The sequence below is a fragment of the Phyllobates terribilis genome, unplaced genomic scaffold (genome assembly GCF_046119375.1).
Source record: "Phyllobates terribilis strain yellow unplaced genomic scaffold, ASM4611937v1 Scaffold_1__5_contigs__length_1240528914, whole genome shotgun sequence".
Classification (NCBI taxonomy): domain Eukaryota; kingdom Metazoa; phylum Chordata; class Amphibia; order Anura; family Dendrobatidae; genus Phyllobates; species Phyllobates terribilis.
Genome location: NW_027362761.1, coordinates 260,261,318 through 260,405,496, shown reverse-complemented (window position 1 = coordinate 260,405,496; position 144,179 = coordinate 260,261,318). Strand labels below are relative to the sequence as shown.

Here is a 144,179-nt window from a genome sequence, read left to right as displayed (position 1 = left end):
CTGATAGGGGACCTCAGTTCGTGGCTCGTTTTTGGCGCGCCTTTTGTGACAGGTTGGGAGTTCATTTGTCGTTCTCATCCGGATATCATCCTGAATCTAATGGCCAGACAGAAAGGAAAAACCAGGATGTTGAGCAGTTCTTGCGTTGTTTTGTGGCAGACAATCAAGAGGGGTGGTCTGAGTTTCTGCCACTTGCTGAATTTGCTCTGAACAATCATACATCTTCTTCTGCTGGTTGTTCGCCTTTTTTTTGTTGTTCTGGGAGACATCCGTCGTTTGGGTCGTTCTCCAAGTTGGTATCTGCCATGCCTGAGGAGGAGAATTTTTCCGGCGATTTGGAGAGAGTTTGGACGGATGTGCGTGGTAATCTTCAGGAGGCTAACAGAAAATCTAAAGATTACTTTGATAGGAAACGACAGGAGGTTTTGTTCGCTGTTGGTGACATGGTTTGGTTGTCCTCTAGGAATCTGCGGTTGAGGATTCCTTCTAAGAAATTGGGTCCCAAGTTTGTAGGGCCCTTTAAGGTGCTTCAGGTTGTCAACCAATCTGCTGTTAGGTTGGAGGTTCCTACCTCCTGGAGAATTAATCCGGTGTTTCATGTCTCTCTGTTGAAAAAAGCTGTTATGTCGGATTGTGACGCCTCTGCCTCTGTTCCTCCGGTGGTGGAGGACGGGGAATATGAAATTTCTCGCATCCTTAATTCTAGACGGTATAGAGGTAGTTTGCAGTATCTCGTGGCCTGGAAAGGTTTCGGACCCGAGGATAACTCATGGGTGAGGTCGGATGATGTTTCCGCGTCCAGACTTATCAGAGCGTTTCACAGGAGATTTCCTGATAAGCCTGGTCCTAGGGGATCCGGAGGATCCTCTTAGAAGGGGGGGTACTGTTAGAACCTTGCTCTTAGGTTTTTTCTATTGCTGGTCACATGACCTTGTTGGCCTATTTAGTCCTGCTCCGCCCTTCTGGCTTTGCTGGACTTCATTGTATTACTACTCTTTAGCTAGCCTGTGCTCAGTATCTAACTCTGTTAGTTTGCTTGGTCTTCGGACCTCTGTATTCTATATATTTTGTTTGTTCTTCTGTCTGCTACTATTTCTGTGAGGAGGTGTCCATTTTGCTCCCAGTCCCTAGTACTTGTAGGGATTCCTTCCCCACATCTATAGGTCTCCGTACAGACTAGCTGAGGACTTTAGCAGGTCTGATCGCAGGATCAGGTCCCCTGTTACATCGTAGGGATCAAGCTGAGTTCTATCGTAGGGACAGATCTCCTCTCTTTCCTTAGCTCTGGTAGCAGAACATAACAGTTGCAGTCTGTTTTAGAGAGGGGCCAGGTGCAGCAGTCTGTAAGAGAATGAATTAATAAAGGAAAGCAGTTTACAAGCTACTTTCTATGGGCACCGTATTAATAAAGTGCTCTGTGTGGGGATACATATGTAGTATGATGCTGTGAAGATTAAGGGGGTGTCTGCACAGTTGCATGTTTATAAGGGTTTGTAACATACAGGTGCATCTCACTAAATTAGAATAGCATCAAAAAGTTAATTTATTTCAGTTCTTCAATACAAAAAGTGAAACTCATATTATATAGCGTCATTATAAACAGAGTGATCTATTTCAAGTGTTTATTTCTGTTAATGTTGATGATTATAGCTTACAGCCAATGAAAAAAAGTCATTATCTCAGTAAATTACAATAATTAACAAAAAACACCTGCAAAGGCTTTATAAGCGTTTAAAGAGGTCCCTTAATCTGTTTCAGTAGGCTACACAATCATGGGGAAGACTGCTGACTTGACAGATGTCCAGAAGGCAGTCATTGACACACTCCACAAGGTCCCAGAGTCTGGAGGAAGAGTGGAGAGTGTAGCGTCACCCTTACCGCCGCGCTCCTGGCCCGGCGTCTTCCCGGCTCTCCTGCTGCTGCTGCCGGTGCACGCAGCTTCCCGGGCACTGTGCTTAGGGCGCGCGCGCGCTCCCTCCCTCTTAAAGGGGCCGTGCGCGCTGTCCTAAGGAGTCCCCGGCCAATGGCCGGAGGACTTCTCATATAAAAGGCACCTCCTCCAAAATGGAGGTGCCCGTGCAAGGTTGTAGCTCTGTGTACTTACTCTGCTTCAGCCCTCAGGTCCCGCTGCCAGCCTGACTACCAGCCTAGCCCGCCAGCCTGACTACCAGTCCAGCAAGCCAGCCTGACTACCAGTCCAGCCCGCCTGCCTGACTACCAGTCCAGCCCGCCAGCTTGACTACCTGTGCAGTCCGCCAGCCTGACTACCAGTCCAGTCCGCCAGCCTGATTACCAGTCCAGCCCGACAGTCTGCTCACAGCCCAGCCCACCAGTCTGTCTATGGGCTTGGCCAGTCCGCTTATCTGGAGCCTTTACCTGCCGAGCCTACCAGCCAGCCTACCTGGGAAGCTCCTGCTTGTTACCTGCCGTGCCTACCAGCCTGCCTATCTGGAGGCTCCTGCCAGTTACCCGTGGTGTCTGCCAGTCCATCTACCTGCCTGCCGTGCTCATCTGCTGTACCGGTCAGTCCCTGCCTTCTGACCCGTGGGAGTCACCTGCTCTCATACAAGGACTGGCCCAGAGTAGCACCTGGTCCCTCTGCTCGGTCCTTCCCTGGTTCACGGAGTCGATTGAGCCGCCGTGTGACCTTGGTCAGTCCGAGTTGATACCTAGTTACGCCCCTCTGGTCCCTCCTTGCACCGCAGCACAGAGGTTCCACCACCCGGATCCGTAACAGAGAGGCACACAATTCAAACTGCTTGAGGTTTAGTGTGAAGTTTCCACAATCAGTGATGGTTTGGTGAGCCATGTCATCTGCTGGTGTAAGTCCACTGTGTTTTATCAAGACCAAAGTCAGCGTAGCTGTCTACCAGGAAATTTTAGAGCACTTCATGCTTCCCTCTGCTGACAAGCTTTTTGGAGATAGAAATTTCATTCTGCAGCAGGACTTGGCACCCGTCCACACTGCCAAAAGTACCAATACCTGGTTTAAAAACAACAGTATCACTGTTCTTGATTGGCCAGCATACTCGCCTGACCTTAACCCCATAGAAAATCTATGGGGTATTGTCAAGAGGAAGATGAGAGACCCCAGACCTAACAAAGCAGACAAGCTGAAGGCTGCTATCAAAGCAACCTGGGCTTCCATAACACCTCAGCAGTGCCACAGGCTGATCGCCTCCATGCCACTCCACATTGATGCAGTAATTGATGTAAAAGGAACCCCGAACAAGTATTGAGTGCATTTACTGAACATACATATCGGATTTTAAAAACATTTTTCAAGCTATTGTTATAAAGTATTCTAATTTAGTGAGATAATGACTTTTGTGTTTTCATTGGCTGTAAGTCATAATAATCAACATTAACAGAAATAAACACTTGAAATAGATCACTATGTTTGTAATGACTCTATATAATATATGAGTTTCACTTTTTGTATTCAAAAACTGAAATAAATTAACTTTTTTGATGATATTCTAATTTAGTGAGAATCACCTGTACATATCGCATGGAAAACCAGACCCACCTGCACAAGTTTTGATTTGATTTTGTTTTTTTGACACTCAAACAGTCTTTCCCAAATTACTTTGTAGCTGTTGCAGATAGCAACAATGTAATATTGAAAATAGAAGCCTTTATTTAAATATTTTTCTTATATTTCCTATGTTGTTTATTCATTGTCATTTTCCGCAAGGTTTCTTTGGCTCCTTATGTATATCGTAGGAGTATTTTTGCATCCAGCAGCTTTAGAAAAGCAAAGTACTGCACTATTAGTCCCGCAGGAACGTCTTGACAATTTACAGGACTATGAAGCATGACTGCCCTCCTTGCTACAGTAACGGTGCTGCTCTGCGAGTCAACAGCAGCAATCAAATCAACCAGCGGAAGAACCGAGCACCGTGGCAGCCACCAGCTGTGCATCTTCATTGCTTTATTCAGATCCAGTCTAAAACAGCATAGCAACAGCGGGGATGGAGAGCGGGGGCATTCACAGACGACAGCCGTTTCGCATTAGGTAACACTGGTCCTGTTGCGTCATGGTGTTCATATGACCGGGGTTTAAGGACGATGCCATGGTAACCACATAAACAATGTCGCTGAAAGTGATACAAGCAAAATGTCACATTAATGATTAATGTGCAACAAGGTAAATAAAAACAATTCTATAAAAACATTATAGAAACACAAGATTGTTTTTATCATTAAACCAAATTGGACCTTCTGCCTCTTTGTAAATAATCAAATACCTTTTCTAATAATAGGTTGTGTCTAGCGCCCCCATGTGGTGGTGGAGGGTACACCCTCTATTATTGCAAACCTAAGAACGCTGGGATATTATGCTTGTACATTAGCGATTAGTCTGGTCAATCTACTCCTGTACTTACAGAACAAAAATGCAACTACCTGCCTGTTCGTTTTTAGGCCCATAGGAATAAAATAATCCTGGAAAACTCCTTTAAGGATTTGATGAAGATTTCTGTGTGGCTTCATTGCTGACACACTTATAAATCTGCTAACATTTCACTTGAATGGGGTTTTGGGGTTTTTATAGCCCAAATTACATGCTCCAGAATTTCTGCATTACTCAAGGTTCCTAAGAGCACGGTGGCCTCCATAATCCTTAAATGGAAGAAGATTGAGACCACCAGAAGTCTTACTAGACCTGGGAGTCCAGCCAAACTGAGCAATCGTGGGAGAAGAGCCTTGGTGAGAAAGGTAAAGAAGAACCACAAGATCACTGTGGCTCAGCTCCAGAGATGCAGTAGGGAGATGGGAGAAAGTTCCACAAAGTCAACTATCACTGCAGCCCTCCACCAGTTGGGCCTTTATGGCACAGTGTCCTGATGGAAGCCTCTCCTCAGTGCAAGACATATGAAAGCCCGCATAGAATTTGCACAAAAACACATGAAGGACTCCCAGACTATAAGAAATAAGATTCTCTGGTCTGATGAGACGAAGATAGAACTTTTTGGTGATCATTCTAAGAGGTATGTGTGGAGACAACCAGGCACTGCTCATCACCTGCCCAATACAATCCCAACAGTGAAACATGGTGGTGGCAGCATCACGCTATGGGGGTATTTTTCAGCTGCAGGGACAAGACGACTGGTTGCAATTTAAGGAAAAATGAATGCGGCCAAGTACAGAGATATCCTGGATGAAAACCTCTTCCAGAGTGCTCTGGACCTCAGACTTGGCCGGAGGTTCACTTTCTAACAAGACAATGACCCTAAGCACACAGCTAAAATAAAAAAGGAGTGGCTTCAGAACAACTCTGTGACCATTCTTGACTGGCCCAGCCAGAGCCCTGACCTAAACCCAATTGAGCATCTCTAGAGAGACCTGAAAATGGCTGTCCACCAACGTTCACCATCCAACCTGATGAAACTGAAGAGGATCTGCAAGGAATAATGGCAGAGGATCCCCAAATCCAGGTGTGAAAAACTTGTTACATCATTCCCAAGAAGACTCATGGCTGTACTAGCTCAAAAGGGTGCTTCTACTCAATACTGAGCAAAGGGTCTGAATACTTATGACCATGTGATATTTGAGTTTTTCTTTTTTAATAAATTTGAAAAAAAATCTACATTTCTGTTTTTTTTTTTTTTTCTGTCAAGATGGGGTACAGAGTGTACTTTAATGAGAAAAAAAATGAACTTTTTAGAATTTACCAAATGAATGCAATGAAACAAAGAGTGAAAAATTTAAAGGGGTCTGAATACTTTCTGTACCCACTGTATCTGATATAATGAAAGCTGTGGGACAATGTAGTAGATAGTTGTTCTCCTTATCTTTCCAAGTGGACAGCATCAAAGAAAACCTAACTGAAGTCAGACAGGGCAGAATAATACAAAGATATCTGAAAGAACCACTGGAGGAAAGGTTCAACTACACAGAGGAATTCTAAGTCCCAAAGTGAACAGCCTACCCTTTGAAGCAGCACATGCCAAACAGGATAAGCTAGAATAAAGTCTCTGACAAAGCAATGTAAGAATTGGAAGGGTTAAAGTTGAAAGAAGTAACTGTACATAGTACTCTGAGGCCCAGATAGTAAATGTCACACATTATTTATCGACCTAGTGACTAACAGGAGGAATTATCTCCCTCTACTATCAATGTCTCCTTGAAGTCATCCTCAAGTGGAGGCGAGAGGCTGATGTAGAATTACTAGAGGAAGATAAATTTAATATTTTATAAGCTGCCTCCAGGGTTTCAATGACTGAGGCCCAACCAAAGGATCTTGTATGTACACTATGGCCCGATTCATTAAGACAAGTCTTAATGATAGCTGTGCAGTAATAGGACATGCCTTATTCATTAAAGGGGTTGTCCAGTACTTTAGATTACCCCCACAATGTATCCCCCCGGGGCCCCTAAGGATTTTTGTAATTACCTTACGTTGCAGATAATGCCTGTGAGCGGCGCTATCACTGGCCGCTCACAGGCATCATGTGACTCCCGGCTGCAGCTGGCTCTGACATCCACTGATGTCATGACAAGTGCTGGCAGCAGTCGGGGGTCTTTGTCTTCCGTGTTCCAGGTGGATGCCAGGCTGTGGGCGGGGTTACCCCCCCGCATCACACCCAGCATCCACCGCGCACTCTGCCTCTCCCCATTCATTGGGAAAGCGCGCGGTGGATGCTAGGTGTGACATGGGGGGTAACCCCACCCACAACCCAGCAGCCACCAAGGGGACCCCAGCGCTGAGTCACGCCTCACTTGTCGTGACGTCAGCGCGGTGTCACATGATGCCTGTGAGCGGCCACCGATAGCGCCACTCACAGCATTATCAGCAACGTAAGGTAATTACAAAAAGTCTTAGGTGCCCCGGGGGGATACATTGGGGGGGTAATCTAAAGTACTGGACAACTTCAAGAGGTGCACGCCACTTAGTGAATTAGACCCATCGTATAAGTGGCATGCGCATCCGTGCGCCTTGCCAGAGATGTTACTCTAGACGGGGAATGGAGTAATATTTCTGGTGTCTCCTTTAATGAACTTGTTGGGCAGGTGTTGCAACATCCCATCCCCGCTCCTCTACATCTCTGTCCATTTTGGCAAAGCTGCCTGAAACTGCAATGAAAACTTCAAACGTCGTGAACGTTCTGTGATATCTGAAGGTGTTTTACGCCAGAATTCTGGTGTAAACACCATGATGAGTCTTCTGAATAGAGCATACAAGACCTCTCTTCGGCTACATAAGACAGCATTTAGAACAGATGTGAGTTGTGAAAGGTATGATGACTGTAATACACAGTGGATCTTCTGTAAAAAAACAAACAAAAAAAAAACACTGTATATCTACCCTTTAGCAGCAAAATAGAAAAATCCAGCATCCGCAGGAAATGAGGTACAGTGAGTATATTAAAACATAATTTTATTAACAACATAGTTGAAAAAAGGGAAAAATTAAAAATCAAAACATATAAAGATAATAAAAGTACACATGGAAAGCAAGGGAAAAATGGATAAGGAGAGTCAGCTCACCGGTTAGTTTTTCCTCCTTGGGATGTCATCGCACGGAACCGCTCTGGTACGGGTCAAGCAAAGCACAATGGAAAAATAGTAGATCTGTCCAGCGATGATAGTATTAAAATCAGTGAATCTTTATTGAATAAAATTTAAAACAGCAGTCCTATGGATACGAACAGGAGCATCCTATGGATACGAACAGGAGCAAACTACCATACACCTTTCATTAGGATCGAGATCAATGCGTTTCGACTCGTTAGGTCTTGAGATCATGACTAAGACCTAACTAGTGGAAACGCGTTGATCTTAATCCTAATGAAAAGTGTATGGTAGTTTTCTCCTGTTCGTATCCATAGGACTGCTGTTTTAAATTTTATTCAATAAAGATTCACGGATTTTAATACTATCATCGGACAGATCTACTATTTTTCCATAATAAAAGGACACAGGTCTATGCGTTTCGAGCATAACCGCTCTTAGTCCTGACCATATACCTACCCTATGTGGATGTACCCTTAAACTAAAGATACTGCAGTTTCACATTTTTTACATAAAATTTATGAAACTGAATACAATGTGTGACATGCAGAAGTAGTGCTGTTGCTTTAAAAGCATTCAGCAACTATTAGAAGTAACACAAGCACAGGAGACAGGAAGTGTTGTGCTCCAGAAGCATCCAGCAACTAGAGGGGTTAACACAGTCACAGGAGAAGGGGAGTGTTTTTGCTGAGCCCCAGGCGGATTGTGGTGAAGTTGTTTACTGTCTGGCTAGAGCGGAAGAGAAAGGTGGTGTGTCTGTTCTGTATCTCATAGAAGCCCCATGCAAGTGAAAATGATTCAAGTCAGGAATGAATCTAAGCACAGGTCAGGTACAGTTCCTGAACTAGCAGTGCAGAGTATTGTCAGGCAGAAAGATAAGGACTGGAAGAAATGGTGTCACAGGGATCATCTCCCTCAGCAACCACCCCCCTCTCCTCCATCTCACCCATCTCACTGTGCTGTAAAGAATGCTGTGTTCATTAATGTGCCTTTGCATTAGAATTGTACTGTTCTGTACTACTGAGAAGACTGTGAACTGCTGTGCTGCTAAGGAAACTGTACTGTTTGTCACTGGAGCCTGTTGCTGATAAGACTTAACTTGCACTGGCTGTGCGGCTTCTTATTAAATGCTACTGTTCTACTGTTTATGAGGACTCTTGTCTAGTGTGTCTGGTCAGCAAGTGAAGCAACCTACGTGTGTGTGCCTGAGGGTTAATACCCCTGTGTGCCTGAGAGAAGCTGCAGCACATGGTCTATGGTCGCCCTGAGTAATGGTTCCCCCAGGATTCCAAAGAATTCATGTAACCTGTCTCGTCCCTACCTGAACCTAGCGGCGTGCATGTAACAAATGTAAGGGGTAACTATAAAAAAAAACAACCAAAGAGTCCATACATTCTAGCCACTTAAAGGTGTTGAACACCTTTTGGACAATTTTTATTTCTTACTTAAATGCATGTATTTGGGGTTAAGAATCCGGTTTCATTAAAAATTGTGCACTGTTTGTCTTCTATTGCCTCAGGGTTACACCTTTTATTACTGGCTGTGAAATAAGTTAACTAAGCATCCACCAGTCAGGCTGCTATGACAGTTTGACAGGGAATTTGTAACTCTTTTATCTGTCTTTTTCTGAGCTCCTCTCAGCTGTTTTCTGACCTCAGTCTGCATCAAGCTTGAATGTTCAGGAAGAAAAAGAGCCTGTAAAAGCCAAACAGTGCAAAATTTTTAATGAAACTGATTTTCAAATATGATTTTCACTCCCAAATACATGCATTTAAGTGTAAAAAAAATTGTCCCTGAAGGTGGATAACCCTTTTAAAGGGGACCTGTGACTTGGTCAAAAAAAATTGACGTAAAGACCTTGTAAAAATCCATGAGCTTTCCTGAGTTTGCAGGTCTTTTCTATCTTATGCTGTGTCACCCCATTATAGAGATAATCACATTTATTTATTTTGGAGTGCCGTATATGAAATCTCTGCTTGCAGACTAACCGGGCACTTTTTCTGATTCTTCTCTTAGGATGTACGCTTTTATCCCTCCCTTCTAGAAACTGCCAATTATAGCTCGACAGCATCTCAGACGATGTTCACACATTGAGTATTTGGTCAGTATCTTACACCAATTTTTGTAAGCCAAAATAAGGAGTGGGTGAAAAATGCAGAAGTGATGCACGTATTTCTAATATACTCTTCCTCTGATTGTTCCACTCCTGATTTTGGCTTACAAAATTGGTGTAAAATACTGACTAAATACTGAACCTGTGAACATGGTCTACTACTGATGTGATTGGCAATATCTACAAGGTGTGAAAGTGCACGACCCCAGAGAAAATTCTGAAGAAATGCCCAGTTGGACTACAAGCAGAAATTTCACATGCTGCTGTCACGGTGATACCGCAACAGAGAGTGGTCTCCTCTATTTCAGGGATCAGAAGATTGCAGCGTTTGGCTACACGCACACCTACACTGGTTGGATCTACTTAGCTTTCCAGTTAGCTGTGCAGATTTCCCTTGTTCTTTTCTTACAAGGGTTAAGCAGTTCTGTTTTTCTGCTAAAGCTTTTCATCTTGGGTTATCTTAGCTGTTCTGATTTCTCTACTCCCCTCTGGTATAAGTGCTCACCTCTTAGCTTGGGTAGTTGTCAGTGATAGCTTGCTATATCTTGGTTTCGGTTTGGAGGTGTGAGCTGTGGAAAGAGAAATCATCTAGGAGTCGTCTACGAAGATTGCTGTTTGGAAGTTTGTTTGGTGTCTTCCTTGTCTTTATCTCCCTTTAGGTTGGCCTCATACAGCCTGACGTTACCCAACCGTTCATTGTGGAGGTATATGAATCGGAGGTAGGGGCTGTATACTCACAGGGTTCGTCCCCAAGTAAATGGCGTCCGTGTGCCCTTTTCTCTAAAAAATTGTCTCCCACCAAAAGGAATTATGATATCAGCAATAGGGAACTTTTGATAATAAAGTTGGCTTTCAAGGAATGGTGCCATTTTTTGGAGGGGCAGTACATCCAATCATGGTCATCACTGGTCATAAAAATTTACTACATCTGGACTCTGCTAAACGACTTACTCCTAGTCAGGCAAGGTGGTCTTTGTTTTTCACCAGGTTTAACTTTTTTTGTGACTTATCGTCCGGGGTGTAAAAACGTCAAAGCTGAGCATTGTCCCGCTGTTTTCTGGGGCAAGGTAGTGGTGACGAACCTGTTCCCATTTTGCAATATGTCCTGAATTGGAGGTAAACTGTTTGTTCCTTTGAACCTCTGACTTAGAATACTAAGTGAACATCATGATTCGGTTCTTGCAGGACATCCTGCTAGTAAAACGACCAAGGATCTACTCTCTCGTCATTTTTGGTGGTCAAGGTTGCACCAGGATGTTTGGGATTATGGCTCATCTTGTAATATTTGTGTGCGCTCGAAAAAAAAAACAAAGAAACCCCATACTCATCAGTCCGGGGTTCTGCAACTTTTGGCTATTCCTTGTAGACCATGGACTCACCTGTCAGTGGATTTTATCAATGATCTGCTTCAGTCCGCGGGTAAAACGGTAATATTAAGGGTTGTGGGCAGATTTAGCAAAATGGCTAATTTTATTGCGCTACCCTCACTTCCGAATTCTAAAACTTTAGCAAAAGTTTTCATTAATGAAATTGTGAAACTTCATGGGCTCCCCTCTGATATTGTTTCTGATCGTGGGACCCAATTTATATCAAAGTTTTGGAAGGCATTTTGTGCTCGTTCAGGGATTCATCTCTGATTTTCGTCCACCTTTCATCTACAGTCTAATAGGCAGACTGAGTGGGTGAATTGGAATCTTGAGCCATATCTGAGGTGTTTTGTTTCCAAAAATCAGGATTGGGTTTCTTATTTACCCTTAGCTGAGTTTGCAGTGAATAACTGTCATCATGAATCTTCAGGACATATGGTTTTCATCTTCAATTCATCAGCTTTAATGGAAATCGTTCTTCAGGATTTCCTGGGAAAGAACGGTTTTCTTCGTCTATTACTTCCGGCAATGAGCCCACACCTTATATGATCAGCTATCATGTGCCCCTAACAACTGTGAGTGGAATCAAATATTTAAAAAATTAAAAAATATATAAAAGTTCAAATCACCCCCCTTTCGCCCCATTCAAAATAAAACAATTAAAAAAAATAATAAAAATACACATATTTGGTATCTTCAAGTTCAGAATCGAACGATCTATCAATATACAAAAAAAATTAATCCGATCGGTAAACGGCATAAAGAGAAAAAAAATCAAAACGCCAGAATTAAGTGTTTTTGGTTGCCACAACATTGCATTAAAATGCAATAACGGGCAATTAAAACATTGTATCTACACCAAAATGGTACCAATAAAAACGTCAGCTCGATGTGAAAAAAATAAGCCCTCCCCGGCCCCAGATCCCGAAAAATGAAGACGCTACAAGTCTCGAAAAATGGCGCCATTTTTTTTTTTTTAAACTTAGGATTTTTTTTCACCACTTAAATAAAAAAGAACCTATATATTTTTGGTTTTCCGAACTTGTAATGACCTGGAGAATCATAATGGCAGGTCAGTTTTAGCATTTAGTGAACATGGTAAACAAAAAAGAAAAACTATTGTGGAATTGCACTTTTTTGCAATTTAAACGCACTTGGAATTTCTTTCCTGTTTTCCAGTAAACAATATTTTAAAACCAATGGTGTCTTTCAAAAGTACAACTTGTCCCGCAAAAAATAAGCCCTCACATGCCCGTATTAACGGAAAAATAAACAAGTTATGGCTCCGGGAAGAAGAGGAGCAAAAAACAAAAATGCAAAAAAGGAAAAACCCAAGATGATGAAGGGGTTAATAATTTGAGGATGATGGGTTCCAATCTAAGAGTATGGCTGATTGGGTGCGCTTGGCTGGCCCGGACCTGTGTGTTGATGATTTGGTGTGGTTGTCGACTAACAACATTACATTAAAAGTTCCTTCTTAGACACTGGGACGCAGGTTCATCGGCCCCCATTAGATAGTCGCTGTAATTAACCCAGTTGCACTTACCATCTACTTTCAAAATCCATAATGTGTTTCACCGATCAATTCTCAAAAAATATATTGCTTCCTCAGAACCAGCTTTGCAGCCACCTTCCCCGGTCATTGTTAATGGGAATCTGGAGTTTCAGATAGCCAAGATTATTGATTCCAGCTTTGTACGCCAGTCACTTCATTATTTGGTGGATTGGAAGGGTTTCGGTACTGAGGAGAGAATTTGGCTACCAGCATCTGATGTTCATGCGATCAAGTTTGTTCAGTCTTTTCTTGCCTCACATCCAGATAGACCTGGTCCTGAGTCTCCTCTTAGGAAAGAGGGTACTGTCATGGTCATGGGGTTACCGCGACAGAGAGTGGTCTCCTCTATTTCTGGGGTCAGAAGATTGCAGCGTTTGGCTACATGCACGGTGGATCTACTTAGCTTTCCAGTTAGCTGTGCAGATTTCCCTTGTTCTTTTCTTGCAAGGGTTAAGCAGTTCTGTTTGTCTCCTAAAGCTTTCTGTCCTGCGTTATCTCAGCTGTTCTGATCTCTCCACTCCCTTCTGGTATAATTGCTCACCTCTTAGCTTGGGTAGTTGCCAGTGATAGCTTGCTAAATCTTGAATTCGGTTTGGAGGTGTGAGCCGTGCAAAGAGAAGTGGTCTATACAGTGCTGGCCAAAAGTATTGGCACCCCTGCAATTCAGTCAGGTAATACTCAGTTTCTTCCTGAAAATGATTGCAATCACAAATTCTTTGGTCTTATTCTCTTCATTTAATTTGTCTTCAATGAAAAAAACACAAAAAGAATTGTCCTAAAGCCAAATTGGATATAATTCCACACCAAACCTAAAAAAGGGGGTGGACAAAAGTATTGGCACCCTTTGAAAAATCATGTGATGCTTCTCTAATTCGTGTAATTAACAGCACCTGTAACTTACCTGTGGCACCTAACAGGTGTTGGCAATAACTAAATCACACTTGCAGCCAGTTAACATGGATTAAAGTTGACTCAACCTCTGTCCTGTGTCCTTGTGTGTACCACATTGACCATGGAGAAAAGAAAGAAGACCAAAGAACTGTCTGAGGACTTGAGAAACCAAATTGTGAGGAAGCATGAGCAATCTCAAGGCTACAAGTCCATCTCCAAAGACCTGAATGTTCCTGTGTCTTCCGTGCGCAGCATCATCAAGAAGTTTAAAGCCCATGGCACTGTGGCTAACCTCCCTAGATGTGGACGGAAAAGAAAAATTGACGAGAGATTTCAACGCAAGATTGTGCGGATGGTGGATAAAGAACCTCGACTAACATCCAAACAAGTTCAAGCTGCCCTGCAGTCCGAGGGTACAACAGTGTCAACCCGTACTATCCGTCGGCGTCTGAATGAAAAGGGACTGTATGGTAGGATACCCAGGAAGACCCCACTTCTTACCCCGAGACATAAAAAAGTCAGGCTGGAGTTTGCCAAAACTTACCTGAGAAAGCCTAAAAGGTTTTGGAAGAATGTTCTCTGGTCAGATGAGACAAAAGTAGAGCTTTTTGGGAAAAAGCATCAACATAGAGTGTACAGGGAAAAAAAAGAGGCATTCAAAGAAAAGAACACGGTCCCTACAGTCAAACATGGCGGAGGTTCCCTGATGTTTTGGGGTTGCTTTGCTGCCCCTGGCACTGGACTGCTTGACCGTGTGCATGGCATTATGAAGTCTGAAGACTACCAACAAATTTTGCAGCATAATGTAGGGCCCAGTGTGAGAAAGCTGGGTCTCCCTCAGAGGTCATGGGTCTTCCAGCAGGACAATGACCCAAAACACACTTCCAAAAGCACTATAAAATGGTTTGAGAGAAAGCACTGGAGACTTCTAAGGTGGCCAGCAATGAGTCCAGACCTGAATCCCATAGAACACCTGTGGAGAGATCTCAAAATGGCAGTTTGGAGAAGGCACCCTTCAAATATCAGGGACCTGGAGCAGTTTGCCAAAGAAGAATGGTCTACAATTCCAGCAGAGCATTGTAAGAAACTCATTGATGGTTACCGGAAGCGGTTGTTCGCAGTTATTTTGACTAAAGGTTGTGCAACCAAGTATTAGGCTGAGGGTGCCAATACTTTTGTCCGGCCCTTTTTTGGAGTTTTGTGCGAAATGATCAATGATTTGATTTTTGCTTCATTCTCCTTTGTGTTTTTTCCTTGCAAGCAAATTAAATGAAGATAATATGACCAATGAATTTGTGATTGCAATCATTTTCAGGAAGAAACTGAGTATTATCTGACAGAATTGCAGGGGTGCCAATACTTTTGGCCAGCACTGTAGGAGTCATCTACCGAGATTGCTATTTGGAAATATGTTTGGTGTCTTCCTTGTCTTTATCTCCCTTTTGGTTTGCCTCACCCTTCCTTTTTACCTTTCTGTAGTCTGGGTGCACGTTGAGTGACTGCTGTTTCTTTTACCCTTGTCTGTTTCCCTTTTGTGTCTTTATTTTGGGGCAGGACTAGTGTTCCTGCTGCCCTACGCACTAGCCAGGGCCGTGCTTAAGGAAAGACAGGGATAGGACCATGATCGCAGCACGGGTTGAAGGAATCGGTCCAGGCACGTCAGGGAGCTCAGGGCAAGTTGCCCCTCTTCTCTTTCACTAGTGGCAGTGCTTCCCTTCTCATCTGTTTCGCTGTGCGCCATTTGGGTAATGTGTTGACAGCTGTGCACCAAAAAAAACAAGTGTGTATATCTCTGCAGTGGAACAACTGGCAAGATTGCATCGGCTGCTAGAATCCTCTTGTACCAGTTACTGAGACATTTATCAAAAATGTTGCAATCACACTTGTAGGGGACATCCACACGGAACATGGTCACTTAGGATTTTTCATAAAAAGAAATCTGCAGCTAGGGCGGGTGCAACATGAGCGTATCTCACAGTCTGTATACAGAGTACAATTCCCGGTCTGGTGGCGGTTCTTCTGACCCAACGTATGTGTATGAGGCCGTATGTCCGGGTCAGGAGACCCACCACCAGACCATGCAAGTCTGTATATGGACCGTGAAATGTGTTTGTGTGAACACGCACTGCTTGAGTGTATTTTGCTTCAGAAATGCAGCAGATTTACCACAAATGTTGCCCTTTGCATGACAAAGGGTGAAATATGCTGTGAAAATTGCTAGCAGAAATATACTAATGTCAAATTTACACTGCAGCTTTCTTTAAGTATTGTCCATATTTGGCCACGGCCCCACTATCAGTATTTGGTCAGTATTTTTCTCAGGAGTGGGAGCCAAAACCAGGAGTGGGTGATAAATGCAGAATTGGTGACTTGTTTCTATTATACTTTTCTCTGATTGTTCCTCACCTGGTTTTGGCTCCCACTCCTGAGAAAAAATACTGACCAAATACTGATAGTGGGGCCGTGGACTAAAGTGAGATTTTGTAAAATCCCGTCTTATACCCAGAGGTCTTGCAGTTTATAAAATGGAGGCTTAATCATCTGTCCCCTCCCCCTCCATCTTGCCTGTAGTATAATTCCACTACAGCTTTCACATGAACAGACCATAATGTATGTGCTGCATGAAGCCTCCTCTACACATTGCAGTCACTCCAGCCCTGAACGCACAGGCTGCTGGGAGAAGCGCCAAGCACTCGTTTCATACGCAAGACTTCCGCCTATAGAGGGAGCGTTGTGTGAAAAAGAAAGCAAAAACCTCCCAGAAATCCTTGTTCCGGAAGTGATGTTACGCGGAAACGGAAGTCGCGCTGCGGAAACGTGAGGCGCTGCAGAAGAGCAGGAGCAGCGTGGTGTGTGGACTATACGTGCTGACATGTTCCTGCAGTATTACCTGAACGAGCAGGGAGAGCGGGTGTACACCATGAAGGTGAGGAGGACGGCTGTGTGCTCCGCTGGTGACCATTATCACGTCGTGCGGAGCGCTGCATACAGCCTCCATTCTGCAGTATGAGACCAGCATGCCCTGTGTGGAGGGAGAAATATAAACGCCTGTGCAAAGAGGCAAAAGTGCTTGTCCACAGCAGCCAATCACAAGCTAGCGTTTAATTTTCATATGCTTTTTCTAATTTGTAAGCTGTAACCTGACTGGTTGCCCGTGTGGCCAAGATGTTGTGGAGCTGTAATACCTGGCACGGCCTGTAGTCGGGTGTTGTGCTGTGTTTGGTAGAAATCTCCTGTTTGTTTTTTTTTAGCTGATCACCCCCTTTCCTTGTGCATGTTATAGTTTGGCCGATCAGCAGCTGCCATCCCTGGTAATAGCTGTCATGGTTACCATAAGCGCCTTGTCAGGATGATGAGATGGTGTTGTCCATGGAAAGCAATTCCTGTATTGACACACATTTTGACAGTCTGGAGCGCTGTAATTAGATAACAGTAAACCTGTGGTGATGCTGCATTGAGGTGTGAAGATATCTGTAACATGTGCAGTATAGTGTTATGCTGTGTACAGTCCTGGGGTATGTAATGTAAAACGGTGATGCCGGCACTCCCACCTCGATGTATGCACTGCAATAAAGGCAGGTTATCTGCTATGGTCTTGCCTAATTGAGAAGCAGTTATATTGCGAACTGCGCTGTAGTGCAATCATGAAGGTCTGACACGCCGACCATTCATCTTCAGAGACACTTCAGAGCTCATGCTGAAGAATTAAAGGGAATCTGTCACCCCCCCCCCACACACACACACACACACACACACCTGGGCAATATCAGACCTCTACTATGGCCATACAGGGTATAGAAAAGCAAATCTATACATACCTGTATGGCCCATAGAGGTCTGATTGCAAAGAAAAGCAATTTAATCAATTCTTTTTTTCCAGAGGCTTGGTGCCCAGGGGATGCCAAGCAATCCCCGCCTATGTGCTTATTATTCCCCCAAATCCCCGCCTCTCTGCTTAATTATCATATTCCCCCTCCCCTGCACCTCACAGGGCCCTGTTACGTTCACTGTGCTCCCTGACTTCCGGGCATGCGCAAAGCTCCGCTTACATAGAGTGCGCTTTGCTTCATCCCAGCCCCGTCTGCCTGTGCTCTGCGCCGCAGGGTCCTATTGCGCAGTCGCCGGAAAGTGACTGACCCGCCTGCGCAATAGAAATCTTCGGTGCTTTGCGCATGCCCGGAAGTCGGGGGAACACAGTGCACATCACAGGAAGGGGGGGATATGATAATTAAGCGGGGATTTAGGGGAATAATAACCGGACAGGCGGGGATTGCTTGGCGTCCCCCGGACGCCAAGCCTGTGGAAAAAAGAATTGATTGCAGAGAAAAGCACTTTAATCAGACCTCTGCTATGGGCCATTCAGGTAAGTATAGATTTACTTTTCTATACCCTGTATGGCCATAGTAGACATCTGATATCACCCAGGGGGGTGACAGGTTCCCTTTAAGAGCATTGATGGATGGTCTACACATAGTGGTTATCCTTTGCACCTTGGAGCATAATCTTTTTTTGCAACATTATATCCAGTGGACGTACTATTCTGGACTACCATCTAAATAGGTAAGAATAGTACTTCTTGCAATTCACCACTGTTATGACAGAGACCTGTATGATTGCACTACTGCACAGTTTATAACTAAATATAATGTATATTCTTCCTCTGTTGCAGAATGTATCTCCTAGTGGACAGCCGACCTCTTCGGCTCATCCCGCTCGCTTCTCTCCAGATGACAAGTATTCCCGACACCGTGTCTCCATCAAGAAGAGATTTGGCCTACTGCTAACTCAGCAGCCAAGACCTGTTTTATGAGACCATTGGGAATAGATGTAAGCTTTTGTGGAATACAGACTGTCTGGAGGAATGACCGCTGGACATCGGCATCCAGGAGCTTTGTTTATTATCGCATTCAAATCTCTTGGACATTGGGACTTTCACCCTGGCTTATGAGTTTTGTATAAAATAAAGATCTGTGTGTTCAGATATTAGCTTGTGCGTCTTTGTGCTTTAGTTCTGTGCTGTCACAAACAAAATAGTCTCATACAGGTTTCTGGTGTTTTTGCCGTGATGGAGATGTCCATTCCTACGGGACTGTTGGTAAAAGCGATGAGCATCAAATCATTCATTTGGCTTTACTACAGAAGTTTGTTTATTTTACAGCAGCTGAATTATGTGATTCTAAAGGACCAGGAAGGTTTTTTTTGTTTTAGGCCCTCTTTTTGGCCCGTCATGAGCTGTGTAGTGGGTAGGATTGCACCTTCAAAGCTCGTCACATGTCAAGGCAATTTTGTGAAATCATAGCTTAAACCAATATTACTGCAATGTATGGATAGACCAAATTAAGCGCCTACCACATATACATTAGACTGATGTTGGCCAACCCCAACCAGTATCAACAAGACCAGCTGACACGCTAATGTATATTGGAACCCCGGACAGTGTATGGGGGATAAATATCAAACCAGCATGTCTGGCTACAGCTCTCTCAGAGAATACAGGCTCTCTCGGCCGAATAAGCACTCGAGTTTATGGATACGATGACGGGCGTCAGAATCAAAGTAACTTAAAAGGGTTGTCCAAGCATCAGATAAAATGGCGTCCCTGATATAATTCAAACTGCAGCCTGTCTTAGTCACGCATCAGGAGCTGCTGCAGACTGAAGATAATACAGCTCCTGTGTCTCAATTGATGAGCTGTATCACACATAACTCAGTTGGCGGTTGGGCGCACAGCTGCAACATTTGAAGAAATGTTTTAAACCCATTTTGTTCCTGGCGAGGAGATCTCCAGCTTCATCCATCACCTCGTTCTTAAGTCTAAAGGTGCTGTCACATTGTGTTTAAGTACACATTCAGTGGATCACGTCGAGGATTACATCTGAAACCCCTGCTAAACGGGATTTGGGCCTATGCACCGACGGGGCCATCGACTATAACGGTGCCGATACAGCGAACGTGCGATCTTCCGTGCATCATTTTCGGGCATGTACACCTACTGGAGGTGGAAACTCAGACATAGTAGACTGCGTCTGGGTGTCCATCTCTAGTAGGTGTATACGTATAAAGTGTCTGGGTTTTTTTTTAATAACTTTTTAACTGAGCCTGCTATTTTTTATTTGCTCACACAAATAAAATCCCACAACAATCTGACTTCATATTGCGCTGTGCAATTCTCTGTTGACTTCCAGCTGATATCTGGCCACAGCATTTTACTTAAGCTGTGTGTGTGAAAGCGTTATTAGGGCTTATTCGCACAAACACATAGTGAACGTATTTCCCCGTCCATGTATCGACCACAGCTCCCAAGACCTGTACGTCAATGCTTTTTTTTGTTGTTGGGTGTAGGAGGGGGGTATGCCCCGATCTGCCACACTTGGATTTTGTGCCCTGATCAATCCATATAACTAACAAAAAGTAGGGGTACATGTGAGGACAAGGATGCGCGATACCTGAGAACCCCAGACCTTCACCTAGAGGTACTCTATTTACTTTCAATATATAATCTAGTATAGGAAGTATGATTCCAGTGAGTACATCTTTTCTGTTGGAAACATTGACCTTAGTAATTTAGATCAAGTTTTAGAACATTTTTATTTTCTGCTCTCGCTTATTATTTCCTTTATCTAAGGCTGTTCTAGGGATAACCACTGAAGAGCGACATGTAAAGTATGTGCACAAAGCCTCGTTTTTGGGGCACATCATGCTTCGGGAAAATGCAGTGTTTTTTCTGGAGCGTCTTGGATTTTTTTTTAATAACTGTGGCTTCTAAGTCCGTAAAAGTGGTCTTGTCACTACTTTTCTCTTCACGGCTTTCGAAACCTGAAGTAGTTAACAGAAGTGACAAAACATGGTACATATGTACAGCACATTTTTTCTGACACTATGTATATTTTCTCTTTAGCCTTTTTTTGTGCTGGATTATTTCAAGTTTGGACAGGTGAGGGATACAACGCTCAAAATTGTCCCTTGCTCGCGCTGATTCAGTGCAAGTAGGGGAGAATGATGAGAGAGATGCCTTCAGCACCTGGCGTTTGGAAATAGTGCTAACTGTACCGCTGATTTCCAGGCGCTGGTACATGTGATTCTGATGCGCCACATGGTTGCCATGCACATGGACACAAATATCTCCGGTACTATTTTTTTCCAGTGCCGGAAATATCAGGAAGTGTGAAACAGGCCTAAGATGTCATGAAGATGATTTTGCACAGATCTTTGTGTTCCATGGTAGAAAGTGGTCCGTCAGAAACTTTATATACTTTGTTAAGGTCGTTTCCACACCTTCAGGGACCCTAAAGGGGCCTACCAGCTCTCTCCCCATGATTCCTGCCCAAAACATGACTCTGCCACCTACTTGCTGACAGCCTTGTTGGAACATGGTAGCCATCCACCAAGCATCCACTACTCCATACATCTGGACCACCCAGGGTTGCACGGCACTCATTAGTAGACTGTTTTTAAAATTAGTCTTCATGTACTGTATGTCTGGTTCAAAGGCAGGACAGTGGAGTCGGTAAGTTAAACCTTCCACACCTACTCCGAATTCTCAGTTTCCCTGACACAGACTCTCATCTATGGCTCATGTATAGGTAATAAATTTACTATAATAAAATGGTAACATCAGGTTTTTCATTGCCATTATGATACATTAATCAAGCTGTTTAAATAACATAAAATATATTTATTGGAACACTTTAGAACACATTTTTTAAAATAAATTGTAAATATGCAATACACTATGTAGTAAATAGGGGTACACAGTTTTCAACAGAAACACACTGAATAACATTTCTGCAGTGTATGAATTTGTTCTGTGAAATAGTATCGGCTCCATCAGATCCTTCTTCATAGATGACCTCAAATCTGATCTAATTAAGACTAGGGAACAACCTCTCTACATTGACTTGGGTTGGTGGCAAAGCGGTAGATACACAGGCAACATCTCTAACAATTTCAGGGTATAAAGGAATTGCCTTGTGCACAGTCAGTTTTGATAAACCATTGAACTCTTCTACTTACAGGTGCATCTCACTAAATTAGAATATCATCAAAAAGTTAATTTATTTCAGTTCTTCAATACAAAAAGTGAAACTCCTATATTATATAGTCATTACAAACAGTGATCTATTTCAAGTGTTTATTTCTGTTAATGTTGATGATTATGGTTTACTGCCAATGAAGACACAAAAGTCATTATCTCAGTAAATTAGAATACTTTATAACAACAGCTTGAAAAATTATTTTAAAATCCGAAATGTTGGCCCACTGAAATGTATGTTCAGTAAATGCACTCAATACTTGGTCGGGGATCCTTTTACATCAATTACTGCATCAATGCGGCGTGGCATGGAGGTGATCAGCATGTGGCACTGCTGAGGTGTTATGGAAGCCCAGGTTGCTTTGATAACAGCCTTCAGCTCATCTGCATTGTTGGGTCTGGAGTCTCTCATCTTCCTCTTGACAATACCCCATAGATTCTCTATGGTGTTAAGGTCAGGCGAGTTTGCTGGCCAATCAAGCACAGTGATACTGGTGTTTTTAAACCAGGTATTGGTACTTTTGGCAGTGTGGACAGATGCCAAGTCCTGCTGGAGAATGAAATTTCCACCTCCAAAAAGCTTGTTGGCAGAGGGAAGCATGAAGTGCTCTAAAATTTCCTGGTAGAAGGCTGCGCTGACTTTGGTCTTGATAAAACACACAGTGGACCTACACCAGCAGATGACATGGCTCCCCAAACCATCACTGATTGTGGAAACTTCACACTAGACCTCCAGCAGCTTGGATTGTGGCCTCTCCACTCTTCCTCCAGACTCTGGGACCTTGATTTCCAAATGAAAATTGGAACTCTGGGACCTTGTGGAGTGTGTCAATGACTGCCTTCTGGACATCTGTCAAGTCAGCAGTCTTCCCCATGATTGTGAATCCTACTGAAACAGACTAAGTGACCTTTTTTAAATGCTTAGGAAGTCTTTGTAGGTGTTTTTTGTTAATTATTTTAACTTAGTGAGATAATGGCGTTTGTGTTTTCATTGGCTGTAAGCCATAATCATCAACATTAACAGAAATGAACACTTGAAATAGATCACTCTGTTTGTAATGACTATATAATATGAGTTTCACTTTTTGTATTGAAGAACTGAAATTAACTTTTTGATTATATTCTAATTTTGTGAGATGCACCTGTATTTGAGAGCAAGAGAGAAACTTGGCTGAAATATTGTCAATCTGTTTGCTATGGGAGTGGAATCCTTTTCCATGTGGCAACACTTTGCCTGCTCCATGTAGTCCAAATACTTTTCAAAATGAAACTCCTCATCTGATGAGGCTGAAGAAACAGCAGCAGCAGCACTGGCAGAACGCAAATCCTCTCGCCCTTGGCCATCCTGTAGTCCACTCATCCTAACTGCAACCTCAATCGGAGCTTCTTTTCCTTTAGTAAGCTGTTGATCATCCAGCAATATACGATGGCTCGGGTCCACATAAACAGCTGCCAGAAGAATTTTATTTTCTAATAGCAGCGTCTCTCTGGTTCATTGAAGCAGCAATGCCATCTGCGATTAAACCTCCTCTTTGGGACAGGCAAAACAGCAAGTTCTTCCACTCCTTTATGAAAATGCCAAGAGTTAAATCCTCAGCTTGTAATTTTTTAGTCACTGTAAATGGGTGATGAAAGCTATTCCTTCAATTCAGCGACCTGTGTCCATTGACCTTCACTTAGTGTTACCTATTCCTTCCCAGTGTCTTTTTCCTCTGATCTGTAGAGGAGGTACCTCACTACTGAGCGTGTACATAAAGTGCAGCACAGATTCATCTCAACTAAAAGCCGAGATCCTTAGTTCAGGTATAGAACAGACATTTATAGGACATTTCATAACTTTCCCAAATTCTTATGAAAAAAATATTCAACACATTCTGCATTGTACTACTGAACCCAATTTATTATATATTTTAGGAGTCGGTCCATTTTACACCGAGTCTGACTCCACCTCCGCCAAAATAGACAGCGACTCCGACTCCACAGCACTGGTCACTGCAACAATTTCTGCTTGTGAGCACTGTTTTTAGAGGTGGACAAATAGTAGGTTTATGCACAACTGCAAGCCTCTGGAGGATCCTACACATTAAGGTTTGCCGGACTCTGGAGGCACCAGCAACTTCAAATACCTGTTTGCTGCTTTGTAATGGTATTTTAGCAGCTGTTCTCTTAATCCGATGAATTTGCCTGGCAAAAACCTTTCTCATTATGCCTTTATCTGCATAAACCCGTCTGTGCTGTGTATCAGCCATAAATCTCTTCACAGTATGATGATCACACTTAAAGGGAACCTGTCACATCCTAGTTGCTATGTACACTGCCCCCATTGCTTTGCTAGTGATGCAATGTGCATCACTAACAAGCTTTTTTCATTAAAATCGGTGGTAATGTAATGATTTTATAACATTATATATACTTTGTCCTACCTGCTGTATTCAGTCATAGGGGTGTGATTCTCTCATTCAGTCATGGGCAGCACCGCATTCAGTCACTGCTGGCGCTGCCCATGTATTTGAATACTGCTCCCAGGAAGGTTGCGTCTAGATTGGAGTTGATTTTTGGAGTTGATTGGAGTTGCAAAATGCAGGTATCAGGTTTTGCTGCGTTTGTAGTGAAAAAAGCAAGTACAGCAGTATGTGAAATCCATTTATTCTTGTGATTTTCCCAAGTTTACCATCTTGTCTGGGTCACCTGAGATGGCAGTTTGGATTAGTACAGTTTAATTAAATTGCTGATGCGTACAAAGTAAACATTGACCGACCAAGGTGTGAGATTAAACAATACTTGTGGCTGACCAAGGTGTAAAATTTAACAATGCCTAAGCAACTCAATGGCAGATCAAAGTGTGAAAGTAAATAGTGTCCTACAAACTCAATGCACTGCTAGTATTTTAGGTAAACTATTCTGGACCAATTCACTTCCCCGCTTACATTTGTAATGTCTATTTTTTCACAAACATATGTCTTGCCTTGGTGACCTGTGTTCATGCTTCTGTGGTGGAAGCAAAGCTGAAGTTTGGGATCCTGAAAAATGCACCAAATACGCAGCAAAAACTCACTAAAACCTACGTTTTTGATTCTGCTTCTTTCGTGCCAAGAGAGCAGGTTTTGCTTTAGAAAAAAAAAACCAACGCCCTGCCCTGTGTGAACATACACTTAAGTAGTTTTCGTTTAATTGGGCTCACCCGGCAAACTGATTATGACAGGGGTTTGAGATTGATTTCAGTGATACAAAGAACCCTGAGACACAATACCATCCATGTGTTTTTGAAAAAAACAAAAAATAGTAAGGTGTATATACCTAACCTTACTATTGCTTTTATTATGATGGTCCACATAAGTCCGAGGTTTGCCTTACCAATTCCACAGCCCCGGTTGTTTTGCACTGTGTAAAAGTTTTGGTAAAACAGTCCCAATCTCTTTCATATAGCTGCTATGACTAGCTGATCGCCACAGATCTCTAGGAAATCATTTTTGGGGGCAGTGTGCTCAGTTTTATGTATACCAGAATTTGTTCACTGCATTTTTACAGCAGAGATCAAGACAGAAGTTCTTCTCTTCTGAAGAGAAACATGTCTATTTCTCTACATAGCTGAAAACAATATCCGTTTTGTCAGTCAGTAAGAAAGAAGCTGCATTATAAGTTTATGACCATGGCTGCCATCACATTGGTTTAGCTAAATTGATATCTTCTTGTAAATTATTTTCTTGTGAATAAACTCTGCAGAAGTCCTGATTGAGTTCGGTACACGTAACTCTGACAACAATACAGGGCAATGACCTTGTGAAATCAGTTTGCATGGACTTTGTTTTTTTCCCTCTCTGCTCTTAGATTGAAAATAAATTGCTTGGTATTCACAGCTTAGTCTATGTTCACACACACATACACACATGGTCAAAATTGTTGGTACCCCTCGTTTAATGAAAGAAAAACCCACAATGGTCACAGAAAGAACTTGAATCTGACAAAAGTAATAATAAATTCAAAATCTATGAAAATGAACAAATGAAAGTCAGACATTGCTTTTCAACCCTGCTTCCACAGAATTAAAAGAAAAAAATTAAACTCATGAAATAGGCCTGGACAGAAATGATGGTACCCCTGAAAATAATGTGACAAAAGGGACATGTTAAATCAAGTTGTGTGCACTAATTAGCATCACAGGTGTCTACAATCTTGTAATCAGTCAGTGGGCCTGTATATAGGGCTACAGATACTCACTGTGCTGTTTGGTGACATGGTGTGTACCACACTCAACATGGACCAGAGGAAGCAAAGGAAAGAGTTGTCTCAGGAGATTAGAAAGAAAATTATAGACAAGCATGTTAAAGGTAAAGGTTATAAGACCATCTCCAAACAGTTTGATGTTCCTGTGACTACAGTTGCACATATTATTCAGAAATTTAAGATCCATGGGACTGTAGCCAACAACTTCCCTGGACGTGGCCGCAGGAGGAAAATTGATGACAAATCAAAGAGACGGATAATACGAATGGTAACAAAAGAGCCCAGGATAACTTCTAAAGAGATTAAAGGTGAACTTCAAGCTCAATGAATATCAGTGTCAGGTCGCACCATCCGTCGTTGTTTGATCCAAAGTGGACTTCATGGGAGACGATCAAGGAGAACACCATTGTTGAAAGAAAATCATAAAAAAGCCAGACTGGAATTTGCCAAACTACATGTTGACCAGCCACAAAGCTTCTCGGAGAATGTCTTATGGACAGATGAGACAAAAATGGAAGTTCATTTTTTTCATAGACACATCAGCTCTATGTTCACAGACAGAAAAATGAAGTATATCAAGAAAAGAACACTGTCCCTACTGTGAAACATGGAGGAGGCTCTGTTATGTTCTGGGGCTGGTCTGCTGCATCTGGCACAGGGTGTCTTGAATCTGTTCAGCGTACAATGAAATCTCAAGACTATTCAAGGTATTCTAGAGAGAAATGTGCTGTCCAGTGTCAGAAAGCTTGGTCTCAGTTGCAGGTAATGGGTCTTACAACAGGATAATGACCCAAAACACACAGTTAAAAACACCCAAGAATGGCTAAGAGGAAAACATTGGACTATTCTGAAGTGGCCTTCTATGAGCCCTGACCTAAATCCTATTGAGCAGTGATTGCCTCAAAAGGTTGTTCAACAAAATATTAAGTTAAGGTAAGGGTACCATCATTTCTGTCCAGGCCTATTTCATCAGTTTAATCTTTTTAAAAATTCTGTGGAAGCAGGGTTGAAAAGCAATGTCTGACTTTCATTTATTCATTTTCATAGATTTTTAATTTATTATTACTTTTGTCAGATTCAACTTATTTCTGTGACCATTGTGGGTTTTTCTTTCATTAAACGAGGGGTACCACGTGTGTTCAGTGATCTCCACTGAGCACTACTTTGGGGTTTCAAAAGTCTCAAAAAACTGTATTCCGATGGGTACCTTGAAGAAGCCAGTCACTTGAATGAAGCTTACGGAGTCACTGCGGACATTATAGGCCTCCGTCCTGGCAGTATTCATATTTTTCACACATGCATAAAACACAACAAACTGCGTTTTTGATAAATGCACCTTCCTGCTTCATTACATATCACTGGGGTATTTTACTACATATAAGGGGGTCAGCAATTTGAATACATGAACACTTAGCTCTGCAGAATATGCGCTTCTCAGTAAGTATAGGCCAGGGGAGAACACTAGCCAAGTCCATGAAGTCTCTGCAAACATGCCAATTTTTATCCCACGTTCAATATATTGCTTCTCGTTTCTGCAAGGTTTGTGAGGAAAAACAGGTGCCAATTTTTTGTTGGCAGAGAGATTAGAATAATTACCGGAGATATTTTGACTGTGTTTTGCCTTTATGGAATTTTTGTTGAGAATGTTGGAGGGGTTAAACAGCAGGGATCCTGGACATTACTCCTGGCGCAGAACTTTCAGCTCCTTGGCTGTAAGGTATGTGCTATGGAGTAAAACAATTCCTGCCCAATCTGGCTTCAGGCATACAGAGATATAGCTGTGTGCCGTGCAGAACAGACATAAGAGGCCGAGAGAGAAATGAAAACTAGTTATCGGAGGGGGTGGCCATTTTTATTTTTTTGTTCACAGATGTGTTCGGGACATGATTTTGTGGCCAGCTTAATAGTGCCGTCTTCTTCACAGACTGCACAGCTCTGCTGTTCTCAATGTAGCAGTTAGTTTGGGTCAAGAGACCTATGGGCAGATATTGCTGTCCGTACACAGTTGTCTGAATTCAGCCTGAGGGTACGTCCACACAGAGTTTTTTCTTTAGGAGGATTTTGAAGCTGATGCATTTCAAAATCCACATAAAAACACTTCAAATATGCTTTCAATACTAATCCCATTCATTTCAATGAAAAATCCACAGACTGGCTGTGCGGAAAGTTTTTTGAGGGGTTTTTGTCTGCCAAGATTTTGAAAACCTCATGAGGTAAAAGAGGAGACCTGTTACAGCTTTCAGGTGGATTCATTGTAGCATATGCTCCTGACTTGATGCTGTCAAGTCAAAAGGCTGCTAATCACTGGGTGGGAAAAGGCCCTTCAAAAACCCCTTCAAAAATCACTTCAGGGAAAAAAAAAGAAAAGCAAAAAAAGGAAATTTCCTGTAGTGGATTCCTTTCCGCCTCGAAAAGACTGTGTGAGCGTTTCCTTAGTGTGGATTCATATAATGGATTTTGTTGCATCAATTTCCCTTGACTTAAAATCTGTTCAATTCATCTGTTTTGGCTAAAATCCAAGTTCCATTTAGATGAATGGAACAGTCACAAAAATGTCTGAAAAAAAAAATCTGCAGTGTGTGAATTGACACTTTGACCATTAAAAATTAAATCAAGACAAAAACAAATAAAATAAAATTCTGTGACATAAAAAACAATCTTTAGGAGTTATCACCTATCTATGGGATATACATATAGGAGAGATGATAACTTGCGATTGGTGGGGGCCAATCGCTGGGTCCCCCACTAATCCCGAGAATGGAGAACTCGTCTGAATTGAGAGTTGGCCTGACAATCACATTACCGCTCTATTCATTCTCTATGGGACCTCTTCATTCAGACAGGTCTCTGCAGAGCCCCATTTTCTAGATTGGTGGGGATCCCTGATGTAGACAGCATGAGCCGCTCAGCTCAGTGATTGGCTGCAGTGATGTGAGCTATGGTCATGATGTCATTGCTGGATTAGTAGGGGCAGTTTCAAGAGAGTACACCCTTAGATCATGACTAAGGGAGTACTCACCTAAAAGGAGTTGATGTTTTACCTACATCTATCATGATATTTTAACTCTGCACTGATTTTTGCACTCCTTCACACCTAAATAAAGCAACTTTTGTGATCGTGGAGCTGGACTGCTTTTCCCTCTTTCTGGACTTATCTGCGTAAAGGCATAGACGCTGTCACTGATCCAAGCCACGATAACTCAGCATGCGGGTGAGCTGGACCTTTTTCTCTTCTAAGACTATGTGCCCACGATGCAGAAATGCTCAGGATTTTTTCCTGAGCATTTCTGCATCTCCCTGGCAGAAAAAACACATGCGGATTGTACATGCGTTTTTCCTGCCAGGGACAAGCGGAAGTGAAGCGTTCTTCACATGCATTTCTGCATGCGGGTTATCAAGTGATTTTAGCATCACTTTTGAAAGTGCTTGTCAACTTGGTCACACTATATCAATCCATGCAAACGGCATGGATTTATATAGTGTGACCGAAAAAATGGTAAAAAATAAATCTATACTTACCTTCCGATGGCCCCCGGAGTCTTGCTTCGCTCCGTTCTGGCTTGCCGGCAGTCCACCGCGATCTGCCGGCAAGTGAAGACAAGCACACCGCGGGCCATCAGAAGGTAAATATAACATTTATTTTTTATTTTATTCTTTTACAGGTTCTATGGTACCCGGGTCCGGAGGAGAGTCTCCTCTTCTCCAGACCCGGGTACCATCCGCACATTGAAACGCATGGATTCCGCATGTACAGATGCAGTGATGCGGAATCCAAGTGTTCCAATGCAAGTCAATGGCGGCAATTACGCTGCGTGTCCACAAAATTAATGGACATGCTGCGTATTTTTCCGCAATGATAATCCGCAGCAGAAATTTCCGCAGCATGTGCACAGCACATGCGGATTATCATTGGGGAACATGGCAGGTCTTCTACCATGCGTTTTTTAAGCGTTTCTGCAGCGTTTTTGCCGCTGTTGAAACGCTTAAAAAACGCATCGTGGGCACACAGCCTAACAGTATCGGTGTGTTTATTTTAAACCTGTACAAGCCTTTAGAATAAAAAAAAGTGCATTCCCGGAGAACCCCTTTAGTAGATACTTGTCAGCTAGGAACAATGTTACCTTTCATAAATTTCTATTATGGGCAGCACGGTGGCTCAGTGGTTAGCACTGTAGTGCTGGGGTCCTGGCTTCAAATCCCACCAAGGACAACATCTGCAAGGAGTTTGTATGTTCTCCCCATGTTTGTGTGGGTTTCCTCCGGGTTCTACAGTTTCCTCCCACACTCCAAAGACATACTGATAGGGAATCTAGATTATGAGCCCCAATGGGGACAGTGATGATAATGCTGGGAAATTAATGGCGCTATATAACTGAGTAAAATAAATAAAAATAGATAAATTTCCCATTAATGTTGCCTTCCCGCTTCCCTTGCTTAATTAGCTGCAAGTCCTTGCAAAACCCTCCCAGCGCTGTCACCTGTTCCAAGAAGCACAAAAAAAACACACAAAGAGGGGTCGATATAGGCTTGTAATTACTTCTATTAATTCATGCCACCTGTGCTATTCTGTGGGGAGGATATAATCCCAATTGGTACTGATAATATATGACTTCAAAGAAAGGCAGTTTTCCTTCTTTCTTTAAAGGGGCTGTTCTATGAATTATATTGTTAAAAACTCAATAAAAGATGTAAAAAAAAGGGCATTTGCAGTATATAGCCATTAGAAAAAGTGTGCAATTTGGTATTTGCATTACATTTTCTCATGCTGCATAATGATCTGATAGTGACTATGGCAATGAGAGGAGAAATGGAGCATATGCAGATGATGTAAGAAGTGGGGATACGAGAGAGAAGACACAGATCGATAAAAATAGATGTAGATGATAAATGAATTAGATGGATACAGTACAATCAAAAATTTTCAACCCCCTTTGAAAATTAGGTTTATTAGCAACATTTAAACATTTTTTTACTGTTTGCAACAAGACAATAGAAGAACAATTTAAATAGCTCAACACGAGTAATATAACACATGATTTCTACAAATTCAACACAAAATATCACTTGTAATGACTACTGCAGTCTCAGAATTATTCAGCCCCGTCATGATAGGAAACTTTAATACTTAGTAAAGCACCCTTTGGCTGTTAAGACCTGCTGCAAATATGATGCATACCAGCTTTTGGGAGTGTTCCTGAGAAATCTTAGCCCATTCCTCATGGCTTCCAATTCACTATTATTCTGGGATTTAAGTGCTGCAACCTCCTTCAAATCTCACCACACATTTTCTATGGTGTTCAGGCCATGGAAATGTGAAGGCTACTACAGATCTTCCAGGACTACTTCTACAACCAAAACTTGTCGGACTTTGAGGTATGCCTGGGATCATTTTCCTGTTGGGAGGTCTAATGATGCCTCGTACATTGCTTAGTCACGGCTGCTAAATACTGCTTCTGTATTTCACCTCATACATTGCTTTTACCAGGCCGCCGCCAGTGTAGGTTTGGGACCCCCTGTTATCTCATTGTGATGACCTATCCTATGGATAAGTAATCAGTTATTAAAGAAGCACTCCCAATAAGGTTTTTATTCATTAAATGTGTGTCTATGTGCATGTAATGTAGTGTGAGTGTGTTAATATACTCACCGCTGCTTTCTCCGGTGTCCAGCGCCATTCTGCTTCTCTTCTCAGTGAAGCCACTGCAATTACGACTAGCCGGCTCACTCTATCCTCTATGTGTGAGCCAGAAGTCTCTGGTTATAATGAAAGCCTATGAGGCGTTGTTCTGACGCTCCATACACTTACCGTATATTGTAAAAGCCACTTCAGGGTCACTGAGAAGCGGAGAAGAACGGTGCTGGACACCGGAGAGAGCAGTGGTAGGTTAGTATATTAATACATTCACACTACACTACATACACTTACTTTTAATGAATAAACAACTTAGTGGGAACGCTTCTTTAATTCCCAGGCATTCCCTTTCCCTTTTTGGACCACTCTCGTCACCCAAGAATATTATTGATCTGGTGGCTACTGCACAAGAGTATTGGGGTATGATTCCTTAGGCACAAAGCTAGAAGATAAAGTCTGGATATGCATCATATTTACAGCAGGTTATAACAGCCAGAAGGTGCTCTACTAAGTACTATAGACACTTGTCATGAACGGGGTCAATATTTCTAATACTGCAATGCACTGGCATTTCGTGTTGTATTTGGAGAAACCACTTGTTCTATTTGTTGTGTTGAGTTACCTAAATTATTCTTATTTGGGTTTTTTTTGCAAACAGTAGAAAGTTTATACATTTTATTAATAAAACTAATTTGCAATAGAGGTTAGATTGCAAGTGTAGATATAAAAATATTCTCTCTGCAGATCATGGGAGGAAAACAGGAGATCAGGAATAAGCAGAAGCCGGCTGCAATTCTCTCCTACTGCTTTCTGGCCAAATGTCACGGGTGTGTCAGGTTTGAAAGACAGTCATTCTGGATCCAGCTGTAGAAGGTCATTGCGCTTGGCCTTGCAGACACCTTCTTGATCCTTTCATCATCTCCCTCTCTAGGACCCAGCGGTGATCTCCACCTTCTGCTGCTAATTAACACACCTTTGCTGGATCTTTAAATGCACTCAGTTTCTCCAGAGAGTTGCTGGCAATAGAATTAATGCCTCTGTTCAGGTCTGGAATTCTGGCAGTTGGCTGGATTGTAGTCGTGATCTCTTTGGTGTCTTCTCAAAGCTAAGTGTATCCCCTTGTCTGTTTCCCTGGTTTGTGTTTAGTTACAGTGGGACTGACTAGTGCTCACCCCTCCCACTCCCTGCCTAGGGGCCTAGCTCTGGAGTCAGCCAGGACTAAGGTATCCTGTTCAGCAATAGGTGTGGAACCTATTTAGGGACGATAGGGGAGTTAGGGTGTCATTAGATCTGCTTAGGGGTCTCCACTCCACCTTTCCCTAGTTTCTGGGCTTCCCCCCTTTTCCCGTCGTCGTACGCTGGGTTCTTCCCATACCTAGCATGACACCAAAAGGATGAGCTGTGCCCACCCATAGGAAGTAAAGAGACCGGGACTGCAGGGGGATGAGTTAGTAGGCTAAAGGTTCGCTCACACTGGCGATACGGCGTATATTCTCTCATGCGAGAGAATCGGACCGATTATGCTAATGACACTCGGCTCAAACTCTATCAGAGTTTGAGTCGAATGTCTTCTGAGTGTGATCCGATTCTCTCTAATGAGAGAATCGCAGCACAGGTGTGGAGAAGATGGAGAACATAATTTTTCCATTTTCTCCATTGTCCGAGTCCGCGGATGTCAGATTGCACTTGGATGATATCCAAGTCCAGTCCGATTTTTCACATGCACCCATATAGATGCGTGTGATCAGATGCACTCACAGCATGCTGCGATTGTTTTTTATGTTAATTGGCATGACAAAATAATCGCAGATCTGCACTGCCCCATAGTATAACATTGGGCCGAGTGCAATCTGATAAAACATTGCTGAGCACTCGGTTGTGTTATACGCCAGGGTGAGCGAGGGATAAAAGGGGGGAAAATTGCACTGAAGAGTGGAGGTTTTTTTGCATTAATATTGCTAAAATAACAATAATTATGTTCAGAGATTTATTTATTTTTTAGCTCGTGGGATAACCCCTTTTAAGGAAAAGCAGAAGTCCTGATGAGACAATATTATGTTGCTAAAGTGGCAATTGCTAAAGCTTCCTTGGGGACTGTACCAATTGTGGTTCCTTTTTGTCGGTCAATATGTTTTCTACTAAACATCATGGAACATAGAATAAAATAACATAGGGTACAGTCATGTCAGGAAGGCAAATCCTACACAGAAAATAACATAACATTCGTCAAGTGGAGAACCTTTATAATTTGTCAACATTATAAAAGTGAAGACATATAACAAGAATAATATCTGACCATTATAAAAAGAGTGTACAGAAGACACTTTCGGTATGTATCCAATATCAAGGACACTGCAACTTAGTAAGGCCAGGTTCAGACAGCCATGCTAAAACCCGGGCAAGTCACATCCATCCATTGCAGCCGTGACTGGCTCCGTGTGCAGCTCCAGGAGCTCATCAGTGTTATAGCAGAAGATGAGGTCCCTCACGTTCAAAGACCCCATTCTATGCTGTATAAGTCTGACGGTTACCTTAGGTCAAAAACAACAACCAAATGTTCCTTCCTTGTATCAATAGAAACTAACGTGTCCATGCTAGTCATCAGAATGTGTCTGATTAAATGTTTCAACACAAGCATAGGCATCACGAGAACAGAAACCAGTTTTTGTTTGCACAGCTAAATTGTATGATCGGACCATATATGGTAAATCCGTTTCTGCCTCCAGGGTGTATATAAACCCTATGCTTTGTAATAAAGTTGGAGTCTTTTGACGCATACTACCTGTCTTGTGTCTTATTCTCTCCGGGCCTGTATACTAGAGGATAGAAGAACCAGAAAGCAGCATAGCGGACGGGTGCCGGAGGTGCCTGCCATGTACATGCACTAGCCTGGTCCATAAATCAGATTCGTGCAGGCAGCAATTTTTTTCCCTGCATTTTTTTTTTTTGCTCCTTCATGGGATGATCGGCAGGTAGGCCTATTTCCACCATTTGTTTTCATCTTAATAAGATGGTTGTAACCTATGTGTGGTGTTTTACCAGCCCAGATACAGTTAATAGACAATGATTTAACAACCGGAAGATGCTGCTTGCTCTGTTGATGGGGATTGTTTGCAATAAATATAGAATACGTGGGAGAATGTTAATTTCTAAAGAATGTATCCTGCAAAGAAGGAAAGGAGAGGTTTCTGCAATTTATAAAAGTTTGACTTGATGATCTCTGGAAGAGGGAAAATATTTTAGCCAGACAGATTGCCAAGGACATGAATACTTAAATATATGGTATTGGGAGTCTGTCAGGAACAAAGCTTATCTTCTTGGCATCAAAAATACATAGTGGGAAGAGCTGCTATTTAGCTCACAATATAAGAACAAACATTTGATCGTATTATTTTTAGCCTCCTTTCCAGGCACAAAACCAACCTAGTGGCTGTGGTTCAAAGGGGGAATAAGAGATTATGTGGTGTGCTAACATCTTCGATTATATATAACTTAATGTCAATGGTAATAAAGGAAATTTCAGGATCTTTCCACAATTTTGGTATCAAACAAATGTGTCCTGTTTATGTTTATGTTGGAAGGAAGGTGTCTTGGGAAATCGAATTGGAAATGTGGATCGGGGGAGTGCAATGTCCTCAGGTAGCTACACACATGGTCAAAATTGTTGGTACCCCTCATTTAATGAAAGAAAAACCCACAATGGTCACAGAAATAACTTGGATCTGACAAAAGTAATAATAAATTAAATATCTATGGAAATGAACAAATCAAAGACAGACATTGCTTTTCAACCTTGTTTCCACAAAATTTAAAAAAAAATTTAACTCATGAAATAGGTCTGGACAGAAATGATGGTACTATTAACATAATATTTTATTGAACAACCTTTTGAGGCAATCACTGCAATCAAACGATTCCTGTAAATGTCAATGAGAGTTCTGCACCTCTCGACAGGTATTTTGGCCCACTCCTCATGAGCAAACTGCTCCAGTTGTCTCGTGTTTGAAGGTTGCCTTTTCCAGACGGCATATATCAGGTCTTTCCAAAGATGCTCAATAGGATTTAGGTCAGGGCTCATAGAAGGCCACTTCAGAATAGTCCAATGTTTTCCTCTTAGCCATTCTTGGGTGTTTTTAGCTGTGTGTTTTGGGTCATTATCCTGTTGTAAGACCCATGACCTGCGACTGAGACAAAGCTTTCTGACACTGGGCAGCACATTTCTCTCTAGAATCCCTTGATAGTTTTGAGATTTGATTGTACCCTGAACAGATTCAAGACACCCTGTGCCAGATGCAGCAAAGCAGCCCCAGAACATAACAGAACATAACAGAGCCTCCTCCATGTTTCACAGTAGGGACAGTGTTCTTTTCTTGATATGCTTCATTTTTCCGTCTGTGAACCTTGCCAAAAACTTCCATTTTTGTCTCATCTGTCCATAGGACATTCTCCCAGAAGCTTTGTGGCTTGTCAACATGTAGTTTGACCAATTCCAGTCTGGCTTTTTTATGATTTTTTTTCAACAATGGTGTTCTCCTTGGAAATCTCCCATGAAGTCCACTTTGGATCAAACAACGACGGATGGTGCGATCTGAAACTGATGTTCCTTGAGCTTAAAGTTCACCTTTAATCTCTTTAGAAGTTATCCTGGTCTCTTTTGTTACCATTCGTATTATCTTTCTCTTTGATTTGTCATCAATTTTCCTCCTGCGGCCACGTCTAGGGAGGTTGGCTACAGTCCCATGGATGTTAAATTTCTGAATAATATGTGCAACTGTAGTCACAGGAACATCAAGCTGCTTGGAGATGGTCTTGTAACCTTTACCTTTAACATGCTTGTTTATAATTTTCTTTCTAATCTCCTGAGACAACTCTTTCCTTTGCTTCCTCTGGTACACACCATGTCACCAAACAGCACAGTGAGTATCTGTAGCCCTATATACAGGCCCACTGACTGATTACAAGATTGTAGACACCTGTGATGCTAATTAGTGGACACAACTTGATTTAACATGTCCCTTTTGTCACATTATTTTCAGGGGTACCATCATTTCTGTCCAGGCCTATTTCATGAGGTTAATTTTTTTTAAAAATCTGTGGAAGCAGGGTTGAAAAGCAATGTCTGACTTTGATTTGTTCATTTCCATAGATTTTGAATTTATTATTACTTTTGTCAGATTCAAGTTATTTCTGTGACCATTGTGGGTTTTTCTTTCATTAAACGAGGGCTACCAACAATTTTGACCACGTGTGTATTTCTAGAACCTGACACAGTAGCCATGGAAGTCAGGAGTTGCAGAAATTGATTTATTAGACCCCTGCTGTAGCTGAATCGAGTGAAGCAGAAGTAAAGCCAGTGAAAATTTGAGATAACTGGAAAAGCCTTAGTTACTTACCGGTAACGGGATTTTTCGGAGCCCATGACAGCACCACGAGAGAGAGGATCCGCCCATCAAGGACAGGAAACCTACAGGTTAAAAAGGGCGGTACCTCTCTCCCGCCTCAGTTTAGTTAACAGAGCATGAGAGGACTGCCAAGGTTAATAACAACAAAACGAATTCATTTTTACGGGAGCGCGAAAAAACACCAGTGTAGGGAGGGAATATAAGGGTGCTGTCATGGGCTCTGAAAAATCCCGTTACCGGTAAGTAACTAAGGCTTTATTCGTACTCCCATGACAGCACCACAAGAGAATTATAGAGACGAAAGGAGACTAGGGAGGGACCACAGCTTGAAGCACCCTTCTCCCAAAGGTGAGATCAGAAGAGACACCCAAATTCAATCTATAATGCCTATAGAAGGTGGAGGGAGAAAACCAGGTGGCAGCCTTTCATATGTCTTCGATGGAAACCCCTGTCTTCTACGCCCAGGAGGTTGCTACTGCTCTGGTGGAATGAGCCCTCAACCCCTCCGGTACTTCCTTATCCCCCTAGGAGTAGGCGAGGGAGATGGCCTCTCTAATCCACCTCGCAATCGTAGATTTTGAAGCTTTACAACCTTTCCTAGCCCCCTGATGGCATATGAATAGTGAACTATCTTTCCTAAAACTGTGTGAAACCTCCAGGTATTTAAGTACGCACCTCCTAACATCTAATGTGTGTAGTTTCTCCTCTTTCTGATTTTTAGGGGGAAAACAAAAAGTTGGAAGATTAATCTCCTGAGTCCTATGGAACCAAGTGACTACCTTTGGAAGAAAGGCTGGGTCAGGTTTTAATACAATTCTATCATCCAGAATTTGAGTAAATGGTGGGGATATAGAAAGAGCCTGTATGTCACTTACTCTTCTGGCTGAAGTCAGGGCAACTAACAGGGCTGTTTTAAGAAGAATAATTTTATGGGAGGCTGAATCTAGGGGCTCGAAGGGAGGGTTAGTCAAGGCATTTAGGATTAGATTTAAATCCCAGGGAGAGGATTTCATTTTAATAATAGGTCTACACCTAAAAGAAGCTTTTATAAACCGTGCTACCCAATAATTAGCCGCTATATCGGAAGAAAACAAAGCCCCCAAAGCCGAAACTTGTACTTTTAATGTACTAGTGGTAAGGCCCTGTTCTAAACCCCGCTGCAGAAATTCTAGTATTTTCCCAATAGGGGGCCCATCCTCTGGTTTAAATTTCAAAAAGGACAGAAACTTCCTCCAAGTCCTAGCGTAGATGCGGGTAGTAACGGGTTTTCTGCTACATAAGAGAGTGTTTACTACATTTGTGGAGAAACCTTTGCTGGTTAACAGCGCCCTTTCAAATTCCATGCCGTTAAATGGAGATTTGAGGCTGGAGGATGGGAAACCGGAACCTGAGTGAGAAGGTCCGGAATCTCCGGAAGAACCCAGGGGTCTGATATGGACATTCTCCGGAGGCAAGGGAACCACGGTCTCTTGGGCCAAAAGGGGCATATGAGGATTATTCTGGCTTTGTCTGCCCTGATCTTCCTTATGACTGACGGAAGCAGGATCATGGGAGGAAATGCATACGCCAAAGGGAACTCCCAGGGAACCATGAAGGCGTCCACTGACAGGGGTCTTTCCCTGGGGTTTAGGGAACAAAACGCTGTCACCTTTTGATTGGATTTTGTCGCAAACAAGTCCACTGTTGGAAGACCCCACATTGCCACAATCCTGGAGAATATCTGAGGGTTCAAGGACCATTCTCCTTCTTTTATGGAAGTACGGCTGAGAAAATCTGCTGTGACGTTTTCCTTCCCTCTTAGATGAACAGCAGAAAGGGAGAGACAATGATCCTCTGCATTCTGAAGAATTTTTCCGCTACTCTCATTAAGTCTTTTGATCGGGTTCCCCCTTGATGATTTATATATGCTACTGATACTTGATTGTCCGAGAGTATACGGACATCCTGGCACTGTAAATATACAAGGAACTTATTGAACGCATAATCAAGCGCCAAAAGTTCCTTAACATTTGAGGAAAAACGTACCTCATTTTCTGACCAGGTCCCCTGAATTAAGCTACCTTCAAAATGAGCTCCCCAACCTGTAGCACTTGCATCTGTAGTCAAGACTGCAGTAGGTTTACATTCCCAAGGGACTCCCCTAGAAAGATTAGTGTGTACCAACCATCAACGAAGGGATTGTAAGGAGCGAGGGGCCAAGGTAAACTCCCGGTCTAGATGTCCATCTAGGATTGAATCGTTATACAATATATCCCATTGAAGTGCCCTTGAGTGAAATTGGGACTAACGCACTGCGGTAAAACTCGAAGTCAAGGTCCCTAATAATGACATGGCTTTACGGAGTGACATAGAGGGTCTATCCATACAATATCTTACTAAGCCCTGGATTTTTGCAATCTTTTCTTCTGATAAATAGCATAACTGTCTTTCAGAATCTAAAATGACCCCTAGAAACTGTTGAGCTTTTAGTGGAGTCAATCTAGACTTTTCCAGATTTAGAAACCAACCTAGTCCTTCCAGGACTGAAATAGTTGCCTGAAGGTGGGCCTCGCATTGAACAAAGGAGTTCCCCACTATCAGGAAATCATCAAGGTAAGGGATTATTAAGATGTCTTTTTCTCTTATATGGGCCATAACCTCTGCCACTAGTTTGGTAAAAATTTGCGGGGCTATAGCTAACCCAAAGGGAAGTGCAGTATACTGAAAGTGTTTAACCACCCCACTTATTTCAATGGCCACCCTCAAATACTTTTGATAGTCCTTATGAATGGGAACATGGTAATATGCGTCTTTAAGATCCAGAACTACCATATAACAGTGGGGAAAAAGTAATTTTATTATCGTTTTTAAGGATTCTATTTTAAAGGTGTCTATTTTAAGAAAGCTATTTAAAGATCTTAAATTTATGATTGTCCTGAAACACCCATCTGGTTTGGGGACCAGGAAAAGCGGGGAGTAGAATCCGTGACCCTCTTATGAATCCGGAACCTCAATCAGGACGTTTTTCTTTATTAGGACTTGAATTTCCGATACGAGGGCAGTCTGCCGCTCTGGGGAGGAACTAGAGGGAACAATCATGAATCTTCTGTAAGGAAGAGTTTGAAATTAGATTTGGTCTTAAATTTCAATCAGGCTCAAAATCTAATTACTATGTGAAATACGTTCGCAAGCTGGGAAAATTAACGACAATCTCCTTCCCACCTGGGCCGATTGTGATTTCCCTGGCTTCTGCTCATTTTTGGAAGAAGAACCAAAGAGTAGGCCTCTACCTTTGCGACTTCTTTCTTCGAATTTTTCTTGTTCTCTGAAAAATCTTCTTCGGATAAATTTCTTTTTCCGAAACGATTTCTTAAAAGAGGGTAGAGGTACAGATGGGAATCCCTTCTTAGGATCTCCGGCTTTTTCTAACAGTTCGTCCATGGTCTGGCCGAAAAGATATTCCCCCTCGCAAGGAATTGTACAAAGCCTAGACTTCGTTTGTACATCTCCAGGCCAGCATTTAATCCATAGGGCTCACCGAGCAGCATTTGATAGAGCTGATAATTTTGCTGCCAGTCTAACCGAATCCGCAGACGCATCAGCAAGAAAGGCCGCTGCATCCTGGACCAGGGGAAGGGAAGAAATAATCTCCTTCCTGGAGACACCCTCCTTTAGTTGATTGTCTAACTGTTCCAGCCAAACCATCAGGGCTCTGGGTGTGCAGGTGGCTGCCACTGCTGGTTTCAGGGCTCCTGCAGCTGTCTCCCATGCACCTTTCAGGAAGGTATCGGCTCGTCTGTCTAGGGGGTCTCTCAATGCTCCCATGTCGTCAAATGGGAGAGAAGACTTTTTTGATGCCTTAGCAATGGCAACATCTAACCTTGGTGCTTTTGACCAAGAGGTACAAGCGGTGTCGTCAAATGGATACCTCCTTTTGAAAGAGGGAGGAATGCTGCCCTTCATGTTTGGCTTTTGCCACTCTCTATCAATCAGATCTTTGACTTTTGTATTTATGTGGAAACATCTCTTCTTCTTCTGACCTAATCCCCCAAACATTACATCCTCTACAGATTTTTTCTGGTCTCATGTCTACCATGCTCATGGTAGTCCGGACAGCTTTCACCAAGGCATCAACCTCCTGCAGAGGAAAACACTGTCTATCCGACTTGCTATCAGAGGAAGAGAGAGAGGAGGAAGAAATGTTTGAGATATCAGAGTCCGAGCCTGGCTGAGTGTCCCGGGAACATGCCTGGACTCAGAATTCCCTTGCAAAGCCTTGCCTATTTCTTCTCTAATTAAAGTCTTTAGGCCTAAGGAAAACCCCGGGGTTTCTTCCGTCATTACCTTGTCAATACAAGGTTGGCACAATTTCTTAACATATGCATCAGGGAGCGGATTGCTGCATATGGCACATTCCTTATGTTTAGACTTAAATGAACATTTCTTGCTCTGAAAGAAAGTTATAGATAGAGAAGGAGGAAGAAGAATTAGTAGAACTTTCACGAAGATTCCACTTACCCCATGGAATATTTGGTACCGTAGAAGCAGAAGAATCCATCTTAACCGGCGGAGAATCACGCCGAACCACCGGACCTTTTTTCCTGCTTTTTGCGGTGAACTTTCTAGCCGAACGATTGGACCCAGACCGGGAACGTCATTGCACTGCCAGTTGTGAGGACTCCCCAAAGGGCTGCTCCTGCAGCAGTTGCTCTTGCTGAGGTGATAGCTGCTCCTGTGTATCTCCCATGTTTACCAAGGCAAAAACGATGGGCTGGGAAGCACCTCCGTATGCTGCCAGGAACCTTTTATACTGGCCATACTTGGTACCTGTGTGTTTTTTTTTTCTTTATTAGGGGCTCTGGAAAGAATTCACACCCCCCCCCCCTCTGGTGGGCTAATCGCCGCTGTTTGCAGTACCAGCAGAACGCTCCTGGACTCCTGCTCCGGCGTTATCATGCTCGCATGCGGCTTCCTGGTTGCGCGCGCGAGCTCCGCCCACTTCCGGTGGAGTCCCCGACGCACCGGAAACACGTCACAGGGCCGCGCCTGTCACGTTCCCCGCTGGCGCGGCCCGGATCTCTTGTGCAGTATAGCGGGGGGGAGGACTCCCCAAAGGGCTGCTCCTGCAGCAGTTGCTCTTGCTGAGGTGATAGCTGCTCCTGTGTATCTCCCATGTTTACCAAGGCAAAAACGATGGGCTGGGAAGCACCTCCGTATGCTGCCAGGAACCTTTTATACTGGCCATACTTGGTACCTGTGTGTTTTTTTTTTCTTTATTAGGGGCTCTGGAAAGAATTCACACCCCCCCCCCCTCTGGTGGGCTAATCGCCGCTGTTTGCAGTACCAGCAGAACGCTCCTGGACTCCTGCTCCGGCGTTATCATGCTCGCATGCGGCTTCCTGGTTGCGCGCGCGAGCTCCGCCCACTTCCGGTGGAGTCCCCGACGCACCGGAAACACGTCACAGGGCCGCGCCTGTCACGTTCCCCGCTGGCGCGGCCCGGATCTCTTGTGCAGTATAGCGGGGGGGAGGATGCCCGCATGCAGCTCTACACATGGCGGACATCTACCTACATGAGAGGGGATGTCACGCCTGCCGCAACGCACACGGAGGTGCCCCAATGAGCCCTGCCGTGGCGTCTCCAGAGTTCCAGGACCGACCTAGGGTGGGAGCCTTCACTGCTCCAAACACCCTGTCGATTCCATCTGGGGCAAGAGACCATCTTCATCCTGCAGGTAAGCCTGAGAGGTCTCCCATCAAGGACAGGAAACCTAAACTAAGGTGGGAGAGAGGTGCCGCCCTTTTTAACCTGTAGGTTTCCTGTCCTTGATGGGCGGATCCTCTCTCTCGTGGTGCTGTCATGGGAGTACGAATAACAATGTTACTTAACACCCAAGCACCTAACCTCTGCCTCATCCGGCCTTTAAAGGCCTCGGGTGATGATATCAGAGGAGTTTGCGGGGTTACCGAGATTCCCAGACGTTGACTACTGGAGATATAGGAGAAACTAGCAAGGCGCATTGTGCTGGAGAACATCTCTAGAGTAACATCTCCAAAGGGCTAAAATCTGCACTTTTTACGAGTGCATGTCGTATGTCATCTTCATTTCAGATGTTAGAGCAGGTGCTGGGTATTTAGCGATACTGTCTCTTGTTGTTTTTTTTAATGAGATCCTGTTGTATAGGTCACAAAATTTGCCTTTCAATGAGTACAGTTTTTCATAACCCCTGAATTCCTATAGAATGTCCCAAATTGAGTGTATTCTACCCTTATCCTGAGAGTAAGGAACATCGCATACTGTTAGATCACTAAATATTTAGACAGTGACACAAGTTTTAGCATTTTAACTGTTTACCATATTCAAGATACAGTTATATAATCAATATGGGCTTAAAGTGCAAACTCTTAGCTTTCATTTGAAGGTGTTCACATCCTAATTGGACTAAGGGTTTAGAAACACTAAATTACTTACCGGTTATGTGTTTTTCCTGAACCCATGACAGCACCTACAACGAGAGAGGGGATCTGCCCTTCCAGGACAGGAAACCTACAGAATAAAAGGGCGGCACCTCTCCACCACCTCAGTTGTTTACAGAGCATGAGAGGACACTACTTAATAGTTATATATCCCATGATTTTTCCTTCTACACACCACGTGAATCAAACACCATGAAGGAAATGAAGTGATCAACTTCTACCAGTGATGGGAGGAAATATAATGGTGCTGTCAGGGGTTCAGGAAAAACGCATTACCGGTAAGTAATTTAGTGTTATCCTATCACCCATGACAGCACCTACAACGAGAGATTTACAGAGAAAAAACTTTAAAGTTAGGTTGGGACCACAGCCTGTAGAACAGTTTTCCTAAAGGAAAGGACAGCAGAGGATCCCAGATCAAGCCTATAATGTCTATAGAAGGTGCAAGATGAAGACTGAATCCCAACCTTACATAATGCTTGATGGGGACATCCGCTTTCTTATTGTTCTGCCATGGATTCCCCGGATTAGCGCAGAAAGTAGGGTGCACAATTTCCTGACTTCTATGGAAATTGGAAGCTATCTTTGGAAGATAAAGTAGCTCCGGAACCGACCCATCTTCTAGGATCTGTATAAACAAAGGATTAAACTAAAAAGCTTGAATGTCACTAAGTTACCATGGGCCACCGGGATAATAGTCTTTACTGTGAAGAACCTGAATCCATGGTTTCAAGCGAAGGCTTGTTACAGCCATAAGCACTGGATTCACATCCCAGGGTGCCATCTTTGGACTGAAAATGGGCCTAGATCCAAAGCTCACTTTCATATTCCTAGCTTATTCAATGAAGGTTGGACACTGTTCCAGTAGTCTACGGCTAAAAAGGTCCACTTGCAATTCTCTTCCTCTTTATATGAGGTGCTGTTAAAGATAAAAGGTGAGACTTTGCCATCTGAACTGATTAGACATAAGTGTCATTAGGGATCTTGGCAGAGTGCCTCCATAATGGTTTATGTAAGATAAAGCTACTCTATTGTATGACAAGACCTTTACATGGTGACCATGTATAGATGAATGGAGCTTTCTTATATACTGCCTAAAGCTTCTTTAGGTTAGAGGAACCGGGTCTTTAGAGGCAGCCCACGGGTGTGTACCCGTGGCCATGCTACTACTGGAATGTAGGAGATTAGTTATTAACAGCAATATTGCCTTGTTCAGAGTTGTGGTCAGACTGCTTATTAATTTTGACATATAGAAGGACTCCTTATTCTACCTTGGGAGACCACAACTCTTACTCACTGCCCAGTGAGTTCTGCAGCACTCGATGGATCTGCCCATAATCCCGAAATAGCTGAGGTAAACTATTGTCAATGCCTCTTCCTTCGATATGAGAGTTGTCCTAACTACTATAATCCTCCATAAAGCCTTAAGGCTCATTAACATCTGAATGGAAGGACACAAACTGAAAGCCTAAATCCTCATTTTATGCCAAAAACTATTCTCAGGAAATTTGATGTTTCATGTGAATTGGAACCTCATAGAAACATAGAATCATAGAATGGTAGAGTTGGAGGGGACCTCCTGGGTCATCTGGTGCAACCCCCTGCTCAAAGCAGGAAACCTGATTGTATACCTCCTTAAACGCCTATACTACTATATCGCAATCTGGAACTGCAGATTTACTAGCAGTTCTTCTAGAGTCCATTTCCAATGATCTAACTCTCAGGAATCTCAACAGCCCCTTCGAGTTGTAGCAAACTCAGGTAGGACTGGGTTAAATAATAGCTTTACAGGTCTTGATTAGGGCCCCTGGAGAGCTAAGCACCAGAGCAGGCTAGGCATTCACCTTAGTCAGACTGCTGGAGAGCAGAGCAGATGGTATGTGTCTTGGAGCTAATTAGAGACACAGGCCAGACTCCACAAGTATCAGTGGTTACCCTGGATAAATATTGTTTTGTTTGATCAAGCTGGGTTAGCTGAGCTGTATATGAGTTGTCAGGGTCTGTCCTATTTAGTCAGAGCTTGGACAAGACCAGAAATAATGTTTATGACTTCTGTGCAACCTGTAAAAAGCAAGAAAACTGCGCTCGATTGGACCAAACCCACAATGGCTGTATGAGCACTACATGATGCCTCCTACCTTTAAGAGTGAAAACCTACAAGGTTTATTATTAACCTGCAAAACTAAGGAAGCGCTCGTCACCTGCCTCCAATCGGCATTCCACCGAGCCAGCTGAGCACCAGCCAGGAATACTGCTACCCTCTGTCTCAAAATAAAGGCTAGGATGTTTTTCCCCCTGAATTCGGTAAGCTTGCCATGCACAGTTTACAGTCGCTGAACTTGGTTTTGTCAGACATAAACTTAGTTGTGGAACCAGTACTTTTACAAAGAGGGACTATGAGGCACAGACACCCTATAAAAGCACTACAAGGCACAGGGACCCCTGAAGCACTGAGAGACACTATGAGGCCCCATTAAGTACTAAAAGGCACTGTGAAGCGCTATGAGGTACTAACAGGCGCTATGAATGCACCATAAGGCACTATGATATGCTATGAGTCACTATGATATGTTCTGCTATGAAGAGCCATAAGGCGCTATGAAGTGCTATGAGGCACTATGCCAAGAGGCACTATAAAGCACTATGAGACGCTATACGGCACTATGATGTGCTTTGAGACACTGTAATGTGCTATGAGGCACTGTGAAGCGCTATGAGGTGCTATGAGGCACTATGATGAGATATGAGGCACTATAATGTGCCATGATGCACTGTGATGTGCTATGAGGCATTGTGCTATGAGGCACTGTGATGTGCTATGAGGCACTGTGATGTGCTATGAGGCATTATGCTATGGGCCACGAGGCGCTATGAGGCACTATTAAGTGACATGAAGCGCTGTGCCATGAGGCACCACGCTATGATGTTCCATGAGGCACCACACTATGATGTGCCATGAGGCACCACGCTATTATGTGCCATGAGGCACCACGCTATGATGTACTATGTACTAAGATGTGCTATGAAGCGCTATGCTATGGCGTACTATGATGTGCCATGAGGCGAGGCACTATGATGTGTTATGAAGCGCTATGCTATGACGCACTATGATGTGCCATGAGGCGCTGTGAGACACTATGATGTGCTATAAAGCGCTATGCTATGAGGCACTACGCTATGATGTGCCATGAGGCGCTATGAGGCACTATGATGTGCTATGAAGCGCTATGCTATGACGCACTATGATGTGTCATGAGGCGCTGTGAGGCACTATGATGTGCTATGAAGCGCTATGCTATGAGGCACTATGCTATGATGTGCCATGAGGCACTATGATGTGCTATGAAGCGCTATGCTATGAGGCACTATGCTATGATGTGCCATGAGGCGCTATGAGGCACTATGATGTGCTATGAAGCGCTATGCTATTGTAGCACCCTGAGGACTCGGCTGCTACAGGGGTATTGCACCTCAAACCAGAGGTGTGGTATTCCACTCCCGGGTAAGGATGGAGTGTGGGACTGAGCTCAGTAGGCTGCATGCACTACATACATCCCATTTCCGGGGGACAGAACTACGGTACTCCCACCAAGTAGATGTGCAGGTACGACAGCGTCTGTCCCTGGCTGGAGTGGGAGGGGGGGTGGAACATCCCAGTAGTGTAGGGGCAGATAGGGGAGGGACTCTGGGCATAGAGATAGGAGCCCATTGGGTGCTGGTCACCTGGGCTCACACATAGAGGGAGTATATATGGTGGGCACCATCTAGAGATAGGGTGAGTCTGGCAGGAGAGTTCTGAGGAGGAGTTCAGCCAGGAGGGCTGACAGGGAGCTGTGGCTCCGGCTGGGCCCAGCTCCAGGGCCAGGCCTGAAGCAGAGAGGAAGAAGAAAGGCCCAGAGACGCAGAAAAGAGGGAACCCTAAGATCCCAGAAGCAAACCAAAAAGGGTGAAGGGTTGGCAGAAGAGGGCACCGGATCCCAAGCTGGCGGAGGCAAAAGTAACCCTTAACCAGGAACCGGAGGTCGTGGGCAAGCTTTGCCACGACCCTCACCACATCCACCAGGAAGGTACACCAAGAGTAGGGTCAGGAAAGCCAGAGAAGGTTTTACCATAGAAGGCCCAAGGGAACCGGACAAAGGTGGATCCCTGGTGGGGACGGCCAGGAGAAAGAGAGAGAGAGGGAAGCTCAGGACCACGCTCCGGAACTGCCTGGGGGTTGGCCGAGTCCAGCACCTGGTGGATGCAGCACGGCTCGGGTGGTCACTCAAGGCCAGAGTGACTGAAGGAATACCTGTGAGTAAAAACCCTGAAACTGCATCTCACGTCTCTGACTCTCCTTTCTGCACTATCACTACCCCCATCATCCGCACCAGCTGCCCTGAGGCCATACCCCTCCCGTTGGGGGTTATACCACCATCGCTGCACCCATACTACCGGCCTCAGCGGACTGTTCTGCAGCGGCGGCCTTGTGACCGCAAATCAACGGGTGGCGTAGTCGACACAGAAACAACATCTACCAAGACTGCCACACACTTAGTTTGACACCCTGGGCACGGACCGGGTTACCGCCACGAGACTACTACCCCCATCTGATCCGGCTCCGGGTAAGCCCCCGTGCGCGCGATGCCGCACGACACAGCAGGCCCAGGGGCGCGTCAACTTTGGCGTAGTCGGCAGGATTACGTGCCCGCAACCGACGGGTACTGCGTGCCTGAAGAGAAGTTCACATTTACCGTAAAAAGGAGTCTCCCGCCAATTCCAGAGGGTCCCCGCCATCGGACGCCATCTCGGATCGTTTCCCGCCGTTTGCCCGCCATCTGCAGTCTTTTCCCGCCGTCCACGGAGTTTCCCGCCATTGGGAGACGGTTCCCGCCATCTGAGAAGATTTCCCGCCCTGGCAGAGCGGACGCCATTATGGGCGTGCCGGAGGGTGGTAAGAGACGACCTCCCATCGTGGGCCTGGTCCCAGAAGAGCGCCAAAAGCAAGGACCGCCCCCACCAGCAGAGACTGCAATGATAGAGATGTCCATCAGCGTGGGGGGACTGCCCCTGGAACTGACAACCACCAAGTTGCCCCAGGACCGCCCTCAGTGTGGGCGGATCGAGAACAAGAGAGTGAGGATGGGTGCAGCCTGGAGGAGTCTGGGGAGGTCGCACCCGGAGATGGAGGGAGAGTCAGGCAGCACCGACCCTGTGGTCAGGAGCCTGTTGCAAGCCACCACCCCACAAGACCTGGTGGAGATCTTGGCACAGCTCCCCCGAGACCGGGAGCGTGCACAGACTGCGCTGGAGGGCCTCGCACGGAGGATGGCCCAGGTGCAGCGAGAAACGCTGACTGAGTGGAGTAGGGAGATGGCCCAGCAGGCTGGAACCCGCCAGCGGAGCACGCCACCCGAGACGAGGAGTCTGACCGCCTCTGAGGATGGTGCAGGAGGAATGAAGGCCGCAGACGACGCCGTGGAAGGAGCTGAAGAGACGGAGGCAGGTAAAGGGGACGACACTACCCCAAGCCTAGAAACCGTGAGCCTGCCCCAGCTCCCCATCGCAGAGCCCGAAATTCCCCCTACCGTGCCCGTCGCTGCACCGCCACCGCTCCAGACTAGGCCTCAAGCAGGAGCCGCGGCCACGCCCCCTGTGACGTCACGCGCCTCAACCCCGAGCGCGGCCAAGCAGGAGACGCCACCGGCCTGGTCGCAGGGCCGAGTACCCCCGGGCGCCGCAGTTCCAACAGAGCCCTCTATCTCCACCAAGTCACTGGCCTGGTCGCAAGGTCGAGTGCCCCCGGGCGCCGCCGTCTCCACAGTGCCCTTTACCTTTAGAGCGCCACCGGCCTGGTCGCAAGGCCTGGTGAATCCGGGCGCCGCTACTACCATCGCGCCCTCAACCTCCACCGTGTTACCCTTGGGTGAAGACCTGTTCGCCCAGCACACTTGCCCGGATGGGCAGCCCTTTGAGTGGCCACCGGAGTACCTCCATCCCCGACTCCGGAAGGAAAGGCCTCTGTGTGAGCCCCTGATTCCGGCTCCGGCGCCCGCCAAGATCACCCCACTCCCGTTGGAGGAGGCGCAGTTCGAATGGGACCCCACCGGAGAAAACCTCATTGGGTTCACCCATGAGACCCGGGCGGCCGCAGCCCAGCGAGCAGAGTGCTGCCGGCAACAGCTGGAGGTCTTCGACCGGGAACGGCGAGAGAGGCGGGTCCGCGAGGAGCGGCTGCAAGTACAGAGTGCGGAACAGAAAAGCCGGACCAGACGAAACCCCCGTGCAGCCCATGGTCCCCGCGCCACCGGGACCGTAATCAAGTTTCAACTGCAGCACGGTTGGGGTTTTATCCGGGACCACAGAACCCCCGGCGACGTCTTTGTCACCCGCAGGGACGTCGAGAGCCATCTGCCGGAGGGACACAGAGGACGTGATCTTTACCTGGGTGATGAGGTCACCTTCACCCGGCATCAATGTGCCAAAGGTCCATATGCTCTCCATGTGCACAGATTAACTGAGGAAGAGCTGCGGTTTGAGGAAGGTCAAGAGGACCCGGACGGGTCTGAAGATTACCCTCAAGAAGGAGCAGGAGGATGCCGTTATTAAAGTACGGTACAGTGAAACTGTAAATAGTTACCCGTAAGGGTACAAGAACTGTTACCAGTAAAGTATAGTCCCCGTAGGGACCAGCAAACTGTTACCCGTGTGTCCCTATCCCTTAACAGGCTGAGGACTGTGAGCAGCCATCCCTTATTCCCACTGACCGAGGACTGAGAGCGGTCGTTCTTTCCCTCTACCTGGCCGAGGACTGAGAGCGGCCATACCCTTGTAAATAGTTGCGCTTCCTAAGGCGCCCCCTACCGGTTTTATAGGAGGATTACTGTTTTCCTCCCAGTGACTGTGGCACTTTACCTGGTCACAAGTGCACAGTGGCCAGAAGCTCAAGAACATTTTATATAAAAGAGTTTTATATGAAAAAGTTTATATTGCTAGAATCTGATAATGTTTATAATGTTTTATATGTTGGTGTATGTTTTAAAAAGTTTGTATGTTTTGGTATGTTTTATTCTTTTACAGCCCGAGGACGTGCTGTGATTTACCAGGGGGGAATGTAGCACCCTGAGGACTCAGCTGTTACAGGGGTATTGCACCTCAAACCAGAGGTGTGGTATTCCACTCCCGGGTAAGGATGGAGTGTGGGACTGAGCTCAGTAGGCTGCATGCACTACATACATCCCATTTCCGGGGGACAGAACTACGGTACTCCCACCAAGTAGATGTGCAGGTACGACAGCGTCTGTCCCTGGCTGGAGTGGGAGGGGGGGTGGAACATCCCAGTAGTGTAGGGGCAGATAGGGGAGGGGCTCTGGGCATAGAGATAGGAGCCCATTGGGTGCTGGTCACCTGGGCTCACACATAGAGGGAGTATATATGGTGGGCACCATCTAGAGATAGGGTGAGTCTGGCAGGAGAGTTCTGAGGAGGAGTTCAGCCAGGAGGGCTGACAGGGAGCTGTGGCTCCGGCTGGGCCCAGCTCCAGGGCCAGGCCTGAAGCAGAGAGGAAGAAGAAAGGCCCAGAGACGCAGAAAAGAGGGAACCCTAAGATCCCAGAAGCAAACCAAAAAGGGTGAAGGGTTGGCAGAAGAGGGCACCGGATCCCAAGCTGGCGGAGGCAAAAGTAACCCTTAACCAGGAACCGGAGGTCGTGGGCAAGCTTTGCCACGACCCTCACCACATCCACCAGGAAGGTACACCAAGAGTAGGGTCAGGAAAGCCAGAGAAGGTTTTACCATAGAAGGCCCAAGGGAACCGGACAAAGGTGGATCCCTGGTGGGGACGGCCAGGAGAAAGAGAAAGAGAGAGAGAGGGAAGCTCAGGACCACGCTCCGGAACTGCCTGGGGGTTGGCCGAGTCCAGCACCTGGTGGATGCAGCACGGCTCGGGTGGTCACTCAAGGCCAGAGTGACTGAAGGAATACCTGTGAGTAAAAACCCTGAAACTGCATCTCACGTCTCTGACTCTCCTTTCTGCACTATCACTACCCCCATCATCCGCACCAGCTGCCCTGAGGCCATACCCCTCCCGTTGGGGGTTATACCACCATCGCTGCACCCATACTACCGGCCTCAGCGGACTGTTCTGCAGCGGCGGCCTTGTGACCGCAAATCAACGGATGGCGTAGTCGACACAGAAACAACATCTACCAAGACTGCCACACACTTAGTTTGACACCCTGGGCACGGACCGGGTTACCGCCACGAGACTACTACCCCCATCTGATCCGGCTCCGGGTAAGCCCCCGTGCGCGCGATGCCGCACGACACAGCAGGCCCAGGGGCGCGTCACTATGACGCACTATGATGTGTCATGAGGCGCTGTGAGGCACTATGATGTGCTATGAAGCGCTATGATGTGCCCAGAGGTGCTGTGAGGCACTATGATGCGATATAAAGCGCTATGATGTGCTCTTTGTGAAGCGCAAAGAGGCTTTATAAGGCAATGTGAGGCACTGCGCTCAGATTTTTATTTAAAAGAGCAATCCCTCTGAATGAAAGATAAACCTTTCCTTTGGGTGGTAAATCTCAATTGTCAGACTAGCCCCACCTGAAGGAGCCAACTGATGAGACGCAGCTGGACAGCAGACCTTCACAGAGACCATGTGCTGTATTAACACCATGTGCCATCCTATGGATGGAGTTAACAGACTGGAGGACAACAGTAAAAACTTCAGTGTTAGTTTAGCATTTACTGAGCAGATTGAGGCTCATTTTTGTGGTAAATTCTGAAGGCCAATCATGAGGCTCTGTGCGGCCCAGACACGTGGCTAACTTTAGCCTAGAGGTCTAAGGTCCAGCTTCCGTCCTGAAGCCAAATTTAAAGCACGATGCCCTTGGCCCAGATGGGGTCTTACAGAGCGCATACACACACATTTTTGAGTTTTGCGCTAACATCCTTCAGCCTTTTCTAGTAACCATAACAAGGAAAGGGCCCCATAAACAAGGTAAACATTCACGAAGATCACTCACCACCAGCTGTACAGATTCGGAGGCTGGAACGAGTCACAGGTCTGTTCCTCTCCATCCGTCCATGCCTGAGCAATACTTGGGTGGTCAATCCCAGGCAGGGGCGCCTCCAATAGTGCGCCGATCAAAGCTGGAGCTGCTACCCCCAGGCAGGGGCGCAGCTCAACAGGTGCTCCCATTGATGTGCAGAGCTGGATCTGCCGACCCCAGACAGGGGCGCAGGTCCGCATCTGCTCTCTCACTGACGTGCAGAGCTGGATCTGCCGACCCCAGACAGGGGCGCAGTTCCACAGCAGCTTCTCCACTGGTGCACGGAACTGGAGCTGCCGACCCCAGACAGGGGCGCAGGTCCACAGCTGCTCTCTCACTGACATGCAGAGCTGGATCTGCCGACCCCAGACAGGGGCGCAATTCCACAGCAGCTTCTCCACTGATGCACGGAACTGGAGCTGCCGACCCCAGACAGTGGCGCAGGTCCACAGCTGCTCTCTCACTGACGTGCAGAGCTGGATCTGCCAAACCCAGATAGGGGCGCAGTTCCACAGCAGCTTTTCCGCTCAGTCATATCCGGATCTTCAACAGGTAAGCCTGTCTAAGGTTCTCCCATTGGGAATAATCTTCTCTTCTTTCTTCTGCCGCCGTTTTAACAAGGTTCCCCCTCAAGGACAGGAAACCAACTGAGGTGGTGGAGAGGTGCCGCCCTTTTATTCTGTAGGTTTCCTGTCCTGGAAGGGCGGATCCCCTCTCTCGTTGTAGGTGCTGTCATGGGTGATAGGATAATTATAGTTCTTTCATATATAGATGCCTCTTTTTAAAGGCACCAAAAGTAATTTGACAATTATCTCAAAAACTCTTTAATGGGCTGCATTGGCTATTCCCTTGTTAATCCATAATCAATTAAGAAGGTAAAAGGTCTGGAGCTGATTCTAGGTGTGGCATTTGCATTTATAAGCTGTTGCTGTGAAACCAAAACATGTTGTCAGAAGAGCTCTCAATGGAAGAGAAACAGACCATCATTAGGCTGAAAAAAATAAATCCATCAGAGAGCTAACAGAAATGTTACGAGTGGTCAAATCAACAGTTTGTTACATTCTGCAAAAAAAGAGCGCACTGGTAAGCTTGGGAACTCAAAAAGGCCTGAACATTCACGGAAGACAACAGTAGTGGATGAGCACAGAATCCTTTCCATGGTGAAGAAAAACACCTTCACAACATCCACCCAAGTGAAGAACACTCTTCAGGAAGTAGGTGTTTCAGTATCTAAGTCTACCATAAAGAGAAGACTTCATGAGAGCAAATACAGAGGGTTCACCTCAAGGTGCAAACCATTAATCAGCCTTAAAAATAGAAATGCCAGATTAGATTTTGCCAAAACACACCTAAAGAAGCCAACGCATTTGTGGAAAAGCAATCTTTGGACAGATGAAATTAACATCAACCTGTATCAGAATGATGGGAAGAAGAAAGTATAGAAAAGACTAGGTATGGCTCATGACTAGTGTTGAGCATTCCGATACTGAGATATCGGGTATCGACCGATATTCGCGGTATCGGAGTTCCGATACTGAGTTCCGATACTTTTAGAATATCGAATACCGGAATCGGAAGTTCCAATAATGCCTGCGCTCTGCAGTGTCTCTGAAGGATGACAAGCTGGATGGCAGCGCTCAGCTTACTGTACTTGTCATTTAGTGTTAAAGGATTTATTAAAAAAAAAAGTGTTTTCATGCACCGTCTCTTTAAAAAAGCCAGCCGGCATTTCAGCATCGGTACCCGACAATTTAGAGTAGAAAGAATAGAGCATCACACTTAGATTAGATAGATAGAAACATGTCAGTCACATATATAAGAAGTACAGTGATAGTGTTGATTACTGTACTTGTCATTTAGTGTTAAAATAAAGGATTTATTTTAAAAAAAATTGGCGTGGGGCTCTCCATAATTTTAGTCTCTAGCGGAGGTTAAGCAGACGGCTGGGGCTGATGTTTGAAGCCTGGGAAGGGGGTAATACCCACGGAGCTTCTCAGGCTACTAATATCAGCCCCAGCTGAATACCTAGCCTTTACTAGCTATTAAAATGGGGGACCCCCAAAAAAAATGATGTGGGGTCCCCACTATTTTAATAGCTAGCAAAGGCTAGGCAGACTATATTAATAGCCCAAGAAGGGTGCCATGAATATTGGCCCCCTCCCAGGCTAGAAACACCAGCCATCAGCCGCCCCAGAAATGGCGCATCCATAGGATGCGACAATTCTGGCACTTAGTCTCGCTCTTCCCACTGCCCTGTAGCGGTGGCAGTAGGGTAATAGGGCTAGGGTTGATGTCAGCTTATAATGCCAGCTGACATCAAGCCCAGGTTAGTAATGGAGACACCCCCATTACTAACCCCATAGTCAAAGTTAAAAAAAAACACAAACACCCAGAATAAAGTCCTTTAATTGAAATAAACACACAATTCTTTATTGTTCTAAATTAAACCATACTTACCATCACGCCCATTCCAGCTGAAGCCAACGATCTCCTGCAATTAAAGTAAAATAATAAACCAACCTCATCCTTACCTTTCCATGGTTCCCAGGATAGCTTCAGCTCTGCTACATTCACATGACAGGCTGGATCGCAGCCGAAAGCTGCCATCCTGCTTGCCATGCCGCAGACACTGAGAAGCGCAGGCATGCTTGCGCTCCTCAGTGTCTGGCTGTGACGGCATCCAGATGAGCCGAGATCATGTCCAATGAACTCAGCTCACCTCATGCACGTCATTGACAGCATGGGAAAATTCTCCAGCGCTCAGCGCTTCAGCAGGAGAATTCTCCCACGCTGGGATGGCATTGAGATGACAGGCTGGATCGCAGCTGAGCGCTGCCATCCAGCATGCCATCCTTCATAGACACTGCAGAGCGTGGGCATGCTTGCGCTCTGCAGTGTCTTTGTAGGATGAAAAGCTGGATGGCAGCGCTCAGCTGCGATCCAGCCTGTCATCTCAATGCCATCCCAGCGTGGGAGAATTCTCCTGCTGAAGCGCTGAGCGCAGGAGAATTTTCCCACGCTGTCAATGACGTGCATGAGGTGAGCTGAGTTCATTGGACATGAGCTCACCTCATGCACGTCACTGACAGCGTGGGAGAATTCTCTCACGCTCATCGCATGCGCAGTAGAATTCTCCCACGCTGTCAGTGACGTGCATGAGGTGAGCTGAGTTCATTGGACATGAACTCGGCTCATCTGGATGCCGTCACAGCCAGACACTGAGGAGTGCAAGCATGCCTGCGCTTCTCAGTGTCTGCCACATGGCAAGCTGGATGGCAGCTTTCGGCTGCGATCCAGCCTGTCATGTGAATGTAGCAGAGCTGGAGCCGTCGTGGGAACCATGGAAAGGTAAGGATGAGGTTGCTTTATTATTTTACTTTTATTGTAGAAGACATTGCCTTCAGCTGGAATGGGCGTGATGGTAAGTATGGTTTAATTTAGAACAATAAAGAATTGTGTGTTTATTTCAATTAAAGGACTTTATTCTGGGTGTTTGTGTCTTATAGACGCCTCTCCATTACTAACCTGGGCTTGATGTCAGCTGGCATTATAAGCTGACATCAACCCCAGCCCTATTACCCCACTGCCACCGCTACAGGGCAGTGGGAAGAGCGAGGCTAAGTGCCAGAATTGGCGCATCCTATGGATGCGCCATTTCTGGGGCGGCTGACGGCTGGTGTTTCTAGCCTGGGAGGGGGCCAATATTCATAGCACCCTTCCTGTGCTATTAATATCAGCCCCCAGCTGTCTGCCTAGCCTTTGCTAGCTATTAAAATAGGGGGGACCCCACGTCATTTTTTGGGGGGTCCCCCATTTTAATAGCTAGTAAAGGCTAGGTATTCAGCTGGGGGCTGATATTAGTAGCCTGGGAAGCTCCATGGGTATTACCCCCTTCCCAGGCTTCAAACATCTGCCCCAGCCGTCTGCTTAACCTCCGCTAGAGACTAAAATTATGGGGAACCCCACGCCAATTTTTTTTTTTAATAAATCCTTTATTTTAACACTAAATGACAAGTACAGTAATCAACACCATCACTGTACTTCTTATACATGCGACTGACATGTTTCTATCTATCTAATCTATGTGTGATGCTCTATTCTTTCTGTTATAAATTGTCGGGTACCGATGCTGAATTGCCGGCCGGCTTTTTTAAAGAGACGGTGCATGAAAACACTATTATTTTTTTAAATAGATCCTTTAATACTAAATGACAAGTACAGTAAGCAACACTGTCACTGTACTTCTTATATATGTGACTGACATGTTTCTATCTATCTAATCCATGTGTGATGCTCTATTCTTTCTGTTCTAAATTGTCGGGTACCGGTGTATGCGCTGATGAATTGCCGGCTTTTCATGTAATACATTCTACATTATTCTTAGTTGTTTTCCTTCATGTAGAATTAACCTACAAGGAAAGAAAGGGTTTATTTTCATTCCGATATTTGTGTCTCATTGACTTGCATTGGTTTCCGGTATCGGAATCGGCGATATCCGATATTTTTTGGGTATCGGTCCGATCCAATCCGATCCGATATTTCCCGATATCGGAAGGTATCGCTCAACACTACTCATGACCCAAAGCACACCACATCCTCTGTAAAACAAGGTGGTGGCAGTGTCATGGCATGGGCATGCATGGCTTCCAATGGCACTGGGTCACTAGCGTTTATTGATTATGTGACTGAAGATAGAAGCAGCTGGATGAATTCTGAAGTGTACAGGGATATACTTTCTGCTTAGATTCAATCAAATGCAGCAAGGTTGATTGGATGGTACTTCACAGTACAAATGGACAATGACCCAAAACTTCCTGCAGAAGCAACCCAGGAGTTTTTTAAGGCAAAGAAGTGAAATATTCTGCAATGGCCGAGTCAATCACCAGATCTCAACCCCATCGAGCAGCATTTCACATGCTTAATACAAAACTTAATCAGAAAGACCCACAAACAAGCAACTGAAGTCAACTGCAATAAAAGCCTGGCAAAGCATCATAAAGGAGGAAACCCAGTGTTTGGTGATGTCCATGGCTTTCAGACTTCAGGCAGTCATTGCCTGCAAAGGATTCTCTACATAGTATTAAAAATGAACATTTTATTTATGGTAAAATTAATTTGTCCAATATGAGGAGGCTTTGTAGAAAAATGGTTCAATTCTTAAACGTTTCACATGATATTGTTGTTCAACCTCAACCCCTTTAATTAATTAAACCTGAAAGTCTACACTTCAATTGCATCTCAGCTGTTTCATTATAAATAAAAAAATAGTGGCATGCAGAGCTGAAATCACGAAGATTCAGTCAATGTCCAAATATTTCTGGATCTACCAAAACTATATGTTGTAGCTGTTCTAGGCTTATGTGCCCTAGCTAAGAGTCTACCACTTTTGTCCTCCGACTCAAAATAGAGCCACTTTAGTTTGTCCCTTTAGTTTTCTAAGAGCCATTCTGGTGTCATGTAGTTGGTTGCAGTCCCTAGGATCGATAGACCTTTTTTGTTTTGTTTCTGGCAGGGTTGCTAACCCCCGTTCAGGAATTCCAGGACAGTCCGTAAATATATGGCACTTTTTTGACTTGTCCATAAAAAAAGTTAAGGTGTCCGTGATTTTTTTGAAACTGAAGAAACTTGTACAGATTATTTTGGTTGTAATTATCATTATATTACAGTTTACAATTAATGCAGCTGATGTCTTCTTATCAGAATTATGGGCTGTAGACATGTATCACTCATCATCAATGATTTATTATGGTTTTCCAATGTGAGCGTAAAAAATATTGTCTGTCCGTGATTTTTTTATAAGCTGTCCATAAAAAAAATAAAGAGTCAAGTTTGCAACCCTGACTAGAACTTCATGAAAAATGTACAGATAAATTGCTTGCAGGTAATATAATAATAATTTATTGTGAGAAATTTTGTAATATACATTTTTAAACACCAGATTTACCAAAATGTATTTTAGGTGCAAATCCTACCTCTAAGACATCCACCAAGTGCAGTTTGTAGGAAATTGTGGAACAGGGAAAACATAAAAAATCCTTTATTTCCCTATAATCAAGCAATATGTGCCAGCCCAAAATTTTCTATGCTTGGTCACACTCTTCGCCACTCTCTTATAAATTTTAGTCCCAACAAGAATAAAAACACAAGAATTAAAATAAAAGTGGACTGCAGAAATACAAAATTACACAGTCACGGACCAGTTTATACTACTGGTATACAAAGACCAATATGACCAATAATACCACCATACAGTGACCATATACAGTGGCATGCAAAAGTTTGGGCACCCCTAGTCAAAATTACTGTTATTCACATCGCCAAGATCCTATCCCAATATGTAGTAGGCGTAATAATAATTATATTAGCAAATACCTCCAATTAGAAATTTAGTATAGTTTTTTTCCTGATTCGCTGTCTCTTTCCTCATGGGCAGGCATTGCAGGACCTTAGGTATCCATGGTTAAGACCACTAGCAACTAGCTAACTGTCACTATATCAGTGGTCATAACCATGGATACCTAAGGTCCTGCAATGCCTGCCTTATGTTCTGACTGAAGTCATTCTCTTTCTTTTCTTCTCCATTTTGTCCAGAAGCGATGATGAGATTTCATGTCCTGAGCTCCAGACACAGAGGGGCAATGAAGGACATTATGGGGTACATTATGAGGCAATTGGTGGATTTTGAAAGGGGGCATAATATAGCGAGGGGCAGTGGGGGCAATATGCAGAGAGGCATTGTGGGAGAGATATGGAAAGGGGCAGTTTGGGGTGATATTATGGAGAGGGGCAGTATGGGAGGTTTATTATTATGGAGAGGGGCAGTGTGGGGTTATATTATGGAGAGAGGCTGTGAGGGGGTATATTATGAAGAGGGCTAGTGTGGGGGGTTTATTATGGAGAGGGGCACTGTGGGGGTATATTATGGAGAGGGGCAGTGTGGGGGGGTGATTATGGAGAGGGGCAGTGTGGGGGGTTTATTATGGAGAGGGGCAATGTGGTGGGTTTATTATGGAGAGGGGCAGTGTGGGGGTATATTACAGAGAGAGGCTGTGAGGGGGTATATTATGGAGAGGGGAGTAGTTTGTAGGTTAAAAATGCTCACCTCAAAATGAAAAATGAATTCCTTATGGATTTTAGTTTGCTAATTGGGGTCACTTGTGGGTGTTTTTGCTTTCATGGCACCTCAGGGGCTCTGCAAATGCATCATGATATCCAAATATGCATTCCAAAAATTAAATAACACTCTTTGCTTTCCAAGCTTTGCCATTGCCCAAACATAAGTTGTTGTTTTTTACCACATATGGGGTATCACTGCATTCAGGAGAAATTGCATAACAGATTATTGTGTCCATTTTATCCTATTATCCCTTGTGAAAATTACAAACGTGGAGCTAACACAGTATTTCAGTGCAATGTCTTGTTTTCACATCTAAATGTTATAAAGTTTTATGAATCACCTGTGGGTTAAAAATACTCAATGCACCGCTAGACAAATTCCTTCAGGGCAGGGCCGGCTCCAGGTTTTTCTGTGGCCCCGGGCATTCATGATGCATAGATACCGCAGAGAAATATATATATATATATATATATATATATATATATATATATATATATATATATATATATATTTAGTACAATGCCAAAGATTTCACTTCTTACATTACATGAGCGATATCTATTGTAAATTCCACAATAGCTCAAAAACCGGTGAATTGCTCCACACAGTATACTGGCCCCCATAAAATGCTCCATACAGAATACTGGCCTCCATAAAACGCTCCATATGGAATACTGGCCCCCATATTACGCACCATACAGGATACTGGTCCCCTTATAACGCTCCATATAGGATACTGGCCCCCTTATAATGCCCCATGCAGGATGTCTCTTTCCCCCACCATATAATGCCCCATGCAGGATATCACCCCCCTCTTTATAAAGCTTCATGCGGGATGTCACCCCCCCATATAATGCCCCATGCAGGATGTCACCCCCCCATATAATGCCCCATGCCTCCATACATTAAAAAAAAAAAAAATCAATACTCACCTCACTCATCCTCACCTGCTGCCGCTGTTCAGGTCCGGACTCCAGCATCACCGGCGTTGTTCCACTCTGCGCTGCCTGTGATGGCTCAGGGGAGGGCGCGCCACAGGGAGCGCACAGCAGGAAGACAGCGGATCTGCGGAGGCACGGGGAGAGGTAAGTATCCGGCTGCCGGGGCCCTGAGAAAGCGGGGGAGAAGGGCGGGCGCTGGCACCGCTCTCCTCCGCCCATAGCCAAGCGGGGTGCCCGACTACGAGTGGGCCCCCCACCTGCTCAGGGCCCCGGCACTTGCCCGGGTGCGTCGGGTGCTGACGCCGGCCCTGCTTCAGGGGGTCTAGTTTCCAAAATGGGGTCACTTATGGGGGATTTCTGCTGTTTTTATATTTTGCGCTCCACAAAACAAATAGCGCTCTTTCACTCCGAGCCCTGCAATGTGCCCAAACAGCAATTTTTGATCACATATGGGTCATCATTGCATTCGGGAGAAATTGCGTAAAAAATTACTCAGTCCATTTCATCCTATTATCTCTTGAGAAAATTACAAACTTGGTGCTAAAACAACATTACAGTCACCACTCACAGGACTGAAAGTGGCATTTGTGAGCACAGCTGGCACTGACTGACAGCTCGCTGTGCACTTATGCACTGCATAGCCGGCTGTCAGTCAGTGCCGGGGTATGCTTACAGCCGTCGGTCTCGATCCTGTGAGCGGTGACTGTAGTTGCTCTGGGCAAGCCTGCATGACTGAATGGTGGGGACTCCTGGGGTAAATAAAGTTAATTTTCTCCCGGAATCCGCACTTACATTACAGCAGTTGGGCACCTTCGTAACGCTATTAACCTACAGATTAATATATGTGCATGTTTGTAGCGTTATTGGACATAAAAGGTTCCCTTTAAGTAAAATTTTGAGGCTGCTCCTTAGGATGGGGGTGCAGCTCCCATCTGCTGGTATTGATGACCCTGCCCTCACCTATTACCAGTGGCATACCGCCAATGGCGGCAGGTCACGCCACTGCTATGGGGCCCATGAGCTGGGGGGCCCGAAGCAGTGGGGGAACGAGGAGGATAGGTGAGTATTGTATTTATGGGGGGAGGGGAGCTTGCGGTGGCGGATGAGCGGGCACACGCAGTAGCCGCTGCTGCAGCTAACAAGTGTGCCCGCAGCTAAAGGGAAATGAATATTCCCTCTTCTCCACTCCCGTTTTATGTGTGCAGTGATTGGGCCCCACATACCAGGATTGGAGGATGAGGGGGCCACACATACCAGGACTGGGGGATGAGGGGTGCCACACATACCAGGATTTGGGGATGAGGAGGCTATGCATATCAGGATTGGGGGATGACGGGTGCCATGCATACCAGGATTGGGGGATGAGGGGTGCCATGCATACCAGGATTGGGGGATGAGGGGTGCCATGCATACCAGGATTGGGGGATGAGGAGGCCATGCATACCAGGATTGGGGGATGAGGAGGCCATGCATACCCGGATTGGGGGATGAGGGGTGCAATGCATACCAGGATTGGGGGATGAGGGGTGCCATACGTACCAGAATTGGTGATGAGGGAGCCATGTGTACCAGGATGGGGAAATTTACGAGTAGCTGCTGCATTTCCCACTCTAGGCTTATACTCGAGTCAATACGTTTTCCCAGTTTTTTGTGGTAAAATTAGGGGCCTCAGCTTATACTCAGGTCGGCTTATTTAAAATATACGGTATTTTAAAATCAGTGAGTACGTGGTGCCCATAATACTGCAGGACTGTGGATTGCATTATACTATATGGGGGCTGTATTTTACCCTATGGGGTGTGTAATATACTGTATGGAGGACTATGGGGAGTGCATTATATTCTATGGAGGACCATGGGAAGTTCATAATACTATATGGAGGATTATGGGGGGCGCATTATACTATATGGAAGGCTATGTGGGGCCATTATAATATTTTGAGGACTATGTGGGGGGCCATTATACTGTATGAAAGCAATTATATGGTGTGAAAGTTTGTGTGGGGTCCATCATACTGTTTGGAGGGCTAGTGCGGGCCATTATACTGTATGTAAGCCCATTATACTGTATACAGGGCTGTGTGGGAGTCACAGTTGGGGGATCATACTGTGTTGGGGTCACCATACTTTGCCTTGGGAGTTGAGGTGGGGCACAGTAGGGTCATTATACTGTGCATGTGGAGGCTAATGTGGAGGAATGCACCATGGGGGTATCATAATGTGTTTGGGGGAGACTTTTATTGGCATCATACTTTATGGGGGCAATAAAAGAGGAATCTAGGACTTCAGCAGTAGGAAAATTACTATGTAAAGGCTGGAAAATTGTGAGATCTGCTCTTCTGTGACACAGACAAATATTTATTTATTTTTTGTGGGGGGGGGGCCCAATTAGAGCTTCTGCTATGGTGCCCCATGATTTCTATGTACGCCCCTGCCTATTATGATAAAGAAAATTCTGTGTAGCCACTGTTCCCACAGACCATCTTGCACGCAGCCCTCTCCTTTGAAGTGAACTGAAGTAACAGGAATAGCCAAACAAGCTGCTTATTATCCTACTGTAATAAAATTCTATACTCCAATGATGAGGACACACGTCCAGAAGTTGTGTTGTATTGCTTGTCTCCTCTTCTCCATCATCATCATCAGAGCAGGGGCAACCCCTTGGGCAAAATGTACTTAATAGATGAGGGCCCTGTGCGGTCAGCAGACGTCTAGCCATATGACTTTGTGATTTGTGTTGGACCAGATCCCAAACAAAATGAACCAGACAGAAGCATACAAAATAAATACACAAAGCATTGCAATTAGGTGTCAAATGGTCAAAATTGTATTTAAATTTACATGACCCTAAAAATAGCAGAACCCCCGACTCACGAAGAGTCACCCTCCAGCACTCAGGAGAGGAAAACCCCATGTGGAGGAAACCTCTAGGGAACCATGGCTGTATGATTGCCCTTCCCTTGGGCTTAGAGAGTTAGTGCTGATATATAACAGATGTAACTGCAGAGTCTTAATATTTGTACATTTTACCAGATTTACAGAGAACAACCTAACAAATAAAGACTATAAATATGATAAACTGGATGTGGGAGAGATCTGGCTAGGATATCTGTCACCACATTGACTGATAAAACGTATTTGGTTAATCTGTTTGTTCAGGTGGTTGAACCATTTCTCCCTTACAGATCCAGGTTCAAGTTGGACACTCAGTTACAGGAGTTGTTCATTATGGATAACCCTTAAAAGGATAAATACCCCATCCTCCCTCCCAACACAGCACCCATGAAAGTCATAGGTCTGTCCATGAACTCCCAAAGGAGAGCTGCTCTATGTAGAGGGTCTCTCCACTCTTGGTAACAGAAGGGGATCCCGTGCTGAGGAGCCCCCTTTATTACCTTCAAATACCCTGGGGGCATCTAAAGCAGACAACCCCTTTCCCTGCTAGAACCTCCAAATCTCACCAAGGTAGGCACATTACATGGGGTAGTCAAGCTCAAGGTCCTCAGGTGCATCAGTAATGGCACTGATCTTGGCAGCGCACCCTTCTTTTATGGAATCTTCTTTATGACATGTGTTTATGACCTAATAACAATTGTCATGGTTACTACAGGGGCCTATTATTTATGCAGGGCCCAAGTATTAACCCTTTTACCACTGAGAATTAACTTAGCTGTAGAGGCAATTAAACTGCACTTGTTACCAAGCAGTCGCCTTGTCATTATGATGTCTTTAGACAGCCTAAAAAATAGAGGTTAGAGATTACATGTAAAGGTTTTTTTAAGTGTGATATATAACTCTGTGGTCAAAAAACTGAGCTTATAACTAGCACCAAGGTAGACAACCGTCCACAAATTCCAGGACAGTCCGTAAAAATAGGCCACTTTTTTGACCTGTCCGTAAAGAAAAAGTAACTTGTACAGATTATTTTGGCTGTAATTCATCATATTACAGTTTACAGTGAATGCAGCTGATCTCTTCATATCGGAATTATGGGCTGTAGCCACATCACTTATAATCTTAATGTTTTATTATGGTTTTCCAATGTGTATGTAGAAAATATTGTCTGTCCGTGATTTTTTGATAAGCAGTCCAGAAAAAAGTAATAAGTCAAGTTGGCAGGCCCGGTTTCTGGGGTTGACAATTTGTCAGCCATCTTAGAAAAATGTTCCATATGTTTTTTTGGGGGGTGGAAAGGGGGGGAGGCCAGAGATGAAAAGTACCTTTAGAACACATTATTGAATGAGGTGACTAGTAGAACTGTTGTTGTTCAGTTTCCATGACCCATTCATCATAGTAGGGTCCTCCAGGGATGAGTTAATTCAAATCATAGCTTGATCAGAAATGTACTGCACCGCACAGACCCATCGGGTCCGTGTATAATGCAGGTAAACAGTATGCAACAGCGGAGACACAGGCGGATCAAAAGTATATTTCTTTTATTTAACAACTAATATTAATTGTAAAACATGTATTATATGGTAATTTCTTTACAATGTTTGACAGTAAAATAAGCAGGAAATCACATAACAGAATAAATGATCAGAATACACTAGAATTCAGGGGCTGGTAGTTAAAAAAGATCTACTGGAGGGAAGGGGAACTATATTAACTATAGTGGGCAAGGGGCAGTCTTTTAAAGCTTTGGCAATACTCTGTTGCTATCACAACTCGCTGCCCGTTTCCCCAGTAACTCTATCCACTTTCGCGATGCCGCTCTGTCGTCTGCTGGTCCCCGTCTGACTACTGTCTTTCTCTCTATATGTGCCTGGTACCATATGTCACTGTCAGAGGTAACTGCCCATCTCGCGCGTCCTTCCTGGTCGCCGGCCCGACCGTGAATCTCCGATCTGACACCTCCGGAGCTTCTGTGACATCCTGTCAATGGTGCACACATCTGAGAACTGTGCCGCTGCAACCTGTTCCCGTTCTGCCAACCGATGTCACCCAGGTGAGGAATCTTGACTGGCATCGCTCGAGTCTTCGGGGCTTGACCGTCAACGTCTGGGCTGAGCGGATACTCGTCACCTTTCTTCCTAACAGGAGCTCCGGACGCTGCTGTAGCTCCTCTCGTCTCTCTCCTCGGCACCAGAATCACCTCAGAGCTTGCACACGTGCTGTTTTTCTCCTCAGCTCATTTCCCTGGCAATGCTGTCCCCAGAGTCCTGATCAACCTCCTCACCTCTGCCACAACTCCATGCTGTTCTGGTTCCACAATGTCTTGTCTCCTTACACATGCACCGCAACACACGCTGCCAGCCAATCAGAGGCCAGCAGCTGATGTCAGCGTGCATGTGACTGAGGGCGCATGGCTGTGACGTCATGCGCTCCTTTCGCACACTGAAGTCAGCTGCTGGCTTTATAAGAGGACGCAGCAGGGAAGCGAAGGGAAGGGGAGTTTTTTTTTTTTTAAATCAGTGGCCATACTACTACATGGGTGACTATGGCATGTGCATTATACTTTGGATGACTATGAGGTGTGCAATATACTTTATAGGTGACTATGGGATGTGCATTATACTTTATGACTGACTATGGGATGTAGATTATACTGTATGGTTGACTATGGCATGTGCATTATACTATAGGGAGGACTATGGTTAGTGCATTATATTTCTTCTATGAGCTCCATGACTTCTATGTACGCCGCTGGTAAGTATAATAGTTTATTTTTTTCTACACATTAAAGAACAGCGAGAATTGGGGATATATACCAGGATGACCCAACAAAATTTTCCTAAGAACCAGCGTAGGGTATTGATTTTTTATTTACAAATTGCCATAAAGCAAATGAGCCCTAACTAAAAGGTTTTGGGATTATTAAAAAGGTAATCTGTATTATCTATTTATCACCTTATCAGTTTGCGCAGTTTAAAAACACAAGTTTGTTTTGGTCCTTCCTTGAAACAATTTTCAAATACTGGGTTAAAGCTTTTAGTTAATACTTCTATTAGCCGATCAATTGGGAAAACTCACAGTCAGAGAAGGATATAGATATTATTGCTATGAAATAACTCCTAAAGGACAAATGTCTCACAGGAATTTAGCACTGAGCTCTTTCTAGTAATGAATCTCTCCTTCAGCATCAATCTCATTCATACTGCTTTTGATCTTATGTAACCAGTACATAAAGTTAGTAATATTAGTAATCTGATCAGATGACAGTTGGCTTCCCCTATTTTGTGGCTCACTCTGATTATAGTATCACAAAGCACTCAGTAATTGGTGTGGCCGTGGACCAACACCTCATTGATTAGTATGGACCAACTCTCAAACATTGCTAATAAAAATGATCATCTGCCTCCCCAACTAGTTTCGACATCACTGGCTTCATCAGGGAGTTGAGGCTACAATGAGGTTGGTCCATACTAATCAATGAGGTGTTGGTCTGACGCCACACCAATTACTGAGTGCTTTGTGATACTATAATCAGAGTGAGCCACAAAATAGGGGAAACCAGTTGTTATCTGATCAGATTACTAATATTACTAATTTTATGTACTGGTTACATAAGATCAAAAGTCAGTATGAATGAGATTGATGCTGAAGGAGAGATTCATTACTAGAAAGAGCTCAGTGCTAAATTCCTGTGAGACTTTTGTCCATTAAGAATTATTTCATAGCAATAATATCTATGTTTTTCTCTGGCTGTGAATTTCCCCAATTGATCGGCTAATAGAAGTATTAACTAAAAGCTTTAACCCAATATTTGAAAATTGTTTCAAGTAAGGACCAAAACAAATTTGTTTTTTTTAAACTGCACAAACTGATAAGGTGATAAATAGATAATAAAGATTACCTTTTCAATAATCACAGAACCTTTAGTTAGGGCTTATTTGCCTTATGGCAAATTGTAAATAATAAATATACTATACCAGGATGAGGCCCATGATAAGGGACATATACCAGGATACGGGAGATATATATATATATCATCCCATCCTGGTGTGTATATATATATATATATATATATATATATATATATATATATATATATATAGTACAGACCAAAAGTGTGGACACACCTTCTCATTTAAAGTTTTTTTTTCTGTATTTTCATGACTATGAAAATTGTACATTAACACTGAAGGCATCAAAACTATGAATTAACACATGTGGAATTATATACTTAACAAAAAAGTGTGAAACAACTGAAAATATGTCTTATATTCTAGGTCCTTCAAAGTAGCCACCTTTTGCTTTGATGACTGCTTTGCACACTCTTGGCATTCTCTTGATGAGCTTCAAGAGGTAGTCACCGGAAATGGTCTTCCAACAAACTTGAAGGAGTTCCCAGAGATGCTTAGCACTTGTTGGCCCTTTTGCCTTCACTCTGCGGTCCAGCTCACCCCAGCCATCTCGATTGGGTTCAGGTCTGGTGACTGTGGAGGCCAGGTCATCTGGCGTAGCACCTCATCACTCAACTTCTTGGTCAAATAGCCCTTACACAGCCTGGAGGTGTGTTTGGGGTCATTGTCCTGTTGAAAAATAAATGATGGTCCAACTAAACGCAAACCGGATGGAATAGCATGCTGCTGCAAGATGCTGTGGTGGCCATGCTGGTTCAGTATGCCTTCAATTTTGAATAAATCCCCAACAGTGTCACCAGCAAAGCACCCCCACACCATCACACCTCCTCCTCCATGCTTCACGGTGAGAACCAGGCATGTAGAGTCCATCCGTTCACCTTTTCTGCGTCGCACAAAGACACGGTGGTTGGAACCAAAGATCTCAAATTTGGACTCATCAGACCAAAGCACAGATTTCCACTGGTCTAATGTCCATTCCTTGTGTTCTTTAGCCCAAACAAGTCTCTTCTGCTTGTTGCCTGTCCTTAGCAGTGGTTTCCTAGCAGCTATTTTACCATGAAGGCCTGCTGCACAAAGTCTCCTCTTAACAGTTGTTGAAGAGATGCGTCTGCTGCTAGAACTCTGTGTGGCATTGACCTGGTCTCTAATCTGAGCTGCTGTTAACCTGCCATTTCTGAGGCTGGTGACTCGGATAAACTTATCCTCAGAAGCAGAGGTGACTCTTGATCTTCCTTTCCTGGGTCCTCATGTGAGCCAGTTTCTTTGTAGCGCTTGATGTTTTTGCAACTGCACTTGGGGACACTTTCAAAGTTTTCCCAATTTTTCAGACTGACTGACCTTCATTTCTTAAAGTAATGATGGCCACTCGTTTTTCTTTACTTAGAATTTATATTATGGCAAGAAAAAAGCAGCTAACAGTCTATTCAGTAGGACTATCAGCTGTGTATCCACCTGACTTCTGCACAACACAACTGATGGTCCCAACCCCATTTATAAGGCAAGAAATCCCACTTATTAAACCTGACAGGGCACACCTGTGAAGTGAAAACCATTTCCGGTGACTACCTCTTGAAGCTCATCAAGAGAATACCAAGAGTGTGCAAAGTAGTCATCAAAGCAAAAGGTGGCTACTTTGAAGAACCTAGAATATAAGACATTTTCAGTTGTTTCACACTTTTTTTTTGTTAATATATAATTCCACATGTGTTAATTCATAGTTTTGATGCCTTCAGTGTGAATGTACAATTTTCATAGCCATGAAAATACAGAAAAATCTTTAAATGAGATGGTGTGTCCAAACTTTTGGTCTGTACTGTATACAGTATATATATATATTATATATAATATATAAGGTTGAATTCAGGATGGGGGGGCTCCGGTCCAATTATTGCAACGGGACCCTTCAGACTTCAGTTACGCCACTGATAGGCTGTATACCTTACCCAGATGAGATATACGCTGAAAGGGGTGTGAATGCGAGAAATAATCCAATTAGTGACACGAATTGTAAGGTAGAAAAATGGAAAAACTTTGTCTTTAAGAAGTATGATCCTCTAGATGTCAACTAGGTGTAGCTAAGATAGTGGCTAATTAATACCTCGCCCTTAATGTTCCCTTTCTAACTGTTTTATTTTTTTTTATCTATTTCCGTTGTGGTGACATTTTATTTGAGAATCCCCAGTGCATGCTGGGATACTCAAACGAGACGTCATCAGTGGGCACTTATGCTCCCATTGACATTGATTTCTCGGCCTATTAACTGCAGCCATAGAAGTAGTACCTTCTCTTTGGGTATTGGACTGCTATTATTTTGAACACTGCTGTAGGTGGTCATTGATTGAGAGCCTGAGAGCCAACATAAGGGAGCTCAAGGGCACAGAATTGCCATTATTTCACTTCCAATGGATTTTGTAGAAAGTTGTAAGAATGCAAACAAAACACAAGAGTGACCTTCTACGTGACCAAGCCGAGAGGAACCCGTTCTTCTTTCTATTGAGATTTGCATTAAGCACACTGTCTGCAGTCATATTTTACAGATCATCTGAGCAGAACTTTCTATCAGCCAAGGGAACGGTTCCAGAAAAAAAAAAAAATATTCTCCATTTCTGGCCAAACAAAACAAGGTTTTCTGGTATTATACCTGTCCTAGAGTAGCTATTTGAAACTCTAAGTATATGCTGACTGATTCAGAAAGACTTCTTTCATTCTCAGAGTAAATAATGACATCTTATAGTATGGAGGTTGAAAAGTGGAGCATGATCAATATAGAAGTTCCTAATCAGTTACTAATAAGTCATTTCTGGCAGGCAGAAGTTCCACGGTAACTGTTTATGTCAGAGCTTGGAATTTCGCTTACAAAGAAGATGAGAACATTTCATCTTCATCTAGTTATGACGAGGAATATTTGACAAGGGACTTGAACCCAATACTCAAAAAGCGCAGGAAGGTTCTATTAGGGCCCTGCTTGAAAATCAAATTACTTCAAAACCTCCAATGAAGAGATTCTTCAAACACATCAGAATCTGAGACCTGCTGTTACAGATCAGTTTTTCTAAAGATGTCGATTTCGCCTCCATTTGAGCCTGTAGAGAATGCTGATTTAAGTTTTTTCTCTTAGTAGACTTTACTCCTGCTTACAATCAATTCTACGAAAAGAAATTGAGAATTTTCTTATCTTCTAATGAGTAAGTTTCTTCCTGATAGACGCCTTCTGAGACTAGTTCCTGTACAGGAGCACAAGAACAATGTACAGGATGTGATTGCAATAAGAAATAAAGCATGAAACAGTAGTCATGTAACCCCACAGAAAAATAATGAATAGAGGCACATATCAAAACTAAAGAACAAGCTTTGTAGATTTAACATGATTATAATGGGGGAGATGACAATTTGTTTTTTAAAAAAAACACTTTTAAAGGGGTTGTCTCATCATCATGCATGGGGAAACTTGTAAAGTACTTGTAAAAACAAGCAACTTTGCAGTTTACATCTTATTAAAAATTATTTTGTCTACTGCTCGTTGCTTAGGTTATTGGCCACCACTGGAGCACAGTGCTTACAAGCTCTTTCCAATATAGTTTGTAAGTGCTGCTCTATAACTGGCCATATTGCTGGATGAGGCTAGCTTCAGTGTCTTTGCGCTCCTCTGATGCTGAAAAGGCAAAGCTGTCTCTGTATGCAGCATCAGACCGCACACAGTTCTAACTAGTGGTGCAACAATGCTTGTGGACTGACCTATCAATCAGCTACAATTAAAGGGAACCTGTCACCATGTAAATGCAGTCTAATCTGCAGGCACCATATTCTAGAACAAAGGGAGTTGATTAGATTGATCTATAGCTTTGTTAGAAAAGATTCAGTTTAACCTGTGTATTAATCATTTAATCTTCTGCTCTTTCTGGGATGTTCGCTCCACTGGGCAGCCCTATCAGTGATTGATAGGTATTTCTGTATGCACTCTTATACAAAGAAAACTGTCACTGATAGGACTGCCCAGTAGACCGAAAATCCCAGAAACAGCAGAAAATTAAATTATTAAATCAAAGATTAAACGGAATCTTTTCTCACAAAACTATATATCAATCTGCTCAGCTCCCCCTGCTCTACAACATGGTGCCCGTAGATTGGACTGCATTTTCATGGTGACAGGTCCCATTTAACCTTCCAACGAGCATCACTCCTGCACACAACAGGACAATAACTCTTTATGACCAGTGAATTTCATCGTCTGTATACAGACCGCAATGTCAATGCAATAGGGTGGTTATGCTGCAGGATTTGCTGTGGTTGAAAATTCACAGCATACTTACAAAATATAAAAAGCACAGAAAAAAATTATTGTATCGATGCTCTAATACAAAATCCCACCTGCTATGGAGGTAGAAGAGAGCCTCTTACTCCTTCAGCTCCTGTGCAGTTGCATAGATTGCACCAATTGTATGTCTGCCCCTCTAAGGTCTTATTCAGAAATCCTTGAATCACTTACAGTATGTGTTCGTTCCTGGTTTTTAATGGCTAGAATGTATTCCCTTTTTAGTCTTTAGGGCTATTTCACATGTCTGTTTTTTTTTCCAGAAAAAAATCAGAGAAAAGTCCGTTCTTTTTTAATCAGGGGAAAAATTACCCATAGAAGTCTATGGGTCCATGAAAAATCACTGACAGCACAAATTGCCAATTGTGTGCTGTCTGTGAATAGCATTATAATGCATAGGCAATGTTTTGCAATTTATTTTTTTCAAGATGAGAAAATCACTGATGAAACAGCGATGGTAAAAATTGACACTGACCAAGCAGTGGTGAGAATTGGACTGTTTTTTGTGCACCAGAAAATCACTGACATCTGAATAAGGCCTAAAGTGGAGCTGCCATATTCCTTTGGGGCTTCACCATTGACCAATATAGTGCTTGGGCCTTGGTCCTAGATTATGTAAAAATGAAAATTGCTGCATTATGGATTTTTATATCCTGAATCAATTATGTTGCTAATTTAAAGATTTCTTCAGCCAGAAAAAGCAATGTCTAGCTTACAATCACTTCTATGAATACTGACTTCCCTGCTGAAACCTCATCAATAACTAGGGGGCACCTCACTGGTGAGGTCAACCACACAGTTTGATAATCTTTGTCCTAAAGGAAAAGTCTGATCAGAAAATTGAACATCAAGTTTAAACCCCTTCGAGCACTATGATGTAACTATGTCAGAGTCAGGGCTCGTGCACACAGCTATATTTTCGGCCCAAGTGCTATCCGTTAAAAAAAAAAAAAGATTGCACTCGGACCAATGTTTTTCAATGGGACAGTGCAGATAAACGATTTTTTTTCACTGACCAAATCTGCGTATGAAAACAATCGTCCTACAGTACAAGACCTGTAGCCTAACAGGAGTGCGTAGCTGGCACATGTTAGGGCATAGAGCAATACTTTCTATAATAATATCAAAATTAGGGCTATTTAGTCGACAATTAGAATATCGGTCGCACGTCTAAATTCGGTAGCGCCGGGTTTATTATGTTATAGGGCAGTATTTAGGGCGATAGGGACAGACGACAACCGCTAGGGCAAAGAAAGACCTAAAAAAACTTTGTTGTATTTCATTGACATTAATTTACAAATTGCTATCTTGTGGATATTGCACCTTGTCCAGCTAAGCTGTATATAGTTAATAAATAACAAATTGTTTTACTCTACCAGTCTGCGCTCTCTATGCCGCTGCATTCTTGCACCTGATTACATATGTACTCCTAAATTGTATCAAGAAAAACAACAGCTCCACACACGAAATACCAACAAGCCCTCACACAAAAGAAACATCAAACAATAGAAACAAAGTACATTTCTTTTTTTAAAGTTCTGAATCTTTTTCAACCATTAAAATAGTAATTAAAAAAAAAATAAATTACCGTACATACAGTATATGTCACAATTAATTGGTAACACAATCCACATTGTGATTACATCCCACCCCCCTGCACCCTGCACAGGTCACAAACCATGCACTCACAACTCTAATATAGATATTAATGAGTCATCTCCAGACTATTGCTATCTATGGTCCATGTGGTTGCTGTAAAGCAGGAGCGGGGAACCTTTTTTCTGCCAAGGGCCATTTGGATATTTCTACCATCCTTCGGAGGCCGCACAACTTTTATTATACTGCAGCTCCAGTCCCAAAGTCTATGATCATACCGCAGCCCCAATATCTCCTGTGATCATACCGCAGCCCCAATGTCTCCTGTGATCATATCGCAGCCCCAATGTCTCCTGTGCTCATACCGCAGCCCCAATGTCTCCTGTGATCATACCGCAGCCCCAATGTCTCCTGTGATCATACCGCAGCCCCAATGTCTCCTGTGATCATACCGCAGCCCCAATGTCTCCTGTGATCATACCGCAGCCCCAATGTCTCCTGTGATCATACCGCAGCCCCAATGTCTCCTGTGATCATACCGCAGCCCCAATGTCTCCTGTGATCATACCGCAGCCCCAATGTCTCCTGTGATCATACCGCAGCCCCAATGTCTCCTTTGATCATACCGCAGCCCCAATTTTTCCTGTGATCATACCGCAGACCCAATGTCTTCTGTGATCATACCGCAGACCCAATGTCTTCTGTGATCATACCCCGCAGCCCCAATGTCTTCTGTGATCATACCCCGCAGCCCCAATGTCTTCTGTGATCATACCCCGCAGCCCCAATGTCTTCTGTGATCATACCCCGCAGCCCCAATGTCTTCTGTGATCATATCGCATCCCCAATGTCTCCTGTGATCATACCGCAGCCCCAATATCTCCTGTGATCATACCGCAGCCCCAATGTCTCTTGTGCTTATACTGCAGCCCCAGCCCCAATGTCTCCTGTAATCATATCGCAGCTCTCCCACTGGCCAGTGTGAGTACGTAGTCCTTCAGTGCATGCAGCATTCAGTAGTGAACACTGTGTGCTCATGCTCCCAATGCAAGAAAGGCTTAAAGGACCTGCAGCCAGCAAAACTTGGCTGCTGGCCTGAGCATTGAGGTGCCCAGGAATCCGCCCAGGGGCTGCAGAAAAGGTCATTGCGGGCCGCTTCCGGGGGTTCTCCACCCCTGCTGTAAAGTATATCCAGGGATGGACACAGATAGAAGAGGACCCCTGTGCAAGAATAGTACATGGATTCTTCACAGAGCAATAAAGTGTCTGTGACAGAAGCTGATTGCTGCTTTGGAGGTGGTAATGGGCCTCCTTACCATTTGGGCCCCTGTGCGGCTGCACAGGTTGCACCAATAGTATGTCCGCTCCTGTCTTAAATGCTTGTAAAGGTCTTATCCACTACTTCGACATCCACCTAAGGCCAGGGCCCCACTATCAGTGTTTGGTCAGTATTTTTCTCAGGAGTGGGAGGCAAAGCCAGGTGAGGAACAATCAGAGAAAAGGTATAATACAAACAAGTCACCAATTCTGCATTTATCACCCACTCCTGGTTTTGGCTCCCACTCCTGAGGAAAAATACTGACCAAATACTGATAGTGGGGCCGTGGCTTAATTAGATGCAACAGGGTCACATGTAAAATACAAATACCATATACTCACCTCCCGGACTGGCACCATTCCAGGAATGTCAGTGAGGTGTCAGCCTATGCTCGCATGACATGTATTATTGTGGATGTCCAAGTAGCGGAGAATCCTTTCAACAAAAGATCAGGCAATATGGCCGCCCTCATAATCATGGAAAGCAATTAAAATAAAACATCTGCAAACAGAAAATAAAAACAGATCAGAAAAAAAAGAATGTTTCAGTCACTGGTTTGGGTTAGTTAGAAAAAAATTCTGAGCAATATATTTTCTTCAAAGTCTGTTTGGTGAAAACAGTTTTTTTATTTGTACAAAATACTTAGTTTATAAGTTTTTCATCTACAACAGCTTCTACTAGGTTAAAATAATAAACTCAGGTTTTACTCACCAATCCCAGGTCCAGTGTTGACTCCCTGCTGCTTCTCCAGTCTTTGTTGACAGGCTGCAGTGTTGATATCAGGACTACAATGCACATGACAGCTGCAGCTGATCACTGGGTTCAGCGACTATACAAATGCAGTGCTTATCGCCTTTAAGCTTTGGGTTAAAATAAAAGCAATACTCACTGATCCTGGGTCTCCTGTTGGTTTAAACTTCCTGCTGCAGTTACGAATTATAAGGCTATGTGCACATGGGAGGTTTTATTAGGAGTCTTTTGAAGCGGGTTTGCTCAAAAAAACACATGAAAAAAATCAGTAACAAAAAGCTTGAAAGACTCTTCCTATTCATTTCTGGTATAAAACCACTTTGCAGTTCAGATGTTCAGTGTTTTTCTTCTGCTTCAGGTTTTGAAAAATGGGGAAAATTACAGTTTATGTTCTTTCTATGGAGCGTCTCCTGATGGAATCCGCCCAAACTAGGCAGTGTCCAATCGAAAAGCTGTAAAACGCTTTAGGAAAAACACTCTTCAGAACATGAAAAACTCCACAAAGGAACGTTTCCTGTAGCAGTTTCCACTAGAAAACTTGTTGTTTTTGAACACCTCAAAAAAACTTTTGCCCCGATCCAGCAAGACCAGCAATTTTCTCACCAGTCTTGATGAAGAGATATGGTGGAGTCAGACGTTCATGATTCATTAAGAGGCGCCACCTCTTTAAGGATCTGGAGTGACGTGTGACTGGAGTGAGATTTCTAGCATACGAAACACCACAGCTTGTCATGAATTAGATAAGCTGAGGTGCCCTGCCCCCCGCCGCACCCCAGCTCTTCCCTTTTCAGCATAGCTGGGAGAAACTGGCGTAAAAACGTACCAAAATTGTGTGACAAAAAGTTGTGACTTTTCAAAGCTTTTACGCCAAAATTCTGCGGTGAAAGCTTGGATGAATTGGTCCCTGTGTGTACACAGCCTCTGTGGTGACCACAGTCTGAGTAAAAAGGTAAAACTTATTTTACTTCAACAAATTATTTTCTTCGGTTCCCACTGGATTGTGCGATGGCATCACTTACATTTTGGGACTCAATATTTGAGTATCAGACAAGAACTGAAGCCTCCATGTGCACCACAAGCAGTTACATACCGCCCTGCTCAATATGTGCATACATCCTGACATCCCATCACAGGGACGTGTGACCGCTGCAGCCAATCATTGCCTGTGGTGGATCACTGATATGGCCAGTGATTGTCTACAGCAGTCACAGGGCAGAGATGGGATGTAATTACTGTAGTAGTAAGTAGAGACCGGTGAGGCGTCCTCAGCTGAGCGTCCATGTGTTCTCTATAGGGAAATAAGCCACTGCCGGACACCTCTCCAATGCAATGGCAGCACAGTCTGGATACCCCCATATACTAGAAGGCTGCCTGATGCACTGAGGGCCAGCTGACAGTCAGCTCCTGTGAATGGAGACCTTTCCTCACAGGGGCTTCTAGTGTAAGGTGAGGGGAGCAGCACCATTCCTTTCTGTGCCTCAGAACACCAAAGCCCTCTCTGTGCGGTGCCATATGTGACCCTTCCCTGAGGGAGCACATACAGCCTTGCTGGGGGTTCTCCTGTAAAGTGAGGGGAGAAGCACCATGCCTCTCTGTGCCTCAGAACACCAAAACCCTCTCTGTGCGGTGCCATATATGACCTTTCCCAGAGGGAGCACATACAGCCCTGCAGGGGGTTCTCCTGTAAGGTGAGGGGAGCAGCACCATGCCTCTCTGTGCAGTGCCATATGTGACCCTTCCCTGAGGGAGCACATACAGCCCTGCAGGGGGTTCTCCTGTAAGGTGAGGGGAGCAGCACCATGCCTCTCTGTGCCTCAGAACACCAAAACCCTCTCTGTGCGGTGCCATATGTGACCTTTCCTGTGGGGGGTCGCACACAGCTTAAAAGGCTCCGCTTACTAGAGGAAGACCTCCATAATAAATCATATGGTGCGGTTACGCGCGTCCCCGCCATGTTTTATTCTGACGGCGCGCGCCCGCAGACCTGATGCACCGGTTAGGCGCGCCCCCGCGAGTGTTTCCTGCGCGACCTATGCAAAATAGCTGTGCGCGTGTCCGGCCCTGCAACTGCTCCTCTCTTTCCTCCTCGTCCTGTTATTCATTTGTTCTGTGCCTCCCTCGCCCCATTACTAGCCCCACACTGCATCCCATCCTGCCTGTTCATGCTCGGCATTCTCCTGTGCCATGCCCTGCCTCCCCCTTGTCACTGGGCATTATAGAGCCATGCTAGCCTCCTGATGACTGCTGTTGGTCACTAGCCTTTGTGACTTTTCTTTATTTCCTTCCATCAAGCTCCAAGCTGGATTGTGACGGTGGCGGCGCAGAAGGTTTCCTCCTCCTCTTCTTCTTCTTCTTCGTGCTGTCTATTCTTTACATTTGGGATATAACTGTGCTGGTTCCTGTCTCGTAACTTCCCCCTTTTCTGTGTTTTTTTCTCCGGTGGTAATATAATATTTGTTCTGTGTTTGTCGCTTGTTATTTTCTGTAAATATTTCCGGCTTTTTATTTTGCTCTCTTCTGTTGGGGCATGGCGCATACGGTGCTTTAAGAGTGCTTTTATTCTCATTTGTCCGGTTAGTAAAGACGATCATATTAATGACTTGTATAACGGAATTATTACATGTCAGTGCACTTAGATTTAGAGGCTATACGGGGGCGACTGGGATGGCATGATAAGGCAGGGGGCATCCTACGTATGTCCTGTCATTACCTCTTTGTTTGTGCTGATTCAATATTGAAGAATTTAGCATTTTAATTTCTTATTTAATTATAGATATTCACTTAATTGAAAATATTCTTTAAACAAGGCTTTATTTCCTTGCCAGGTGGGAAGGTGCCCGCGAAAAGCGAGGAGCTGGCGCCAATGCCTCCCAAAATGGCGTCCGTGCGATTTACGGTCACACCGACCAAGATCGATGATATGGGGGCAATATCGGATACGAGCCCGGACCTCAGTTCTTCTTCCAGAGTGCGGTTTAGCTCGAGAGAAAGCGTCAGGGATGCCAGTCGAAGTGAAGGGTACAGCGACAGCTCATTGGCAACCACCGCTGTGGATCCGGCAAGTGAAAGGACCACAAACCCGATGGACAGTGGAGAAGGTAGGTGATAAGCGAGGCAACGGTGAGATGGCATTATTTAGTTGTGTGTCCTAAGATTAGAGCCATGACTCGACATGACTCGGGGGTGAAGCAGCAAAATACCTTATGTCAGCAAAAGAACATCCACTCGTATAAGTGTAGATGGCTGGAAATCATGTGAATATTTGCCGTATTTCATTTGCATATATGATCAATGTTTTATATATGTTTACACACACACACACACACACACACACACACACACACACACACACACTATGCTATTCTTTCACAAAAAATTGGCATACAGTATTTCTGTCATTGAATTTTTGACATTTGTGAAATTTCAAGTTATTTCAATTACCCAATTGTTTTGCTAGAATATTTTGAATCGATAATTGTCCTCATTGTACAGATATTCTAGCAAAGTAACATCCAAAAGTGCCAAGTTGGTACAGGTGTAGACAAAATTTCTGGAGGCAGGTAGCCAGTGTGCCCGGTATAGCGATCGTTGTATTATTTTTCTACTACTAGTTATAGAAGCTGTTATTGCCTGGATATTAAAAAGTTCACATTGGTTCATGGAGTTCCCCACAGCAACAGTCCTACAGGCAGGGCTGTGGAGTCGGAGTCGTGGAGTCGGTATAAAATGGACCCACTCAGACTCCTAAAATATATAATAAATTGGGTACAGTAGTTCAATGCAGTTTGTGGGGAATATTTTTTCATAAGCATTTGGGAAAGAAATGAAATGTCCTATAAATGTCTGTCCTATTCCTGATCTAAGGGTCTAGACTTTTAGCTGAGATGAATCTGTGCTACAGTAAATTTATCACTTAAACATGAGCCATGTATGAGGGAGTCGGAGGTTTGGCTTACCGACTCCACAGCCCTGCTTACAGGGTCCCCTAAACAGTGCTGCCACTCAAGTGTACCCTGTAAGAATACCAGACCCATATTGTGCCCCTCATACAGGTTAAATCCATACAGTGCCCTCTGCAAGGATGAATTCACATGCTGTGGAATTGCAGATTTTATGTGCACATTTCGAAAATAAATATCCTCAAGAATTTACGATACAGTCCATCTAAATAGGGCTTTAAAGAGCCCAACCGCATGTGGCAGAAAGAGCCAGAGCAAATTGAGGGCATGCAGTGCTTTTCTCAATTTGCAATCCATACATAACATACAGTTGTACAGATTTCTGTTAAAATAGGCATAAAAAATAAAACGACGATGGTACCAATTAATCTAAGCTTTGAAAAGTCACCTAATTTTAGTTGCGCTAAAATGTTGCGACTTTTGGTGTTCTCATGCTGATCTTGTGCAGCTCCGACAAAGTGCACACAGTTGGAGCAGGAAGGAGGTGTGGCACCCGCCACTTCTCAAATTTGTGACAAACAGTGGCATTTGCTACACCACAAATCTTACTCCAACAGGGACTGGAGTAGGTTTGTGGAAAGGCGCACAAAAGAGGTATGCCTCTCACCTGACGCAACTGATTCATGAAGAGACATAAGCTTTTCCATGAATCAGAAGTGTCTGACTCAGGCACATCGCCTCATCAAGACCAGTGAGAACAATACCAGTCTTGATGAATCGGGCCCAATATGTAGACTCAGCCAATGGGCTCGATCACATGACCATATAACACGGCTGAGTGCTATCTGATGTTTTATCGTATTGCGCTCGGACCAGTGTTATACTATGGGGCAGTGCCGACCAGCGCTTTTTTTCTCATGCCGATTCGGATCGCAGCATGCTGTTAGTGCATCCAATAATCGGATCACACCCACCCATATAAGTCTATGGGTTTGTGTGAAACATCGGACTGGATTCAGATGTCATCCGAGTGCAGTCTGACATCCACGGACGGAGACTATGGTGAAGATGGAGAAATTAAGTTCTCAGTCTTGTTCACACCTGTGACAGAGTTGAGTCAAGTATCATTAGCATAATCGGCCCGATTCTCTCACATAAGAGTATCGACAGCTGTGTGACCCCAGCCTAACAGTGCCAGTTTCACTGAGCACCCGTCTCACAGTGTGCACCCCATAATAAAGTAACTGACTACATGTGGCGTCTTTAGAGATAATAGGGGCCAATATGAACTTATTTTGGTAAAATCACACAGTGCCCTCCATAAGGTTCAAGTCATACATGTACATACAATGGCATGTGAAAGTTTGGGCACCCCTGGTCAAAATTACTGTTATTGTGAACAGTTAAGCAAGTTGAAGATGAAATGATCTCTAAAAGGCCTAAAGTTAAAGATGACATATTTCCTTTCTATTTTAGGCAAAATATATATATATATTTTCATCTTTTACATTTTAAAAATTACAAAAATGAAAATGGCTCAATGCAAAAGTTTGGGCACCCTTGGAGATTTGTGTGCTCAGATAAAAAAGCTGAAGTTGAAAAAAGGATGGCTTCTACAAATGGTTAATGATCCTAAACACACGTTAAAATCCATAATAGACTACCTCAAAAGGCGCAAGCTGAAGGTTTTACAATAAAATGGAAAGAAATCCCGGCACTCATGTGTAGAATAATTGCTTATTTAATCCAGTGAAATCCAAACGATCAGAGACCTTTCAGCCCATCCCAGGCTTTTGTCGATGACAAAAGCCTGGGATGGGCTGAAATGTTTACGTAGCCATCTGTAGGCTTCAGATTGATGCTGGCCACTCCACTGACAGCAGAATGTGCACAGAGGCCACCAGTGTAATGAAATTGTTGTTAGATTTTCTTGGTTTATTTTTTTTATTTTTCCAAGGTAAGTGGCATCCCAGGTATCTGTGTCTACCTCTGTTATTTGCTCCAAATCTATTACCTTGCATGTTCGGCTTGCTTCTCAGTGGTCTTTGGCTCTTGATAAAGATGGCCGCATAATTGGGCTATGGAGTCGTTAAGCCAAACCTCCGACTCCAACTCCGACTCCTCAATTTCCATGACACCGACTCCAACTCCCACTCCACGACTCCGACTCCCTCATACATGGCTCATGTTTAAGTGATAAGTTTACTGTAGCACAGATTCATCTCAGCTAAAAGTCTAGACCCTTAGATCAGGAATAGGACAGACATTTATAGGACATTTCCCAAATTCTTATGAAAAAATATTCCCCACAAACTGCATTGAACTACTGTACCCAATTTATTATATATTTTAGGAGTTGGAGTCGGTCCATTTTATACCGACTCCGACTCCACCAAAATGGACACTGATTCCGACTCCACATCCCTGCGCATAAAGTATGTAATGAGCACTTCTAGCGATCAAGGTGTTCTGATAGAAACATTTGGTTCCCTTTCTCATAGAAAAGGGAATGATTTACACTTTCATGTGCTGCCTATGTATTTGTCACATATCATGCATTGCCAGATTATAGTCTGGCCATATGTTGCAATTCTTCAAACAATCAGTCATGTTCTAATTATCTTGAGGGTCTGATGAAATATGCTGCTATTCTTCATCATAGAACAATATGTTATGAATCTACACTATCTTGTTGGCCATCCCATTCCAAAACCATGGATATTATTATGAGTTGGACTATAATAGCTTCGACTTTTGTATAAATGTGTGGATTCATGACATCAGTGTACCAATTCATGCCAAAGGAGTTTGATAAGGTTGGTTTTGCTGTGTAGCCAATCAAATTCATCCCCACTAAACTCATCACGCCATGTCTCGAAGAACCTTGTATTGTGCCCATGGGCACCGTAATGCAAGAACATAAAAAGGGCTTACACATTGAATAGTACCATAAAGATGGAAGGCTATTATTGTATGAAATGGTTGTATGCTGAAGTATTAAAGAGATATTCCAATCTCATATTTATGGTATATCCACAGTATATTGTATAAATGCGTAGTACTGGTGTATTCTACCAATGGAACCTGCATCTATCTGGAGAATTGGATCCTATCACGTGCTGCTTTCAGGTGAGAGAAATTCCCATACAAATGAAAAGGAATTCCAATCATCTATCAAGGCCCTATTTTTGAGATACATGCAGGTCCCATTGGTGGGATCCATTTATACTAAGCATGTATAACATATCCTGTGATATACTATAAATGTACAAGATGGCTGTACTGTTTTAAAATTACCCTTCACTGGAAAAAAGGGACCTAGCATAAACCCTGAAAACAGACCTTTACCCTTATGCCTCCTCCACCAATTTATACACTAGGAACTCTGCACACTGGTCTGTAGCGTTCTCTGAGCAACAAACCCAGGTTTAGTCAACGGATTGTCCAACAGTAAACTGGATTCACTACTCTGGAGAACAGTGGCAGCCCGCTTTACATCACTCCAGCCTAAGCTTGGCATTGAGCATGGTGACCTTGTGCAGCCGCTCAACCATGGAAGCCATTTCCTGAAGCTCCTGATGCCCCATTCCTGTGCTGATGTCACTTTCAGTTTTTAAGTCTGTAGTTAGTGATACCACAGAGGATGGGCGATACTTCCACACTTTCACACCCTGAAGCTTTGTGGCTGAGCTGTTGTTACTTCTAGACACATCCTCCTCATGTAAATAGCACATACAGTTAACCAGGGCAGATCCAGCAGGCAGATCAGAAATGTCATGTGTTGACCTGTGGTGTAATGGCTTTCTACGGAGCCAATGCCACAGTAAACGTCACTGAGCTCTTCATTACGTCTCAAGGTGGCCATACACACGTGATAGCTGTCAATTGAATCTTGCCCCTTATACGTGAACATTTGGCTTGGACAAACGTTCAAGAGTTTTCAATGGTTAGAGTGGAAAAAACAACTGCCAAACTTCTCCTGGAGTACAAAAAGGACCTGGTATTTGAATATAAGCCCCCTGATCCTTATCTCTACCAATGTCGTGTGACCCCCTTCATATGTGTTTTAAAGTTGAACAATCACGCTGACACCGGTGAGTTCGATCAACTTAGTTAGAGTTGAGCAAAAAGATTCTCAGGACCCAGAACTGGCATTCATGTTGGTACTCCTTAGCCGCATAGTACTTCATTGGCTGATACGCGAATGGCAGAATCCTGGGCACCTCTTCTGACTACTAGCCAGCTGTTGCGTCATGGTGTACGTCATAGGTGACTAGTAATCAGAGAGGTGCTCATGATGCTACTATTCGAGTGCGAGCTGAAAAAGTTCATAGGACCCTGGTCTGGCTGCCATTGACTACTACCCTTGAAGCTGGACCAGAGTTCTGTCAAACTTTTTGCTCAACTTCACTGCCAGCACCAGTGTTTATCTATGGAGATTGGATGGCTATTTGCTTGGGTTTATTCATCTGTTTGCAACTGAAACAGTTGAATGCAGTGATAAAAGGGGTGGTGGTGGGGGGGGGGGGGTGTTGAGACAATATGGTTATAAAGTGTACATGAATTATATGCAGCCGACCAGCCTGCAGTTATCTCATGCGTGTGGGCAGTGTAGAGGCAGTTTACATACGGCATTATTAATCTTTATGATTTGTTTCTGCGTGACCATAATGACTATTGATCAGTCTGAGACAAGATCGGCAATAAATCTATTCTTTGTTGTTGATCATAATTGATCGTGCATACATCAAGGTCATCTCTTTCATTAGTAATATTGGTAATTGTAAATGTCGCTCACATTATGTAACACTACGTTGTAAATTGGGTTAGTTGGCAATATATGTGCAATGAACATACTGAGGGAAATGTCCATCCGATACTTGTACGGCGTATTCACTGCTGGTTTGAAGAACTGTTACGTGATAAATAAAATCAGCATCTATTGCTGTGGTGGGTAGATGCCTGTTTGCATAGGCCAGATACGATGCATTGTTGTGCAAGCGTTTAGGGACATTCCGTAGAGTTTCTGATAGTTTGGTCTTTAGAAAGAAGTATTATTTTTTGTTACTAATATATTAATAAGATCGTTTAGTGCTCATACAGATTGCATACTTTTACTCTCTGGCCAAAGTGGAGATATTAGCTTGTAAAGTTAATATGCTAGTTTCACCTTCAAACAAGGGGGCTTTATCAGTGATACGTCTCTGAGGGCTTATATTTTTTCTCCTGTATGGCATTGACCAACTATAAGCATACAGCATCATGCAGGAAAAAAGCCCCTAGAGAAGGACAGAATCGGCTTTCTCTGTGTGATATGGAAAGACATGTAATGACGCACAGCTCATTGCAAACACCTCTTTGCATCTATGCCTCTACATCCCATCTAGAGTGATATATGTGACATGCTGCGGTCTCATCTCATAGCACTGACAATGTGAAAGGAAGGGGAGAAAAGCAGATTTGACAGTGCTGTGAGATGAAAGCTGCAGCATGTCACATACACCACTCTGGATCTGTGCCAGCTATCAGAGCATTATTCCCCGATGCCAGGGATAGATGTAAAGAGATATTTGTAATGACACACATCTCTGCTCATCTCTCCCCTCCCCGCTTGTAGTCACAGTAGATGCTAAAAGTGAGCTATGTACCCTGGGAAGGAGCAAAGAAAACACATTGGGTGCACATAGCGCCAGAGAAGAATCTCTCTCGCCCCCTTGATTGTAGGGGAAATTTTCATATACACTTTACAAGCTAATATCTCCTATATGGAGAGGGGGACGTGGCTCACAGGATTCTATGGGGGCATGCCTTTGTGCTGCTCTGTACTAATACCTTTTGAGCCCGCCCCCTTGGTAAACACCATGAATAGTAGCATCAAATCAAAGGTCCATATCTCTGGAATCATATGACAGATTTAAAAATAAATGAACGGGCCACTTTTGACCTGGTGACAGGTCCTCGGTAAGTCTGTCATGTGTCTGTTCTCAGTGACAAATGTCGCTGATCGGCCTCCAGGATGGGCTTTATTTAGTTCCCTTGTGAAGAAAGACACAGTAAGAAGAGACAGGTGTGATGAAGGCCGGAGCTGTCCACTAGGTCATAACACAGTGTTGTCTGTGAAACTGTATACGTGGGAAGATTTCTGCCTATAAAAGATGGTACTCTATTATTAAGACCGTTAGGTCCTCACACAGTGCACATTGTCAGCACATCCCCAGTTTACTTGGAGAGATGTAGTGATACGGATTCGTATGAACTCGCATTTGGATAATTATTGGTCCATGTAAGGCTGCGTTCACACTCAGTGGTACTGCCGTGGCTTTCCACTGCTTACTTGCACAGTCACTTTATCTTGCAGGGAAACATTTGTGTGACCTGAAGACCACGTGTCTGATCATAATGTCCACGTGGTCTTTAGGTCATAATCCTATAATGGCCACGTGGTCTTCAGGTCATAATCATATAATGGCCACGTGGTCTTCAAGTCATAATCATATAATGGCCACGGAGTTTTGCAGGTGAAGCAGCTGTTTCCCTGCAAGATAAAGTTTTTGTGCAGTAAACGGTGAAAAGAGCAGTGGCCCAAAACTGATACGGTTAAAAGCTGCAGCATGACCGCTGTGTGAACGCAGCCTAAACGGGCCTTATATCTGTCATGTCAGGGAGTTCTGTGTTCTCAGTGAAATACTTTCAAGAAATTTTGACCACTTGTTTTGTTGTGCAAGAATGAGTAGCTAACTGTATTCCTCTTCTGATTCTGTATTTTACGTACTGGGTATGTTCACAGCTAATTAGATAATGCCAGCCAAATAGTTTTTTTTTTCCAGTGAACAGTTACTGCAGGCACCAATAACATACCCAAAAGATGACCCCTGTGATGGGTATTTGTCGATTTAAATTGAATCTGTTTAGCGGGTTTTTGCTATTTAATCTGAAGACGGCATGCTGAAGGGGTTAAAACACAGATCCTCTCTTATCACGCTGAGTTTTTGTTTGCTTGCAATGAATGTTTTAGCACCAGGAGCTTATCACTGCTGGCAGGCAGCAGTTTGTGCATGCTAGTCTGACACACCCCGTCCTGTGATAAGCAGCTCACTGTCTATGGACATTGTATATGGAGAGCCTGGTGTGGGTGGAGCCAGCTTCCTCAACTCTGCTGCAATACTAAATCTAAAAACTCTGTGTGAGATCTGCTGCACCCAGTAATCTAAGTGACACATCATTGGATTCAGCTTCTCATTGCCCACAACATGCTGCTGTCAGATGAGGAAGCAAAAACCTGCTGACAGATTCCCTTTAAATGGTTATATGACTGCAGTTGAGTCTGACTCAAGTATAAATATTTTCACATTAAACAGAGACAAGATCTGAAAAAAAAATGTACAAGTGACAAAAGCATGCTCTACCATATCTTCTGCTCGGCTGTAACTGGCTTTTTGTACCATAAACACTTGACGGGTAAATGCCCTGACAAAAAGCACTCAAAAGAGTGGCTATCAAAATAAATGGCAAAATAAAACATGATCGAGTGTCAGCCAATCCAGCTAACATGCACCTCTGGGGACTATTATTTATTTATTTTTACTTAAAGGGAATCTGTCACCCCTTTGGAGTTATCAGACCTCTAACATGGGCATACAGGTTATAGAAATGTAAATCTATACATGCCTGTATGGCCCATAGCAGAGGTCTGATTGCAGAGAAATCTGTTTTTGTTCAATCCGTTTTTCTAGGCTTGGCGTCCGGGGGACGCCAAGAAATGCCCGCCTATATGTTTAATTTAAATATTCCCCCTTCTCCTGCACATCACAGGGCCCTGTGACGTGCAGTCTAGAGCCGAACATCCCGCAGATGCGCAATGTGCCTATAGCTGGAGGCACTTTTTTTTTTTTCTCCCTGCGCTATTTTACTGATCTGCTCTAGTGCGCAGGCGCCGGGAGTCTCTGTGACTTTCGCTCCTGTGACCTCCGGTATGCGCAACAGTGAAGTTTAGTCCTCTCTTCCTCCCGGCATCCTGCTATCCTGGAGGAAGTGGGGACCAAACCTCATTGAATAAAAAAAGATTTCTCTGCAATCAGACCTGTAATATGGGCCATACAGGTATGTATAGATTTACATTTCTATAACCTGTATGCCCATATTAGAGGTCTGATAACTCCAAAGGGGTGACAGATTCCCTTTAAATGCTTGTACTGGGAGCTAAAAATAATTTTTACAATTGTGTTTCATTAATAGTTTTGCACTGTTTGGCTTTTACAGACTCTGTTTCCCTGCACATTCAATGTGGTCTGTGGGCATAAATGAGACTCTAAGAAAAAGACAGCCAAAAGAGTTACATAGTCCTACAGACCATCATGATGGATTCTCAGTTAACTTATTTTGCAGCCAACAATAGACAGTGCAGTAAAGAGGCAAAATTGGAAAAAGATGCATTTAAAGGGAGCTTGTCAGATTCTATATACCTGCCAGTATAGGGTTAATCTGCTGGTTAATAACGTTATGAAAGTGCCCAGCCACTGTACAGAAACTGCGGCACCCGGAAGAGAAAATTAACTTTATTCCTCCTGGGAGCAGCCGGCTTTCAGCTCTGCCAGGAGCAATTACAACCATCGCTCACAGCACTGAGATGGGCGGCTGTAAGCACACACCGGCACTGACTGGCAGCCGGCTCTGCATTGATGCACCTTCTGTACAGCCGGACACCTTCATAACCTTATATCTGCAGGTTAATAGCATTTATCGGACATGACAGGTTTCCTCTAAGTAAAAAAAAATTACTTATTACTTTTCCTGGCAAAACAAAATAATCTTCAGTGAGCTGTCTGCGCAATCTAGTGTAGAATGTTGGGTCACGTTTACTCAACAAAAATTCAAAGTACCACTCCAGGTTTTTTTTTTATTCCACCACCAGATAGATTACTGATACCCATGTTCCCTGTGTCTATTAAAATACTTACCAGTCACCGTCTTCTACTGTTTTCGGCACTGATCTGGTCCCTGTCTAGCAGCAGCTCTAACTGGCCGGATCTCTCCGCTAGTCATTACTATATCTCTTAATGTAAGTGTATGAAAGCCTGATTCTTGGTCTCATAGACTTACATTGTAAAGTGACTTCCCATCTACCCGCAAACATGATGAACAAGCCAGTCACCACTCAGGCCACATGGTGAAGAAGAGTAGAGCAGCACTGGGAACAGCAGAATACTCTGACCAGTAAGTATTTTACTACACACAGGGAACATTACTGATACCTATCCAGTGGTGAAATAAAAAAAACCTTGGAGTGGTACTTTAATTTGGATTCTTCTCCGAAATCTGTGCGAAATCTATGTGTATTCTGTCTCCCCGTGAATCTGTGCCATAGATCACAATTTGTACATAAAAAGGAGACTGCATTGGGTGGCCACACATGGATTAGCACCATTGGATGTTTTTTTTTTATGGATTTCTGCCATTGACTCTGGAATGGATTTTCTTGTTGGATAAATTAGTTGTGTGAACATGACCTGACAGTGTACAACAGTATGTGCTGTCAATGGCTGCCCTAACCTATAGACTCACAGTGTACAGTAATCAATCCCCTGTCACAATAGTTCTGGCTCAAGGAGAGGGGTCCTAAGCAATTGACACCCATCTATGTTGTCCTAATCGGGCATATGGACAGGGGATATTTTTCAGAAACTTATTAAAATCAGTTTAGTATTTGCTACAGTTGTAATAAAACCTTGCATCCTCCATAGTAATAGATGCATCCATACACATGAGATACTGCAGCTGTCGGCTGGACTTCTCCCAGCTCTCCCATACATCTGAATGCCCAGCAGAGAGAGCCGAGCATTCATCTGTTATCAGAGCAGCTTAGCTTCCCTTATAACAAAAAAGATTGGGTATTTCTGCTCAAACTGCGTGATCCTTCTTTCCCCAAAATCATCTGCCAGGGAAAAGTAAGGAGTTTCTCATAGACATTCACTGGTCAGCTGGTTTCGACAAAAACAATGGATTCAGAAGACTTTAGAGCAGGGATGTCATACTGAAATACACAGAGGGCCAAAATTAAAAACTTGGACGAAGTCGCGGGCCAACCTTGATATTTATTAAAAAAGAGTCATAAAATTGAGGATGTTTTTTTTTATCATTAAGTAACAATGAACCTTTTCATGTGGAAACCAACTTAAAGGGGTTGTCCCACGAACAAAGTACATTTTAATTAATAGATCTTAAGAGTTAGATCACATGACCGGAGTATTGGGCATTTTCCTTGCGGGCAGAAGTGTACATAGAATTCATGGGGCCCAACAGCAGTTCTAATTGCCCCCCACCCCCCAAGAAAAAAAACAAACTTAATATTCGATGGGTTCACGGAAAAGCATATCTCACAACTTTGCAGCCCTTACAAACTAATTTTCCTCTTGAATCCCCTAGATTTCCCTTTCATTGCTCCATAAAGTATGATGCCAACAAAAGTGCCCCCAAAACACAGTATAATACCGCCACAGTGAATTCTTCCATAGTACCCTCCATACACACGGTGATGTGACCCTACTGTAAGCCCCCTCAACCGATCCCAGCAAAGCATAGTGACCTCAACACAGTATGATGCCCCAACTGTGACTCCACACAACCCTCCACACAGTATAATGGCCCCACATAGTCCTCCATACAGTATAATGGGCCACCATAGTCCTTCGTCCAGTATAATTGGCCCCACATGGTCTTCCATACAGTATAATGGACCCTATATAGACCTCCATACCATAAAATGGGCCCCACATAGACCTCCATACAGTATAATGGGCACCACATAGACCTCCATACAGTATAATGGGCCCCACATAGGAGCACCACATAGACTTCCGTACAGTATAACTGGCCTCACTTAAACCTCCATACAGTATAATGGACCCACATACTCCTCCACACTGTACGTATAATGGGCCCCAGATTAAAAAAAAATAAAAAATACTCACCTCTCCTCGTTCCTCCGCTGCTTCGGTCTCTTCAGTGTGTATTCTGAATCCTCTGTCCTCGGACGCACATTCAATTGAAGTGTATTGCTGCGCTGGGACCAGCTCTCTGCACAGCAATACCAATGCCAGCCGCTGGCGAATCAAAGGTCAGCAGTTGACTTCGGCGTGCTGGCGCGGCAGCATATGACGTCACTGCCAATGTCAACTGCTGGCTTCTGATTGTCCTGTGGCTGGCATTGGTATTGCTGTGCATTCAACTGAAATAAAGCGCTGACATCGGCAGACCCCTGGACTGGTGTAAAGTGACTGCTAGGCGACTGTGCAGAAAAGAGGACGCTGAGGGAACGGAGGACAGGTGAGAGCAATCTTTTTCATTTTTTTTACATACAATAGGGGACACTGCTACAATATGTGGACCTGGATGGTGACATTACTACAATATGGGGATCAGAATGGGGCATTATTACAAGATGAAGAAGAGGATGATCACATTACTACAAGAAGGAAACCAAGATGGGGCATTATTACAAGATGAGGACTAGGATGGGCACATTACTACAAGATGGTGACATTGCTACAAGTTGGGACCTGGATGGGGACATTACTACACCATGGGAATCTGGATGGGGACATTACTAGAATATAGGGACCTGGATGGGGACATTACTACAAGATGAGGACTAGGATCGGGACACTACTCCAAAATGAGGATCAGGATGGGGCATTACTACAAGATGGGGACATTACTACAAGAAGGGGACCAGTACGGGGGACATTACTATAAGATGTTTGCCAGAATTACTATATGGTGCTAATTGTAAAGCAATATAACTGCATGTGGCCAATTGGGGTAAACAAAATTGTAAAAATTTAAAAAGAAAATTCAAAATAAAGCATGAAAAAATATTTTGCCACTAAAATTGCTGTTTTATATATAAACTAAAGTAAACAAAAAAAGTGCACATCTGTTATCGCCACAGCCATAATGACCCAAGCCATAAAACTGTACCATAACCCATATGATGAATGCCATTTAAAAAAATAAAAGCGGAAAAAATGTTAAAAAAAAAATTATCAAAAGGTGTATAGAAAAAAAAATGGTATCACTTAGAATATCACTTTGTCCTGCAAAGAATGTGGCCCCCCAAATTCAATTTTTTTTATGTGCGGCCCATATACCTTGCCGAGTTTGAGACCTCTGCATTAGACCCTTCTGGCATCGTGGCCTACCAGTATGTCATTGTGCTGGGTCAAATGTATAATGGAGCGGACTCAGGAGCTGAGCTTGTTCCATACCGCCGTCTGCTGATTACACCTTAAATACTGCTGTCAATCTCTGACAGTTTCATTTAATAATAATAATAATAATAATAATAATATTTTTTATTTATATAGCGCCAACATATTCTGCAGCACTTTACAATTAAGCAGGGACATGTACAGACAATAAATTCAATACAAGGTAAGACAGTTTAAATAGTTACATTCTACAAGGAAATGGGGGGACACAATAGGTGGAAAGTGCTTGTTATTTCAAGTCTGGCAATTATAATAAGTAGGGATTTTCATATAAAGCTGCATGATCCGGTCATCAGCCAGTATGTTTAAGTTCAATAATCAAGTATTGAGTGCAGTTATCGTGTGCATGGAGGGTGTGGAGACAGATGAATAGTAGGGTGCAGATACTGAATAATATTTAGAAGGAGGGAACAGGGGAAGGTTAGTTTACTGAATAGTTGAGGTGGTAGGCTTGTTTAAAGAGATGGGTTTTTAAAGCGCCCTTGAAGACATGGGGGCTAGGCATCAGTCGGATCGCCTGGGGTAGTGCATTCCAGAGAACTGGTGCAGCACGAGAGAAGTCTTGGAGACGGAGGTGCGAGGTTCGGATTATGGGGGATGTTAGTCTTAGGTCATTTGTAGAACAGGCATGTGTAGGGCGAAAGACAGAGATGAGAGAGGAGATATAAGGTGGTGCAGAACTGTGGAGAGCTTTGTGGGTGAGAGTGATGAGTTTATATTGGACCCTGAGGTGGATCGGCAACCAGTGTAATGACTGGCACAAGATGGAGGCATCGGTGAAGTGGCTGGACAGAAATACGACCCTGGCTGCCGCATTCAGGACGGATTGGAGAGGAAAAAATTTAGAAAGAGGGAGACCAATCTGAAGAGAGTTGCAGTAGTCTAGACAAGAGTGAATAAGAGTGACAGTAAGAGTTTTAGCAGTTTCAAAGGTGAGAAAAGGTCGGATTCTGGAGATGTTTTTAAGATGCAGGTGACAAGAGCGTGTGAGTGATTGGATATAGGGAGTAAAGGAAAGGTTAGTGTCGAATATGACCCCAAGGCAGCGGGCATGCTGCTTGGGAGCTATGGTTGAACCCTCCAAGGTAATTTCGATGTTAGGTAGAGTTAGGTTAGTAGAGGGGAGAAACACAAGAAGTTCAGTTTTGGAGAGATTCAGTTTAAGATAAAGGGAGGACATGATGTTAGAGACAGCAGACAGACAATCCTTGGTATTTTGTATTAGGGTAGGGGTGATGTCAGGGGAAGAAGTGTATAATTGGGTGTCATCAGCATAGAGATGGTACTGTAACCCAAATCTGCTGATTGTTTGTCCAATAGGGGCAGTGTATAGAGAGAAGAGGAGGGGGCCTAGGACTGAGCCCTGCGGAACCCTGATAGTAAGGGGACGAGAAGAGGAAGAGGAGCCGGAAAAAGATACAGTGAAGGAGCGGTCAGAGAGGTAGGAGGAGAACCAGGAGAGAACAGTTTCCTTGAGGCCTATAGAGCGGAGCATAGTGAGGAGGAGCTGGTGATTCACAGTGTCAAATGCGCCAGAGAGATCCAGGAGAATCAGCAGGGAGCAGTGACCATTAGATTTAGCTGTTAGTAGATCATTAGAGACTTTAGTGAGGGCAGTTTCAGTGGAGTGTGAAGTGGAAACAGATTGTAGAGGGTCGAGGAGAGAGTTATCTGAGAGATAGCAGATTAGACGGGAGTGGACCAAGCGTTCCAGGAGTTTAGAGATGTAAGGAAGATTAGAGACAGGTCTGTACTTAAAAGTGCAGTTCTGGTTCAGGGATGGCTTTTTAAGTAAAGGGGTTATTATGGCATGTTTAAATGAGGAGGGAAAGATACCTGGGGACTGCAGGAGATGTGAAGGAATGGGGTCACTGTTGCAGGTTGTAGGTCGAGAAGAAATGAGGAGCTGGGTAACTTCTTCTTCTGTAACAGGCTCAAAGATGGCTAGTGAGCTTCAAGTGTGGAAGGGAAGGGGTATTCTCATCTCCAAGATCCTATCCCAATATGAAGTAGGTGTAATAATAATAATATTAGCAAATACCTCCTAATTAAAAATGTAGCATAGTTTGTCTGATTCGCTATGTCTCTTTCCTCATGTGCTGATATTGCAGGACCTTAGGTATCCATGGTTACGACCACTAGCAACTAGCTAACTGTCACTATATCAGTCGTCTTAACCATGGATACCTAAGGTCCTGCAATGTCTGCACATGAGGAAAGAGACATAGCGAATCAGAAAAACTATACTACATTTCTAATTGTAGGTATTTGCTAATATTATTATTATTACACCTACTTCATATTGGAATAGAATCTTGGAGATGGGAATACCCCTTTAGGTGCGTGGTCCTGCCTGGGGGTCTATTCAGGTGCCCATCTTTTATTGGCTGCGTCCTTACAAAGGATTAATCTAATGGGCGCTTTTAGTGTCCCAGTGATTGTACTACATAAACTGCTTATAAGGCTATTACAGATTTTATAGGAGAAGCCATGGTGATCATTTGTAGCCAGCTGGCTGTTCTCATTACATGGCATTGAACTAAGACATCTTTCACAAGGCCGTGTTCTGTCTTTTGGATCATGCCATAACTGCAGTCAGGGGGCTGTGGAGTCGGAGTCGTGGAGTCTAAGTTGAAGCCCATTTTGGTGGAGTTGGAGTCGGTATAAAATGGACCGACTCCAACTCCTAAAATATATAATAAATTGGGTACAGTAGTTCAATGCAGTTTGTGGGGAATATTTTTTCATAAGAATTTGGGAAAGTTATGAAATGTCCTATTCCTGATCTAAGGGTCTAGACCAGTGTTTCCCAAACTCCAGTCCTCACTCCCCCCCACAGGTCATGTTTTCAGGATTTCCTTAGTATTGCACAGGTGATGGAAGTATCATCAATGCATCAGGAATTCTCTCACCTGTGCAATACTATGGAAATCCTGAAAACATGACCTGTGGGGGGCCGTGAGGACTGGAGTTTGGGAAACACTGGTCTAGACTTTTAGCTGAGATGAATCTGTGCTACAGTAAATTTATCACTTAAACATGAGCCATGTATGAGGGAGTCGGTGTCATGGAAATTGAGGAGTCGGAGTCGGGGGTTTGGCTTATCGACTCCACAGCCCTGACTGCAGTACTAGTTAACATACCGAACACATCTGAATAGTTTGCACTGTAGATTGTGTACAGACACACTATTGTGTTATTCGACTACTTTGGTTGTATTCTCATTAGGGTGACCTGGGGTTATGGCGCACCCTTATTAATTTCAGTCCGCCGTAGCTAGAACAGATGTATTTATTGTACACTTATGAGTCACACCCGAGGCTGTTTATGAGACTATCTTAATCACAGACGCTCCGCTTGGCACCTATTGTGCCGCACTTAGAAACAAATGGCAAGTGCAGCCCAACACCCACCCACAAAGCTGCAGAGCACAACAGCTTTGGATGTGAGAGAGGTGTCACAGGGAGGCAAGGTTACACACCTGTGTGGCCACGCTAGGTACTGCCGATGTCACTTTGCCCTTAAGATCATGCACCTCCCACATGGATGCAACATGTGACAGGGAAGCTCTGATAATAAGTGTGTCCCAGAAGACAGAGAGGAAGAGTGGCCAGGAGAAGCAGGGCCACTTAAGTTCCCAAAATAGGAGAAGTCACAATAAGGAGATAAGGCAGCAGCACTGGGTGAGAGGGAGGGAGTAACCTGCAGCTTGCATTGTGGAGAGAGGAGAAGAATCAGACAAGTTACAAAGGATTCAGAGTTGTTAGCAACTAGAACTGCAATGTTTGCAATGTTACAAGAAAGCATTTAGGACCTAAACAGAAATAACAAATAAACATGGAAGATCAGTAAGTATAAAAGCCAAGAGGTAGCAGCAGCCGAGCTTGAGAAGGTGTAAAAGCGATAAAAAGCCGTGCAAACATGCCACATTTTACCGTGACCAAAGTGCCCGATCCTGAAGATGAAGCTGAAGAAGCAAGCTCCGTGTCCTTCAGAGAAGCGGAAAGTGATGATGTCTGGGGGGCCGGTAAGCGACAGGGGCTCTTTTTCTTTTTTTCTTCTTCTGATGTTTGCCTGTTTTTGTCTAATCTGTGGTTTAGAAAAACAAGCAATTGAATTATGCAGCAGAAATCACAGGAAGCTTATGTGTAACTCCAGAATAAGCTGCTGACTCTCTTCTAGATGGGTCTATGATATATCTATTAGAGGGGTGGTCCGCCAACTTACATATGGTGACTGATGATAAAAGTAGCCATGATTGCATTACACCACCCCTATTCCAATGCTTTCAAGGTACCGGTCTCTGCACTGACATGTGTCTGCTGCCGCCATTCACTGGCCACAGTGATGACCGACATGTCACTGCTACCTCCAGTGATTGGCTGCAGCATTTACCTAGCTATGCAGAATAAAAGTCTGTAGACTGCAGGGGATCAGAGAAATGTTGGCATGGATCACTAAGGTAAAGAACGCTTTTTTTTTTTTTTTTTCAGTATTTTTTTCTTTTCTTATAAAAGGCCAGACAAGCACTTTCCATGTATGTAAGCATGTATTTCTATGCCTTTATTCCAATTCACGACTTCTTTATTGTAATTATCATTACATGATATTCCTTACAGGGCCAATAAACCTAAGGTATCTCTAAGCTACAAAAGTAAGCAGACATTTCAATGGCATTACTGCCATGAAGTCCAGAAAAATGTACAAAACTATGGAAACCTTTCCGAATATATGGAGTGATATTATTACAGCTTACCACTCTGTCAATGGGTCACTAAAGCTGTAAATGGTTATACCTAAGCTGTGGATCACTACAGAACTTATACCTTCCCCCGCGCTGACAATTATATGTTATATGAGATCCGTGCATTACATTTATGTAGATGTAGTAACAGGACTTAATTTAGAGATGTCACCCCAGATGGACGCCTTATGGGTCCTGATGAACTCAGGAACAGCTTCTATAAATAGCAGCTTTAGTCTGTTTAGCTGAATGGTGACAATGTTTTCCGCAAATTCTGAAGATCTCATTCTTGTACTGTAAAGACTACAGCGACCCTACCAATGTGTCATCAATTATGATTGCTAATTCGATCGTGTTTTCTGTCTCAGATCGAAGCCAAACATCAGTAACGGAGGAGAACAGCAAGCTGCTCGGTACGTTCACCAGTGATGACCTGATGTTGAGGTGCCGGACAGGTTCTCTAACACATGTCTATCTTCTACAGAGATCGACCGGAGGAAAAACTCCACTCTGTATCAGAACCACAGCGAGGAGGGGGAAGACTCTTATGACAGGAATCTGGCGTTGTTTGAGGTGAGAAGGAGGTGTGGGGATGTCATTAATGAATAACTGTCTTCATTAGCGATGGTTGTACATGGTTTATTGTTCTGGATAAACTGTCACACAAGACATACATAGTTCCTTGTGCCCCCTTATGGAGACATGCAGGATCTTCTTACAGAGAAAACGATCCTTCACTTTTTGTGACTAAGGCCACGGTCCCACTATCAGTATTTGGTCAGTATTCGGTCAGTATCTTTTCTCAGGAGTGGGAGCCAAAACCAGGTGAGGAACAATCAGAGAAATGGTATAATAGAAACAAGTCACCAATTCGGCATTTATCACCCACTCTTGAGAAAAAATACTCTGGCCTAAGGAGAAGAATCGTACTCTAGAGGTTCACAGACAGGAGATCTTGAGGGTTACAATCATTGTAGGCTGACAGCTATCTCTCCTGGCTTCCTATACATATGAACGCTTTGCCAAGCACTAATGTTTTTTCAATGGGGAAGGTGCTGATTTAGCTCCAGGGAGAACAAAAGGATTGGGCGGTTATCTGTGGGGAGGGAGTCATGAGCCCCCAATACACAATAGATGATTGGCTAATCCTGCCAAAATCAATGGGTTTGGGTGACTTTAATCTAACATGTATGGGGACCTGTGGACATTTACTTGTAGACATCTACTCTTCAAATGGCCATAGATATAAGTTACCAGTCACGGCCAAGAGCTGTCGTCTCTGGGTGTGATATTAATATGAACATTAGCCTTGGTTCAAAGAAACATGATCTTCCTAAAGGGAAAGGTTAAAGGGGTTGTGTACGCTTAGCCTCTTATATAAAAACAATCCACGTCGCTTTACTCCTCATCCCCGGGTACAGCGCGGAGTCCTTGCCACTGCTCCTGGAGTCAGGTATTGGCTGCAGCGCTGTCTTCATGTACAGAGTGGCAGCCAATCAGTGTGCTCAGCCGCCCTGCCCGTGTAGACAGAATGCCTCAGTGAGCTCACTGATTGGCTGCCACTCTGTAAGTGAAGACAGCGGCGCGGCAGATAACTGACACCAGGAGCAGCAATAATCACTCAGCGCTGGATCCATGGACAATGAGTAAAGTGAGGGTTGTTTTTTTGTTTTATTATATAACAAACTGTGCACTGGGACCAAGATTTTCTGAAATGGACAACCCCTTTTAGTGCAATTGGTCAGGTAGAAAGCCAACCCATCTGATCCCTATTTCGCCCAACTGTATATGTCATTTGTTAGCCGATCCCCTAAAATGCAGTGGAATCTGAAGACAAAAATCTCATGTTAATGACCAAGTCTTCTTACAATGCCTTGTTATAATGGGTCGTAACAGATTTATTTTACAGATTTGTTAGCCATAGAGCACAATGGGAAGATCGATTTGCCTACTTAGCCAAAAATAAATCTCATCTCAAATCTGGCAGATCAATTCACCAAAGGTTGTGTGTACACGTACATATAATGCCCTGGTTGTGCGTACACGTACATATAATGCCCTGGTTGTGCGTACACGTACATATAATGCCCTGGTTGTGCGTACACGTACATATAATGCCCTGGTTGTGCGTACACGTACATATAATGCCCTGGTTGTGCGTACACGTACATATAATGCCCTGGTTGTGCGTACACGTACATATGATGCCCTGGTTGTGTGTACACGTACATATAATGCCCTGGTTGTGCGTACACGTACATATAATGCCCTGGTTGTGCGTACACGTACATATAATGCCCTGGTTGTGCGTACACGTACATATAATGCTCTGGTTGTGCGTACACGTACATATAATGCCCTGGTTGTGCGTACACGTACATATAATGCCCTGGTTGTGTGTACACGTACATATGATGCCCTGGTTGTGTGTACACGTACATATGATGCCCTGGTTGTGCGTACACGTACATATGATGCCCTGGTTGTGTGTACACGTACATATAATGCCCTGGTTGTGTGTACACGTACATATGATGCCCTGGTTGTGTGTACACGTACATATGATGCCCTGGTTGTGCGTACACGTACATATGATGCCCTGGTTGTGTGTACACGTACATATAATGCCCTGGTTGTGTGTACACGTACATAACATATCCTAGTTTACTGCATGAACTCTCCTGCTCTTTACTCCCTGATATGCACAGGAGGAAATGGACACACGTCCCAAGGTTTCCTCTCTCCTAAATCGCTTGGCCAACTACACCAACCTCCCTCAGGGTGCCAGAGAACATGAAGAAGAGAGTGAGGGCAAAAAGAAGCAAACAAAGGTGAGGAGAAGAAAGCTGTGAAAGTGTATCATACAGCTGAAAGCAGTTAGTTAGTAAAGCAGAATAGTATTAATTACACTTTTTTTTTTAAACCCAATATTTATTTCCATAGGCTCCTCGAATGGGCACAATAATGGGTGTTTACCTGCCTTGTCTGCAAAACATATTTGGAGTGATCCTATTTCTTCGCCTGCCGTGGGTGGTGGGGACGGCCGGCATCCTACACTCTTTCTGCATTGTGTTTGCCTGCTGCTGCTGTGTAAGTATTGCAGATCAGGGGTAGCATTTATCCTTTAGGAGTGGTTATGCATTTCTGCGTATGTAACAACACTTATGTTTCTCCTTTCAGACCATGCTTACAGCAATATCTATGAGTGCAATCGCAACTAATGGGGTGGTACCAGGTAAAAGGTCTGCAAATCCTACTAGTGATCAGCTAGTTTGTTCTCTTACACATACTAGATAATATTCTACAGTCTGTCACCAGCCATGTAGTATATTCTAATAGCTTATCATCTCACTGCATCCTTCTACATGGACCTTTTTACATGGTGCATGCCAGGGCTTCACAATCTTTTTCTTCTGGGGCCTCATCAGACAAAATAACGTCTGGGGCCTCCCCATTTGTAGTGGGCATCTATACTAAAATTAAGAATATTTCTTAATTTTTGCTGTTAGCCTACTTGCTCCCTCTTCCCCATACTCAGTAACTGTGCCCTCTTATACGTTACTTATTATTTTTGTTTTCTCAGCTGGAGGGTCGTATTTTATGATTTCCCGGGCTCTTGGACCTGAATTTGGTGGAGCTGTTGGTCTCTGCTTCTATTTAGGGACAACATTTGCCACAGCCATGTATATTCTTGGAGCCATAGAGATATTTCTGGTAAGACAAAATGCCATTTGTCAAATTGTGCAGGATAGTGTTAAAGGGATTCTCCGGGCATCTAATATTGATGATCTATCCTTTTCATGTCAAAATCAGATCAGTGGGGGGCGTCACCTGGCACCTTACAGATCAACTTTTATTAGCTGCGGTGCATGTAAACTATGTATGTAAACTATGTAACACAGATCAGTTCACTATGTATTAGCCACTGCTGAAAACTGCAGATCAATTCCTGTTCAGATTGGCTAAATCTTGAAAAATATTTCCATAGATTTTATTATTTTATTAAACTTTTATTAGAGTACAATATTACTGTTACGTTTGCTGCATATTTTTCTGCCCATACAGTAATGTCTCACACCAAGAGCTAAGAAGAAACATGTTTCCTGATTAATACAGGAACAGATCTTATCAGGGAAACCCTTTCCTGGAATCTGTAGCCATATTTATAAAAAAAAAATAACTTGACTAGAACAAAGATCAAAACTGCAGCCACGCCATCTCTCTCTATGTTGCTAGACATGACGTATTGTAGTATAGCTGCAGTTTGGTGCAGTTCCCTTACAATGGTGGGGATGATCTTATTATTTCTTTTTAATATTTCCTTTAATATGTTATGTCTCAGAATTTTGATTTTGTAATCCCTCCAAATCCGGTATGTAATGTAGTGTAAGTGCATTAAAATCCTTACTGATTGCCGTCTTCCCTGGTTTCCATTGCTGCTTTGCTCTTCTTCTGGCTGACGTGACCTGTAAATGGACCAACCGGCTCACAAAGGTGTTTGTGTGGACCTTCTGCAATGATAGTCTATAGTCTCGTTCTGCCTCTCCTTAGGCTTACATTAATGGAAGTAAATCAGAAATGGAGATGTATTAGGGGCATTGGGCATACTCCTGTATATAGCACATATCTCAACAGCTTCTATGTTGTTATGCACCTCTCCATTTCCTATTTAGGTTGTGACCATCTCTTAATTTTTGCACAGGTATACATCATTCCCAAGGCGGTCATTTTTGAAAGTGAAGGAGTAATTGAGAACTCGGCAGCTATGCTCAATAACATGCGGGTTTATGGCACTGGATTTCTTCTTCTCATGTCTGTCATTGTTTTTGTGGGCGTTCGCTACGTGAACAAGCTGGCATCTTTGTTTTTGGCCTGTGTCATACTCTCTATCCTGGCCATCTATGCCGGGGCACTGAAATCTGCCTTTGCACCTCCTAAATTCCCGTAAGTTTTAATGGTGAATTATTTACTTCAGAAGTCTGGGATTGAGGGAAATGAAAAGCAAGAAGAAAGAAAAGCCGATCTTTAGCCTGGTGGACATGTTGGCTGGCTTTCAGATGTTCAGTCCCAGCACATGACCTCAGCTTGACATTAACTTATCAAAGTCCAACTTGGCAGTTGTCAAAATATCTTTAGTGTAACGTAATAGCGGGTATAATACGAGGCATAGTTTGTGCTTCACTCCAAGGCTGAATATTTCATTGTTCTATTTTTCTCATTTTGACAGTAGCAGTATATTTATATGGTGTAACAATCCAACAGTTTGTACAACACTCACCGCTCTGGATTTCCGTGTAGATGTTCCAGAGGTTGTCCGCTTTTATCCTTTCATTCCGTGTGTGTTTTAGTGTTTGTTTGCTTGGAAACCGAACCCTCTCCAGGATCGAATTTAGCACGTGTGCCAAAATAATACAGACAGAGAATACAACATCGCCATCTGACTTGTGGGACCGTTTCTGTCACCCGCCCGGGTTTTTAAATGCGACATGTGATGAATATTTTGTCCATAATAATGTCACAGAAATAGACGGAATTCCAGGCTTGGGCAGTGACATTATTGCTGGTATATAGATCTTTTTTTTCTTCTTTTCTTTCACAAGCGGGTCACTGTTGTCTTCTATGATTTATTTCTGCTTTTTGTATTAACAGAAAACCTTTGGAGCAGTTACCTGCAGAAGGGAGAAATTATAGAAAAGGGGTCTGCACCCTCATCAGATGCAGGTGGCTCTGTTTCTAGCAGTTATGTCCTGGCTGACATTACAACGTCTTTCACCCTCCTTGTTGGCATCTTTTTCCCATCTGTTACCGGTAATTAATGTAGTTTCTCATTATCCAAAGCAAGATTTATGTATAAAACCTAGCATAGAAAATCCTCAGGTGTGTAACAGCACATTTCTCATTTTCAGTACTTTTTATACTATATCATGAAAAGTTTTCTCAATAGATCTTCCATTTTGCCAGTTTCCACCTCTTATGGTGTCATTTAGTGTCCACTTTATGTCCTATAAATCCCAATAACATTTGGTAGCTGCAGAGGCTGGTGAGCTGCTTTTGTGCTTGTGGGTTATGGATGGAGGTCCTTACGTTGAATATGATGCGAGAACTTTAAGTGGGCTGTGAGTTAGGCTTGGCCGGGCTCTTCATGTTGCAGTTATGTGTGTGATTACCTGAGAGATCACTGCACAAAGCCACCTAACTGTAAAACATCATTTCCCCTAAATTATGTGTGTATGGCAACATCACCACACGGACAGCACATCTGCAATGCCTAGACCTTCCAAGGTTCATGTGTCCCAACTTAGCCCACCAAAGAACCCTATGGTCATCTAAGTGCATTGTGGCTGAACCTTGGAAGGTCCATTCCCTGTGACTGTGATACAAGCGTAAAATTGTTTGGCCTTCAATAAGATTGTTCATATTGCAGAGCTTTCAATATAGTCATTTCTAGCATACTCCCCATTTCGGATAACATGTACAATCAGGCAGATGCTCCAGAAATAAATCTGCCATATACTCAATAAACCATCTGTGTCCTATAGAACGTTCTCCGGCTCCTTACAGCACTGTGGGCACATCTACACAAAGCCCGTGCTCTGCTTTGTTAGTAGGCCTATGTCTATGAAGGCATTGTAATGTGTGCACCTCTTAAGTCTTCACATTTGATTACACGGAGGTTCATGAAAGATGTATGACAAAAATCTTACTGCAATTCTCATGCTTGACACCATCTTGTGTCTACCCCCAGCTCAATGCTCTATCATAAGGAGCTCTCACAGAGAGACTGGATATCTGGAGAGCTAATTATAATGCCATTTCGCATCAACCCAACACGTCACATTCAGTTATTTTATTTTCAATATTTAAGCTGAACAGATTTGAGAAATATCCATGTTATTCCATGCTGCACACAACTGAGCTTAACTCTGCACTTTGCTTACTTGCAGGGATTATGGCCGGCTCTAATCGTTCTGGTGACCTCAAGGATGCTCAAAAATCCATTCCAATTGGCACAGTCCTTGCAATTCTTACAACTTCTTTAGTCTGTATCCTTTACTGGCAATTCATTTATATTTTAGTACATAAAGAAGCTCTCCCACCAAACGTTTTGTTGCTTAAAGCTGTGTACATGTATATGTAATGCAGTGTAAGTGCCGTAATATACTCACCACTATTCCGACTTCCGAGGTCACACTGGGGTTTGTGTGGGAGCTGGAAGTGACTTTTACAGTGTAAGTCTATGGGGTCTTGTCCTGACACTATATAGGCTTACATTTTATAAGCAATTCACGTATAAACCCTAGTGTAATCTGGCAGGTCGGAATAGCCATCACGTGACCCAGAATAGGGCCGGAACGGCGCAGAAAACTGGGGAAGACGGCGATCGGTGAGGATGTTACTGCACTTATACTACTTTACATATACATTTACACAGGTTTAAGCAGTAAAAAGTGCTTCTTTAAGAATTATAGCATGAATTTTATCACAAGATATAAAAAACACTAGCAAATGAGTGAACAATGACAAGCATTAAAAATTTTGCATAAATTAGTGAACATTATACATACACGGCATTATAGCCCCGTATATACAGGAAATAAAATAAAGTGCATATATTGTATGACTTTAAAGGGAGTCTTTCACTCCCAAAATTCGACTTGGCCCCTTTAAAACTCATTGTTGCAGTATGGATTTCTCTTCTTTAGTTGGATATTAAAACTGCTTTACTTCCAATGTAAGTGAGGGTTCCTTGGTGCACCCTTGGCATGGCCAAAGGCTCAGTGCACTGTTCCACCCCTCAATCAACATACATGCTTGTCCCCTAAGCTTCATTGACAGTGCCCACTTGCCCAGAGCAAGTGCAGCCTGAATTCAATCGACCGCTGTGCACATCCGGGCAGACGCTAAAGAAGTCGGTGTGCACACACAATGTCAGTACAGGTGCTCTCTCATCCCTCGCTCCTGTCTGCAGCGCCCTCTCACTGCACACAAAATCACACAGCAGCGGACACTGCAGACAGGAGACAGGGATAAGAGCACATCCGCACTGACACTGCAGAAACCTAATAAGTGTACACACATAATGTCAGTACACGTGCTCTCTCATCCCTCGCTCCTGTCTGCAGCGCCTCTCGCTACACACAGAATCACACAGAAGCAGACAGGAGACAGAGCTATAAGAAAATATCCGCACTGACACTTCAGAAGCCTAACAAGTGTACACACACAATGTCAGTACACGTGCTCTCTCATCCGTCGCTCCTGTCTGCAGCTCCCTCTCACTGCACACAGAATCAGACAGGAGACAGAGATAAGAGCACATCCGCACTGACACTGCAGAAGCCTAACAAGTGTACACACATAATGTCAGTACACGTGCTCTCTCATCCCTCGCTTCTGTCTGCAGCGCCCTCTCACTGCACACAGAAGCAGACAGGAGACAGGGATAAGAGCACATTCGCACTGACACTGCAGAAGCCTAACAAGTGTACACACACAATGTCAGTACATGTGCTCTCTCATCCCTCGCTTCTGTCTGCAGCGCCCTCTCACTGCACACAGAAGCAGACAGGAGACAGGGATAAGAGCACATCCGCACTGACACTGCAGAAGCCTAACAAGTGTACACACAATGTCAGTACACGTGCTCTCTCATCCCTCGCTTCTGTCTGCAGCGCCCTCTCACTGCACACAGAATCACACATAAGCAGATAGGAGACAGGGATAAGAGCACATCCGCACTGACACTGCAGAAGCCTAACAAGTGTACACACAATGTCAGTACACGTGCTCTCTCATCCCTCGCTCCTGTCTGCAGCGCCCTCTCACTGCACACAGAATCACACAGAAGCAGATAGGAGACAGGGATAAGAGCACATCCGCACTGACACTGCAGAAGCCTAACAAGTGTACACACAATGTCAGTACACGTGCTCTCTCATTCCTCGCTTCTGTCTGCAGCGCCCTCTCACTGCACACAGAATCACACAGAATCACACAGAAGCAGACAGGAGACAGGGATAAGAGCACACCTGCACTGACACTGCAGAAGCCTAACAAGTGTACACACAATGTCAGTACACGTGCTCTCTCATCCCTCGCTCCTGTCTGTAGCGCCCTCTCACTGCACACAGAATCAGACAGGAGACAGAGATAAGAGCACATCCGCACTGACACTGCAGAAGCCTAACAAGTGTACACACAATGTCAGTACACGTGCTCTCTCATCCCTCGCTCCTGTCTGCAGCGCCCTCTCACTGCACACAGAATCACACAGAAGCAGACAGGGATAAGAGCACATCCGCACTGACACTGCAGAAACCTAACAAGTGTACACACAATGTCAGTACACGTGCTCTCTCATCCCTCGCTCCTGTCTGCAGCGCCCTCTCACTGCACACCGAATCGCACAGAAGCAGACAGGGATAAGAGCACATCCGCACTGACACTGCAGAAGCCTAACAAGTGTACACACAATGTCAGTACACGTGCTCTCTCATCCCTCGCTCCTGTCTGCAGCGCCTCTCACTGCACACAGAATCGCACAGAAGCAGACAGGAGACAGGGATAAGAGCACATCCGCACTGACACTGTGTGTGCTCTCCTGTTCATCTCCTGGTGTCCGTGCAGATGTGCAGGACCGGAGCGATTTCAATCAAGCTAAGTGGAGGTGCATGGCATGGTGATTAAGGGGATGGGAAGGATTCACTGGGCTTGGCCTTGGGTGGACGGAGGAGCCCTCATTTACATTTAAAATGTTTTTTTGAACAGCTAAAAAGTGAAATTTATATTGTTAGTGTGATTTTATAGGAGCTAAGTCCCCTACTGGACTGTATAAGTAGATTAAATCCAGTTTTAGGGGTGACAGATTAATTTTAAAAATTTAAAATATTATATTAAAGCACGATTTTTACATTAAATCCATGAATCCATGAGGAAAGAATAGGACTATGTTTTATCACACACAGTATTATGGAAGCATTTCTTTAGGGGAGAATAGTGTGGAGATGCCTTATTACTGCATGGAACTGCTTTAGTTTGTGCCATATTTTATCATTTCCATTCAGCAAAGAGAAAATGAAGCAGTGTCTCGTGAATTTTGTGTGTCCTTCAGTGAGTGACGCTCTTTGCCTATGGATGCCACTCTTTGGTATTTGTCCGGCCCATTACACTCTATGGATGTACCATATATACTTTGGGAGCATTAGAGAAAAATGTAAAAGTCACAGGAGATGTGATAAGTATTATTTATATTGGATTTTTTATCACTTTTACTATTTGCGATTTGGTGCAGAAGCTCCAGAGTTCCTTAGTGTCATGTCGCCTTTATGTGACCACCGCAGCCTTAGCCGTCATCTGCCATATTACTGGCATTACCAATTAGCAAGGGGAGCTATGATGCCAGTAGTATGTCACTGATTGGCTGCAGAGCTCAACGACCACAGCCTGCCAGAGCTTCTATGCTCACTTTGTGGGAGAAAAGCGCGGTTAGTGTAGTTTTTACGTTCTTTTACACCACCTCTTGTGTTTTTTACATTTTTTTCCTAAGGCCAGATAACCCCTTTAACGGAATACTGAGTAGATAAATAATAAACGGTATTATTGCGTTATCTCTGTGAAGCGAGGACCCAAGATTTAGCATTGTGTGACATTGCTCCATCCAGAATAGAATACTGCTCTGTATATAAAACGTACACTTCTCTGTTAATTCCTCTGACTGTGAATGGATTTCAGATTTGAGCAATGTTCTTTTATTTGGCGCCTGTATCGATGGAGTGGTCCTCAGAGATAAGTAAGTATGATGTGCTCAGCGGCTCTGGAGGCTGGGTTGTACAGAGTTGCAGTCTGATCTTGTCTCTTAGGTTCGGAGATGCAGTAAAGGGAACCCTTGTAGTAGGAGCAATCTCCTGGCCATCACCGTGGGTCATAGTGATTGGATCTTTTTTCTCCACGTGTGGAGCTGGACTGCAAAGTCTGACGGGGGCCCCGAGATTGTTGCAGGCGATAGCTAAAGATGGAATTATCCCCTTTTTGCGGGTAAGAATTTATAAAGCACCAGACTACAAGTATGACTATGTGTGGATATGGTAGAAAATAAAGGAAAACTTTAGGAAAGTGATCTAGAACAAAGGGCTCGCAGAACATGCCATAACTTTAATTTTTTTTTCCCTCAACTCAAAAGGTGTTTGGACATGGAAAAAGTAATGGAGAGCCGACCTGGGCATTGCTTCTCACTGCTGTGATTGCTGAGTTGGGAATCCTAATTGCCTCCTTGGATCTGGTAGCACCAATCTTATCAATGTATGTATAGATTAAAACTCACATCCTAGAGGAATGTTGCTCCACCTGTGTCACAGCTGTGTCCCCCGAAAGACTGCTGGCATGAACATACGGCCGGAAGGGTAGTCATGTGATGACTTCAGTCAGTCGGCAGATACTGAGCGGCTGCTGCCTCCTCATAGTATCTGGGTCAAGTTCCTTTACGGTTGGGTGGTAAACAGAGATGAGAGAGTAGATTTAGTTTATAGTGGATAGGCAACCAGTGCAATGACTGGCATCGGGTGGAAGCAACGGTGTAGTGGCTGGACAGAAATAGAAGTCTTGTTGCAGCATTAAGAATACATGAGAAAGGGGAGAGTTTAGTGAGAGGGAGACTGATTAGTAGTGAGATAAAGTAGTCAAGATGAGAATGAATCAGAGCAACAATAAGAATTTTTACTGTTTTCATAGTAAGAAAAGGGAAAATTCTGGAGATGACTTTGAGCTGAAGGTAACATGAGTGATGACAAGAAGCAGATCTTGAATACACTGAAGAATAAAAACACCAAAGTTTATTAGTTAAAAAAACATTTATTATGTACTATGGCATAAGACACCCACTTACACTTTGAAATGCTATTATAATTACAGTCATAGCCGGACGTGTTGGCATCCTTGAAATTGTTCCAGAAAATGAAGTATTTCTCCCAGAAAATTATTGCAATTACACATGTTTTGTTATACACATGGTTATTTCCTTTGTGTGTATTGAGGTCTAACGGGTAACGTTTCTCCTTGTGGAGAGTGACATACTGGCCTTGGTATACCAATGTAAGGAGGTTTATTCACCGTGCAATGCTCTTCTGGAAAATTAAATATGCAAATTGCCTCTTCATAGAGAAAGAAGACTAGAACTCTATAGCACCACGTGTTGGAAGCAGTGATACTACAAGTCACTATGGACCCTTTAACAAGTCTTGCAATATGACTTAGGATAAAAGCTAAATCAGAATTTCAATCTGCAGACGCGGTGTTTCGGGGTATTGCCCCTCCTCCGTGCAAAGTATGAGATCTGGTTTAGCTAGGTGAGAGGCTCTGGACTGAGGTTTAAGGGGTAACTTTTCTCCTTGTGGAGAGTGACATACCCGTCCTGGCATGCCAATGTAAGGAGGCTTATTTGCCATGTAATGTATTGGAACAACACAAAAAACAGAGAAAAAAAAGCAATTTGGGCAAAATTTCACACAAAGGAAATAAATATGTGTATAACAAAACATGTGTGATTGTAATAATTTTCAGGGAGAAATACTTCATTTTCTGGAACAATTTCAAGGGTGCTAAACCTTCTGGCCGTGACTGTGATCCCTAATACATTGTTATAGAGATTTTGATTTTCAGCACAGTAATCCTGTTGATCTTCTCGATGGAAATAATTAAATTTATCATTTGCTACAGAGTTTACAACCTACATCTGCAGATTGTTACTAACCCCAGCATTATTCACTCCTCTTTCACTTAGGTTTTTCCTTATGTGTTACCTTTTTGTAAACTTGGCCTGTGGATTACAGACTCTGCTTCACTCTCCAAACTGGCGCCCCCGTTTTCAGTATTACCACTGGTAGGTCTTAGATTTCCTACAAGCTTGCTGTAATTTGTGATATAGAACTTTGACCTACTGACTTTAAAAGCATTCTGGTCATTATACTGACATCTGATCTAGAATTGTGGACCTGTCATCAGTCTATGTCAGGGCAGCATAGCATGGGGAAGGTTTACTGTCCTATTACATATTGTACCTTTTGGTTCGGAAGGATCAGACAGTACTCTGGGCACAGAGCTGATGAAGTCAGCATAGCCTTGTGACAGATCTGGCTGATATTCATACACTGTGTTCCAAATTATTATGCAAATAATATTTTCTCAGATTTTCCCAAATTACCTATATGAATTGCAGTCATTGTAATTTTCCAGTCAAATAACTATTAGAGTACAAGTGAAAGGTTTTTGTACAAACTGCCTATGTTAACAGTATATTTTTTAAAAAATAAAAAACTCAAACTGCACTCAAAATGCATGTTCCAAATTATTATGCACAGCAGAGTTTTCAACCTTTTCATTTTAATAAAGAACAAAAAAATGGTCATTTTTGAAATTATAAGCATTAGCAGGTTATTACAAACTGAAATCAAACAGTTTTCAACTCAAAACTTTATTCTAGGTGATGTTACATTTGCACATAGGACCCCTTGTTCGAAAGGAGCTTCTGAACTCTCTCGTCCATTGAATTTGTCAGGTTTTGGATGGTTTCTGCTTTAATTGTTTTGCATGAGGACAGAATACCCTCCCAGAGCTGTTGCTTAGATGTGAACTGCCTCCCGCCATCATAGATACTCCTTTTGATGATGCTCCAGAGGTTTTCAATGGGGTTGAGGTCAGGGGAGCATGGGTGCCACACCATAAGTTTGTCCCCTTTTATGCCCATAGCAGCCAGAGATGCAGATGTGTTATGTGCAGCATGAGACGGGACATTATCATGCATGAAATGATCTCGATGGTCCAGATGGATGGAGTGGAGGATGGCTGGTTGATGAACAGCCCATGCAAACACGGCTACGGCGCTAACAAGGAGGAGGTCGAGTAATATTTTGGGCTGGAATCATGGGGAGAGAGATTGTTGGCCCTTTTAGGATCCCTCAAGGGGTAAAGATGAACTCCATAATGTATGTTGAGTTTCTCAAACAGCACTTCCTTCCATGGTTCAAGAAGAAGAACCGTGCATTCCGCAGCAAGATCATTTTCATGCATGATAATGCCCCGTCTCATGCTGCACATAACACATCTGCATCTCTGGCTGCTATGGGCATAAAAGGGGACAAACTTATAGTGTGGCACCCATGCTCCCCTGACCTCAACCCCATTGAGAACCTCTGGAGCAACATCAAAAGGAGTGTCTATGATGGCGGGAGGCAGTTCACATCTAAGCAACAGCTCTGGGAGGGTATTCTGTCCTCATGCAAAACAATTAAAGCAGAAACCATCCAAAACCTGACAAATTCAATGGACGAGAGAGTTCAGAAGCTCCTTTCGAACAAGGTGTCCTATGTGCAAATGTAACATCACCTAGAATAAAGTTTTGAGTTGAAAACTGTTTGATTTCAGTTTGTAATAACCTGCTAATGCTTATAATTTCAAAAATGACCATTTTTTTGTTCTTTATTAAAATGAAAAGGTTGAAAACTCTGCTGTGCATAATAATTTGGAACATGCATTTTGAGTGCAGTTTGAGTTTTTTATTTTTTTTTAAATATACTGTTATCATAGGCAGTTTGTACAAAAACCTTTCAATTGTACTCTAATAGTTATTTGACTGGAAAATTACAATGACTGCAATTCATATAGGTAATTTGGGAAAATCTGAGAAAATATTATTTGCATAATAATTTGGAACACAGTGTAGTTGCAGTATAGAGAACTTGCTTGCTGACGTCTTAATGTAAATATTCGAGGTCATTGAACCACTTTTATCTTTTTGCCTTTTGCAGGACTTTATCGTTTCTGGGTATGGCACTTTGTCTGGCTCTGATGTTCATCTCCTCGTGGTATTACGCTCTCATCTCTATGGTGATTGCAGGAATGATCTACAAGTACATAGAGTATCATGGGTGAGTACATATGTCAGTTTTATAGACTTTTTTTTTTACTTATAAATGTGGTTCTTATATTCTTTCTCTGAATACCTTTTAATCCTTGTCTATAGAGCTGAGAAAGAATGGGGAGATGGCATACGAGGACTTTCTCTGAGTGCAGCACGCTTTGCTTTACTGCGGCTGGAGGAAGGACCTCCGCATACTAAAAACTGGAGGTACATGATCAGTTCAGCTGTGTAGTAGTAACATGTGCATATACGTATTTTACTTCTGTTTTACCTGCATTTTTTCCTAATCTAGACCCCAGCTGCTTGTTTTGGTTAAGCTAGACTCCGATCTCCATGTTTCCCAGCCACGTCTCCTCTCTTTTGCCTCTCAGCTGAAGGCTGGCAAAGGTTTAACAATTGTTGGATCTGTCCTGCTGGGTGATTACCTGGAGAACTATGCTGAAGCCCTGGCAGCGGAGCAGGTATGATATCCATTCAGACCCTGTTGCTTCTTTCTTGGTGTTTACAGCGTGTTTACTTGTGTTCCCTAGAATAAGCTGATTATCTGGATCACAGGAGGACAGCGCAGTCTCTAAGCATTCATTCACAGCGTGCTTCTGCTTCAATATACATAGCTACATAGGTAGAATAAAGACCTAGGTCCATCAAGTTCAACCTTCCTACACCAATTGTACATTTTGTCACTAAATTATCTATAACCGACAATGTTGTGTGTATCGAGGAAATCATCCAGCCCTTTTTTAAAAGTGTAGTGTCGGCCATTACTACCTCTTGTGGTAGAGCATTCCACAGTCCGACTGCTCTAACTGTAAAGAACCCTTTCCTACTTAGCGGTCAGAATCCTCTTTCATCCACCCATAATGAGTGCCCCCTGGTCCTTAGTATGGTGTTTGGAAGGAATAAGTCATGTACCACTACTTTGTACTGACCGCACATATATTTATATATGTAAATGAGATCTCCTCTGAGGCGTCTTTTTTCTAAGCTAAACAAGCTCAACTTTTCCAACCTCTCATCATATGAGAGGCCTTCCATCCCTTGTAATAATCCAGTTACCTGACTCTGAACTGACATACAGTTCTTTTAGGTTTCATAGTTTAAGCTTGAAAGAAGATACAAGTCCATCAACTCAGCCTATGATCCTAATGTGTTGATCGCAGAAGATAATCATTTAAAACTGGCTACACCTAAACAGGGCTTTCCCAATAGAGCAATTGATAACATATATTTGCAGCCACTTGCTAATAGGTGGAAGTCTGATGGAAAATGAAGGGGCTGTGGTGCTGTGTAGAGCACTGCAACTTATTTGGAACTTTTTCCTTTATAATACCACTCCTGGAATTATTGCAACTCAATCCCATATATACACTGCTCAAAAAAATAAAGGAAACACTCAAACAAATACAATGTAACTGCACGTCAATAACACTTCTGTGAAATCTACCTGTCCAGTTATGAAGCAACACTGATTGTGAATCAATTTCTCCTGCTTTTGTGCAAATGGAACAGACAACTGGTAGAAATGATAGGCAATTAGCAAGATACCTCCTATAAAGGAGTGGTTCTGCAGGTGGGGACCACAGACCATTTCTCTGTTCTCATCCTTTTTGGCTGTTGTTTTGGTCACTTTTTCATTTTGCCATTGCTCTCACCCCTAGAGGTACAGTAGCATAAGGTAGTGTCTACAGTACAACCCACAGAAGTTGCTCAGGTACTGCAGTTCATCCAGGATGGCACATCAGTGCGAGCTGTGGCAAGAAAGGTAGCTGTGTCTGTCAGCACAGTGTCCAGAGCATGGAGCAGATACCAGGAGATGTGGAGGGAGCCATAGGAGGGCAACAACCCAGCAGCAGGACGGTTACCTCCTCCTTTGTGCAAGGAGGAACAGGAGGAGCACTGCCAGAGCCCTGCAAAATGACCTTCAGCAGGCCATAAATGTGCATGCGTCTGCACAAACGTTTAGAAACCGACTCCACAAGGGTGGTATTGAGGGCCCGACGTCCACAGATGGGGGTTGTGCTCACAGCCCAACACCATGCAGAACGCTTGGCATTTGTCACAGAACACCAGGATTGGCAAAGTCGCCACTGGCGCCCTGTGCTCTAAACAGATGAAAGCAGGTTCACACTGAGCACACGTAACAGACGTGACAGAGTCTGGAGACGCCGTGGAGAGCGATCTGCTGCCTGCAACATCCTTCAGCATGACCGGTTTGGCAGTGGGTCAGTAATGGTGTGGGGAAGCATTTCTTTGGAGGGCCGCACAGCCCTCCATGTGCTCGCCAGAGGTAACCTGACTGCCATTAGGTACCGAGATGAGATCCTCAGACCCCTTGTGAGACCATATGCTGGTGCGGTTGGCCCTGAGTTCCTCCTAATATAGGAAAATGCCAGACTTCATGTGGCTGGAGTGTGTCAGCAGTTCCTGCAAGATGAAGGCATTGAAGCTATGGACTGGCCCGCCCGTTCCCCAGACCTGAATCCGATTGAGCACATCTGGGACATCATGTCTCTCTCCATCCACCACAGACTGCCCAGGAGTTGGCGGATGCTTTCGTCCAGGTCTGGGAGGAGATCCCACAGGAGATCATACACAACCTCATCAGGAGCATGCCCAGGCGTTGTAGGGAGGTCATACAGGCACGTGGAGGCCATACACAATACTGAGCCTCATTTTGACTTGTTTTAAGGACATTACATCAAAGTTGGATCAGCTTGTAGTGTGTTTTTCCACTTTAATTTTGGGGGTGACTCCAAATCCAGGCCTCCATTTGTCAATAAATTTGATTTCCATTGATGATTTTTGTGTGATTTTGTTGTCAGCACATTCAACTTTGTACAGAACAAAGTATTCAATGAGAATATTTCATTCATTCAGATCTAGGATGTGTTATTTGAGTGTTCCCTTTATTTTTTTGAGCAGTGTATGAGACTGGGGTCTTGTTCACTTGCCAAGATCGGAAAATGTGCCTTATGTACTCTCCAAAAAGGCAATCTGAGCTGTTAACATATTAATTCTCTTTATTTCTCTCTATTATTCTTCTATATAAAAAGAAGGTAATTAAATGAGATGGAAAATACAAAACCTTTGAGACAGTTTGCACATATATAATTATATTATATATACAGTGGATATATAATTATATTATATATACAGTGGATATATAATTATCTGTCATTACAGGCATTGAAGCAGCTGATGGAGCAGGAAAGAGTAAAAGGCTTCTGCCAGGTGGTTGTGGCACAGAAACAAAAAGAAGGGTTATCCCACCTTATCCAGTCTTGTGGTCTTGGAGGAATGAGACACAACACAGTAATCATGGGCTGGCCGAGTGGGTGGAGGCAGAGTGATGACTCTCGGGCCTGGAAGACGTTCATCAGTAAGAATCAGATTTGCTCTTCTCCATGTTATTAGTGTGGCTGTGAAATCCTCCATGTAATCGCCTTCTTTCTTCCAGTCACTGTGCGTATCTGTACTGCTGCTCGGCAAGCCCTGCTTGTGGCTAAGAACATATCCTTATTCCCTGGATCCCGGGAGACTCTAGCAGAGGGTAACATAGATGTGTGGTGGGTCGTTCACGATGGAGGTATGCTGATGCTGCTACCTTTCCTCTTGAAACAACACAAGGTAAGATTAGGACTGTCCACCAGCTTTTAGCATTTTCTTCATGTAAATACTTTTATGCCCAAAAATGACAAAAGTATTCTCAGAGTGATACCTTTATTGGCTAACCAGAAAAATTATATATGCAAGCTTTCAGAGCACAGAGGCTCCTTCTTCAGGCTGGATTACAAATGCTCTGAAAGCTTTCATATACATTTTTTCTGGTTAGCCAGTAAAGGTATCACTCCGAGAATACTTTTGTCATTTTTGGGCATAAAAGTATTTACATCGATTTTTCTGGCTCACACGGTACCACAATATAACTTTGTATTGTACAGCATTTCCTTCAGAATGATACAACTTTTACTGTCCATCTGTGATCTGTTTTTGCACTAAAAACAAGCTCTGTGATTTACTGGAATGGAAAAATACTTGATGTTAGTTAATCCAAAGGTATTTAGCGGTCATAATTTAACAGATCTTACCTTTGTCTCCTTGCGGTATGACGAGACCAGGCGTGGCGTAAATGCAAGATGCGTATTTTTACTGTAGCCCAAATGGAAGATAACAGCATTCAGATGAAGAAAGATTTAGCCACGTTCCTCTACCATTTACGCATTCAGGCAGATGTGGAGGTAGTGGAGATGGTAAGAAACAAAAAAAAAACTTAAAAGAATCCAGTGGACGGAAACCTAAAAAATGTCTCATTCGAATAAATCCTCTATTTTACACAGCATGACAGCGACATTTCAGCCTATACGTATGAGCGGACACTGATGATGGAGCAGAGATCACAGATGCTACGGCAGATGCGACTGTCAAAAACCGATCGAGAACGAGAGGTGGGAATGTTTTGTAGCCATGTCATTTCCTCAGCTTCTGTAGAATTTGTGACTTCAATTTTTGTTATTTTATTTAAAATGATACCTCCGGATCATATTTGCGAAAAGATAAGGAAATGTGAAATTAGGATGTAATACAATATACATAATGTGTTAAGTTAGAACTGTAGAACCGGCAGCCAGCACTCAGATCTGCTGGAGTGATAGAAAGATATGAGAAAAGAGAATGACATTATAGCAGTAATGTTATTTATTGAAGCGTAGCGCTTATGATAATCTACTGCTGGCATGCCGTGTAATAACCAGGCATATTCACATCAGACAAGCTCTGCCCCAGCCACATGCACAAACATAAAGTAAGCAAAAGTGGCAATAAAGTAGATTTTATTTGAAGGTATAGATGTACCATTGGGAATATCCGACTCCCTGTGTTATTGGAAGGCAGGGTCTGTTTGACCACACTATATAGTCTGTGCTACATTGAAGGACTGCTTCAGTAACATGTACGTTGGTATATTGTGTGAAGGCGGCCAGCAACGCTCATGTAGATCTGATAAGACTGTAATGGTGGACAGCTGTGCGATCCTTACACCTCTCACGTATGCTTTTAGGCCCAGTTAGTGAAAGACAGAAATTCCATGCTCCGTCTGACTAGTGTGGGCTCCGATGATGATGATGAAACAGATGCCGCCCCAGATAGAGTACATATGACGTGGACCAAGGATAAACATCAGTCTGTCCGTGTAGCCGCCCAAAGCAAGCAGATGCCCAGTTTTCAAGACTTGCTCAGCATGCGCCCGTAAGAGTCTGAAGATATTACTATATTTACACAGCTTTCTTTAAAGAGTAACCATCGTTTTAATTTTTTTCATAAATCAATAGTAGAAGTGGGGATTAGAAAGTTTTTACTATATCTCATCAGGAAAGCATTCTTCTTTCTCATCCTGGACTGATCTATCATTCTGTAAACTGTATTCAGTGAAGACAGACGTTCACATTACTGAGATCGGAGATGACAATTGCTGCACATAAGATTCTATGGAGAGGAGGCAGACACAGACATTCTGCTGCAAGTGCACCAGAAACCACAGCTACACTTTTAGGAGTGGCCAATTTAGTTGGTTTTGATAATTTTCCTTGTTTTCTCCAGGGATCAGTCAAATGTTCGGCGCATGCACACAGCTGTCAAGTTAAATGAGGTCATTGTGAACAAATCTCATGATGCTAAACTGGTTCTGCTGAATATGCCGGGACCCCCACGCAACCCTCAGGGTGACGAAAACTGTATCCTTTTCCTACACAGAAGTGTGTGTTCATGGAATTACGACGGACAACACAGGCCTCATTTCTAAAAACCAGTGCAGACTAAAAGTGAAGCAGTTGCACAAGGCAACAAAATCAGGTTCATGCTTTTTACTGACCTGCTACTTACCGCATTTTTCAGACTATAAGACGCACTTTTTTCCTCCAAAATTTTGGAGGAAAATGGGGGGTGCGTCTTATAGTCCGAATGTTTGGGATATATATATATATATATATATATATATATATATATATATATATATATATATATATATATATATATATATATATATATATATATATATATATACGGGGTGGAGGAGCGGGGCACAGGAGGCAGCAGCCGCCCGCTGCAGCCTACACTGTCCCCGCTGCTAAAGAAAATGAATATTCACTGCTCCTCATACCCATGGGGCGTGGGGAGCACTGAATATTCATGCTCCTTAATAGCGGCACACAGTGTAGCCGCCCTGCGGCTCCTGCTGCTGCCGGAATCGCCTCTGCCCGCTGTTAAAGGGTATGAATATTCAACCTCTCTCCACGCCCATGGGCCTGGGGAGGGGGTGAATATTCATGCCCTTTAATGAGCGGGCACACGAGATAGCTGGCAGCAGTAGGAGCCGCAGCGCGGCTATGCTGTGTGGCGGCTATGAAGGAGAGTGAAGTCACTCCTCCCCGCGCACACAGTCCCGGTGTGGGGAGCAGTGACTTCCGGCAGCTGATCTCTCCTTGTAAGCCGCGCATGGCAGTGACGTCATGCGCGGCTCACATGGAGAGATCAGTGCAGGCAGACCGGACGCAGCGCTGGAGGAGAGAAGAGAGGTGAGTAGGAGTGTTTATTTTTTTTTTTTTATGTGCAGCATGATGGGGATTAGGGGGACCATGCATACTAGGATAGGGATTAGGGGTGCCATGCATACCAGGATAGGGATTAGGGGTGCCATGCATATCAGGATAGGGATTAGGGGTGCCATGCATACCAGGATAGGGATGAGGGGTGCCATGCATACCAGGATGGAGGGGTTCCATGCATACCAGAATGGAGGGATGCCAGGCATACCAGGATGGGGATGGGGACCACGTATAAAAGGAAGGGAGGGGGCATATATATCAGGATGGGGGATATTGTCAGAATAGGGGGACATTACCCCTATACCAGTGTCAGCAGAAGACCCCCTCCCCCTTAAAAGTGCATCATGACCACATTTTTTGCTTACATTTTTTTTTAATTTTCCTCCTCTAAAACCTAGGTGCGTCTTATGGTCCGGTGCGTCTTATAGTCTGAAAAATACGGTATATGGGTTCTAGTTTTCAGAGGTGTTGTGCAATCTTCAGAAAGTGGAAGCGGCTGAAATTCTGTAGCACATGTGACCCCCGATTCATCATGCCAGAATTCTGATGTAAAACACTTTGAAAAGTTACAAAAATTTTGCACAATGCAAATTTGTGCAAAAAAAATTGCAACTTTTGGTGTCTTCATGCTGCTTTTAGCCTTCTCCACCAAAGTGGCGGGACTAGGTGTGGTAACACCCACTAAACAAATTTATTAAAAGTGGGAGCATACATTATGCCAGTCACTGGAGTAACATTTCTAGCTAGGTGCATGAATTTGGCGCATCTCATGCCTGCAGGCCCATCATTACGACTGGAGTATGAAACACAAGTCTTAATGAGTTGGGGCCTATATTTTGTACCCTCTGTCGGCTCTGTATACCCTAAACAGGAGAGTTTCCTGCATACGCTCTCTTATTTGTATATGCATTGAACATAATGACGCAGCAACACAGGAAAACTGTTTTGAGCTCAAGGTTGGAAGTTTAGCTGACAGGACCACCGGTGACGCAGGGACATCAGAGGAGCTTTGGTAACAGAAGTACATTAGTAAGTGATATAGGTCTGCATTAAGGACACATCTAAACACATTTATTTATTCACCAGACAACACCATTAAAATGGTGAAAATGCATATACAAATGATCAATTATCCCAGGTGCTGACTTGTGTATGTTTTGCATCAGTATTTTGTATGGGATTATAAATAAGGGTCACATAACGGGGTAGCGCTGCCAACCAGACAGTTTATGGACAGAAGTGTTATTGTTTCTGAGGAGAAAAAATACTGCTTAAAGGAAACCTGCCACTACCTGTAGTAAGACGTACAGGGCCCCTTTTTACAAAGAACTGTGTTTTCTGTCATATGCCCTATTTGCATATGAGGTGAGACCTGTCAATCAACTAGGGTGGGGGCAAACCAGAGGCAATTTGTCCACCTGACACCTCTCCCGGAGCCTGCAACTTTTTAAAATCATGATGTCTTAGTGGAAAGGTCTAGTTCCAGCACCAGATGGTTAAATGTACAAATTTTTTTTAGTATGACATTATTAAAAAAATTATTAATTAACAAGTACAATAAAAGCGCCATAAAACAACACAAATAACACGATATGTATAAGGAAACCAAGAATAATAAGATATGAGTTTCCCAGATAAAGCTCAAATTTAAGGAGACACACATGGGTAAATGGGTATAAACAGTAAAGAGGTGTTCCACCAAATTGTCAAATATGGAGGAAATAACACAGGATTGTCAGAAAAATATACAATATTAGCTGACTCTATACTGATAGGTAGTCACATAGGTATGCGCAAAGAACCCTAACCATTCAATAAAAATCCAAAACAAATAGGGATGCTGTGTTTAAGATAAATGTATGTTGTACACCTGTACAAATGCAATGTTGCACTATAATCCACAAGCACTACACATGAAGCGTGATATGTATAAAGTAAATCGGGACACCTTACCCATATCCCAGGGAGTACTGCTCAATACCCCAATGCACGTTTTCCCCTCCCCCATGACAGCACACCTTGAGAGAGAGGATCCGCCCCACCAAGGACAGGAAACCGTCTGAAATAAAAGGACGGCACCTCTCCCTCGCTTCAGTTGGTTTCCTGTCCTTGATGGGGAACCTGTCTGGAAGAAAAGAAGACTTACCTGGGGCTGTCCCGGTGTGGAAGAGCGGGCACTGGCCTGTGCACCGGGTTCAGTATCCCAGAAGCGCCGTCCGCAGCTTCCCCTGGGGTCTCTGCGCCGAGCGGGGCGCACGCGGTGAGGCAGGCTCTGTCCTCCCGGAGATCGCGGCGCCGTCCTCCCCCTGCAGTGTGGAACGCTTCCGGGTGTGACGCGCCTGACGTCACGGCGCAGGGCACGCTGGGAGCGGCGCGCTGGGTGACGTCAAGAGGCGGCGCCGATCCAAGATGGCGGCGCCCATTGGAGCGTCCCAGGCCGGTTTTTTTTTTTTCAACGGAGCTCCGGCCTGAGGAAGGGGAAGGGCCCACAGACCGGAGGAGGCTGGATGGCCCTATATTTAAGGGGGGGGGAGCTATCCTGGAAGCGTGGTGCGCTTCTGAGACATGGCTGATCCAGATAGCCAGGAGCAGCAGCTTACCCCCCCACCTCAGCAACAGAAAAAGCAGAGGGATGCATCGTATACAGACAGCCGCTCGAGTAATCGTAGTGGCAGCCGCAGGAGTAAGGCTTCGAGTGCCTCGGGACCATCCAGAATGGAATCATCAGTTCCGCGACAGCCTCCGAATCCGGTACCCGTTTGTGACCTCCGGTGGTGAGTGAGCTTCGTGAATGTCACTGGTTAGTAACGGGAAGTCTCTTATGTGCTTCCTTGTTTTAGGAGCCTAAGAAGAGTAGTGCCAAGCAAAAGCATAGAGTATGTGCCCTTTGCCAAGCTTCTCTCTCAGTAGAGTGGCAGAAACCACTTTGCCAGGGCTGTGTGACCAAAACCATAGCTGAGAATTCCCGGGATTTTGCTGCAAATTTAAAGTCCATAGTACATGCAGAAGTTCAGGGGTCCCTGAAAGGGTTCCTTAGAGGGAAGAAAAGACCCCGTAGAGAGGTTTCCTCCGTCTCTGATTCCTCCCAGTCCGAGGAGCAGTGGGATTCATCGTCCTCTTCCTCATCTGGGGGCGGTAGACCCTGCTTCCCCATTGAGAATACAGACAGACTGGTTAGGGCAGTAAGATCAACCATGGGTCTGTAGGAAGAGAGAGCATCTAAATCCCGGGAGGACATCATGTTTGCGGGCTTGGGAGAGAAGAAGAGACGCTCATTTCCGGTTAACAGTAAAATTCAGGGCCTCATTGACCGGGAGTGGAGGAGACCTGAGCGATCAGGGGCTTTACCCTCCTTCTCCAAAAGAAGGTACCCCTTCGAAGAGAAGGATGCAGAACCTTGGGATAAGATCCCCAAGGTGGACGGGACTGTGGCAAGGTCATCAAAAAGATCTTCCCTGCCCTTGGAGGACTCTGGCGTCCTAAAAGATGCCCTGGATAAAAGAGCTGACTCCTTCCTGCGCCACACGTGGGAGGCGGCGGCAGGCGGCCTAAAACCTGCGGTGGCTAGCACCTGTGTGGCGAGGTCCTTGATGGTGTGGCTCCAACAGCTGGAAGACCAGCTTAAAGATAAAAAGGTCTCCAGACAGGCAATACTTGCAGAGCTACCTCTAATACAAACAGCATCGGCCTTCCTGGCCGACTCTTCAGCTGACTCTGTCAGACTGTCAGCTAGAGCAGCGGGACTATCCAACGCAGCCAGGCGGGCCTTGTGGCTCAAAGGTTGCCCAGGCGACCTACCTTCGAAACAGAAACTGTGCTCCCTCCCGTGTGACGGTAGACTCCTGTTTGGCCAAAAGTTAGAAGACCTGTTAGAAAAAGCAGGCGATAAAAGCAAAGGGTTCCCGGGATTTTCGGGGGAACCAAGAAGATTTAGTTTTCGGAGGAGAAAATTTAACCGGGGTCGTCCTCCGGGAGACAAAAAGAGATGGGAAGCAAAGTACAAAAAAGAATCGGGCAACATGTTTGGAGGACCATCCTCGAGTTCGAAGAGATCCTCCCAATGACGCCAGGCTGGAAGTGGGTGGAAGGCTTTCCCACTTTCTTCCAGCTTGGGACGCGATAACAACAAACCCCTGGATTCTGAAAATTATCAGTGGGGGCCTGAAGATCCAGTTCAGCCAGACCCCCTGGCGGACCTTTGTGGTTACCCCCATACGAAAGGTCCAGGAAGAACAATTGGCCCTGGAAACAGAAGTGTTAGAGTTAGTAGGAAAGCAGGTCCTTCTCGAAGTACCAGCAACACAGAGAGGGAGGGGGTCCTATTCCCCACTATTCATGATAAAAAAAACAAACGGGTCCTTAAGGACCATCATCAACCTCAGGAGTCTGAACCAAGTAGTAGAAAACCAGACTTTCAAGATGCAGTCAGTAAGCTCGGCAGTGAAGCTCATACATCGCAACTGCTTTATGGCTGTAATAGACTTGAAGGACGCATATTATCACGTCCCAATCCATCCGGAGTATCAGAAGTATCAGAGTAGCCCTGTTTATTCAGGGGAAGCTGAGGCATTTTCAGTTTGCTGCCGTACCCTTTGGCCTCTCCATTGCCCCGAGAATATTTACGAAACTAATAGCAGAAGTGACAGCCTTCCTGCGGATCAAGAATGTATTGATCGTGCCATATTTAGACGACTTCTTGATAATAGGGAAAACAGAAGCCCACTGCTCCAGTCAGCCCCTAGTGGTCACGGAAGTGTTGCATCAGCTGGGGTGGTTAGTAAATTTCCAAAAATCAAGACTAACCCCCCTCCAGGACTCAGACCTTTCTGGGTCTAATCCTAGACTCTCGTCGCCAAACCTGCTTCCTCCCAGAGGACAAAATCTGCAGGTTGATTGCATTAGTCTCGAAGGCCATTCAAGCTCCAGAGATGTCTCAGAGAGGCAATGTCCCTCCTGGGTTCTATGACGGCCTGTCTCCCAGCAGTAATGTGGGCCCAGGGGCATATGAGGCGGCTTCAGTGGGAGGTCCTGTCAGCACAGAGGTCCTGCAACGGGCATTTAGAAGGCAGGCTCTCTCTCTCCCCAGAAGTAGTAGATTCCCTTTCGTGGTGGACAGTCAGGGGAAATCTGACCGCAGGCGTTCAATGGTCCAGACCGGTAGATCGGGTAATTACGACCGACGCAAGCAGTTCCGGATGGGGAGATTGTCCAGTTATGGGGGCAGCCAGACATAGATCTGTTCACCACAAGGGCAAACAAAGGTGCAGAGATTTTGCTCCCTAAATCCGGCAGAAAATCCCCATGCCGTAGATGCCCTCCAGATTCCTTGGGGGTTCAGGAAGGCCTATGCCTTTCCGCCATTAGTGATGATTCCAGTAGTGGTGAGGAAGATCCGGGAGGAAGGCGCCAGGGTGATTTTGATAGCCCCTTTTTGGCCCAAGAGGCCTTGGTTCTCTATGCTTCGACTAATGTCGGTGTCAGATCCCTGGATTCTACCAGAGGCCGGACCTTCTCATGCAGGGACCAGTATTCCATGCCCAGGCCAGGGGGTTCCATCTTTCGGCATGGAATTTGAGAGGTCGCTATTGAGTAGCAAGGGGTTTTCACCAGGCTTAGTTTCTACTTTATTGGGGAGCAGAAAACCAATTACAACCAAGATTTATAGCAGAGATTGGGGTAAATTCCTAGAGTTTATAGATATCCCGCTATCGAGCAAACCTCCGATCAGAGGGATCCTGGAATTTCTGCAAAAGGGGCGGGACCTGGGTCTAGCTGCAGGGACCCTTAAGGTTCAAGTTTCAGCTTTGGGAGCACTCTACAATTGTAATCTGGCTGGGAATAGGTGGATCTCGAGGTTTATCAAGTCCTGCGTCAGAGCAGGACCGGTTAGGTCCATGGGTGTTCCTCCTTGGGACCTGAATTTAGTCTTGAACGCTCTTAATAGTGAACCATTCGAACCCCTACACAAGGTTTCTCCAAAAATTCTCACCCTTAAGACCATCCTCCTAGTGGCCTTAACGTCAGCCCGTAGGGTGGGTGATCTGCAGGCCCTCTCGGTTAATCCTCCTTAAACACAAATATTTGAGGATAGGGTCACCTTGCGGCCAGATCCAGTGTACCTTCCCAAGGTGGTATCTAGATTTCACCGTAGTCAGGAGATTGTGCTACCCTCGTTCTGCAGCAATCCCAAGAACCCAGGGGAAGTCAGGTTCCATAGCCTAGATGTTAGGAGGTCCCTGCTACAGTACATTCACATGACTAGTCTGTGGAGGAAAGACTGTTCTCTGTTCCTGGCCTTTCAAGGGTGTAGGAAAGGTCACGGGGTGTCCAAGGGTACCATCTCTAGGTGGCTCAGGGAGGCCATTTGCTTAGCCTATACGTCCACAGGGGTTCCAGCCCCGGACAATGTGAGGGCTCATTCCACCAGAGCTGTTGCAACCTCCTGGGCAGAGAGAGCAGACGTCTCGATCGAGCAGATATGTAGGGCTGCTACTTGGTCTACACCATCCACCTTTAAGCACTATCGGTTGGATCTGTCCTCTTCTGATCTCACCTTTGGGAGAAGGGTACTTCAGGCGGTGGTCCCTCCCTAGGGTGCTCATAAATTCTCCAAAATTCTCTCAAGGTGTGCTGTCATGGGGGAGGGGAAAACACCAAGGTTACTTACCGGTAGCCGGTTTTTCCTGGGCTCAGGAAAAACCGGCTACCGGTAAGTAACCTTGGTGTTTTGCTTTGGGGACTACCTATCAATATAGAGTCAGCTAATTTTGTATATTTTTCTGACAATCCCGTGCTGTTTCCTCCATATTTGACAGTTTGGTGGAACACCTCTTTACTGTGTATACCCATGTGCGTCTCCTTAAACTTGAGCTCTATCTGGGAACCTCACACCTTAGTATTCTTGGTAACATTGTTTCCTTATGAACATTGGGTTATTTGTGTTGTTTTATGGCACTTTTCTTGTGCTTTTGTTTTTCTTAATAACATTTCTGTTTTATTGATCATTTGGAGGTTGTGACTTCATAGTTTTCTAGGTTATACAATACACTCTGATGCAGACCTGGGCAAACTGCAGCCCGTGGGCCACATCTTGCCCTCTGGCTGTTCCAGTCTGGTCCGTAGACAGAGACATTCAAAGGGCTGAAACAGTGGCCCACAGGCCGCACCATGCCCGCCCTCCGCTTTCACCACTATCTGCATCCTCATGGCGCAGACAGCGGTGAATACGTTGGTGGATATCGGGGCCGCCCCCTCCATCGTCCATCAATCAGCGTGAGAGACAGCAGACGCGATGACGTCATTTCATCACGCTGCTGCTGCTGCTGAGACTCCGTGCACAGGAGACAGGAGCAGAGCGTTGGGGGAACGGGAACTAGGTATGTGTTTTATTTTTTTTCATGTGTTTCGGATATTTATATGCATATAGGAGGCTATTTAGGGCTCAGACTGTATATATGAAGACTATGTGGGGGGCTCATACTGAATATAGGAGGCTATGTGGGGGGCTCACACTGTATATAGGGAGGCTATGTGGGGGGCTCATACTGAATATAGGAGGCTATGTGGGGTGCTCACACTGTATATAGGGAGACTGTGGGGGGCTCACACTGTAGCTAGGGAGGCTATGTGGGGGGCTCACACTATATAGGGAGACTATGTGGGGGGCTCACACTATATAGGGAGACTATGTGGGGGGCTCACACTGTATGTAGGGAGGCCATGTGGGGCTCATACGGTATATAGGAGGGTATGTGGGGAGCTCATGCTGTATATAGGGAAGCTATGTGGGGAGCTCATACTGTATATAGGGAGGCTATGTGGGGGCTCACGCTGTAAATACAACGCTATGTGGGGCTTATACGGTATATAGGAGGCTATGGGGGGCTCATACTGAATGTAGGAGGCTATGTGAGGGCTCATATTGTATATAGAGAGGCTGTATATAGGGGTGTGTGTGGGGGCTCTTATGGTGTATAGGGGGCTGTGTGTGGGCTCATACGGTATATAGTATGACAATATTGAGCAGAATTAAATATACTAAGTCATACAATTAATATGAATTAATATTAATATTGAGCAGAATTCATTTCAGCTTATTGGTTCAGCCCTCCAAAACAGTCATGGTCTCATGTGGCCCCTCACGAAAATAGATTGCTCACCCCTGCTCTGATGCATTGCAAGTCAGACCACGGCCCCACTATCAGTATTTGGTCAGTAATTTTTCTCATGAGTGGGAGACCAAACCAGGTGAGGAACAATCAGAGAAAAGGTAGAATGGAAAAAAGTCACCAATTCTGCATTTATCACCCACTCCTGGTTTTGGCTCCCACTCCTGAGAAAAAATACTGACCAAATACTGATAGTGGGGCCGTGGCCTTAATCGTGGATAAATGTAGTATTGTTTGAGGTTCTACAACTGCAACCCACGCAGCGGAGATATGTGCCTACAAGCAGAGTTCATACCAAGTGGTGAACAACATTAAATTGTGATTGTAAAAATCTCTTTACTTGTTTAAAACCATGGCTTGTCTGAAATAGCGCAGTGTAAAACATACAGGAAATAAAATTTCTGGCTCAATTTGAGCCAAAAACTGACAAACTCATACAAAAGTCTGGCTTAGAAAAGTCTTCGAATGCAGCAAAATTTGGCACAAAATATAAGTCTGAAGAAAACCAACCAAGAGTTGACGCAAAAAAATCGAAAAATGTTTAAGATATGATATCTATCACACAGTGTTAGCACGTTGATATGTTTGGTGTATCTTCTTCCTGATTCATTTTAAGGGAATCTGTCAGAAGGATTTCAACCCCCTCAAACTATAGTCCAGCAATACCTTTACGTGGCCAGTCTGTTCTTGTATTACTGAGAAATCAGCGTTTGAATTTATATGTAAATGAGGCTGTAGATCTGAAGCTCGTGTCACTCCAGCTCTATCCCTCGCCCAGAGATGCCGCCGCCTCCTGCTTATTTACCTGGAGTCGCAGAGCATTCGGGCTGTCAGTCAAGCAGAAGGAGGCAGTAATAGAGCTGGAGTGACATGGGCTTCAGGTCTACAAATAGTTCTTCAGCCTCATTAGTATATCAATTCAAATGCTGATTTCTCAGTAATGGAAGAACGGACTGGCCATGTAAAGGTATTGGTGGACTAGTCTTTGAAAGAGCTACATACACGTTTGGGGGAAATTGTGCTGAGCGATTCCATTTAACCCCTTCTGAACTCAGACATTTTTGTACTTTTTTCCCTTCCTTTCTACCCAAAGTCATATAGATATCTATAATGTTAACATTAGTTATCTGTCAATAGTTTTATGACAACTTGCTTTTCCAGGACAAGTTGCAGTTTTGAATTAAACCATTTTACTGTACAAAACTGGAATGAAATCTAAATGCTGTAAAATTGGGGTTGGGTGGGGGAACCCATTTCATCACTGTTTTTAGGGTTTCATTTCTACAGCATTCATTGTCTGGTCAAAAAGACCCGATTCTTCATGTCATTACAACTGCGACACTACCAAACTTTGTATATTTTTTATTATTTCAGTGTTGAAAAACTGCATCAGGAAACTGAAAACTCCTTAAAGAAGGAGCATTTCTTGAAGTGGTTTCAACGTGAAAACTCTGCATTTTTGAGTGCCTCGAAAGAACAAAAATAAACTGTAGTGCAGGGAGTTTCCACCTGGTGAGAAAAATCCTGAAGTTTATTCTGCTTGAAATAAAACTCATTCTTGAAGGCCTCAAAAAACTCAGTGTAAATTTAGCTTAAAGGTCTGTGCACACCCTGTTTTCTGCAGGAAAACAATCCTGTTGGCAGGAAAAATGCACGAGTTTTTGACGCATTTTTTTCCCATTCATTTAAATGGGTGAAAAACTCTGAATTGACATGATCCAGATTTGAAAAAACAAACAAAAAAACAAAACAAAAAACAGTTAAGTGGCTCAAATCTTCAAGAAAAAAAAAGTAGCCTGTGCATCAGATATCAGAAATCTCATTCACTTGACTGGTACTATAAAATGCACAGGAAAAAAACGTGGTAAAAACGCAGCATGTGAACAAGCCCCAAGACAAACTTTGTAAAACCAGTGATTCCATATACACGTGATGCATATTCTTTCCTTAACCAAAGGCTTCTCCAGATATGGAGTTCCTAGAAGTCTTGACTGAAGGCCTGGAGCGAGTGTTGCTAGTGAGAGGTGGTGGCACAGAGGTCATCACCATTTACTCCTAGGACACATAGGTTACAAGGTGCACTACTCCAGCCGTAGCAGAAGACAACAGAAATGTCTGAAGATGTTGCTTTACTGAACGTACAAACCATTCATAGAAGTATTTCTGTGAGGGCAACAGAAAACTAGGAAACCCTAAACCCTTTTAGCCATTTACAAGCCAAAAAAACATGGTGTTATTGATTGGAATTTGGAGGCACATGGTAGGTAACAAAAGGGATGAATAGAACAGTATTTCTTCTCTTGTCCAGAGATCCCTCATTGAACTCTATGCAGCAACGAGCATGAAATGCTTCTACAACATATCAGAAAGGACCCCAGTCATTCACAACAGTTTTTATAGGGGTGGGGTAGAGAAAACAGGGGTTCATTCACTTAAGGGTACAATGAGTTGGCACGCCTTAACCCCTCACATGGCTGGGAACATGGCCATTCAAATGACCCTATTCAGTATGCATTTTTTTAGTCAGAAACTCCTTTCCAAATTGTACATCAAAACCGTGTGTCTGTCCTCGATCTGTGGGAAGGTCCTATGTTCTGGAGCTTTACACCGAGAGCAGAAGGAACAAAGAAAACGTTTCATGTTTTTATTTGTATTGCACATTTTTATGTCTAGCGGGATAGAACAAGTCGCCCAGTTTTAATTTATTGGTAGATGCGTCATTCCATAGGTTACGTGTTTGTAATGATCATTGATGAAGTGTGGGAAGAAGCAAGGGAATTCTGCTAGGCCTGAACGATGCAGCAGCCTCCCCCTCGCTTTGGTCATTGTTTGCGTCCGTCACTTTGTTCATTGTTATAGGATGTTTCAAAAAAACGCTGGAATAAAACGTTTTCTATATAGTCGGCTGTGATTATTATTTCTGATGATACAATGCTGGGAGTAGTCAACACAATCCACACCATAAAGTAGGTATAATAATTTATTACAAGGGAACAGAACTAAAAATACGGCAGGAATCTGAAAAGGAGAGGTCAACTTCTGCATTGGATATGCGTCTTTCTGGAAAGGAATCATAGTAAGAGGCCACCTCCATTGTACTCCATTCTCTAGAAGAACAAAGATACAGGAATAAGTAAGCCGATGGCCACAAGTAGCATGAGGTTCACATTATTATATGTCCCAATGGATTGTAAATGCAGCGATCCATCCTGCACTAAAGGTAAAGGAAGAGTCAGACGGCTGTATAACTCGGATGAGGATCGCAAAGCAATGGTCGGATTGACCGGTGGCTCTCCTGACCAGAGTGTGACAACTGCATAAAAATATATGCTGTCACGCTCCGGTCAGGATAGCCGACGGCCAGTCCGAGTATTGCGATCCTCATCCAAGTTATACGTCCATCTGACTCTTGTCTAAGGATCATGATGGACTGGCAGTAGTACACAACGTCTATGTAGCCAGATATGTCATATAGAAACTATGAGGGTATGGGATGTAACTTAAGAGGAAAGCTGACAGCTAATACAAGCTGAATGATCCACGGGCAGCATGGATTAGGTACTGGCTGCATGATTTCAGCCAAGTATGTTTAACTCTGTTGCGGCATTTCAGAGAAAAAAAAACATACATTAAAATCCGGCAGGTGGGTCCCTGGTGGCTTCTCCCCACCCGCTCCCCTTCAGTGACAGGTGTCTCCCTATACGCGCAAACAGGGGGAGACCTGAGAGTCCGTGGCAGTGGGAAGGGAGAAGCCTGTGCGACTAGTCTCCCGTGCGGCTCTGTCCCCTGCAGCTCTTAATGTATGTTTTTGCTCTAAAACGCCACAGCAGAGTGAAAAATACTTGGCTGAAATCATGCAGCCAATATCGGATATATGCTGAGGATCGGTCACCACTGATAAGCTATCAGGTTCCCTATAATAGCAAGTAGAGATCCTGCAAATGGTGAAGAATTGAAACACCAAGACTCTGGTCACATTAGTGTCTTACATAGTAACGTAGGTTGAATAAAGACCTAGGTCCATCAAGTTCAACCTTCCTCTCCCAATTATACATTTTTGGTTTCCATTTTTACAGAATGACAGATCCTTTATCATCTGTTTATTCATACACTGACTGATGATGTGGGCAGCAGCTCCCTTGGTTTTTCTATGCCTATACAAAGAACCACTGCAGCTACAGTCATGAGAATAATGTCACTTTATTATAAATAATGAAGACTAACCTCAGGTGGTTCAATAAAGGCCAGCCAATCAGAAGCATGCGTGGGCAGGAGTCCCATAGACTGACACTTATAAACCGCCAATGCAAGACCCAGAAGGTTTCCAATGAGATAAACCAAGCCTTGGAGAAACCGCTGACCGGAGCTCTCCAGGAGCTTAAAGGCTTAAGGGAAAAAAAAAAAAAAAAAAAAAAAAGCAGTAAAATTGGTTCTCTTTTTTTTAAAAATATGACTCGTACCATTTAGTGAAAGGAAACAAAATAAAAATCACTTACTAGCAGGCGTAGCAAGCAGTGCTTGTATGGGTCGCCACGCCATCATACACACCATCATAATGGGGAAGATGGAAATTGTGTTCCCAGCCATATACATTATGAATAGGTTCATGGGGATCTGCTTGAGGGGTCCCAGGGCGATGTCCCAGCAACGCTGTCCAAAATAACGAGTGTCAGCAAATAGATCCACTAAGGTTACAGCAGATCTGTCACCTGAATATCCTGTCCTATATAGAGGCAAATTTCACACATGCGGTCCATACATATAACAAAAAAAATAATACTCCTCCCAATATCAATTTACATACAGGACTTTTACACGGTGCACGATAGTCACCACGCAAAAAAATGGAAGTAACAAAATTGTGTTAAAATAAATATTTTATTTTTAAACATGATAAAAATAAGAATAAAAATAGGAAAAGGTACCAATACAAAGGAAGACAAAGTGGAACCTTTTTATATTCAGAGACAAAGAGGTGAAGCTATAAGGCTTTTTACACACAAAATGTGTTTCACTTGTCAGTTGCCATAACTTTAATACTTCAAAATTGATTCATATATTCAAAAAATGAACTTGATTGACACCAAGTAGATATGCAATGATAATACAATGCTCAGTCCATTACAGGTACAAAAAAAAAATTTTTTAACATGCCATTTCGTCTTGATTATTCTGACAATAAACAGCCCAGATATGCTTAACACTGCATTATTGTCAAGCTGTGTCAGAGCTTTAATACAGCAAGAGGTATGGCCAAAGTAATACATCAGATGATAATAGTGCTGTAGGTCATGAAAGACACATAGAACCAGCACATAATTATCTCTATAAATAGTGACATGGAATAAACACTTCTTGCTTAAGGCTATATGCCCACGTTGCGGACCTGAAGCATATTTTTTACGCTTCTCCCTGGCGGGAAAATCGCATGCGGATATTACATGCGGTTTTCCCGCCAGGTAGAAGCGTTTGTGAGGCGTCTTTGCATGCATTTCCGCATGCTGGTTATCAAGCACTTCTCCAAGCATCACTTGGAAAAGTGCTTGACAACTTGTTCAGAATGGTAAAAAATAAACTTTATACTCACCTTCTGATGCATTCTCTGCCCCGTCCGGAGGCTTCAGCGGCTCACGCTGTTGTGTGCAGGACCTGCGGTGACGTCATTGAGTCATGTGGTGGGTCACATGACTCGATGACGTGGCAGGTCCTTCAGACAACAGCGCGACGGAGGGAAAACATCAGAAGATAAGTATAAACTTTATTTTATTCTTTTTTTTACAGGTTCTTTGGTACCCAGGTCTGGATGAGAGTCTACTCTCCTCCAGACTTGGGTACCATCCGCACATTGATTCCGCTGCGCTTCCGCAAAATTAATGAACATGCTGCGGATTTTTGACCGCAGCATATACGCTGCGGAAAAATCCGCAGCATGGGCATTGACATTGCGGAATGCCATTGGGGACCATGGGGTGCGGATATACATGCGTTTTTCAAGCGTTTACGCTGCGGAAATTCCGCAGCATATACGCTTGAAAAACGCTACGTGGGCACACAGCCTTATAGTAACTCTGACACTGACTGACAACGGCAGGTATCAGCTATACTCTCTAATTGGCATAAGGGATAAAACTCTTAAATAGTTATATTCACCTATATCAAGTGATCCACACTGACAAAGGCTCCTGCTTCCTGCCCCGACGCGCACGTTTCGCCGTAGCTTCTATTTTTATTCTTATTTTTATCATGTTTAAAAATAAAATATTTATTTTAACACAATTTTGTTACTTCCATTTTTTTGCGTGGTGACTATATAGAGGCAGCAGATTACAGGAACATGTCTGCTCTACTATTAGCCAAAAGAGCACGGATAATCTCTGCTACTTGGCCAATAGTAACCCAACAAAGAATACAGTCATGGCCAAAAGTATTGAGAATGAGACAAATAGTAATTTTTCCAAAGTTTACTGCTTCATTTTTTGTAATGGCAATTTGCATATACTCCTGAATGTCAAAGAGTGATCAGCTTAACAGCAATTACTGTACTTGCAAAGTCAATATTTGCCAAGAAAATGAACTTTAACCCCCAAAACACATTTCAACATCATTGCAGTCCTGCCTTAAAAGGAGCAGCTAACATCGTTTTAGTGATTGATCCATTAACACAGGTGTGGGTGTTGATGAGGACAGGGCTGGCGATCAATCAGTCATGATTAAGTAAGAATGACATCACTGGACACTTTAAAAGGAGGCTGGTTCTTGGTATCATTGTTTCTCTTCAGTTAACCATGGTTATCTCTAAAGAAACACGTGCAGCCATCATTGCACTGCACAAAAATGGCCTAACAGGGAAGAGTATCGCAGCTACAAAGATTGCACCTCAGTCAACAATCTATCGCATCATCAAGAACTTCAAGGAGAGAGCTTCCATTGTTGTCAAAAAGGCTCCAGGGCGCCCAAGAAAGAGCAGCAAGCGCCAGGACCTTATCTTAAAACTGTTTCAGCTGCGGGATCGGACTACCAGCAGTGCAGAGCTTGCTCAGGAATGGCAGCAGGCTGGTGTGAGTGCTTCTGCACGCACTGTGAGGCGGAGACTCTTTGAGCAAGGGCTGGTTTCAAGGAGGGCAGCAAAGAAGCCACTTCTCTCCAGAAAAAACATCAAGGACCGACTGATATTCTGCAAAAGGTACAGGGAGTGGACTGCTGAGGACTGGGGCAAAGTCATTTTCTCTGATGAATCCCCTTTTCGATTGTTTGGGACATCTGGAAAACAGCTTATTCGGAGAAGAAGAGGTGAGCGCTACCACCAGTCTTGTCTCATGCCAACTGTAAAGCATCCTGAAACCATTCATGTGTGGGGTTGCTTCTCAGCCAAGGGAATCGGCTCACTCACAGTCTTGCCTAAAAACACAGCCATGAATAAAGAATGGTACCAGAATGTCCTCCAAGAGCAACTTCTCCCAACCGTCCAAGAGCAGTTTGGCGCCCAACAATGCCTTTTCCAGCATGATGGAGCACCTTGCCATAAAGCAAAGGTGATAACTAAATGGCTCATGGAACAAAACAGAGATTTTGGGTCCATGGCCTGGAAACTCCCCAGATCTTAATCCCATTGAGAACTTGTGGTCAATCATCAAGAGACGGGTGGACAAACAAAAACCAACAAATTCTGGCAAAATGAAAGCATTGATTATGCAAGAATGGACTGCTATCAGTCAGGATTTGGTCCAAAAGTTGATTGAGAGCATGCCAGGGAGAATTACAGAGGTCTTGAAGAAGAAGGGGCAACACTGCAAATATTGACTTGCTGCATTAACTCATTCTAACTGTCAATATAACCTATTGGTACTCATAATATGATTGCAATTATATTTCTGTATGTGATATAAACATCAGACAAACACTAATAAAAACCAGAGGCCAGCAGATCATGTGAAAATATAATTTTGGTGTCATTCTCAAAACTTTTGGCCATGACTGTACATCTCAACAGACAATGCTACCGTGTACCTGCATATGTAGACAATCACTGGTGAGAAGTGGCAGGGAAGCTTTCCGCTCAAGAGTACAAACTTAATGGGGTAGTCCGGGCATAAAGTAAAATATGGATGACCTATCCTCATGATAGGTCATGAATATCAGATCAGTGGGGTACCAGACCAGGATGTGAATACTGAATCAGGCTCAGTATATTATATAGCAGCTGCCTTCTGACTATTATAGATCAGCTCCTATTGATATGTATGGGAACTGATCGGCAGTGGCCGCCATAGCGAATAACAGCAGATCTGTGGGGGTGCCGGGTGTCAGATCCCCACTGATCTATCATTAAGATAAGTCATCAACATTTTGTTCTCTGACAACTCCCAACTATAACTCCACTGTATTCCTTGATCGCTGCTATCAGCTATTCTTATACTGCATACTAATGTGACCCTTTAAATATTGAATGATGTACCTTACAATTACATTTACGATAATCCCCAGCTGTCTGAATTACCTTCTCTACAAGAATGTGGTCGGACTCTTGTACACTGGTGTCTGGGACCTGTTTATCAGAATATCCTACAGGATACATACTGTCTTGTGGGGCGCTCCTCTCACCTCGACCCCTAACAGCATCGAAAGAAGGAATTCAAAGAAGATGAGTGTGGAGCGATACATAACATTGTACACAGGAGTAAGGTACAAAAAAAGATTACGAAAAGGCGCTGTGACATTTGGACTACTGCTTCATGGTGGGGGTGCTCCTCCATGGGAAGAATTGATACCAAGATGCAGAACATTTCTGTTGTAGCTGCTGATGCACAGGACATTTTCTGCAGGCAGCTGGGCCATCTTATCCTAAGAAGTGGTTTGTGTTCTAAATGTTCCCAAAACTGATGGTGTGCGAGTTATTGTGATGATTATGGGGGGCAGGAAATAAGAGAAGCATTAATGTACTCTAGGTGTGTTGCTTCCATAAGGAAAGATGGAACTTACCTGTTTCCACCAGTACTGAACTCAATGGCCCATTTAAATCGCCGTCCACTTTTTGCAATTAAATTTGATGATGCTGCCATGTCTGTACCCTGATGGGAGAATACAAATATATTAGTCAACCATAGGTAAGTGTGTCTTATTCACACATTATTAGTTTATAGACTGCACCACTAATCTGCTTCCTGGAAAATGTACGACATGTGATAAATGTCATTCTTCTGCCACCTGTGTCTCCGGCCATTCAGCAGAGCTGACAGGGCTAACGTCACTTCTCAGCAGCCCCGAATCCTCCAATACAAGTAAAGCACGTGAAAGGGAAACACTTAGGTCCCGATTCATCAAGATGGCATATTTCACGCTGCTGTTGATGAGAAAGCATACTAGAGTCAGAGGCTCCTGATTCATTAAGAGGAGCAAGCCTTCAATTATAACCAGGGCTGTGGAGCTGGAGTCGGTATAAAATGGACCGACTCCTAAAATATATAATAAATTGGGTACAGTTATTCAATGCAGTTTGTGGGGAATATTTTTTCATAAGCATTTGGGAAAGAAATGAAATGTCCTATAAATGTCTGTCCTATTCCTGATCTAAGGGTCTAGACGTTTAGCTGAGATGAATCTGTGCTACAGTAAATTTATCACTTAAACATCAGCCATGTATGAGGGAGTCGGAGTCATGGAAATTGAGGAGTCGGAGATTTGGCTTACCGACTCCACAGCCCTGGTTATAACTATACAAGTTCAAGCAAAAACACTGGCAAAACGCTCATAAACTGTCCGATTTCTTCTGTGCCTTCCTATTGACTTTCTATATAGAGCGAAAAATGCCTGAAGAACGGTCGGGTCACTTCTTTTAACCACTTGGCATCTTTGGAAACCTGGAGCAGTTGAAAGATGCTCAAAACACTGAACATGAGAACAGCAAGTGGTTATTACATAGAAATGCAGATGTTCATTGCTTTTGAGAGTTTTCTCTGCGCCTTTTCAAGCAGGCTGAATAATATATTGCGGACCAGCCGTCAGGATAAGTCATCAATACTGATCTGACGCTCAGCGCCCACCAAACAGCGGTTATAATAGACTGCAGTGTAGGAGCTGATCTGCCGGTCTGGGCAGCGGCTGCTGGAGCCAAAGTCAGTGGAGACCCCCACCGATCTGACATTGATCACCGATTATTACCAGCACCAGCAGAGGTTGTGCTCCCTATAAATGCAGCTGCCAGGGGGGAAGGGTGATGTCCGTGGACCTCCATCTTTACTATCAATAGAAGTCCAGTTCTAGAACATTTATTCTGTGTGCAATGCTGATGTCACATACGTCAATCAGGTGACCACTGCTGCCAATCGCCGGCCTCAGCAGTCATTCACACACAGCACAGGATTACTGCAATCATGACAGCTGGATCTGCAGAACTCAACGAATGGGGGAGAAAGGAAATCACTTGTATAAAGGAGCTATCCACCCTATGGAAATGTGTTCCAAGTGGCTGCCACTATTGTGGAATACCAACAACATCATAGCTTGTCTATTCTCTTCCCCAGCACTGACCCTCCTCTACATACGGACGGCACACGGCCGCACTACAGACAACATGGCGCCCATCACTGAGCGGCAGGAGGATCAGCGCTGGGGCACAGAACAGACGAGTAATAGGGAATATGTTACATATTGGCACCTAGAGGATAGAAAACCCCATCACCATCCCGGAGAAGCACTGTAAGGACAGGAGAAGTTCTATTACGTCCGGATGGGGGAGGGTCTGTCCTGTATGACGGAGGGTGATACACACGGACACCTACAGCCAGTACTACACACAACACAGTGCCGTCCCGCTCATTACCGTCAGTCTTCCGCTGGCAGCGACCACAGATGTTGACCTCGGAAGACGCTTTTTAGTGACGTCAGCAAATCATCCGCTCCGAGCAGCAGGGGAGGCCGGGAGACGCTCGCTGCTGCGCGGGAGCCATTTTGCCGAAGTCTGTGTGTGATTATGATTATAGCAGAGAGCAGCATTTCGGAGACAGGTGTGGCGTCCTCTGAGGGCAGGAAGTGTTCTCAGCATTGATGTGTTGCTATATGGAGGGCCTGCAGGTGCAGGGTGGAAAGGAAATGGCACTGTGGTGCGGGCGGTGAGATTGTGGACCTTGGTGTCTTCCATCAGTGAGACTCAGGCCAGGTTCACACCACAGTATAAAAATCAGCAGAGTTTCATCCTGATGATTTTTTTGTTCCCTTGTCGTCCGTATGTAATACTTTTTTTTTTTTACAGCAGCAGCTATTAAAAGGGCTGTCTGGTCTAAAACCACAGTCTGCAGTCACTGTGCCTGTGAGTATTCTCCAGTGCCGGAATGGCGGCCATATGACCACTAGTATGCTATATGAAGGCCACAATCCGACTAGACTGTTTCCGGCCTTGCTCAGTCTACTTGCATTGAGCAAGATCCATTGTGTCCAGGATTACACATATTGCACACTTCTGGTCACATGACCTCCTGGCACCGGAGAATCCTCACAGCGCGCAGGTCACATAGAATTACTGCAGACCTGTAACCTTTAACCCTTTGCAGTTTCCTGTTAGGCAATGTATCCATAATATTGGACACCATAATTTTTTCCTGTGCACCCGTTGACTATGAATGGGAGATTCATATCTGACACACAGAAGAAACTCGTGGATGCTGCAAATGTATTTCACACGCAGATTCGGCCACTGAAGAAAAGCGCTTGTCTCCACTGTCTCATGGAATAACATTGGTCCGAGTGCTGTGTGAACGAGCCCATAAAGTCATAAGCTTGTCCAAGACAGAATATAACACTGCAATGTCTAGTTACTGATCTAACCTTAAAGGGGTTGTCCAGAACTTTTAAAAATATTCCAATGTGTTTTAATGATAAATAGAAGCTTCTTTCTAATTATCTCCTGGTGCTGTTTCTGCCTGTGAGCGGCGCTATCGGTGGCCGCTCACAGGCAGCACATGACCCCCGGCTGCAGCCGGCTCTGACATCCGCTGACGTCACGACAAGTCCAGGCTGCAGACGAGGGTCCCTCTTCCATGTTCCACTGGTGGCTCCTGGGTTGTGGGCAGGGTTATTCCCGCGCTTCATACCCGGCATGCACCACGCGCTCTGCCTCTCCCCATTCATTGGGAATGCACGTGGTGGATGCTGGGTGTGACGAGCAGGGTAACCCCGCCCACAACCCAGCAGCCACCCCGGGGACTCCAGCGCTGAGTCACGCCTCACTTGTGACATCATCGGGGGGTCATGTGCTGCCTGTGAGCGGCCACCGATAGCGCCGCTCACAGGCAGAAACAGCACCAGGAGGTAATTAGAAAGAATCTTCTATCATTAAAACGCATTGGCATATTTTTAAAAATACCAGACAACCCTTTAATAAGTAACCCTTAATAAGTAACTATAGGGAAGGACGCGCAGTGCTGCTGTCTTAGAGCTCGCTCACACCACCATATTTTCGATCCTAATGCTATCAGTGAAAACACACACCCCACACGGGCAGCACTCCGATCAATATTATTCATTGGGGCAGTGCAGATGGGCAATTTTTTTTTTCACTGACCGAATTTGCATGTGAAAAAAATCGCAGCATGCACAGGCTTGTTTGTAAATTGGATGAAATCAGAGCCACAGTATAGCATCCGATTTTCAATTCTGTAACATAGGAAACTGTAAATTATTAATTGCTGCTGCTGTAATAAAACAGATTGTATACAGCTGACAAGTGAGAAAAAAAATTGTCCAAGTTTTCTGGATGAAACTGACGTTTTTTTCTACGCTCATGTGAACCTGATCTAAGGAGGTTCTATTATAGGGAGATTATTCAGTGACTACAAAACGCCACTTAACATTTCATTCTGGGTCTATATTGTGATAAATCACCTGCAGTCCTATGGAAAACTACATGATATGGTTATTGTGTTGTGCCAAGTCAGTCGCAAAAAAAACAGTTCAAGACAGGAAGAAAGCCCATTTTTACTATGCATCAAATTCATGAATTGCGTGCGCCGTTTTGATAAATTTGCCGCCAAAAACTGCAACTAATACCACAAAACAAAAATGGATAGTGACTTAAACCGCCCCCCTCCCCCATCCTTCAAATTATGAATTGGAGCCTATGATTCTACACCATTTGTGGTGTCACATAACTATATGAAATGTTGATATCACAGTGCAGCAGATCTCAGATTGACAGCAGGTTACCTACAGTCGTATGTAAAGACAATGATGATGTGGTGTTTTCAAGTTTTCAGCTTTGTGGATTTACATAGGACTGGAGGAAAACCTATATTCCAATGTACAGAATAAACAGATGATTGACTCGGCTGTCCCACCTGCACTCTTGTGCTTGTCTTTTGATCTTATCTCATATACAGTGGGGAAAATAAGTATTTGATACACTGCCGATTTTGCAAGTTTTCCCACCTACAAAGAATGGAGAGGTCTGTAATTTTTATTGTAGGTACACTTCACATGTGAGAGACAGAATCTAAAAAGAAAAAACTGAAAATTACATTGTATGCTTTTTACATAATTAAATTGCATTTTATTGCATGAAATAAGTATTTGATAACCTACCAACCAGCAAGAATTCTGGTTATCACAGACCTGTTAGTTTTTCTTTAAGAAGCCCTCCTACTCTGCACTCATTACCTGTATTAATTGCACCAGTTTTAACTCATTACCTGTATAAAAGACACCTGACCACACAATCAATCACACTCCAACCTCTCCACCATGGCCAAGACCAAAGAGCTGTCTAAGGACACCAGGGACAAAATTGTAGACCTACACAAGGCTGAAAGGGGCTACAGGACAATAGGCAAGCAGCTTGGTGAGAAGGCAACAACTGTTGGCACAATTATTAGAAAATGGAAGACAGACAAGATGACTGTCAATCTTCCTCGGTCTGGGGTACCATGCATGATCTCGCATTGTGGGGTAAGGATGAGTCTGAGAAAGGTCAGGAATCAGTCCTGAACTACACGGGAGAACCTCTTAATTTTTCTGATTAGCAAATAAAGGTATCACTCTTAGAATAATTTTGTCTTTTTGGGCATAAAAGTATTTACATAGATTTTTTTTGGTACAGCAATAAGTTATTTTTTTATTGGACATCATATCTTATCTCATGACAGAGAGCGGGACAGCGGAGGAGGGTCCAGGCTTGCTGAAGAGCTTGGCCAGGCAGTAGAAGGAAGTCTTTTCTCTTGGGGATGAGTTTTTACAAAGCATTGGCCGTGTGATTTAAATACCAGCCTGCCTGACTGCAGAAGTCATATGAGTATTAATACGCCTCAAACTTATTTTAAAGTATAAAACAGCCTACACGGGCATCTTTGATGAATGTAAAGGCATTACAGGGAACATAGCTGATTCATGCTGCCCAAACCCCATGAATCAGAGCTTGGATGCATCATTGCAGCCAGGTATATTTTTCCCTGAAATGCTCCATATAATTTTGAAGATCCGGCCGGGGATCATAGCTGGAGACTTGTCAGTGACCTGAAACGGCAGTAGGAGAAGCCGTCCAAAAGTCTGTGTGACTTTCGCGTACTGTCCATGTACAACCCATTTTCATACAACTACATTAAAAAATGTTCATGATTACATTTCACAGTTTAATAACAGAAATCTATCTGTAAAAATCGGATGCCATTTTGATGGTCAGTGTGAGATCCGATTTTTATCACGCACCCATAGACTTGAATGTGTGAGTCTCATCCAAGTCTCAGGTGAAAGCAGTGCAGGCTGTGATTTTTTTTATCAGTCAGACCTAGCAAAAAAAATTGTTCATCTGAACAGCCCTGTTGAATAACATGGGTCAGTGTGCTGTCTGTGTGCTATCTGATTACCAATTACCAGAACTTGTTCAGATGCATCAGTTCAGCCATAGGCCGAGGTTACATGAGCATATGAAAGATTTTCATTCAAAAAACCTGGACGATCTTCACCCTTATTGTCATCCGTATGTCTGTTTTTTTACTTCCGTGTGACATCCAATTTTATACATAAACATTTTAAAATGCATGATGTAAATAGTTTTATGCCCAAAAATGACAAAAGTATTCTTGGAGTGATACCTTTATTGGCTAACCAGAAATATACAGTACAGACCAAAAGTTTGGACACACCTCACTTAAAGATTTTTCTGTATTTTCATGACTTTGAAAATTGTACATTCACACTGAAGGCATCAAAACTATGAATTAACACATGTGGAATTATATTCTTAACAAAAAGGTGTGAAACAACTGAAAATATGTCTTATATTCTAGGTTCTTCAAAGTAGCCACCTTTTGCTTTGATGACTGCTTTGCACACTCTTGGCATTCTCTTGATGAGCTTCAAGAGGTAGTCACCGGAAATGGTCTACCAACAAACTTGAAGGAGTTCCCAGAGATGTTTAGAACTTGTTGGCCCTTTTGCCTTCACTCTGCGGTCCAGCTCACCCCAAACCATCTCGATTGGGTTCAAGTCTGGTGACTGTGGAGGCCAGGTCATCTGGCGTAGCACCCCATCACTCTCCTTCTTGGTCAAATAGCCCTTACACAGCCTGGAGGTGTGTTTGGGGTCATTGTCCTGTTGAAAAAGAAATGATGGTCCAACTAAACGCAAACTGGATGGAATAGCATGCCGCTGCAAGATGCTGTGGTAGCCATGCTGGTTCGGTATGCCTTCAATTTTGAATAAATCCCCAATAGTGTCACCAGCCAATCACCCCCACACCATCACACCTTCTCCTCCATGCTTCACGGTGGGAACCAGGCATGTAGAGTCCATTCGTTCACCTTTTCTGCATCGCGCAAAGACATGGTGGTTGGAACCAAAGATCTCAAATTTGGACTCATCAGACCAAAGCACAGATTTCCAGTATTCTAATGTCCATTCCTTGTGTTCTTTAGCCCAAACAAGTCAAGTCTCTTCTGCTTGTTGCCTGTCCTTAGCAGTGGTTTCCTAGCAGCTATTTTACCATGAAGGCCTGCTGCACAAAGTCTCCTCTTAACAGTTGTAGAGATGTGTCTGCTGCTAGAACTCTGTGTGGCATTGACCTGGTCTCTAATCTGAGCTGCTGTTAACCTGCGATTTCTGAGGCTGGTGACTCGGATAAACTTATCCTCAGAAGCAGAGGTGACTCTTGGTCTTCCTTTCCTGGGGCGGTCCTCATGTGAGCCAGTCTCTTTGTAGCGCTTGATGGTTTTTGCAACTGCACTTGGGGACACATTCAAAGTTTGCCCAATTTTTTGGACTGACTGACCTTCATTTCTTAAAGTAATGATGGCCACTTTACTTAGCTGCTTTTTTCTTGCCATAATACAAATTCTAACAGTCTATTCAGTAGGACTATCAGCTGTGTATCCACCTGACTTCTGCACAACACAACTGATGGTCCCAACCCCATTTATAAGGCAAGAAATCCCACTTATTAAACCTGAGAGGGGCACACCTGTGAAGTGAAAACCATTTCCGGTGACTACCTCTTGAAGCTCATCAAGAGAATGCCAAGAGTGTGCAAAGCAGTCATCAAAGCAAAAGGTGGCTACTTTGAAGAACCTAGAATATAAGACACATTTTCAATTGTTTCACACCTTTTTGTTAAGTATATAATTCCACATGTGTTAATTCATAGTTTTGATGCCTTCAGTGTGAATGTACAATTTTCAAAGTCATGAAAATACAGAAAAATCTTTAAATCAGAAGGTGTGTCCAAACTTTTGGTCTGTACTGTACATATATGCAAACTTTCAGAGCACAGAGGCTTACAGGATTACAAATGAATTAATAAGACAAATGAAGAAGGCACAACATTTAAGAGATATTACAGCAGGACATTCATTCATGAGTAGTGTTGAGCATTCCGATACTGAAATATCGGGTATCGGCCGATATTCGCGGTATCGGAATTCCGATACTTAATTCCGATACTTTTACAATATCGAATACCGGAATCGGAAGTTCCCATAATGCCTGCGCTCTGCAGTGTCTCTGAAGGATGACAAGCTGGATGGCAGCGCTCAGCTGAGATCCAGCCTGTCATCAGAATGCCATCCCAGCGGGGGAGAATTCTCCTGATTGTTTAAAAGCCGGCGCGCGGTAAAAAGCCGCCGGCTTTTAAACAATCACACAGCTCCATACTGCTTCCCCGCAGCCTCCCACCCCGATACTCCGCTCCCCTCGCCACCTCCAATCCCAATCGTAAGTTAGGACCGGGCGGGGAGCGCAGCACCAAGGAGCGAAGGACCCGGGCGGGGAAGCCGGCAGTGAAAAGACTTCACCGCTGGCTTTCCCGTTCTGTGCTGCGCTTTCCCGCCGGTTATTTCAAATAAACAGCTGAGGTATCAGGTGATGCCGATCAGCTGTTCATTTGAAGTAGCCGCGGTGCCCTCAGAGGGTTCATGTGAGTTCATGCTTGACTGCATGAACTCACATGAACTTTCCCACGGCCACACAGGTCAGCCTCACCTCCCAGACCATCAGACCGGTCATGATTAGTGTGTGTGCGGGTGTCTGTGCGTGTGTGTGCGGGGTGTGTGTGCGATGTCTGCGTGTGTGTGCGGGTGTGCTTGGTGTCTGTGCGTGCAGGCAGACATAGGCCGATGTGACACTACTACTCCCATCGGCCTATGTCTGTCCCCCGTCCACTCGTGCCAGCAGGATCAGCTCGATGGGAGCAGTAGTTCCCATCAGCCTGATCCTGCTATATAAATTGCCCTACTGTGTCCCCAATAAATGTTAAATACATGTCATTGGTGGCCAGTGGTTACCTACAATAAATTAGTTCATACATTACCTGTGCCCGCCGATCGCCACCTAAAATAAAGTAAAAAATAAAAAACTACACCTATACTCACCTAGACACCTAATTCCCCGAAGCCATCGATCTCCTGTAATAAAATATAAAATAATAAACCACAACCTTATCCTTACCCCTCCGTAGTAGTCCACGAGTGTCCCACGAAGATCTCCAGTTCAGAGCAGCCACATAGAATGTGACCGCTCTGAACCGTTGCCGCCGCTAGAATGACTGGGCCGTAAGGGTTCGCCGGAGTTCAGGCAGCGCTGCTCCGGTTAGCTCCTTTACGGCCCTGCTGTATCGTGAGAAATTCCCACGGTACAGCAGTGCCGTAAAGGAGGTCTCCGGAGCTGCGCTGACTGAATGCACTCCGGTGACCTCAGTCAGTGGCTCCCGCTGCCGGGAGCGGACGTGTTCCCGGCAGTGTGAGCTTACAGCAGCCATGCACAGCTGTCACCATCTCCAGATGTGACAGCTGTGCATGGGAGATCAGCGCAGGAACGTGGACAGGTAACTATTATTTTTAGTAAACTAAGAATTAAATAAAATTGTCTGTTTTATTTCAAATAAATTATTTTTTTCTGGGTGTAGTGTGTTTTTTCTTTTTAACACTTTGTAGGTTAGTAATGGGGGTGTCTTATAGACGCCCATCATTACTAACCTGGGCTTCATGGCAGCTGGCGCTGACATGAACCCCACCACTATTACCCCCTGCCACCGCACCAGGGCAGCGTGGAAGAGCGA

General features: G+C 44.0%; 3 protein-coding genes across 9 annotated transcripts; 2 read left to right on the top strand and 1 right to left on the bottom strand.

Annotated features, from left to right (window-relative positions):
* Positions 1–16,206: 16,206 nt before the first annotated feature.
* NOP10 (NOP10 ribonucleoprotein) lies at positions 16,207–18,427 on the top strand. The gene is made up of 2 exons (XM_073653760.1): positions 16,207–16,367; positions 18,111–18,427. The coding sequence occupies exons 1-2, from the start codon at positions 16,314–16,316 to the stop codon at positions 18,249–18,251; spliced, it is 195 nt and encodes a 64-aa protein (XP_073509861.1). The 5' UTR covers positions 16,207–16,313; the 3' UTR covers positions 18,252–18,427.
* Positions 18,428–77,076: 58,649 nt separating this feature from the next.
* SLC12A6 (solute carrier family 12 member 6) lies at positions 77,077–128,547 on the top strand. Of its 4 annotated transcripts, none has more exons than XM_073671283.1 (26): positions 77,077–77,387; positions 77,886–78,158; positions 96,338–96,382; positions 96,454–96,542; positions 98,678–98,800; positions 98,913–99,059; positions 99,150–99,204; positions 99,553–99,683; positions 100,672–100,913; positions 101,318–101,532; positions 101,619–101,777; positions 102,914–103,012; positions 106,701–106,758; positions 106,829–107,003; positions 107,149–107,267; positions 108,745–108,843; positions 110,768–110,887; positions 110,983–111,087; positions 111,173–111,341; positions 114,064–114,259; positions 114,338–114,507; positions 114,999–115,130; positions 115,218–115,325; positions 115,937–116,124; positions 116,476–116,609; positions 127,615–128,547. In XM_073671283.1, the coding sequence occupies exons 2-26, from the start codon at positions 77,924–77,926 to the stop codon at positions 127,704–127,706; spliced, it is 3,405 nt and encodes a 1,134-aa protein (XP_073527384.1). In that variant the 5' UTR covers positions 77,077–77,387; positions 77,886–77,923; the 3' UTR covers positions 127,707–128,547. The 4 variants fall into 4 exon arrangements, with proteins under 4 accessions (XP_073527384.1, XP_073527394.1, XP_073527403.1 ...); XM_073671293.1 differs by having other exon boundaries at positions 77,381–77,502; XM_073671302.1 differs by lacking the exon at positions 77,077–77,387 and adding an exon at positions 77,499–77,633.
* Positions 128,548–128,613: 66 nt separating this feature from the next.
* EMC4 (ER membrane protein complex subunit 4) lies at positions 128,614–136,628 on the bottom strand. 4 transcript variants are annotated; one of them, XM_073671323.1, is made up of 7 exons: positions 136,467–136,628; positions 134,852–134,987; positions 134,627–134,715; positions 134,145–134,256; positions 130,144–130,297; positions 129,872–130,032; positions 128,614–128,754 (listed from the first exon to the last, which is right to left on the bottom strand). In XM_073671323.1, exons 2-7 carry the CDS (start codon positions 134,963–134,965, stop codon positions 128,719–128,721), a joined length of 666 nt encoding a protein of 221 aa, XP_073527424.1. In that variant the 5' UTR covers positions 134,966–134,987; positions 136,467–136,628; the 3' UTR covers positions 128,614–128,718. The 4 variants fall into 4 exon arrangements, with proteins under 4 accessions (XP_073527424.1, XP_073527434.1, XP_073527451.1 ...); XM_073671333.1 differs by lacking the exon at positions 134,852–134,987; XM_073671350.1 differs by lacking the exons at positions 134,852–134,987; positions 136,467–136,628 and adding an exon at positions 136,302–136,444.
* Positions 136,629–144,179: the final 7,551 nt, after the last annotated feature.

Coding starts and splice junctions, on each gene's coding strand:
- NOP10 (XM_073653760.1), top strand. CDS start 16,314: ATGTTCCTGCAGTATTACCTGAACGAGCAGGGAGAGCGGGTGTACACC. Junction 16,368..18,110: donor AGCGGGTGTACACCATGAAG/GTGAGGAGGACG, acceptor CCTCTGTTGCAG/AATGTATCTCCTAGTGGACA.
- SLC12A6 (XM_073671283.1), top strand. CDS start 77,924: ATGCCTCCCAAAATGGCGTCCGTGCGATTTACGGTCACACCGACCAAG. Junction 99,060..99,149: donor TGTTTGCCTGCTGCTGCTGT/GTAAGTATTGCA, acceptor TTCTCCTTTCAG/ACCATGCTTACAGCAATATC. Junction 115,326..115,936: donor AAACCGATCGAGAACGAGAG/GTGGGAATGTTT, acceptor GTATGCTTTTAG/GCCCAGTTAGTGAAAGACAG.
- EMC4 (XM_073671323.1), bottom strand. CDS start 134,965: ATGAATCGGGACCTAAGTGTTTCCCTTTCACGTGCTTTACTTGTATTG. Junction 130,033..130,143: donor ACTGCTTGCTACGCCTGCTA/GTAAGTGATTTT, acceptor TTTTCCCTTAAG/CCTTTAAGCTCCTGGAGAGC. Junction 128,755..129,871: donor CCTTTATTGAACCACCTGAG/GTTAGTCTTCAT, acceptor TTGTTCTTCTAG/AGAATGGAGTACAATGGAGG.